Source organism: Anomaloglossus baeobatrachus, chromosome 6, assembly GCF_048569485.1.
Source record: "Anomaloglossus baeobatrachus isolate aAnoBae1 chromosome 6, aAnoBae1.hap1, whole genome shotgun sequence".
NCBI lineage: Eukaryota > Metazoa > Chordata > Amphibia > Anura > Aromobatidae > Anomaloglossus > Anomaloglossus baeobatrachus.
The window spans coordinates 459,928,170-460,062,464 of record NC_134358.1 but is presented as its reverse complement, the minus strand read 5'-3'; the positions used below and the strand labels follow the sequence as shown (position 1 = coordinate 460,062,464).

The following is a 134,295-nucleotide window of genomic DNA, read 5'->3' as shown; positions in this document are numbered from 1 at the left end:
AGGTCCTCATCCTTCTCCAGCCGATATCCAACTAACTGAACTAACATGTTCTTCTCTCCTGGGATCAGCCCCTTAGGTGGGCACACCTCCCCCTGGCCATTTGATGCATGAATGGACTTTAGACTGCTGGCTCTGTTCTGTTTACCAAGTTGTAGATTGGAGAAGTCCCATGCTGAGAAGAACAATATATATATGCAACCCCCACCAAATCAATGACAATAGCTACTGCTGAAGCCGGATTGCAATATGATACAGGCTGGGGTGAAGGTATGGTCACTTACATCCCAATACATAGTACTACAGCAAATACAGAGAGAAGGTAAAATACATCACATGGCATCTTATACAAAAATACGGGATGGAGAAAACTACATACATCATGACACACCCACACACACACAGCCACACACACACGCACACACCCACACACACACCCACAGCAACCCCCACACACACAGCCACCCCCACACACACATACACCCACACCCACACACACACACACACACACACACACACACACACCCCACCCACCCCCCACACACATACATACACCTACACACACACACACACACACCCACCCACATACAGCCACACCCACACCCACACACATACAGCCACACACCCACACACATACACCCACACATATATACATACATATACACCCACACACACCCACATATACATACACCCACACAGCCACACACACACCCACATACAGCCACACACACCCACACACACACCCAAACATATACACCCACACACATACACCCACACACATACAAACCCACACACCCACACATACAAACCCACACACCCACCCACACACACACCCATACACATACACCCACACATATACACCCACACACGTACACACACCCACCCACACACCCACCCACACACACACACACCCACCCATACACATACACACATACACCCACACATAAATACACACAAATACACCCACACACACACCCAACCACACACACACACACACACACACACACACACACACACAAACACATACACATACACCCACATATACATACACATACACCCACACAGCCACACATACAAACCCACACACACCCACACATACACCCACACATACATACATACACCCACACACACACCCACACATACGCCCACCCACACACACGAACACACCCATATACACACACACACACACACACATACACCCACACCCCCCCCACACCCCCACACCCCCACACACACACACAACCACACCCACCCACACCCACGCACCAACAAACATACCCACCCACACATACACCCACACACACCCCCACCCACACATACCCACACACACACACACACACCCACATACAGCCACACACACCCCCACACACACCCACACATACATACACCCACACACACACACACACACATACACCCACACACACATACACCCACAAACACACACACACACACACATACATACACACACATACACCCACACCCACATACACACCAATATACACACACACACCCCCACATACACCCACACACACGGCCACACACACACACACACACACACACATATACCCACACCCACATACATACACACATACACACCCACATACACACCAATATACACTCACACATACACCCACCCACACCCACATACACACAGCCACCCCCACACACATACAGCCACCCACACACACACACCCACAGACACATACACCAACCCCCCCCCACACACACATACCCACCCACCCCCCCCCCCACACACACACACACAAACACATCGACCCACACCCACACCCCCACACACAGCCACACACACACACAGCTACACACACACACATACAGCCACACATATACACACACACATACATACACACACACACACAGCCACCCCCACACGCATACAGCCACCCATACACACACACACACACACACACCCACCAACCCCCCACACACACCCACACCCCCCCACGCACCCACATACACACATACAGCCACACACACATCCATACACCCCCACCCACACCCACACTCACATACACACCCACACACATACAGCCAGACCCACACACATACACACCCACACACATACAGCCAGACCCACACACATACACACCCACACACACATACATATACACCCACACATACAGCCACACACCCACCCACATATACACACACATATACATACACCCACACACATACATACACACACCAACACACATACAGCCACACACACACACACATACAGCCACACATATACACACCCACACACACACACACACAGCCACCCCCACACGCATACAGCCACCCATACACACACACCCACACACCCACACACACCCACACACACAGCCACACCCACACACATACAGCCACACACACACATACACCCACACACATACAGCCACACACCCACACACACACACACAGCCACACACACACACACACAGCCACACACACACACACACACAGCCACACACACACACCCACCCACACATACACAAACACATACAGCCACACACACATACACCCACACACATACAGCCACACACCCACACACACAGCCACACACACACACAGCCACACACACACACACAGCCACACACACACACACAGCCACACAGCCACACACACACAGCCACACACACACACCCCACCCACACACACACCCACACACATACAGCCACACACACACCCACACATACAGCCACACACACACCCACACATACAGCCACACACCCACACATACAGCCACACACACACACACATACAGCCACACACACACACACATACAGCCACACACACACACACATACAGCCACACACACATACAGCCACACACACACACATACAGCCACACACACACACATACAGCCACACACACACACATACAGCCACACACACACACATACAGCCACACACACACACATACAGCCACACACACACACATACACCCACACACATACAGCCACACACCCACCCACACATACAGCCACACACACACCCACACATACAGCCACACACACACCCACACATACAGCCACACCCACACACACAGCCACACACACACACACCCACCCACACATACACAAACACATACAGCCACACACCCACACACAGCCACACACACACACACCCACACATACACAAACACATACAGCCACACACACACCCACACCCACACATACAGCCACACACACACACATACAGCCACACACACACACATACAGCCACACACACACACACATACAGCCACACACACACACACATACAGCCACACACACACATACAGCCACACACACACACACATACAGCCACACACACACATACAGCCACACACACAGCCACACACACACATACAGCCACACAGCCACACACACAGCCACACACACACACACATACAGCCACACACACACACACATACAGCCACACACACACACACATACAGCCACACACACACACATACAGCCACACACACACACATACAGCCACACACACATACAGCCACACACACACACACATACAGCCACACACACACACATACAGCCACACACACATACAGCCACACACACGCACAGCCACACACGCACATACAGCCACACACACACACATACAGCCACACACACACACATACAGCCACACACACACACATACAGCCACACACACGCACAGCCACACACACGCACATACAGCCACACACACACACATACAGCCACACACACACACATACAGCCACACACACACACATACAGCCACACACACACACAGCCACACACACACACAGCCACACACACACACAGCCACACACACACACACACACACAGCCACACACACACACAGCCACACACACACACAGCCACACACACACATACAGCCACACCCCCCCCACACACACACCCACCCACATACACGCGCACCAACAAACATATCCACCCACACACACACACATACAGCCACATACACACATCGACCCACACTCACCCCCCCCCCACACAGCCACCCCCACACACACACAGCCACCCGCACACACAGCCACCCGCATACATACATATACACACACACACACACACATATACACCCACTCACACCTCCACACCCCCCCACACACATACATACACGCCCCCACACACACACATACATACACGCCCCCACACACACACATACATACACGCCCCCACACACACACACATACATACACTCACACATACACACATACATACACTCACACATACACCGACACATTTACACACACGCACCCACACCCACAAACAACCACACGCACCCACACATACACCCTCAGCCACAACTCCACACACAGACTCCACACACAGACTCCACACACAGACTCCACACACAGACTCCACACACAGACTCCACACACAGACTCCACACACAGACTCCACACACAGACTCCACACACAGACTCCACACACAGACTCCACACACAGACTCCACACACAGACTCCCGGTAGAACTGCCTGAAGCTTACTCATCCGGGGCGGATTGGGACTCCAGAGGCAAATAGAAAAAAATTCCAGCGTCTTCCAGAAGATAAAATGACAATTCTTTATTCATATAAAAATCTTCTTACCATCAAATAAAATAATACATGGAGACATGAGGACAGAGGAGCTCTTTCCTACGCGTTTCACCCTGTAGAGGGCTTAATCATGGAATGCGTTAAAAGGTCTCTAAGCAAATATTTAAATGCAATGCACATCAGAAAACAGATGGTTCAATTACATAGAACACACCCATCACATTTAGTATGAGCAGCATTGGATTTAAAACAATACAAGAAAACAAGGAAAAAAGGAAAAGATTTTTTTGAAAATACAGAGACCAATACACAAGAAGAGAAATAGTTCTCTCCCCCTGTGTGTAAGTACAAACAGATCAAGACAAATAAGAAAAAACATGCAATACAGTTAAAAACAAGCTCTTGGTGCTAAAGAAGGCAATAATATATTAGTGCAAGACATGAAAAAGTATTTTATGTTGTTATATTAATATATACAAACAGTGAAAATCGCATCTGCGATATAAAATTAACGCAGGAAAAAAAAAAAAAAAAATCCTTTCAAACACCTGGAGTCAGGGGGAGCTCTTAAGATTAGCATGGTAATGGGGGGAGAGATCACTATGAATGCTGCATGTTCAAATCTCTCCTCTTGTTCATACCAAGCAGTATTCTAGTGCCATATTTATAATATAAATATATATAAAAGAGAATTTTGTTTACTTACCGTAAATTCTTTTTCTTATAGTTCCGACATGGGAGACCCAAACCATGGGTGTATAGCTTCTGCCTCCGGAGGACACACAAAGAACTACACTCAAACGTGTAGCTCCTCCCTCCCAGCATATACACCCCCTGGTAGCCAGTCCTCGCCAGTTTAGTGCAAAAGCTGAAGGAGGACATCCACCCACAAGTAGAGATAGAGCAAAACCCGGAACAACCGGAACCTCTGTCTACAACAACAGCCGGTGAAAACACACGGAACAAGAAAACTGCCAACAGGCAACAGGGAGGGTGCTGGGTCTCCCATGTCGGAACTATAAGAAAAAGAATTTACGGTAAGTAAACAAAATTCTCTTTTTCTTTATCGTTCCTTATGGGAGACCCAAACCATGGGACGTCTCAAAGCAGTCCATGGGTGGGAAATAAACAGACACTGAGAAGTAGGCGAAACCTAGCTTCACAAATGGGCGACAGCCGTCCGAAGGATGCGTCCGCCCAAGCTCGCATCTGCCGAAGCATGAGCATGCACTTGGTAGTGCTTCGGAAAAAAAAAAAAAAAAAGAAGAAGTGCAGACTAGACCACGTGGCAGCCTGACAGACCTGCTGAGCCGTAGCCCAAGAGGCACCGACGGCTCTGGTCGAGTGCGCCTTAATCCCCAGCGGGGGAGGCATCTGAGAACATTGGTAGGCCTCGGATATGGCCGACCTATTCAATGAGCTAGGGTCGGTTGAGAAGCCGAGAGACCCTTGCGCTGACGTATGGTCAGCACACGAGAGGTGCACCGCCTAAGAAACAGCGGTGCGTGACACATAGATCCGGAGCGTCCGCACCAAATCTAAAGCATGCAACACTTTCTCAAAGCGATGCACAGGGGCCGAACAAAGGGAAGACAAAAATGTCCTGGTTAAGGTGGAAAGGGGACACCACCTTAGGGAGAAGGCCCGGAGTTGGACGGAGAACCACCTTGTCTTGGCGAAAAAAAAACAAAAAGGGTGACTCCGAAGAGAGCACAGTCAAATAAAAGACTCTCTTGAGATAAATTATGGCCACCAGAAAGACCACTTTCTGTGAAGGACTAAACAACGAAACCTCCCTAAGAGGCTCAAAGGGGGGTTTCTGTAAGGCCATGAGGACCCGAGTAAGGTCTCAGGGATCCAGAGACCGCCGGTAAGGCGGAATGATGTAAGATGCGCCCTGCATGAAGGAGCGCACCTGGGCCAGTCGGGCGATATGCCGCTGGAACAATGCTGACAGAGCCGAGACCTGTCCCTTGAGGGAATGAGGGACAGACCTAGCTGCAGGCCGGACTGTAGAAAGGACAGGATGGTCGGCAAGGAAAAACGGCCAAGGAGCATGGCCGGAAGAACGACACCAGGACAGGAAAATTCTCCAAGTCCTGAGGTAAAACCTGGCCGAGGAAGACTTCCGAGCCTGAGTCATAGTGAAGATGACCTCGGAAGGAATGCCTGAAGCCGTAAGGATTCAGGGCTCAAGAGCCACGCCGTCAATCTGAGAGTCGCAGAATTGTTGTGGAAAACGGACCCTCTGAGAGAACGTCTGGCCGGTCCGGGAGATGCCACAGCACCTCTACGAACAGACGGAGCAGGTCTGGAAACCAAGCTCGCTTGGGCCTGGGGCGATAAGTACGACCCGACGGCCCTCCATTTTGATCTTGCGCAGGACTCTGGGCAAGAGAGCTAGAGGGGGAAAAACGTAGGCCAGACGGAACTGGGACCAATCTGGAACCAGCGCGTGCCAAGGCCTGAGGATCGTGGGAGCGAGCCACGTAAACCGGGACCTTGTTGTTGTGCCGGGATGCCATAGATCCACTTCCGGAGTGCCCCGCCTGCTAAATTGACCGGAACACTGCCGGATGCAGGGCTCACCCGCCGCTGCCCACGGTTAGACGGCTGGGATAATCTGCCTCCCAGTTTTCTGCGCCTGGGATGTGGACTGCGGATATGGTGGACTCAGAGTCCTCCGTCCACTGAAGGATATGTTGAACTTCCAACATTGTTAGGCGGCTGCGTGTCCAAGGACTACAGCCCTGATTTCTAGCACATTGATCGAAAGGGCTGATTCGGACGGTGTCCAAGTGCCCTATGCTCGGTGGTGGAGAAACTGCTCCCCAGCCGGATAGACTGGCCCGGGTCAGAATCACCCAGGACGGGGCCAGAAAGGAGCGTCCCTGGTACAGAGAGCGGGGCCGAAGCCACCACTTAAGGAGAGCTCCTGGTCTGTGGCGACAGAGCCACCAGTCTGTGCAAGGAAGAAATCCCTTGCCCCAACAGCGGAAAATGTCCAGCTGCGGGGGACGCAGATGGAACTGGCAAGGGGAACCGCTTCTATTGACGCCATCATCTGACCCAGCACCTGCATGAGGTGCCTGATGGAATGACGGCGGAGCCTCAGCAGAGAGCGAACCGCCAGATGAAGAGACTGCTGTATGACTAGGGGCAGCTTCACAAGCGCCAGCAGAGTCTCGAATTGCATCCCTAGGTATGCAAGTTCCTGGGTCGGGGTCAGAGTGGACTTGCAAGCGTGGCGAGAGTGAGCGAGACACTCCGCTGACAGTCTGCACTGGATGAAGCCCTGACTAGAAGGGCGTCCAGGAAGGAATCACTACCAACCCCTGGAGGAGCAGCACCGCAATTGGTGAATACACAAAGGGCCGTGGCTAGCCCAAGGGGAGAGCCACGATTGGAAATGTTCCTCTCTGATTACAAAACGTAGCCAACGCTGGTGGGAAACTGCGAATGGCACATGCAGAGAGACATCTCTGATGTCGATGGATGCTAAGAAATCTCCTTGGGTCATTGACTGATCGCAGAGATTTCTGCAAAATTGCCGCACCTGAACATGCTTGTTGAGAAGCTTGAGATCCAGGTCGGAAGCAGCGTCCTTTTCGGGGACTAGGAAGAGATTTGAGTAGAAATCTCAGAACCGTTCCCAGTCGGGAACTGGTACAATTACTCCATTGGCCTGCAAGAATGCCGCGGCCTGTGAGAAGGCGGCTGCCTTGGAGCGGGGGGGAGTTGTCAGAAAAAATCTGTTTTGTAGCCGTGGGAGAGGGTAACCCACACCCACTGATCGAAGACGTGTTGCAACCACACGTCGCCAAGAGGGAGAGCCTGCCACCGACCAAGGACGTTACTGGCGTAGCCAGATAATCAAGAGGAGGCTGCCCTGGTGGCAGCAGCTCCTGCCGACTTAGGACACGGCTTCATGCGCCAGTTGGTTTACGGACCTTGGCTGAGATAGTGGACGAGGCCGAGGGCTTAGAGGACGACCAGTTAGAAGAAACGAAAGGAACGAAACCTCGACTGGTTCCTGCCCTGGAAGGTTTCCTGGGTTGTGGCATGGAAGTACTCTTCCTGCCAAAAGCTTCCGTAATAATTTCATCCAGTTGTTCACCGAATAGACTGGTCCCAGCAAAAGGGAGTCAAGCAAGGAACCTTTTAAGAAGCATCTGCCTTCCACTCTCGAAGCCACAGGAACCTGCGGATAGCGAGGGAAGTGGCCGAGGCCACCGCAGTGCGGTGACAGTCTCAGCTATAGGATGAAAAGACTGAAGCCTGGAAGTTAAGGCAACCCATTCGGGCAAAAAGGCCCTGGTGAGGGAATGCATCTCCTGCCAAGAAGCAGAGATGGCTTGAGAGCTCGCACTGCTGCAAAGATGGGGAGAACGAGGCCCCTGCCGCCTCATATATAGATTTGGCCAGATGGACAACCTGGCGTACAGTGGGATCCTCAGAGAGGAGCCGACAACTGTCCGGGCTGAAAATCTAGACCCCGGAGGGTCCACCCTTGGTGAATGAGCCCACTCCTTGACCACCATTGGTGGAAGGGGGTAACAGTCATCAGAACCACGCTCTGGGAAGCGTCTGTCAGGACAAGCTCTGGGCTTGGTCACAGTGACCTGAATGGTGGAGTGGATAAGGAACACACTCCTTGTTCTCTTAGGCAAGGTATACTGATGCTTTTCTGCCAAAGAGGGGTGCTCCCCTGATACAGGCGGATTGAGGTCCAGTATAAATATAATGGACGCAATCAAATCATTAGCATCTGCGTCACTTTCGGACAGATCAATAGGGTACATGGAGAGCGTCCGAGCCCCCAGTAAGTCAGAAATACGCTTAAGAAAGCGTTTGTCAGGACAGGCCCTGGGTTTAGTCACAGTGGCCTGCTCTCTTAGGTGAGATAAACTGATGTTTTCCTACTCTGACACTGGAGGGTTAAGGTCCAGAACGGAGTTAATGGACGCTATCAAATCGCTAACATCTGCATCACCATCGGTATCAATGGGGTACAGAGACGAAGCGTCTGAGCCCACAGTAAGGGTATCCTCCTCGCCATGTGACTCGGCCCGTGAGGCAGAGCCGTGGGGCGAAGAAGGAGAGGAGTCCCTGCGTCTCCGTTTAGGAGGACGGGGTCTGGGATTAGATGAAACAGACTCTGTGAGCTCTGCAGAGCGAGCTGGAGCATCAGAGGCACCCTGAGAAGGGGGCTGATGCATGCTTAGCAGCGTCCGAGACAACTGTCCAATGGAGTCTGCAAAGGACTGGGAAATAGCATTGGAAAAAGATGCTACCCAAGACAGGGGTTCAGCCTGGGGAGACTCCAGGCTGAGGCACCACCACATGAGACCATTACAGTGTGTGGTCTGTGCCGGTTCAGGCAATATGAGCTTACATGCAGAGCATGTAGTGTACAGCCTTGGAGCCTTGCTCCTAGTGTGAGCCATGCTGCTGAGGAGGGGGTTCTATAATAAAGAATTAACTCCTTCAGAATGCCCTGAGTGCATAAAAGTGCACAACCAAAGGTTGTGACTTATCAGGCCGCTATTATGAGTGCCCTCCGGATTCCAAGCCTGGACCCCCAGCCAGATATTCACTCCCTCTGCACTGCAGAGCAGCCAGCGCCGACCAGTGTATTAAGAACGCTGAGAAAATGGCGCCAGAGTGAGGGGGGGGGGCGGGGGTTAACCCAGGAGCGGGAATCGGAGGGCTAAGGAGATGTACAGGGGAGGGAATCATCTCCTCAGATAGGCGTGTCCTCCCCTGTGCAGAGCGGCCGGCGCTGCAGTGTCCCCCTGCATGACTGACATGCAGGGGAACGAAACGAAACTAGGCCGCGGCTGAAGCCGGGGCCTAGAGTTATGCATGCGGCCGACAATCAGGCATCATCGGCGCGGTTCTCAGTAAAAATCGTGGAACCGGCCGGAAACACAGTAAAAAGCAGCATTATCAAAGTAAATCACTGTCCCCCCCAATAAAAGTGCCCCACATTGCAGAAGGACCCTCTGAATAACGTCTCTATACTTAGCTTTGAGACGCAGGGCCCAGTCCCTGGTGGGGTGGGGGTTCAGTGCTCCTTCCAGCAGGGTCCTGCACAAGGGCTGCGGATGGAAGCCGGTCTCCTGCAAGGCAGTGAGAACCGTGTTGGCTCTAACTTCAAGCCAGAGCCCCTAAGGGATGGTGAAGGAGCGCGGCATGAAGGGCTCCTGCCCTGAAGTCAACCTTAACAGCACCGCCGCCAGGGGGGTGAGAAGGGACATGCCGGGAGTCCAGTGGACCCGCTTTTCTTCCAAATCTTTAGAAAAAATGAAAAATCAAAAGAGAATGCATGTGTGTGTGTGTGATCCTCCTGACACACAAAGCAAAAACTGGCTAGGACTGGCTACCAGGGGGTGTATATGCTGGGAGGGAGGAGCTACACATTTGAGTGTAGTTCTTTGTGTGTCCTCCGGAGGCAGAAGCTATTCACCCATGGTTTGGGTCTCCCATAAGGAACGATAAAGAAATATATATATATATATATATATATATATATAAATTATGCAGACTTTCTCTGTGCATAGTGATGGAGGGTTCCCACTAAAGAGTTGATAGCTTCAGAAACTCTCCATTGATAGGAAACAGGAAAAACTGAAGATTGGTAATGGGGAGAGAGACCGCTATGAATACTGCATGATCAAATCTCTCCTCTTGTTCATACCATGCGGTATTCTAGTACCTAATTTATATATCCAAAAAGACTCTGTTGAGAAGCTTTCTGCGGTGGTCCCCTCCGCTGACAGGTTTATAGACCTTTTCAATGCCAGCAAATGTGAGAGAATCCAGGCACCTATTGTGGGCCGTAATAAAGTGCCTGGAGACTGCTGAAACATTCACTGCAGAAGGATTTAATTCAAATTAACCAATTTTTTGAATTAATTCAAAGAAGGGAATTTTGTTTACTTACCGTAAATTCCTTTTCTTCTAGCTCCAATTGGGAGACCCAGACAATTGGGTGTATAGGCTATGCCTCCGGAGGCTGCACAAAGTATTACACTAAAAGTGTAAAGCCCCTCCCCTTCTGCCTATACACCCCCCGTGCTCCCACGGGCTCCTCAGTTTTGGTGCAAAAGCAAGAAGGAGGAAAAAATTATAAACTGGTTTAAAGTAAATTCAATCCGAAGGAATATCTGAGAACTGAAACCATTCAACATGAATAACATGTGTACACAAAAAAACAGGGGCGGGTGCTGGGTCTCCCAATTGGAGCTAGAAGAAAAGGAATTTACGGTAAGTAAACAAAATTCCCTTCTTCTTTGTCGCTCCATTGGGAGACCCAGACAATTGGGACGTCCAAAAGCAGTCCCTGGGTGGGTAAAATAATACCTCGTAATGGAGCCGTAAAACGGCCCCTTCCTACAGGTGGGCAACCGCCGCCTGAAGGACTCGTCTACCTAGGCTGGCATCCGCCGAAGCATAGGTATGCACCTGATAGTGTTTCGTGAAAGTGTGCAGGCTCGACCAGGTAGCCGCCTGACACACCTGCTGAGCCGTAGCCTGGTGCCTCAAAGCCCAGGACGCGCCCACGGCTCTGGTAGAATGGGCCTTCAGCCCTGCGGGAACCGGAAGCCCAGCAGAACGGTAAGCTTCGAGAATTGGCTCCTTGATCCACCGAGCCAGGGTTGATTTGGAAGCCTGTGACCCTTTACGCTGGCCAGCGACAAGGACAAAGAGTGCATCCGAGCGGCGCAGGGGCGCCGTACGAGAAATGTAGAGTCTGAGTGCTCTCACCAGATCTAACAAGTGCAAATCCTTTTCACATTGGTGAACTGGATGAGGACAAAAAGAGGGTAAGGAGATATCCTGATTGAGATGAAAAGGGGATACCACCTTGGGGAGAAATTCCGGAACCGGACGCAGAACCACCTTGTCCTGGTGAAACACCAGGAAAGGGGCTTTGCACGACAACGCTGCTAGCTCAGACAATCTCCGAAGAGAGGTGACTGCTACTAGGAAGACCACTTTCTGCGAAAGGCGTGAGAGAAATATCCCTCATTGGCTCGAATGGTGGTTTCTGAAGAGCCACCAGCACCCTGTTCTGATCCCAGGGTTCTAACGGCCGCTTGTAAGGAGGAACGATGTGACAAACCCCCTGCAGGAACGTGCGTACCTGTGGAAGTCTGGCTAGGCGCCTCTGGAAAAACACAGAGAGCGCTGAGACTTGTCCCTTAAGGGAGCCGAGCGACAAACCCTTTTCAAGTCCAGATTGAAGGAAGGACAGAAAAGTGGGCAAGGCAAAAGGCCAGGGAGAAAAACCCTGAGCAGAGCACCATGACAGGAAAATTTTCCACGTCCTGTGGTAGATCTTGGCGGACGTTGGTTTCCTAGCCTGTCTCATAGTGGCAATGACCTCTTGAGATAATCCTGAAGACGCTAGGATCCAGGACTCAATGGCCACACAGTCAGGTTGAGGGCCGCAGAATTCAGATGGAAAAACGGCCCTTGAGACAGCAAGTCTGGTCGGTCTGGTAGTGCCCACGGTTGGCCGACCATGAGATGCCACAGATCCGGGTACCACGACCTCCTCGGCCAGTCTGGAGCGACCAGGATGACGCGGCGGCAGTCGGCCCTGATCTTGCGTAACACTCTGGGCAACAGTGCCAGCGGAGGAAACACATAAGGGAGCTGAAACTGCGACAAATCCTGAACTAAGGCGTCTGCCGCCATAGCTCTGGGATCTTGAGACCGTGCCATGAACGTCGGTACCTTGTTGTTGTGCCGGGACGCCATGAGGTCGACGTCCGGCACCCCCCAGCGGCAACAGATCTCCTGAAACACGTCCGGGTGAAGGGACCATTCCCCTGCGTCCATGCCCTGGCGACTGAGATAATCTGCTTCCCAGTTTTCCACGCCCGGGATGTGAACTGCAGAGATGGTGGAGGCCGTGGCTTCCACCCACATCAAGATCCGCCGGACTTCCTGGAAGGCTTGCCGACTGCGTGTGCCGCCTTGGTGGTTGATGTATGCCACCGCTGTGGAATTGTCCGACTGAATTCGGATCTGCTTGCCTTCCAGCCACTGCTGGAACGCTTTCAGGGCAAGGTACACTGCCCGTATTTCCAGAACATTGATCTGAAGTGAGGACTCTTGCCGGGTCCACGTACCCTGAGCCCTGTGGTGGAGAAAAACCGCTCCCCACCCTGACAGACTCGCGTCCGTCGTGACCACCTTCCAGGATGGGGGTAGGAAGGATTTCCCCTTCGATAATGAAGTGGGAAGAAGCCACCACCGAAGGGAAGCTTTTGTCGCCTGAGAGAGAGAGAGACGTTCCTGACGAGGGACGTCGGCTTCCTGTCCCATTTGCGAAGGATGTCCCATTGAAGAGGACGCAGGTGAAACTGCGCGAAAGGGACTGCCTCCATTGCTGCCACCATCTTCCCCAGGAAGTGCATGAGGCGCCTCAAGGGGTGTGGCTGACCTTGAAGCAGAGATTGTACCCCCTTCTGTAGCGACCGCTGCTTGATCAGCGGAAGCTTCACTATCGCTGAGAGGGTATGAAACTCCATGCCAAGATATGTCAGCGATTGGGCCGGTGTCAGATTTGACTTTGGAAAATTGATGATCCACCCGAAACTCTGGAGAGTCTCCAGAGTAGCGTCGAGGCTGTGTTGGCATGCCTCTTGAGAGGGTGCCTTGATCAGGAGATCGTCCAAGTAAGGGATCACCGAGTGACCCTGAGAGTGGAGGACCGCTACTACAGTAGCCATAACCTTGGTGAAAACCCGTGGGGCTGTTGCCAGGCCGAACGGCAGTGCCACGAACTGCAGGTGTTCGTCTCCTATGGCGAAGCGCAAGAAGCGCTGGTGCTCTGGAGCAATCGGTACGTGGAGATAAGCATCTTTGATATCGATCGATGCAAGGAAATCTCCCTGGGACATTGAGGCGATGACGGAGCGGAGGGATTCCATCCGGAACCGCCTGGTCTTTACGTGTTTGTTGAGCAGTTTCAGGTCCAGGACAGGACGGAAAGACCCGTCCTTCTTTGGGACCACAAACAGGTTGGAATAAAAACCGTGACCCTGTTGCTGAAGAGGAACAGGGACCACCACTCCTTCTGCCTTCAGAGTGCCCAGCGCCTGCAGAAGAGCCTCGGCTCGCTCGGGAGGCGGGGATGACCTGAAGAATCGAGTCGGGGGACGAGAGCTGAACTCTATCCTGTAACCGTGAGACAGAATGTCTCTCACCCAGCGGTCTTTTACCCGTGGCAGCCAGGTGTCGCAAAAGCGGGAGAGCCTGCCACCGACCGAGGATGCAGCTTGCGGAGGCCGAAAGTCATGAGGAAGCCGCTTTGGTAGCGGCACCTCCTGTGGTCTTTTTTGGACGTGACTTAGACCGCCATGAATCAGAGTTCCTTTGATCTTTCTGAGGCCTTTTGGACGAGGAGAATTGGGACCTGCCCGCGCCCCGAAAGGACCGAAACCTCGACTGCCCCCTCCTCTGTTGGGGTATGTTCGGTTTGGGCTGGGGTAAGGATGTATCCTTTCCCTTGGATTGTTTGATGATTTCATCCAAACGCTCGCCAAACAATCGGTCGCCAGAAATTGGCAAACTAGTTAAGCGCTTTTTGGAAGCAGAATCTGCCTTCCATTCCCGTAGCCACAAGGCCCTGCGGAGTACCACCGAATTGGCGGATGCAACCGCCGTACGGCTCGCAGAGTCCAGGACAGCATTAATAGCGTAAGACGCCATTGCTGACGTCTGAGCGGTTATGGACGCCACCTGCGGCGCGGAAGTGCGTGTGGCTGCGTCAATTTGCGCTTGACCTGCTGATATAGCTTGTAGCGCCCATACGGCTGCGAATGCTGGGGCAAAAGAAGCGCCGATAGCTTCATAGATGGATTTCAACCAGAGCTCCATCTGCCTGTCAGTGGCATCTTTGAGTGAAGCCCCATCTTCAACTGCAAGTATGGATCTAGCCGCCAGTCTGGAGATTGGAGGATACACCTTGGGACACTGAGTCCAACCTTTGACCACGTCAGGGGGAAAGGGATAACGTGTATCCTTAAGGCGCTTAGAAAAACGCTTATCTGGACAATCATGGTGATTCTGGACTGCCTCTCTGAAATCAGAGTGGTCCAGAAACACTCGGTGTACGCTTGGGAAACCTGAAACGGAATTTCTCCTGCTGAGAAGCTGACTCCTCCACCGGAGGAGCTGAGGGAGAAATATCCAACATTCGATTGATGGACGCAATAAGATCGTTCACTATGGCGTCCCCGTCCGGAGTATCAAGATTGAGAGCGGCCTCAGGATCAGAATCCTGATCAGCTACCTCCGCGTCATCAACTAGAGATTCCCCTCGCTGAGACCCTGAACAACATGATGATGTCGAGGGAATTTCCAAGCGAGCTCGCTTAATCGGTCTGGGGCTGGGGTCCGTGTCAGAGCCCCCAGCCTGGGATCTATGAGATACCCCGGGGTGACATTGTTGGTCCAACTGAGGGGGGCCAGGGAACAATGACTCAGCAGAGTCCCTGTGCTGAGATACCGGTCTGGACTGCAAGGCTTCTAGTATCTTAGCCATAGTTTCAGAGAGTTTATCTGTAAAGACTGCAAACTCCGTCCCTGTCACCTGGAGAGTGTCAGCAGGTGGCTCCCCCTGGGCCCCTCTTAGCAGAGGCTCCGGCTGAGCAAGTGCAGTAGGGGCCGAGCAGTGCACACAATGAGGGTCAGTGGAACCTGCCGGTAGCGGCGTCGTACATGCGGCGCAGGCAGCATAGTAAGCCTGTGTTTTGGCACCCCTGCCTTTTGTGGGCGCCATGCTATTGTCTTCCCTGAGCAACACAATAGAGTATATAGCCAGAAAACAACTGTGCACTATACAGTGTAAAGTATATACCATAAACATATAATTACACCTCTGCACAATGGGGCTAGCACCACAGGTGCTGCTTACCACCCGCTTAAAGCGGTTGTGAGGCCACCAGAATCCCTGCCTGGGTCTCCCAGAATTTGTCCCCCTCTGCAGCGTCCGAGGAGCTGACAGGAATGGCTGCCGGCGTCCTGAGGAGAGGAGGGAGTCGTGGGCGTGACCCAGAAAGTGCGGGAACTGGTGCCCCACAGTGCACAGTGAGGGGGGTGGAGTATGCAAAGCATTCTCCAGCCCTCATTGCTGCTCATCTGTACAGCGTCCCGCCCTTCCCCTGCTTGTCAGGGCTGTGGGCGGGAGGAAGAAAGACTAGGCCGCAAAAGCCGGGGACTCGAGTAATAAGCGTGGCCGCCGTAAAAGCGCGGCCGCGCGGAAGTCCCCGGCGCACAACAAGTCCCAGCCGCGCCTCAGTGTTAAACATGGCGGCGGCGGTCAGCGCGGTAGTCCCCCTACATAAACACACTCAGCGACGCTGAGTGTGTAATGGCACATTTAACCCGGTCAGCGCCGCGGTCCCCGGTGCACTAGCACACCCAGCAATGCTGGAGTGTTGCTGTGCTCGGTCCCCACGGGGACACAGAGTACCTCCAAGTAGCAGGGCCATGTCCCTGAACGATACCCGGCTCCTATCCAGCAGGCTCCCAGGAGTTGTGGATGAAGCACGGTCTCAGTGCCTGGAGACCGATAGGATCCCACTTCACCCAGAGCCCTAAGGGGGATGGGGAAGGAAAACAGCATGTGGGCTCCAGCCTCCGTACCCGCAATGGATACCTCAACCTTAACAACACCGCCGACAAGAGTGGGGTGAGAAGGGAGCATGCTGGGGGCCCTATATGGGCCCACTTTTCTTCCATCCGACAAAGTCAGCAGCTGCTGCTGACCAATCTATGGAGCTGTGCGTGCATGTCTGCCTCCTTCGCACAAAGCATAAAAACTGAGGAGCCCGTGGGAGCACGGGGGGTGTATAGGCAGAAGGGGAGGGGCTTTACACTTTTAGTGTAATACTTTGTGCGGCCTCCGGAGGCATAGCCTATACACCCAATTGTCTGGGTCTCCCAATGGAGCGACAAAGAAATTAAATTATCTTGTACCGGGTTTTATAGATGTGGACACAATTTCTGCATTTCCTGCAAACATGTCAGGAGGTGCAGATCTTTCACTTCCACACACACGGGTATATCTTACAGCATTAGGGATTATATTAATTGTAATACCCCTAATGTTGTATATTTAGTTGAATGTACCCTGTGTTTAATTCAATATGTGGGTTGCACGAGTTGTCCTTTAGGCTCTGTGCGCACTGGGAAGTGGAATTTTCTTGAGAAAATTCCGCATGCCCTCAAAGATTACCGCACCCGCGGTAAAAAACCGCGGGAAACCGCACCCGAAAACCGCATGCGGTTTGCCGCGGTTTGCTGCGGTTTTACCGCGGTATTATTCGCGGTATTGCCGCGGTTTTGCCGCGTGCGGGTTGGGATGTGCTTTATTGCATTCAATGCAATAAAGCACATTGAAGAAAAAAAAAAAAAAAAAAAAGTCATTTAATTCTGAGAGTAGATAGACAGAAGAATAGATAGAGGGATAGATAGACAGACAGAGGGATAGATAGATAGAGAGATAGATGACAGATCGCTGCATTTCCCACGGTCGGCAGTGAGTTCACATTACCGGCCGTGGGAAATGACCGGTAATTACCTCTGCTGCTTTCATTCAGCCTGTGTCTGACAGTCGCGGCTGGATGGAAGCAGCGCTGGACGTCGGACCTGGATTACGCCGGAGCTTTGGTGCGGGAGGGGTTAATAAAATGGTGAACGAGGCTTGTTTGTTTTATTTAAAATAAAGGATTTTTCTGTGTGTTTTTTTTCACTTTACTTACGGGTTGATCATGTCAGCTGTCACATAGACGCTGCCATGATCAAGCCTGGGGTTAATGGCGGTGGTCCCCCACCATCATTAACCCCTTGTATTACCTTGCCACCACTGCTACACGGTGGCAAGAAGAGCCGAGGACACGCCGGTATTGTCGCATATTGCATGCGACAGTGCCGGGGCAGCTGCGGCTGATATTCTCGGCTGCGGGAGGGGGAGTGAGGCGGGGGACATTATCCCTGCCCCTCTCCCTCCCCAGCCTGAGAATACCGGGCCGCTGCTGTGTGCTTACCTCGGCTGGAAGGTGAATATGCAGCGGAGCCCACGTTCTTTTTTTTCTATATTTCCGTTTTCTTTCTATGTATGTTCTATGTGTCTGTGTCTATGTGATCTATGTCTGTGATGTCTGTGTGTGTGATGTGTGTGTGTCTGTGATGTGTGTTTACTCTGCACGGCTTCCTCTTCCTGTAATGACATCACTTCCCTGCAAAACCGCAAGCAAGTGATGCACATTACCGGAGGTAAACCGCGAAATACCGCAGGGAATAACGCAGGAAAACGCAGTGAACCGCACAGAATTTGCTGCCTGCGTTATTCCCTGCGGGATTTCATGATTAACATTGAGTCAATGGAGAGAAATCCCGCAGCGATGTGCGGAAAAGAAGTGACATGCACTTGTTTTTGCTGCGGGATTTCCGCAGCAAAACACGCAGCTGTCAAATTCCGCCCAGTGCGCACAGGATTTTTTTTCTCCATAGGCTTTGCTGGTGATTCACTGCAGAGATGTTATCAACATTTTCTGCAGCGAAACATGCAGCAAATCCGCGGCAAAATCCGCGAAAAATCCGGTAAGTGCGCACATAGCCTTAAAGCAACGGATACGCAGACATATGTCTGACACATTAAATCCTTCTGCAGTGAATGTTTCAGCAGTCTCCAGGCACTTTATTACGGCCCACAATAGGTGCCTGGATTCTCTCACATTCGCTGGCATTGAAAAGGTCTATAAACCTGTCAGGGGAGGGGACCACCGCAGAAAGATTCTCAGAGTCTTTTTGGATATATAAATTAGGTACTAGAATACCGCATGGTATGAACAAGAGGAGAGATTTGATCATGCAGTATTCATAGCGGTCTCTCTCCCCATTACCAATCTTCAGTTTTTCCTGTTTCCTATCAATGGAGGGTTTCTGAAGCTATCAACTCTTTAGTGGGAACCCTCCATTACTATGCACAGAGAAAGTCTGCATTTTTTTTTTATATATAAAATTAGGCACTAGAATACTGCATGGTATGAACAAGAGGAGAGATTTGAACATGCAGCATTCATAGTGATCTCTCTCCCCATTACCATGCTAATCTTAAGAGCTCCCCCTGACTCCAGGTGTTTGAAAGGATTTTTTTTTTTTCCTGCGTTAATTTTATATCGCAGATGCGATTTTCACTGTTTGTATATATTAATATAACAACATAAAACACTTTTTCATGTCTTGCACTATTATTGCCTTCTTTAGCACCAAGAGTTTGTTTTTAACTGTATTGCATGTTTTTTCTTATTATTTGTTTTGATCTGTTTGTACTTACACACAGGGGGAGAGAACTATTTCTCTTCTTGTGTATTGGTCTCTGTATTTTCAAAAAAATCTTTTCCTTTTTTCCTTGTTTTCTTGTATTGTTTTAAATCCAATGCTGCTCATACCAAATGTGATGGGTGTGTTCTATGTAATTGAACCATCTGTTTTTCGATGTGCATTGCATTTAAATATTTGCTTAGAGACCTTTTTACGCATTCCATGATTAAGCCCTCTACAGGGTGAAACGCGTAGGAAAGAGCTCCTCTGTCCTCATGTCTCCATGTATTATTTTATTTGATGGTAAGAAGATTTTTATATGAATAAAGAATTGTCATTTTATCTTCTGGAAAACGCTGGAATTTTTTTCTATTTGCCTCTGTGATCACACACCCGGGCCAGGGTGTTTCTGTGCGTCGGGGGTGAGATCTGGGAGTGAAGAGGGGTGAGCTGAAAATCCTTATTTTCTGGATTGGGACTCCAGTCCACGAACACGCAGAGTCCTACCAGCTACACCTGCCACTGAAGGTGAGGGACCTGAAGGGGTCATTGCCACGTCACAGGGGGAAGAAGAGGGTCAGGAGCTGAGGAGGTCAACCAGGGTTAACTTTGGTCAGCCCCCACTGAGATATAGGGAGTAGTGGTAGCGGTACCAGGCTATCTAAAGTTAATGTATATATTGTGCTTTCTTTTATTATTTCTCTTAAGTTTGTCATTTTCCTGAAGAGCAATACGTAAAGTTTTGAAAATGTTGAATGAAAATGTGATTATCCGGGAAAGTCACCTGATTTACTGCAAATAAATTTAAAAGTTAAATATGGACCACGGCTGCTGGACTGACAGCGGCCAGCACGAACCTCTGCTCTTTGTATATAGTTGCGCCCAGCAGAGTCGTCTTTTATGCCTCCAGGACTTCAACCCTGTCACGGAACCAAGTAGGAAGCGGCAGGCTTCAGGTTGTTTGGGTGGCGGGTGGAAGAAGGGAGAGGGACAATGGGAATGGACTGTCGAAGGAATGTGCTGCAGTGGAGTAGGCTGAGCACCGACTACCGCTACAACCGGTAGCGTTCCCAGGGTTCTTTAATAAAAATGAACTCAGTTTTTAATGTAATGTTTAAGTAATGTGCCTCGCCTGTGAGGGAAGAGAGATTTATTAAATTTGTTATCTTTTTCCTTTTCTTAGTTACAAAATTAACCTCTGGATGTCCTGTAGCTCGGGGACAAGCTACGTTTAACCAAGGGGGAATGTAACGCCCTGGACTAGTCAGGTCATCACAGGGTTCTGCACAAGCTTTCTCTCCCCGTGCAGGGCTCAACCCCCCATAGTTCTGGGTCCCTATCTTGCAGTACTGTCTCCACCAGCATTCACAAATCCTAGTGACACCTTCACCACACCTGTCAAGCACACCAGTGGGCTGTTTAAGCTGGAATAGAATAGGGCAGTCCACCTAGGGGTCAGACAGTGGTGGGAGGGGGGTGAGAGTCAGCGAGGGAGGAAGTGGAGAACAGAGCAGAGTTGACAGGCAGAACAGAAGTAGCTCCCAGTGAGTGAGGAGCCGGTAGTAGCAGCTCCCCGGAGTTCAGTGGTAGCCCTCGAGCAGTGATGAGCTCGAGGAAGCTGGGAGTTAGAGCTCCCAGGGGAGAAGTATCCTAAGTTGCAGATGGTGGTCTGGACCCGGAGGAGTTGTGACTGGGTGCTGGGCTAATCACAGAGGATAGCCAGCAGCCGCAGTTCAACAGCCGGGCTGGGCCTGAAGGCACGTCCCGGGGTACATGGACCCTAGGTCGGGGAGAAGCTGCAAGCAACCCGGCAATTAACCTGCGGAGGACAGGGCCTCTATGGACTGTTCCCACCAGCTCAGAGATCGGGGGCACTAGCGCAACGAGGGGGATAGGTTTTCCAAGAAAAGCAGCACACTGAAATCCCAAGCGTGAGCCCTTGAGAGCAAGCTCCTTTGCTAGCCACAGCAGGGAGCGGGGCCCGAAAGGCTCCAGGCTGACAGGCCACAACAGACAATCAAAATTCTGGTGCCAGGAGAGCGGCCGCAGACCACTAGGCAGTGCTGCACGGGACGGGACCTGGACGAGCTCCCCAAGAGGGCAGCGGCACCCAAAGACTTTGTTTACCCTGTTAGCGTCTGCTTTATTGCTGAGTGAGTACCAGATAACCCCTGCAACCCGCGAGCCTGCACTCCCCCTGCATCCCACACCACTAACCAGAGTGCCGGGACCTTCCCCTAACCCATCACCCCAGGTACTCCATAACGGCAGTGGTGGTACTCCTTATTACTGCACACCACGGGTGGCGTCACAAACTATATCTCCCCTGTAAATACCTCCTTCCTTATTTTGGGTGTGACCCTTAGCAACCCGGTCCGGAGACCCTCGAGCAATCACCCCCGGATCCGAGTGGTTCGACCGATGCAGGGGCGACACACACACACACACACACACACACACACACACACACACACACACACACACAATCATAATAGGGAAAAAGGAGACCAGAATGAGGACATTACTAAAGCATGGGGAACAGTACTGCAGGGCACCTTCCTAAAGGATGGGCACATATGAGGCACATTACTATAGGTCAGAAGGATGGGGCACATTACAACAGGGGACAATATGGGCACATTACATTTTATTGGTATATATTTTAATTGTTTTAAATTAATTACCAGTTGCCGCTGCATTTCTCACCCTAGTCTTATACGCAAGTCAGTAAGGTTTCCCAGTCTTTTGTGGTAAAATTAGGGGCCTCACCTTATAAAAGGTAAAAGAATGGTGGCTAAAGCAACATTTTAATGGAAATAAGATTTTTTTTTTTTTTTTAAGTGAGATTTATTTCAGAAGAATCATATTAACCTAAAATTCACCACTAAAGCACAATGTGTCACAAAAAAAAAGTAAAAAAAAAAACACAAGAACAGAATCACTGGGATCAGAGAAGCATTCCAAACTATCACAAGGAAGGTGGAAATTGGCTGCAGTGGGGAAAAAAAAGGTACAGCGGTAAGCACTGCTGAGGGGGGCTGAGCGTTTAGCTGAGAACCTATACACCTTCATATCACCAATCGCTGGAGCCTGAAGAGCAGAAGCCTCAAAGAATTAGAAACTTCTGACGTAACACTAGAACATGTAAAAAGTTTTCAAACATTGAAATAACAAAAACATTTACTGAAGCATCCAGAGGTCAAAATAAATCATTTATTCACACATATTAGCGATAAAATTGGCTCCAAATGAGAAAAGCAACTTGTGTCTCCACCTATACTATAAACAATTCCCGATAAAATCCTTCCGTGGCTGATGTATAGGCTGCGGTTTTCATATTCCAAAGCAAATACACAGGATAAGGAGCCTAGCTATGAACATGAATACCTTCTTCTTTTCTTGACCTACACATCTTACCACTGAAGCAGGGTTCTCCCAAGTCACTGATTCTTACTGCAGTAGAAAAACTGTCATTTTTGCATTTACTATTGCTTGCGCAGACCTGACAGTGTTTCATAAGGGTTTAGACAATGTTACATCAATTATCAGTATAAAAACATTGTATAATAATAAAAAAAACAAATATGCTATATAAAGGCCAACTTCTATAGTCCTTTCTAAGAATGACGACATGTACACAATGGCCACTTCTCACATATTTGCATATTGTATAGAATGGGGGTCAATGAAGGAAAAAGAAAAATGGATTAAGAGCTCAATTTTGCACAGCGTTTGTTGGGGGAGCGGAAGATGACCTTACAATATGTCATCTATGAACAGTCGAGCTGCAGGTATGCTCTAAATTGTGGCATCATGTAGAATATAAAGGCTTCAGACAATATCAAATGTGAATGTATCTACACTTAAATATTTACAAGTACACATACGTACATTTTAAATAATACAGCCGAGAACAATGCAAAATGTACAAGAATATTTGTGCGAGATTAACCCTTACTATAACCTTGCAGTCCATCCTGCTGTGCTCTGGAGCTCCTGCTGCAAAGAGGCCTGTGCCCGATGAGATTGAGGACCCGTTACTAGCAATAGAACTTTTATTTTACCTGGTGTACATGCCACCATTCTCCCGGATCAGACGTTCTTTTGTTTTTGAAATATGGTCCTCTATTCTAGTATATAAATCTAGTCTTATCGCCAAACAGGCGTGGCCCTCAACTCTTCTTTTGGGGTCTTGAAGATCAATCTAAGTTGGCTAAAGAGACTAGATTTACAAGTAAGGAAAATAGAGCCATATCTGAGGGATGCAGAGGTACAGGAGCACAAAATAAACAGAAAAATAGTGTAGGCCACAGCAGGTAAAAAAAAAAATAAATAAAAAACAAAAAATATTTATGGCCAGTAACAGGCACTCTAGACTCCACGTGCTTTGGCTACCTGTATGCTAATGGTTGCACCAGCGTAAAATGTGCCAAATCTGCACATGCAAGCAGAAATGCTTCTGGGACAGCACCTATACAGTGGTGGTAATAGTTGACCGTATGCAAACATTTCTTGAGAGAAAGACAAGACTTTTCAGCAGAAGATCGCAAGTCATGGAGGCGAGGGCTGGATGGCTATTGCGTTCTGCACAAGACACTTTATAGAGGTAATGAATGTAACCACCGCTAGAAAGATACTCTATGGAGGTAGACATTCCGGGATACTAGAAGGTTCACGCTCAACTCCGGGATCAATACTATAACCAGGTGAAATACTAGCACATAACTGCATTCTGCACAATCTGTGATTGCCGCCGATTATGTACAGATCCTGGAAAGATTTGCTAGTGCAGAGTCCAGAGATGGATGGGAACAGCACCATAGACCTCACCTGTAAAAACACACCCCTGCATATGTATTGTGAAACTGCAATATGACTTCCATTCAATGCTACGTACACGTCCAACGTCTGCCATGTCTTTGTAGAGTCATAGTAGAAAGTCCCAAGTGCACAGACCTCCAAATACTGCAATGGAGATTTGTAATCCTAATTCATATGAACCTCCTCGCACATAGTAAAGGCACCTAATTCTCACCGCACAAACCCTATTAGCATTTACAGTATATACACCGAGAATAGTTACTAGATTTCAGTCCATCAACGACAGCCAACAAAAGCTTCATTGTATCTTGCAAGTGATTTCCTGCTCACTGAATTTCGCTTTGGATCACTGTTCTTGTAAATGGGAGAACATAAAAACTCAGTATCTGTAAAAGGATCGCCTCTTCTAAGCTTCCTGGAAAATAAGGGACATTATGAATATTGCTATTCTGGTGGCAGGAACAGATTTATCTGCATATGACACAGTGAGAATTATACTGAGGGTGGATTGTGATTGGATAAAATCAGAAATCCACCATTGATCGTTCACATCATTAAGCTTATATCTATGATTATTATAAATATATATATTATATATATATATTTTTATTTATTTAATTATATATATAATTTTGCTGGAGTGATTGCAGGTACCCACATGACAGAAGTAACCTTTGAACTCACTTGTTGAGATTTGGCTCGGCATAATTGACCGTCATTGTACATCTCCTCTTCCTCATGCCACTGACAGGCATTTTCCTTTCATCAGAAAACGGGAAAGAGTGTTTCTTAAAGTCGTTACTCCCAGATTTCGTGGACAGATTTGTGACATCAGTCAGGCTGAAACGTTGAGCTGCAGAAGTTCCCTCTTGTGCACCTGCAATGAGATTGGTAAAAGACATCCTGAGTCACACAAGAACCTAGACTGTCTTCAGAATCAATTACTGTATATAAGAGAACCATAAGCCACGTGCCAAGTGTAAGTTATTGGTTATGTATTTCAAACATGTTTCTTTTGCTACTACTCTTACAAAGCAACATACGCCATTATCTCTGGCAGGCCACCACTCCATAAGTCATTTTTCAGAGCTTCATTCTTGGCATTAGTGGGATCCCATCCTATGAAATATTCCGTTGTACCTCTCATTAAATAAGTGCATTTCACAAACTTTACTTGCCTATATTTTAGAAAGTATACATCTGATCTCACAACTACAGGTATGTATACAATCATCATGAGAGCGCCAGTATAGCACTGGCTTTAGCTTATATAGGAAAATCCTGGCGATTGGTTCTTTAAAGTATCTAAAGAGCATGTTCAAACGGTGACTGAACGGAGGGGGAACAGGATCAGCTATGATATTGCCAATTGGGATTGGTGGATCCAGATGTATATAGAGGTGTCATTCTAATCCTGAATCTGCTGATCAGGAGCTTTGCTGAAAATGCTTTCTGAAAGGACAGAAATTTTAAGTCTATAATAGCCCTAGTCTGTTGATGGATACCATGTTTGGCATAGGTGGTCTCCTTGACTGGAGACTGCCCTTCACGTGGTTGTTCCTTCCCGGTGAAAGACCTGGCTAGTTTCCTGCCAGCGTTGAGAAACATGTGATGGTGTCTCCGCAGGCCTTCTTGCTTTGAATATTTCCCAGGGGGCATTGCTCTAGAATCACTGCGTTGAGAAACACGTGATGGTGTCTCCGCAGTGGTGGATGTTGATCTCCCTAAGGTCAACCATCCTTGCTCACATAGTCTTTTACTAGGCAATGTCCCACTAGCCAGATTCCTACTCCACACTGATGAGGGGCAAATACCCCAAAACGGCTGTCTGTGGATGGATACCATGTTTGGCATAGGTGGTCTCCTTGACTGGAGACTGCCCTTCCCGTGGTTGTTCCTTCCCGGTGAAAGACCTGGCTAGTTTCCTGCCAGCGTTGAGAAACATGTGATGGTGTCTCCGCAGGCCTTCTTGCTTATAATAGCCCTAGTGGCCAGTGTAAAAAAAAAAAGAAGTGCAAGATTACCATTATTTTTATTTTAATCAACTCTTATTTAAAAAATAGATTTTCTGACATCACATTGTCATTAAAACAGAGTTCTGCCAAGTGTAAAACATATCCCCCATCAATAGGGTAGACCCTCAGAATGGAGCAATGGTGGTACATATTGGCTCCATTCATGCTCTATGGTGGATGGAGTAGTACTTGGTCATTTCTGGCAGTCCTACAGAGAATAAAACTGAACAGAAGTGCTTGGTCTCTGCTCCATTCAGATGGGCCTCACCAGAGCCCAGTTCTCAGGATTGACGGGAGTCCCAATAGTCACTTAGACCAAGAGGTTATAACTATCAATCATGTCGATGGCGATAAATCATATGCCTATTACAGGCCCTTCAATGGCATATACACAGGGACCTGCACGATAGCCCCTTGACCCAGTCCTAGCTGGAGAAGAAGATATTTTTGAGGAATAACCCATTAAGCTTATGCTTTACATTTGCATAATGTAATGGTAAAAAGGGAACCTGTCGCCAGATTTGGGGCCTATAAGCTGCAGCCACCACCAGTGGGCTCTTATATATAACATTCTAACATGCTGTATATAAGAGCCCAGGCCGCTGTGTAGAACATAATAATCACTGTAACACTCACCTAGAAGGTTGCTCCGGTGCAGACTGGTCAAACGGGTGTCTCCATTCTCCGGGAGCGGCGCCTCCTCTTTCTCCGATCTTGGTCTTCCTTCTTCTAAAAGCGGCGTGCATGACGCATCCTACGTCATACACACTCGCCAGCACTGAGGTCCTGTGCAGGCACATTTTAATCTGCCCTACTCAGGGCAGATAAAAAAGTATTGTGGTGCGCCTGCGAAGGACCTCAGTACCAGCCTGTGTGCATGATGTAGGACGTGTCATGCACGCCGGCTTCAGAAGAAGGAAGACCAAGATGGCCGAAAGAGGAGGCGCTGGTCCCAGAGAACGGAGACACCCATTTGACCAGACTGCACTGGAGCGACCTTTTAGGTGATTATAAAGTGTTTTTTATAAGCCCACTGGTGGTGGATGCAGCTTATAGGCCCCAAATCTGGTGACAGGTTCCCTTTAACACGTATTTTCTCTATGAAGACATGCCGATTGTCAGCCCGTTTTCCTTTTCACTAAACACTTAACCACAGGACTATATGAACGTGTATAATGAAATGATAACAGTTGTATAGTAAAAGCTTACACATATTCCGGTCTGTAGAATGCACTGGGTTCTCCTGTGCGGTCTGGACATCAATGTCTAGCTTGGCGTGTTCTTCTGTCCTTACGCCTTTTGGCAAGTAAATTTCTCGTCTTCTTTCTGTGGCGTAGTCTGCAGGTTTGACATTGGTCTTCACTGACCCTTTCGTACTAAGTTTTTTCTTTCGTCTTGGGACATCTGTAACCATTTAACATTAACAGTACATGAGATCTTTGAAAAAGCATATTCTGACCTCATTGCAATAAGTAACTAAGGGTGAGTCCTACTATTGCAAAAGATTAGACTCACCACCTTTACATGCCAGAAACGAAGGAAGAAAACAAAGATTGGCCTTAAAAGTGACTTACAACTATATGTTCCTCACCAGTTGTAAAAAAGTAAGCAGAACAAAGAGGGGAAACCTTAAGGTCCAGTCACACTAAGCAACTTACCAGCGATCCCAACAACGATAGGGATCGCTGGTAAGTTGCTAGGAGGTTGCTGGTGAGATGTCACACTGAGACGCTCCAGCGATCCCACCAGCAACCTGACCTGGCAGGGATCGCTGGAGCGTGGCTACACGAGTTGCTGGTGAGCTCACCAGCAACCAGTGACCAGCCCCCAGCGCCACGTGGAAGATGCTGCGCTTGGTAACTAAGGTAAATATCGGGTAACCAACCAGATATTTACCTTGGTTACCAGTGCACGGAGCTACAGAACAGAGCAGAGAACAGGGAGCAGCGCACACTGAGCGCTGGCTCCCTGCTCTCCTAGCTAAAGCACACATCGGGTTAATTAACCCGATGTGTGCTGCAGCTAAATGTGCACAGAGCAGGAGCCGGCACTGACAGTGAGCGCGGCGGAGGCTGGTATCAAAGGTAAATATCGGGTAACCAAGGGCAGGGCTTCTTGGTTACCCGATGTTTACATTGGTTACCAGCCTCTGCAGAAGCCGGCTCCTGCTGCCTGCACATTTAGTTGTTGCTGTCTCGCTGTCACACACAGCGATCTGTGCTTCACAGCGGGACAGCAACAACTAAAAAATGGCCCAGGGCATTCAGCAACAACCAACGACCTCACAGCAGGGGCCGGGTTGTTGCTGGATGTCACACACAGCAACATCGCTAGCAACGTCACAAAAGTTGTTCATTAGCAGCGATGTTGCTAGCGATGTTGCTTAGTGTGACGGGGCCTTTAGGATGCCAGAAGCCTCTCCTTCAGATGAAAACTAGACCACATGATCTACCACAGCCATACACAATTTCTATTTTGTGGTACCATGAGCGATTTGTAGGAAATTGGACAAACCTTGTTTAACCTGTTCGGTTTCTTTATTTTCAGTCTTCTCGGCACATGGCTGTTGCACTTGTTTGTTTCTTTTGGACCTCGGCCTTAAAGGAAGAGGTGCAGTATTTTGCTCCACATTGCGACTTTTTGTCTTGACCTTAGTAGGCACGTACAAGCTGTCATTTTGCTCGTCACTGCTACTACTGCTGCTTTTCATGGACCGGTCATTGTCTGGCTCTTCATTCTCTGGAGGGGGACTATCCATCTTGGTTTGCCTAAATGGCATGACGTGTACGCTTTCCTCAAAGACAAAATCATAAGCATCGCCGGAATTTAACGAGGAGTTCATTTTGTCTTTGACGATAATCGGTTTGTTTGCACTTCTGTCTCGACTCTTTGACCTAGCCCTTGGTTTCGGCTTTTCCCAAGGCTTTTTCAGTGGAACAGAACCTTGGCTGTCTCCTTTGCCTTTAGATACTTTTTCCCTTCCAGTTCGAGACGCAGTTTTCTCTTTAAGTGACTGAGATTGATTTATTTTGGGTTCGGGGGTTGAACTTGATATCAGATAATGGTTTGTGAATGGAAGATATTCCCCATTTGATGGGCTCTGGCAGGGGAACATATCCATTACTTCATCGTTACCACTTGGAATACAGCAGTTTTCAGCAGGAAGGATTATTTCTTCTGCAAAAATATCACACTTGGAATTAAAGTTTTGCTCTTCATCTACTGACTTGACCATGGGACTTTCCTCTATGCAAACATTTAGGCTGGAAACGCGACGCCTTATGGAAACATTTTTAAAAAAACTATTTTCAGTTTCCGAATCCGTTTTCTCAACATCAGACTTGGGATGACCTGAGCCAAGTTTCCACGCTGGTAATAAAAAGAAAAAGTGTTTTAGCAAAATTTGCTTAGTCATCTATGAATTTAGACAATGAAAAAAATTGGAAAAGCGTACCGTAACAGAAAATACCATAATGTAGTATGAAATTATGCAAATATCCACTTACAGGAGCATGCCAGCAATTAAACTATATGGCTGCATGTGTGATGCATTATTGTGAGATATAAAAAAATATACAAATACTTTGTAAAGTGGCAATGAGGAAATGCTTATTTACGTGACTAGAATTGTTTCATCAATGTGAAAAAAAGTAATAGACAAAATATCATAGAAACAGAAGGCTGACAAAGTGTCTTAAAGGAATGGTCACATTAGAGCAAGGGTCAACAATTTGCATATTTGCAGTCACAGGTCGACTAGACTTATCTGGCTTCTTTTAATAGAAGTAATTTAAAGCAAGAGGAGTCTAGTAGGCATGTGACTGCAAATCACATACCGTATTTTTCGGACTATAAGACGCACCGGACTATAAGACGCACCCTGGTTTTAGAGGAGGAAAATAGGAAAATAAAATTTTAAGCAAAAAATGTGGTCATGACACACTGTCATGGGGCGAGGATCTGCTGCTGACACTGTTATGGGGGTAATGTCCCCAAATTCTCTACTAAGGTGCCGCATCCTGGTAATGATCCTCCCTGCCTGGTATATACAGTATATGTCCCTCATCCTGCTATATACCGTAATCCTGCCATATGGCCGCATCCTGCTATAGGCTATGTGCGCACTTACCGGATTTTGCTGCGGATTTGCTGCATGTTTCGCTGCAGAAAATGTTCATAACATCTCTGCAGTGATTCACCAGCAAATCCTATGGAGAAAAAAAAATCCTGTGCGCACTGGGCGGAATTTGACAGCTGCATGTTTTGCTGCGGGAATCCCGCAGCAAAAACAAGTGCATGTCACTTCTTTTCCGCACATCGCTGCGGGATTTCACTCCATTGACTCCAATGTTAATCATGAAATCCCGCAGGGAATAACGCAGGCAGCAAATTCTGTGCGGTTCACTGCGTTTTCCTGCGTTATTCCCTGCGGTATTTCGCGGTTTACCTCCGGTAATGTACATCGCCTGTCTGCGGTTTGCAGGGAAGTGATGTCATTACAGGAAGAGGAAGCCGTGCAGAGAGTAAACACACACACACATCACAGACACAGAACACATCACAGACCTAGAACATACATAGAAAGAAAACGGAAAATTAGAAAAAAAAGAAGGGAATTTTGTTTACTTACCGTAAATTCCTTTTCTTCTAGCTCCTATTGGGAGACCCAGACAATTGGGTGTATAGCTTCTGCCTCCGGAGGCCACACAAAGTATTACACTTTAAAAAGTGTAACCCCTCCCCTCTGCCTATACACCCTCCCGTGCCTCACGGGCTCCTCAGTTTTGGTGCAAAAGCAGGAAGGAGGAAACTCATAAATGGTCTAAGGTAAATTCAATCCGAAGGATGTTCGGAGAACTGAAACCATGAACCAAAGGAACAATTCAACATGAACAACATGTGTACACAAAAGAACAAACAGCCCGAAGGGAACAGGGGCGGGTGCTGGGTCTCCCAATAGGAGCTAGAAGAAAAGGAATTTACGGTAAGTAAACAAAATTCCCTTCTTTGTCGCTCCATTGGGAGACCCAGACAATTGGGACGTCCAAAAGCAGTCCCTGGGTGGGTAAAAGAATACCCTGATAAAAAGAGCCGAAAACGGCCCCCTCTTACAGGTGGGCAACCGCCGCCTGAAGGACTCGCCTACCTAGACTGGCATCTGCCGAAGCATAGGTATGCACCTGATAGTGTTTCGTGAAAGTGTGCAGACTATACCAGGTAGCCGCCTGACACACCTGCTGAGCCGTAGCCCGGTGCCGCAATGCCCAGGACGCACCCACGGCTCTGGTAGAATGGGCTTTCAGCCCTGAAGGAATCGGAAGCCCAGAAGAACGGTAGGCTTCAAAAATCGGTTCCTTGATCCACCGAGCCAAGGTTGACATGGAAGCCTGCGACCCCTTACGCTGGCCAGCGACAAGGACAAAGAGCGCATCAGAACGGCGCAGTGGCGCCGTGCGAGACACGTAGATCCGGAGTGCTCTCACTAGATCTAGCAAGTGCAAATCCTTTTCACATTGGTGAACTGGATGAGGGCAAAATGAAGGTAAGGAGATATCCTGATTGAGATGAAAAGGGGATACCACCTTAGGGAGGAATTCCGGGACCGGCCGCAGAACCACCTTATCCTGGTGAAAAACCAGGAAGGGGACTTTGCATGACAGCACTGCAAGCTCCGACACTCTACGGAGCGATGTAACTGCCACTAGAAAAGCCACCTTCTGCGAAAGACGTGATAGAGAGACATCCCGCAGCGGCTCGAAAGGTGGTTTCTGAAGAGCCCTTAGAACCCTGTTAAGATCCCAGGGTTCCAGCGGCCGCTTGTAAGGTGGGACTATGTGGCAAACTCCCTGCAAGAACGTGCGGACCTGCGGAAGCCTGGCCAGACGCTTTTGAAAAAACACGGAAAGCGCCGATACTTGTCCCTTGAGAGAGCCGAGAGACAAACCCTTGTCCATTCCGGATTGAAGGAAGGAAAGAAAAGTGGGTAAGGCAAACGGCCAGGGGGAAAACCCTCATCAGAGCACCAGGATAAGAAGATCCTCCAAGCCCTGTGATAGATCTTGGCGGACGTTGGTTTCCTGGCTTGTCTCATAGTGGCAATGACATCTTGAGATAACCCTGAGGACGCTAGGAGCCAGGACTCAATGGCCACACAGTCAGGTTGAGGGCCGCAGAATTCAGATGGAAAAATGGCCCTTGAGACAGCAAGTCTGGTCGGTCTGGGAGTGCCCACGGTTGACCCACCGTGAGGTGCCACAGATCCGGGTACCACGACCTCCTCGGCCAGTCTGGAGCGACGAGGATGGCGCGGCGGCAGTCGGACCTGATCTTGCGTAACACTCTGGGCAGCATTGCCAGAGGAGGAAATACATAGGGCAGTCGAAACTGCGACCAATCCTGAACTAATGCGTCCGCCGCCAGAGCTCTGTGATCCTGAGACCGTGCCATGAATGCCGGGACTTTGTTGTTGTGCCGAGACGCCATGAGATCGACGTCCGGCGTTCCCCAGCGGCAACAGATCTCTTGAAACACGTCCGGGTGAAGAGACCATTCCCCTGCGTCCATGCCCTGGCGACTGAGAAAGTCTGCTTCCCAGTTTTCTACGCCCGGGATGTGAACTGCGGAGATGGTGGAGGCTGTGGTCTCCGCCCACAGCAGAATCTGCCGAACTTCTTGGAAGGCTTGACGGCTGCGCGTGCCGCCCTGGTGGTTGATGTACGCGACCGCCGTGGTGTTGTCCGACTGTATGCGGATCTGCCTGCCCTCCAGCCACCGATGGAACGCCTTTAGGGCTAGATACACTGCCCTTATCTCCAGAACATTGATCTGAAGGGAGGACTCTGTCGGAGTCCAGGTTCCCTGAGCCCTGTGGTGGAGAAAAACCGCTCCCCACCCTGACAGACTCGCGTCCGTCGTGACCACAGCCCAGGATGGGGGCAGGAAGGATTTTCCCTTCGACAGAGAAGTGGGAAGAAGCCACCACTGAAGAGAGGTTTTGGCAGCCAGAGAAAGACGTTCCTGTCTAGGGACGTCGACCTCCTGTCCCATTTGCGGAGAATGTCCCATTGGAGTGGATGCAGATGAAACTGCGCAAAGGGGACTGCCTCCATTGCTGCCACCATCTTCCCCAGGAAGTGCATAAGGCGTCTCAAAGGGTGTGACTGGGCCCGAAGAAGAGAGCGCACCCCTGTCAGCAGCGAACGCTGTTTGTCCAGCGGTAGCTTGACTATCGCTGAGAGAGTATGAAACTCCATCCCGAGGTAAGTCAGTGATTGGGTTGGAGTCAATTTTGACTTTGGGAAATTGATGATCCACCCGAACCTTTGGAGAGTCTCCAAAGCAACGGTCAGGCTGTGTTGACATGCCACCCGGGAGGGTGCCTTGACTAGGAGATCGTCTAAGTAAGGGATCACCGAGTGGCCCTGAGAGTGTAGGACTGCCACAACGGATGCCATGACCTTGGTGAAGACCCGTGGGGCTGTCGCCAGGCCGAAAGGCAGTGCCACAAACTGAAGGTGTTCGTCCCCGATAACGAAACGCAGGAAGCGTTGATGCTCTGGTGCGATCGGCACATGGAGATAAGCATCCCTGATGTCGATTGATGCTAGGAAGTCTCCTTGGGACATCGAAGCGATGACAGAGCGGAGAGATTCCATGCGAAACCGTCTGGTTCTCACATGTCTGTTGAGCAGTTTGAGGTCCAAAATGGGATGGAATGATCCGTCCTTTTTTGGCACCACGAACAAGTTGGAGTAAAAACCGCGACCACGTTCCTGAAGGGGAACGGGGATCACAACTCCTTCTGTCTTCAGAGTGTTCACCGCCTGAAGAAGTGCATCGGTTCGCTCGGGGGGCGGAGATGTTCTGAAGAAACGAGTCGGAGGACGAGAGCTGAACTCTATCCTGTAACCGTGAGACAGAATGTGTCTCACCCATCGGTCTTGGACATGTGGCCACCAGGCGTCGCCAAAGTGGGAGAGCCTGCCACCGACCGAGGATGCGGTTTGGGGAGGCCAAAAGTCATGAGGAGGCCGCCTTGGAGACGGTGCCTCCGGCGGTCTTTGGAGGACGTGACTTAGACCGCCATGCAGAAGAGTTCCTCTGGCTCTTCTGTGGCCTGTTGGACGAGGAGGATTGGGATCTGGCTGAGGGCCGAAAGGACCGAAACCTCGCTTGAATTTTCCGTTGCTGAGGTCTGTTTGGTTTGGACTGGGGTAAGGACGAGTCCTTTCCCTTGGATTGCTTAATAATTTCATCCAATCGCTCGCCAAACAAACAGTCGCCAGAAAATGGCAAACCGGTTAAGAACTTCTTGGAAGCAGAGTCTGCCTTCCATTCGCGTAGCCACATGGCCCTGCGGACTGCCACCGAATTGGCGGATGCTACCGCTGTACGGCTAGCAGAGTCCAGGACGGCATTCATGGCGTAGGATGAAAATACCGACGCCTGAGAAGTCAAAGACGCTACTTGCGGAGCAGAGGTACGTGTGACCGCATTAATCTCAAACAGACAAGCTGAGATAGCTTGGAGTGCCCACACGGCTGCAAAGGCCGGGGCAAAAGACGCGCCTGTGGCTTCATAGATGGATTTCATTAGGAGCTCTATCTGCCTGTCAGTGGCATCCTTGAGCGATGAACCGTCAGCCACTGATACTACGGATCTAGCCGCCAGTCTAGAGACTGGAGGATCCACCTTGGGACATTGAGCCCAACCCTTAACTACGTCAGAGGGGAAGGGGTAACGTGTGTCATTAAGGCGCTTAGTAAAGCTCTGTGCTTCTGGACAGCATCTCTGAAGTTAGAGTGATCGAAAAAAGCACTCAGTGTACGTTTGGGAAACCTAAACTGGTGTTTCTCCTGCTGTGAAGCCGACTCCTCTACAGGTGGAGTTGGGGGAGAAAGATCTAGCACCTGGTTGATGGACGCTATAAGGTCATTTACTATGGCGTCCCCTTCAGGTGTATCAAGATTGAGAGCAACGTCAGGGTCAGAGCCCTGGGCTGCGACCTCCGCTTCATCCTCCAGAGAGTCCTCAAGCTGAGACCCCGAATAGCGTGATGAAGTCGGGGAAGATTCCCAGCGAGCCCGCTTAGCCGGTCTGGGACTGCGGTCCGTGCCGGAGTCTTCCACGTGATACCTAGGGGCCACCCCGGGAGCACGCTGCGGCGCAGACCGAGAGGGGCCTGGGGGCGATGATCCCGCAGTGCCAGGGGCCTGTGTAAGGGCCGGTCTGGACTGCAAGGCTTCTAGTATCTTAGCAGACCATTTGTCCATAGACTGAGCCATGGATTGTGAAAGTGACTCAGAGTTTCTCAGCTAAAACTGCAAACTCTGTCCCTGCCACCTGGACAGGGGAAGCCGGCGGTTCTACCTGAGCCGAGGGGCCCACCAGTGCCCGAGGCTCCGGCTGAGCGAGTGCCACAGGGTCCGAGCATTGCTCACAGTGAGGGTAGGTGGAACCTGCAGGTAGCATAGCCGCACAAGAGGTACAGGTTGCAAAATAACCCTGTGTCTTGGCACCCTTGCTCCTTGTGAACGACATGCTGTTGTCTCCTAGGAGAGTGATCACTGAGGGTATATAGCCAAAAGCAAAACAATGCGGCCGAACAGAGAAAATGTATACATAATACATATATATACATATACATATACATATACATATACATATACATATACATATATATATATATATATATATATATATATATATATATATATATATATATATATATATATATATACACACATACATACACATACACACTTACTTAGGCACCCTAGGGGGACCAGCACCGGGTGACCGGTGTGGCTTACCGACCGCCCAAAGCGGTGTGTGTCCACCAGATTCCCTGCCTTGGGTCTCCCAGAGCTGCAGCCAGAAGTCCTCCACCGGCAGAATGCGTTTAAAACATGGCTGCCGGCGTTCTCAGGGGAGGAGGGAGCCGTGGGCGGCGACTAGAAAAGTGCGGGAATCTGGTGCCCCACAGTGATTAGTGAGGGGGGAGGAAGACACCTAAAGTGTGCTCCAGCCCTCACTGTCGACGTCAGGCCGACCGTCCCGCCCTTACCCCTGACTGGCAGGCCCGGGGGCGGGAGTTATGGCACTAGGCCGCATGAAGCCGGGGACTAAATTTAATACCGCGGTCGGCGCGGTAGTCCCGGTCGTCATAAAAACACAGCAGCCGCTGCAGCGTCTGAGACCAAGCGCTCCATGCACTGTCCCCAAGGGTACACAGAGTACCTTTAGATGCAGGGCCCTGTCCCTGATGATACCAAGTCTCCTGTCCGTCAGATTCCCACAGGGGCTGCGGAGGGAGCCCGGTCCCAGTGAATGGATGACCGGTTAGGATCCCACTTCTCCCAGAGCCTCTAAGGGATGGGGAAGGAAAACGGCATGTGGCTCCAGCCTTTGTACCCGCAATGGGTACCTCAACCTTAACAGCACCGCCGACTTAGTGGGGTGAGAAGGGAGCATGCCAGGGGCCCTGTGGGGGGCCTCTTTTCTTCCATCCGATACAATCAGCAGCTGCTGCTGACTAAAATGGGAGCTCGAGTGAATGTGTGCATCCTTCAACACAAAGCATAAAAACTGAGGAGCCCGTGAGGCACGGGAGGGTGTATAGGCAGAGGGGAGGGGTTACACTTTTTAAAGTGTAATACTTTGTGTGGCCTCCGGAGGCAGAAGCTATACACCCAATTGTCTGGGTCTCCCAATGGAGCGACAAAGAAAAAAAAAAAAAACGTGGGCTCCGCTGCATATTTACCTTCCAGCCGAGGTAAGCACACAGCGGCGGCCCGGTATTCTCAGGCTGGGGAGGGAGAGGGTCAGGGTTAATGTCCCCCACCTCCCTCCCACCTCCCGCAGCCGAGAATATCAGCCGCAGATGCCCCGGCACTGTCGCATTCATTATGCGGCAGCACCGGCGTGTCCTTGGCTCTTCTTGCCACCGTGTAGCAGTGGCAGCAAGGTAATACAAGGGGTTAATGGTGGTGGGGGACCACCGCCATTAACTCCAGGCTTGATCATGGCAGCGTCTATGTGACAGCTGACATGATCAACCCGTAAGTAAAGTGAAAAAACACAGACACCGAAAAATCCTTTATTTTAAATAAAACAAACAAGCCTCGTTCACCATTTTATTAACCCCTCCCGCACCAAAGCTCCGGCGTTATCCACCGCTCCGGCGTAATCCACAGGTCCTGCGCTGCTTACATCCAGCCGCGACTGTCACAGACACAGCGCTGAATGAAAGCAGCAGACAGCAGAGGTAATTACCGGTCATTTCCCACGGCCGGTAATGTGAACTCACTGCCGACCGTGGGAAATGCAGCGATCTATCTATCTATCCCTCTATCTATTCTTCTGTATATCTACTATCTCAGAATTAAATGACTTTTTTTTTTCAATGTGCTTATTGCATTGAATGCAATAAAGCACATCCCAACCCGCACGCGGCAAAACCGCGGCAATACCGCGGTAAAACCGCAGCAAACCGCATGCGGTTTTCGGGTGCTGTTTCCCGCGTTTTTTTACCGCGGGTGCGGTAATCTTTGAGAGCATGCGGAATTTTCTCAAGAAAATTCCATTTCCCAGTGCGCAGAAGGCCATATACTGGCATGTGGCCGCATCCTGCTATATAACCCATCATGGCATATGCCCCCATCTGGTTCATAATATGCCCCCATCATGGTGTATGGCCGCATCCTGTGGCACATAAAAAAAAAAAAAAAAATAAAACGTTCATACTCACCTCACTTTACCTCACTCTCTGCAGCTTCGCTCGTCCTCCCGTCTGTCAGCGGCAGCGTCGCTGATTGGAGCCGTCCCCATTACTCTGCTGGATCGCGATCATCTCCTGTGTCTGTGCCAGTGTCCCGGCGGCTGCGTGTGGACACGTGCGCACAGCGATGATGTCATCGCTGTGCGCGCCACTAGTCTCCACTCAGCCGCCGGCACAAACACAGGAGATGATCGCGATCCAGCAGGGTAATGGGGACGGCTCCAATCAGCGGCGCTGACACAGACGGGAAGACGAGCAATGCTGCAGGGGAACGGTGAGTACTGTACACTGATTCCCTGCTCCCCGCGCTGATGATGATGCACGGGGTGCAGTGAATACAGCCGCACATGATCACTCCAGGCCGTAGTTGCCAGGGGTGATCATGCGAGCCGGCTGTTTATCCCCCGCCCACCTGTCAGCGCCGGCTTCAGCGCTGAGGGATGATGGGCGGGGGATGGGCGTGCATATTAAATGAGTGGGTCCACGTGGTCACGGCAGGCTGCTACAGCCTGCTCGTGCCCCCGATGACCCGCTCCACCGCAGCACCCACATTCCCCGCAGCCACATTCAGACCATAAGACGCACCCCCCACTTTCCCCCAACATTTGGGGGAAAAAAAAGTGCGTCTTATGGTCCGAAAAATACGGTATATGCCACCTGCACAGGGAACACATTACACAGTCACAAATCTTGCAGTGTGCACTCACTTAGCAGCTTGTAATTGTGAGTGTGAAGTGTTTAGATTAACAATTAACAGTTTCTAACCTTTTGATTTCTGGGTTCCCGGAGTCATTTTCTCAGAAGATTCTTCTTGGCGACTTCTTCTGCCAGGTCTTGGTCCTCTTTCTAACACATGGCTAAAATTCCTTGGTGTTTCACAGGCTGACTCACACATCTGTGCCCTGTGAAAAATAATGCGAGACAAACTGCTTTAACCCCTTCCCAACATGGCTATTTTACTTTTTTTTTTTGCACTTTTTCAAGAGCCATAACTTTATTTTTCCGTTCATATCTGTATGAGGGCTTGTTTTTTGCAGGACCAGTAGCACTTTAGATTGGCACCATTGATTTTATGTACCAGAAAATGGGAAAAAGGGCAATTCCTTTTTTGGGATTTATTTTTTCTATTTACAGTGTTCACTACGCAGTAAAAATTACTCAGCAATATGATTCCCCAGGTCGGTAATAATATGGCAATACCAAAACATGCATAGGTTTTTGGGTTTCTTTAAGTTAACCCTTGACAAAACATACGTAAAAAAATTGTACTTATGTAGCCATTTTCCAAGGCCTGTACCACTGTCATGCGTGAGCTTTTTTTGTGCCCTTTACCAATGTTTTTCATTGATAGGATTTTCAGGTAGACTACAATATTTTGACTGCCTCACCTTAACTTTGTAGTATTGCAGCAGCTATGAAAATATGTCGGGGTTTTTTTTGCTCAGTTTACCAATTAGGTTAATTTTATATTTTCATAGCTCAGACTTTTTAGTAACATGGCTATACCATGTATTTGGTTTTTTTTTTTTTTTTTTACACTTCCTACTGTATTTAATAGACAGTCCGCTTGGGCACTTGAACCAGAGAACATCCGATCACTTGTACTATACACGGCAATACTACAGTACCACTGTGTATAGTAAAAAATAATGGTCTATAAAAACAAGCTTTTGGCATGCTTTTTTAAGAGAACCATCAAGACATGCATTTGGGGTCTTCGGTAGAGATGAGTGAACCTTTGGAGGTTCGGTTCGCTGGCAGCAAACAAACCGATCCTCCACTTGTCCGAACTTGACTCGAGGAAATTCAAAATCACCGATTGGCAGCTTGAGTCTCCTCTCACATACAGCCAGCCATAAGCAGATCACTTCTGGGGTTAGGAGGGCTTTTTATTTTATTTTTATTTTTTTTTTATGTTGCACACTACATGTAATCACGCGGTTATCCCGATAAAAAGATAGACCTGCTGTCTGCACTCAAATGCTGCTGTGAGAGATTGACAGCGGCTTTTTAAACAGGTGGGTTATTCATGCTATGCCATACCCAGCATCATCAGCAGTGACGTACGTACCTGTGTCCGTTATCACAGCTTCAGAACGTCAGGCTTGGGGTCAGTGTGCATGACTAGAATGCCCGGCACTTCTGGTCATGCACACTAGACCCCTCTGAAGCCAGGACGAGTACACTTTGCTTCATAGTGTGCATGACTAAAAATGCCACACATCCTGATCATGCGCACTGACCCTAAACCCGGCGTTCTGAAGAGGTGACAACGGACACAGGTACGTGTATCACCGCTGGTAATGCTTGTTAGCACATCCCTGTGGGCTTGCTAACATGCTAAAAGGGTGACTAGTTTCTGCGCTCATCAGCATGTCAAAGACTCTTTAGAAATACTTTTTCTAAAGATCTCTTTATACAAGTGCATCTCAAATTATAATATCAAAAAGTTAATTTCAGTAATTCAATACAAAAGGGAAGCACATATATAGAGTCATTACACACAGAGGGATCTATTTCAAGTGTTTATTTCTGTTCATGTTGATGATTATAGCTTACAGCCAATGAAAACCCAAAAGTTCTCATAAAATTAGATTATTATATTCGACCACCTGAAAAAATGATTTTCAACTCAGAAATGTTGGCGCCTATTGAAAAGTCTGTACAGTAAATAAACTCAATACTTGGTCGGGGCTTCTTTTGCATGAATTACTGCATCAATGCGGTGTGGCATGGAGGTGATCAGCCTGTGGCACTGCTGAGGGGTTATGGAAGTCTAGGTTGCTTTGATAACAGCCATCAGCTCATCTGCATTGTTGGGTCTGGTGTCTCATCTTCCTCTTGACAACACTCCATACATTCTCTATGGGATTTAGGTCAGGAGAGTTTGCTCACCAATCAAGCACAGTGATACTGTGGTTATTAAACCAGATATTGGTACTTTGACAGTCTGGACAGGGACCAAGTCCTGCTGGAAAATGAAATTTCCATCTCCAAAAAGCTTGTCGGCAGAGGGAAGCATGAAGTGCTCTAAAATTTCCTGGTAGACGGCTGCACTGAGTTTGGTCTTGATAAAACACGGCGGACCTACACCAGCAGATGACATGGCTCCCCAAACCATCACTGATTGTGGAAACTTCACTAGACTTCAAGCAGCTTGGATTGTAGCCTCTCCACTCTTCCTCCAGACTCTGGGACCTTGATTTCCAATTGAAATGCAAAATTTACTTTCATTTGAAAACACCTTGGACCACTGAGCAACAGTCCAGTTGTATCCCATGTACTGGATACGTCTGTGTGTGGTGGCTCTTGAAGCACTGACTCCAGCAGCAGTCCACGCCGTGTGAATGTCCTCCAAATTTTTGAATGGCCTTTTCTGAACAATCCTATAAAGGTTGCAGTTATCCTGGTTGTTTGTGCACCTTTTTCTACCACATCTTTTCCTTCCACTCAACTTTTAATTAATATACTTGGATACAGCACTCTGAACAGCCAGCTTCTTTAGCAATGACCTTTTGTGGCTTACCCTCCTTGTGGGGTGTATCAATGACTGCCTTCTGGACATCTGTCACATCAACAGTTGTCCCCACGATTGCGTAGTCTACTGAACCAGAATAAGGTACCATTTTAAACGCTTCAGAATCTTTTGCAGGTGTTTTGTGATAATTATTCTAATTTTCTGAAATAATGACTTGGGTTTTCATTGGCTGTAAGCCATAATCATCAACATTAACAGAAATAAACACTTGAAATAGATCACTCTGTGTGTAATGACTATGTAATATATGAGTTTCCCTTTTTGTATTGAATTACTGAACTAAATTAACTTTTTGATGATATTCTAATTTATTGAGATGCACTTGTATACAGTACTAGATACAGGGACTGTTAAGCAGGGATTAGCAATAAGCACCCAGATCTGCTTGTAGTTCTGGGTGCATATTGTACCTGACAGGTTCCCTTTAAGGAGTCCGGTTGCCCAAACATAGAAAAAGTCCACTCACAATGGTTCAGGAGCCAGATGAGGAGTCATCACTGTTGTGGTTTTCACTGTCACAGATGGAGGGGTACTTGTCGGGCTCTAAAATGACCAAATAGTTATTTACAAGTCAAATGTCAGTGAAAATAAATAAATGCATAAATATAATAAGTTCATTAACAATATGCCCCTGAAGGACCCTGCAATTTTTCATGCTTGTGTTTTCTGTCTTCTTCCAAAGGCCATAACTTTTCTGTTAAAAGGCGTATGAGGGTGTACATTCTCCTGACATTCTTCCGGTCAGTACGATTACAGCGATAGCAAACGTGAACATTTTTTAAATTTTATAGTTTTGTGGTGAAAAAAAAAAATAAATAAATAAAATTGTATCGCGATTATGATTTGTAACTTCTTAAGTTTTTATTAATCGAGCCTTCTGTGGGCTTGTTTATTTGCATGTCAAGCTTACTGATACCATAGATCTCACATGGCAGATATGGGGTGCTCCTCTGCTGTAGCAAAAAAAAAAAAAAAAGACCCATTATTCCGGGTGCGATGGCTGTCTGATGTGCGAGCCGCCGTACTGAAGCCATTTAAATGTCAAGTGCAACAGCGGTATGTAAAAGGTTAAACTGATGCAATGACCACAAGCACTGATCAGATACTGTTGAGTGTAGGCACCGACACCGCATGGAGGGGGCTCAACTAGAGCACACTCCATATAGTGATGGTGCACAGCAGCCGTACGTGCTCGGCAGTCACTTATGGGCTAAGCCACTGAATTAGATTATGTGAAGTCAGACTCCTGCATACAGGTCTGACAGATACTGAATCATACTCACTCCATCAGTGGAACACAAGGCATGTGCAGGGCCAAGTAGGTTGGCTGTCTCCAGCAAATTGTGAGTGACTTTGGCAATTATTTCCTTCAAGGAAGCAAACTTTGTCTAGGAAAAGTATTAAGAAGAGTATAAAGCATTATGAAAGTACCGTATACTTAGTTAGTCCCTTCATAAAGAAAACACTTTGCAGAGCTGGTCATTTAGACGTAGACTCAGGATGCCCATTATTTCATGCCAACCATGTATACAAGGAACTTCCAGGTTCTCAGTATATATAGCAGCACCATGACCTGTCATGCCGTATATAGACTAATCAGTATACTGTGAATCTGCGGACCACGAAGTTAACACTCACATCTGATGAACGCTGGCCCTGCTGCATGTTCAGCTTCTGCCTTAAAAGAAAGATCTCGATCATCATCCTCTGCTGGTCTCGCTTTAGCTGAAGAATAAGATCCAGGGCCTGTCTGCATTTAGATTTCTCAGCTTCTAGGGACAGAGCCAGTGCTTTATTGTTCGCCTGGAAACTCTTCACTGTTAAAGAGCTGTTGCCTGAAGAGACAAGATAAGAAATGATAAAATAATATTAACGATGAGTCCTCCCTCCCCATAGCTAAAAAGCTCTTACCAATTATTTTGACTTTGGTGGATAAAGCCTTGTTGACTGTGGCCACCTTGGCCAGCTTTTTCGTCCTCTTCTCCTTCATCCTCTCCTTTATGTCCTCCAGGCTGTCCTGAAAGCTCTTCTTCACACACCTTTCTTTAGCCATCTTTTCAGAGGCTCAGTACACTAACATCAGAATGAAAACGGCATCAAAATAATTGGAATGTAATCCCCAAAATACTGATATTGAGTATCTCTCTCAAGGATAGGACATTAAAGGGAACCTGTCACCAGATTTGGTGTCTATAAGCTTCTGCAACCACCACTTGGCTCTTATATACAACATTCTAACATGCTGTATACAAGAGCCCAGGCCGCTGTGTAGAACGTAAAAATGACTTTATAATACTTACCAAAACGGTCGGGGCGGTGCAGACTGGTCAGATGGGTGGCTCCGTTCTCCGGGACTGGCGATTCCTCTTTCAGCCATCTTTGTCCCCCTTCTTCTGAAGCTGGGGGGCATGACACGTCCTACGTCATATACACGCACCAGTATTGAGCTCCTGCGCAGGCGCATTACAATACTTTAATCTGCCTTGAACAGGATGAGTCATGCAACCCGGCTTCAGAAAGAGGACAAAGATGGCCAAAAAAGGAGGCGCCGCACCAGGAGAACGGAGCCACCCATATAACCCGTCTGGACCGTACTGCCCCTTAAGTATTATAAAGTCCTTTTTACGTTCTACACTACGGCCTGGGCTCTTATATACAGCATGTCAGAATGTTGTATATAAGAGCCAAGTGGTGGCTGCCGCAGCTTATAGTCACCAAATCTGGGGACAGGTTCCCTTTAAAGGGAACCAAACATCAGGCTTTTGGTATATAAAAGGTAAAGCCAGTGCAGTACTGGCACCATCAGGCAGATTATCTACATACCTGTAGTGGGCAGCTCAGATGTTTATCCATTCAAATCCAAGAAAGGGAAGTTTAAAAATTCGGCAGCTTTTTGATTGACAGTTGCACTAAGCAGATAATATCCGGGCGGGTTATGCACATGATACCCACCCCCCTCCGCTGACTGTTCCTCCCTCTCTCTCCAGCTTCATGCTAATTTTTCTTTTCAGTAATATTGGGGTCGGAATTGGCTCCTGCGCATAGCGCTTATCTCCGGCGCCATGTTCCTGAAGCCCGCCTTACCCCCTGCTGTTCTAATCTTCCTCTGCTCTCTTGTTACCGCGCGCTCCCGCTGTCACAACAGCAAGGAGAACAGCTGATCAGAGGAAACTGTGCAGCTCCAAAACACTGTGCCAGCACCAGGTTGAAGAAGACAGAAGACCAGGATTGTGGAGGGGTGAGAGGAAGTAATAAACATGGAGTCTCTAAGTGTGTCTGTGTATTTATTTCTAATAAAGTATTTTTTCTCTGTGTGGTGTTTTTTTTATTGGAGATTCTTAATGGCCCTTTTTTTTAAATTATTTCATACATTTCATGAAATTTAAAAAAAAAAAAAAAAATAGACGTGGGCTTCGCTCAATTTTTGTACCCAGCCAGGCAGGTACAACTAGGCAGCTGGGGACTGGAATCCACAGCGCAGGGTGGCCTTAGCTTTCTGCCCCCCCCCCCCCCCCTGCGAATTGCAGTCTGCAGCCACCCCAGAAAATGGCGCTTTCATAAAAGTGCCATCTTCTGCCACTGTATATAACTCTTCCAGCGGCTCTGATGGTGGGTGGCACGCTGGGTAATAAGGGGTTAATACCAGCTTTGTTTTGCCAGCTGGTATAAAGCCCGAGATTCTTAAAGTCAGGCCAAGTTTGACCTGGCCATTAAGAATCTCCAATAAAGGGTTAAAAAAAAAAAAAAAAAAGGGACACCACACAGAAAAAATACTTTATTAGAAATAAATACACACACACTTAGAGACGCCATGTTTATTACTCCCTCTCACCCCTCCACGGTCCTAGTCTTCTGTCTTCAACCTGGCGCTAGCACGGTGTTTGGGAGCTTCACAGTTTCCTCTGATCAGCTGTTCTCCTTGCTGTTGTGACCGCGCGCGCTCCCGCTGTCACAAGAGAGCAGAGGATGCGGGGGCGCATGCGCCGCCTTCTCAGTCGGAAGATTAGAACAGCAGGGGGTAAGGCGGGCTTCAGGAACATGGCGACGGAGATAAGCGCTATACGCAGGCACCAACTCCGACGCCATGTATATAAAAAGTTAGCCATGTTACTGAAAAGAAAAGTTAGCATAGAGCCGGAGAGAGAGGAACAGGGAGAGCCGAGAGGGAGGGGTGTGCGGGTATCATGTGCATAACCCGCCCAGATATCTGCTTAGTGCAACTGTCAATCAAAAAGATGCCGACTTTTTAAAGGGACAGTATCGCGTTTTTTTATTTTTGTATTAAAAATAGTGATTCTGAAATCAAGTATTTCTAATACAAAATGAAAATCGTAGCTTATTTACTTTTTCTGTTATTCTAATTTTACTGTATGCACTTGGGGCCATGTTGGATTTGCTGTGTGTGTAACGACAGTTACACACTCCTTTATGGCAGCCCATGTGCATAGAGAATAGTGGTCGCTATCCGACCCTATGTTTAACGTTACAGTGGGCGTATGCTGTGACCTGGACGCGCCCCCTGGGCTGTCCAGATCACAGCAGAGGGAGGAGTTCAGCGCCATCATCGTGGAGCTCACAGCGTATGCAGTTTGCTCCACTTCACCCCTGTCAACCGCCGGGATGTGCGAGTACAGGCCGCCTCCCCTCCCCTGCCCCCGTTACCGATTACACCGCCTCCCTTCGCTCTCCCCAGCCCCCGCTACTGCTACCGCTAGTGCCGCCCCTCGCCGTTCCCGTCTCCGCTGACACCCCATCCCTTCGCTCTCCTCAGCCCCCGCTAGTGCCGCCCCTCCCCCTCGCCGTTCCCGTCTCCGCTGACACCCCATCCCTCCGCTCTCCCCAGCCCCCGTTACCGTCTCCGATGACACTTCCTCCCTCCGCTCTCCCCAGCCACCGCTCTGCTCGCCGCTGCTGTGTATGTGTGTGCCCGTGCCCCACTGCATGCGAGTACCGCCGCTGATGCTGTCTGCACGGCTGTGTATTATCCTCTCCTGTTTGATACTATCTGCTGAGCCGTGTATCTAATCCTCTCTTGGGTGATACACAGCTCAGGAGACCGCATCACCCAGGACAGGATTAGATACACAGCTCAGCAGACAGCATCACCCAGGACAGGATTAGATACACAGCTCATCAGACAGTATCTAATCCTGTCCTGGGTGATGCTGTCTGCTGAGCTGTGTATCTAATCCTGTCCTGGGTGATGCTGTGTGCACGGCCGTGTATCTAATCCTGTCCTGGGTGATGCGGTCTGCACGGCTGTGTATCTAATCCTCTCCTGGGTGATACAGTCTGCTGAGCTGTGTATCTAATCCTAGCCTGGGTGATACTGTCTGCAGAGCAGTGTATCTAATCCTGTCCTGTGTGATACTCCTGCTGTCCTTGGTGACACTTTAGACATTTCTGATCACCAACAAAATGGCTCTGCATTGTGTCCCTACATGTCATTCTCTGTTATCCTTTGTAAACACTCAGATTGGGAGGTGGAGGCGACATCACACAAAAGGAGAGCAGACTCCGCCCACTTTACTGCAAGCTGTAACGTGAGCTTTTTGTTACAGTGGGATTTCTGTAGGATTTCAGAAGCTGCTATCCCTAGTGTTTAACAGTGGAAACCGTGGAAAATATTAAACTTTTAAATTTTTTTTTTTACATTTTGCTCAATTAAAAAAAGAAAATACCGTATTTTTCGCTTTATAAGGCGCACTTCTCCTCCCCAAATTTTGGAAGGAAAATGGGGGGTGCGTCTTATAAAGCGGTACCGGGGGGGGGGGGGAGGGGCATGTCTGAGGCGATCGGGCGGCCGGGTGCCTGTGGCTGCATGCAAGCGGCCGGGTACCACTTGCGTGCAGCGGCAGCCGGGTACCCGTGGCTGTGTGAGGGCGGCAGCCGGGTGCTGTGTGGGGTCGGCAGCCGGGTACCCATGGCTGTGTGCGGGCGGCAGCCGGGTGCTGTGTGCGAGCGGCAGTCGGGTGCCCGTGCGGGCGGCAGCCGGCTGCCGCCCTCACACAGGTACCCAGCTGCCGCCCGCACACAGCCATGTGTACCCGGCTGCCACCGCACGCAAACACAGGTACCCGGCGGCTTGTACGCAGGCTGGGCGGGCAGCCTGCTGGCTGCCACTCTGTGCATGCGGGGCGGGCGGCTGTGCAGCTTACCAGTTGTCCGCGGTCCCACTTTCAAATGATGGCGCCGGTGGAGCTCTTGGATGAGAGCTCCATCTGCGCACGCGCTGCTCCGGGAGTCAGCGCGTGCGCAGATGGAGCCCTTGGATGAGAGCTCCATCTGCGCATGCGTCGCTCCGGGCGCCATTACTTGAATCGGGACCGCGGACACACTCCACCACTGAGCCGTCGCCGCCGCTCCCACCACTGAGCCGGGACCGCGGACACACTCCACCACTGAGCAGTCCCTGCCACCACTGAGCAGTCGCCGCCGCCATCACTGAACCGGGACCGCGGACACTCACTGCACCGGCCTGCTGCACGGCTCACCCGCCACGGCTGCTGCCGCCACCACGGACCCTGCCACCGCAGAAGCCACCACGCCTGCAACCACGGACGCCACGGCACCTGCAACCACGGACCCCGCTGCCACTGACCTGCCGCGCCTGCCAGCACAACCTGTGCCTCCTGTGACCCCGCTTCACCACCACTGTTGCCCCCCTCCGGTAAGAGAACACCGGAGTATAAGACGGACCCCATTTTTCTTTTTTTTACCTTTTTTTATGTCTAAGTTTGGGGTGCGTCTTATATTCCGGTGCGTCTTATAAAGCGAAAAATACGGTAATATTTAAACAAAACATTAAAATAATATTACTTTACATTTTTTCAGGTATTTAATTTTTTTTTTTCTGACGATACATTCCCTTTAATATCATGTGCCTGGTGAACCCCTTTAATTCATTTAAGGGCCAAACTTAAAAGAAGAAAAAAGAAAAGTTAGTGCGGGAATCCCTTTAACTGAAGAATTCAGCATAAGGCTATGTGCGCACTAGAGCTTTTTACCTGCGGATTTACCCCGGAAATTTCTTGAGAAATGTCTGCAATCTTTGTGCAGACATTTCCCATGAAATTCAATGAGAAAGAAAAAAAAAAAAAAAGCTGTGCGCACTGTGCGGATTTTTCTCAAGAAAATTTCTTGAGAAAATGTGCATGTCCATTAATTTCCGCAGGTACCTGCGGTATTCCGGGGGTATTCCGCAGGTAGCAATGATGTGCGGTATACCACCGGAATAGCCGCGAATTACCTGCGGGAATGCACATCGCTGCCTGCGGTTTTGCAGGAAGCGATGTCATTATGCCAGGAAGAGGAAGCGGAGCAGAGTAAACACAGACGTCGCACTCCCTGGACGCCGCACAGAAGCACTTCCGTGCGACCTCCAGGTGCCCGTGCAGTCTGTGTCCTGCTCCGGCCTCGCGGCTGCCTGCACTGCAGGGTGTCAGTGTCTGCCCGCAGTGTCAGCAGCCTGTCACGCTGCAGCGCAGGCAGACACTGACATCCTGCAGTGCTGGGAGCCGCGGGGATGACGATCGCTGCTGTCAGGAGGGGAGATCATTACCTGCTGTGACGATCTCCTGCCTCCTGACGTCAGCGCTGTCACTGCTGTCTATGCCTGTCTCGCGAGCGGCCCGAGACTGTCACTAGCGGTGACGTCACGGGCTCTCGCGAGACTTCTGACAACGCGGCGGGCATAGAAGTCAGTGACAGCGCTGACGTCAGCAGTACAGGAGATGATCACAGAAGGTAATGATCTCATCTATGCTCCTGATGGCAGCGCTCGTCATCCCCTGCAGTGACCTGAGCTGACCTATTGATGTTAGCTCAGGTCACTGCATTGCTCTCCCAGGCAACGGGGAACATTCTGTTCTTCATTGACTGGGACAGCGACTATGGTATGGATCGCCGTGCCCCCCCCCCTTATTGGATTACGCCGGACGTGGAATTGATTGTGCTCTTTTCAATAAATTGGTTAAAGAGGGAATGTTTTGGGGAGTGTTTTTTCAAATAAAACTTTTTTTGTTGTCTATTTTTTAATTATTACTGACTGGGTTGCTGATGTCGAGTATCTGATAGACGCCTGACCTCACCAACCCCAGGGCTTTATGCCAGGTGACATTACACATCTGGCATCAACCCCATATATTACCCCGTTTGCCAACGCACCAGGGCGCGGGGTGAGCTGGGGCAAAGCGCCAGGATTGGCACGTCTAATGGATGCGCCACTTCTGGGGCGGCTGCGGCCTGCTATTTTTAGGCTGGGGAGTGTTTAATAACAGTGGACCTCCCTAGTCTGAGAATATCAGACCCCAGCTGTCAGCTTTACCTTGGCTGGTGATCCAATATGGGGGGGACCGCACGTTTTTTGTTTTAAATTATTTATATAATTTAAAATAACAGCGTGGGGTGCCCACTGTTTTGGATTATCAGCCAAGGTGAAGCTGCCAGCGGTGGTCTGCAGGCTGCAGCCGTCTGCTTTACCCTAGCTGGCTACAAAAAATGGGGGGACCTCACGTCGTTTTTTTTTAATTATTTATTTTATGGCTAAATACAAGGCTAAGCACCCTTTAGTGCCACATGAAAGTCACTAAAGGGTGCCAGCTTAGAAAATGCAGGGAGGTGGAACATTATATAGGTTTTTCTCATCTATCTATCTATCCATCCATCTATCCCTCTATTCATCTATCTATCTATCCCTCTATCTATCTATTCATCTATCCATCTTTCCCTCTATCCATTATCTGTCTATCGATTATCTTTATTATTTATTGCAGGGACAAACCTGCGGTAAATCCGCGGCAAAACCGCATGCGGATTTGGTGCGGATTTTTTCCGCAGGTCCGGAAATCTTTCACTGGCAGAAGTTTGTCAAGAAATTTTCTTGAGAAAATTCACATTTCTAGTGCGCACATAGCCTAAAAGTGCATCCTCACAGCCTCCACTGCATATTTCTCTCTTCACCTGTTGTACAGAACATTTTTCAGGAGCAGAGGAGCCTACACAGATGTGCCTTTGCTGATTTACCAAAGCACACTATATTGCAGTAATTGACTTTTCAGAACCCAATTTACACACAGCAGGTAAAATCAATGCACGGGTCATGGCTTGCTGCAAATTCTGACATTTCTAATGGTAACTCACTTTAGTTCGTCTGACGATTCTGCCCCATCTCCACGCACGAGTTTTAAATGACCAAGTGTGAATAAGCCGCTGTTGTATTGTCCCTACACATTAGATCAGTCCTTATACATTAGGGCTACAGAACCACTTTCAAATGGTGCTGCCACAGTTCATGTACCAGCGATGATTAACACTGAGCATTCCATTTGGAAAAAATATAAAATAAAAAAAATACAAAGTGAAGGGGAGTTTCAAATAGGAATATGAAAGGGCCCGATACATCAAACAGATCCTGACCGTTTTCTGGAATATAGGTGCTTAAAGAGAACCAACCACCAGGATTTTCCTATGTAAACTAAAGCCAGTGCTGTACTGGCGCTATCATGCTGATTCTATACATACCTGTAGTTGTGAGATTGGATATAGACTTTATAAAATACAGACAAGTAAAGTTTGTGAAATGCACTGTTATTTGATTGATAGCAGCTACAGAACATCTAATAGGTGGGTCAGGTTTTGCTAGTTATTCCGGCCCCTGGCTGCTGCCTGGCCTTCCTATCCCATGTGCATTTCACAAACTTTTAATGCCTGTATTTTAGAAAGCATTCATCCGATCTCACAACTAAAAGGTATGTATACGATCAGCATGATAGCACAAGTATAGCACTGGCTTTAGTTATATAGGAAAATCCTGGTGGTTGGTCCTCTTTAAAGGGTTATTCTCATCTTCATAGATGGATATTGTCAGATACAAGCACTTTGCAGTTGACCGTGTATTAAAATGTCAAAAACGGTATGAAATTTTAACACTTGTTTACAGCTTGTTGTCTAGGAGACCGACCAGGGTCATTCCGTGTCAAGTGGACCAGTGGTCCCCACTCGACGTTCTCCGATTTTGCTGAAAATTTATAAGGATGTACATGTATGTTTGAAAAGAGGTTCTGTAAATTTTTAGGGCCAGATCTCAAATATATTGGGCACTGTTGACCTTTCACTGGAGGCCCCCCCCAAGGCTGCGGCTTCAGCTATGAGGATTTTGCAAACTTTGGCACATAGCCATTAGAGTTCTATACTGGCTATGATGCTGAAATTTGGCATACTAGCTCAACTTTTGCTGCTAAACGCGATAAAAGTATTACCGGCTATGACAAAACAATATTTCGGCCGCAATTTTGTGTCAAAGTAGCTTGCGAAACGCCTCGCATAAAATTTATGCCAAACTTTGCCCATATATAACTCAAGACCAAAAACCAATAGGAACTGGTGCTTTACCCTGTACAACAAACATCTTCATGACTTTGCATTGCTGCAATATCACGGTCAAAGCATATGTATTTGTGGAAATATTCACACCCACATATGATGAAAAACTTAAAAAAAACGAATTTTACCTATTTTTAGGTCAAATTTCCCAAAAAAGGGTACCCCTAAAATATATTAATTCTGTTATCATTTGAAAGAGCACATTTTTCTCTACAAGGATCATTGGGTTTTTTTTGGAGTCTCCTTTTATGAAAAGAAAAATGCCACTGAACATGGTGTTATGTATGCACGTAATGCATTGATTTTGTGTTTGATTTTCAGATTCTTATCTCATGTTACAGAGTTGTATTGTTGCTAGCAATGTCTATTATCAAAAACCTATAAACCTATTGACTATTGTTACATTTTAATGCATATATTATTTATTTTTTAGTGATGGAGAATGAAATTGATGACAAAAAGATTGGCATTTCAAGGGTGTCAAATGACCCTTCATTTTTCATTGCCCATATAGATGGATCTGTCAGATCAGAAATGCCTTTTGTGCCAATTGCAAACCTCCAGCCAGGGCAATACATTGCCTGCATTTACGATAGGAACTGGTGGATTGGAAATATTTCTGAAATTTCAGTCGACGACCATGATGCATTAATACAGTTTATGCATCCTCATGGACCAGCTAGCTTCTTTCACTGGCCTGTGAGAAATGATACATGCTGGATTCCTGAGCAGTCGATCATTGCAATAATTCCAGCACCAGCTGCAACAGCAATGGGCCGACAATACAGCTTCTCTGAACCCATTATGTTGCAAATTCAGCAACAATTCCAGACCACTTACTTAGACTGAACATTATGGCTTGGGAACCAACAAAAGATACCCAATATTAGGCTTGGGATCCTAGGCAAAGACACCCACCCTCAGGCTTCAGAACCTGCGATAAAGAGACCACCCGCGACTTGTCTTGCACGGCTATCAGCCATGGCTCCTAGGCGATGGGGCTGCCAATTCTCGAAAGACAGCATTATTAAAATTCTTAATAGGATTATAATACCAATTCTTAGGGAATTGGTTGTGGTATAACCATCATGGACCAACGCAAGGGTTTGAATAGTGCAGTTAGCATTCATTGCGTATTAATAAATAACACCATGTTCAGTGGCATTTTTCTTTTCTTAAATGGAGAGACTCCAAAAAAAAACCCCAATGACCCTTGTAGAGAAAAATGTGCTCTTTCAAATAACAGAATTAATATATTTTAGGGGTACCCTTTTTGGGAAATTTGACCTAAAAATAGGTAAAATTCGTTTTTTTTAAGTTTTTCATCATATGTGGGTGTGAATATTTCCACAAATACATATGCTTTGACCGTGATATTGCAGCAATGCAAAGTCATGAAGATGTTTGTTGTACAGGGTAAAGCACCAGTTCCTATTGGTTTTTGGGCTTGAGCTATATATGGGCAAAGTTTGGCATATATTTTATGCGAGGCGTTTCGCAAGCTACTTTGAAACAAAATTGCGGCCGAAATATTGTTTTTTCATAGCCGGTAATAATTTTATCGCGTTTAGCAGCAAAAGTTGAGCTAGTATGCCAAATTTCAGCATCATAGCCAGTATAGAACTCTAATGGCTATGTGCCAAAGTTTGCAAAATCCTCTTAGCTGAAGCCGCAGCCTTGGGGGGGGCCTCCAGTGAAAGGTCAACAGTGCCCAATATATTTGAGATCTGGCCCTAAAAATTTACAGAACCTCTTTTCAAACATACATGTACATCCTTATAAATTTTCAGCAAAATCGGAGAACGTCGAGTGGGGACGATTTTTTAAAACTGGTCCACTTGACACGGAATGACCCACCACTGTCTCGCTTGTAAGGCCTGTTTCACATGTCAGTGCAACAATTGTAAGCACTAAGGTGTGGGAGGGCACTAGACACAAATAGCATATAAAAATGAAAAAAGAGGGATCATAAAGCCACTAGCACATTTTAGGGAACACTTGAGCAGTAAAAGAGAAAGAAAATGTGCAACAAAGTGGGATCACCAATGTAACAATAAACATCATTTATTAGACACAAAAAAACCAACCATAGACATGCATTAAAAACAATTAAAAAAGCACAAGCTTATAATCATATATTTGGTGTCAATGGTATATGGCACCAAGAAAACACCCCACACCCTCAACAAGCCAAACAGCCCAATGAAAAGAGCATGGCCCTGCATACAGATTTAAACAATGTAATGCAATGAGGCAGGTGAATAAAATAACACACTAGAAAATGCCCAAACGTGAATAGAATACCGTATTTTTCGGACCATAAGACGCACTTTTTTCCCCCCAAATGTTGGGGGAAAGTTGGGGGTGCGTCTTATGGTCTGACTATAGGGCTGCGGCTAGGAATGAGGGTGCTGCAGGTCATCGGGGGGCACGAGCAGGCAGCAGCAGCGCCTGCTCGTGACCACGTGGGCCCGCTCATTACATATGCACGCCCATCCTCCCGCCCATCTCTCAGCGCTGAAGCCGGCACTGACAGGTGGGCGGGAGGATGAGCGGGGACGCGCGCATAGCAAAGAGCCGGCATGATCACCCCTGGCAATTACAGCCTGGAGTGATCATGTGCGGCTGTATTCACTGCCCCCCGCGCGTCATTACCAGCGCGGGGTGCAGTGAATCAGTACACTCACCCGTCCCCGTGTGTGGAGCCGCCCCCCTGCTGCACGCGATGACTTCCGATCTGTGCCTGTCAGCTGATCTGTGCCGGTCAGCTGATCTGTGCCGGTCAGCTGATCTGTGCCGGTCAGGTCAGCTGATCGGCACAGACAGGAAGACATCGCGATGTTGCAGGGGAACGGCTCCACACACACAGATCAGCGTGCCAGAGAGGAAGATGATCGGTGCTGCAGGGAGTGAGGAAAAGGTGAGTATAAACGTTTATTTTTTTCTCTGTGCTATAGGATACAGGCCATATACCAGGATGGTATATGAGCAGGCTGGATGGGGGGGGGCATGTGAACAGGCTGGATGGGGGGGGGCATGTGAACAGGCTGGATGGGGGGGGGGGGGCATGTGAACAGGCTGGATGGGGGGGGGGGGGGCATGTGAACAGGCTGGATGGGGGGGGGGGGGGCATGTGAACAGGCTGGATGGGGGGGGGGGGGGCATGTGAACAGGCTGGATGGGGGGGGGGGGGGCATGTGAACAGGCTGGATGGGGGGGGGGGGGCATGTGAACAGGCTGGATGGGGGGGGGGGGGCATGTGAACAGGCTGGATGGGGGGGGGGGGGCATGTGAACAGGCTGGATGGGGGGGGGGGGGGGCATGTGAACAGGCTGGATGGGGGGGGGGGGGGCATGTGAACAGGCTGGATGGGGGGGGGGGGGGCATGTGAACAGGCTGGATGGGGGGGGGGGGGCATGTGAACAGGCTGGATGGGGGGGGGGGGCATGTGAACAGGCTGGATGGGGGGGGGGGGGCATGTGAACAGGCTGGATGGGGGGGGGGGGGCATGTGAACAGGCTGGATGGGGGGGGGGGCATGTGAACAGGCTGGATGGGGGGGGGGGCATGTGAACAGGCTGGATGGGGGGGGGCATGTGAACAGGCTGGATGGGGGGGGCATGTGAACAGGCTGGATGGGGGGGGCATGTGAACAGGCTGGATGGGGGGGGCATGTGAACAGGCTGGATGGGGGGGGCATGTGAACAGGCTGGATGGGGGGGGGCATGTGAACAGGCTGGATGGGGGGGGGCATGTGAACAGGCTGGATGGGGGGGGCATGTGAACAGGCTGGATGGGGGGGCATGTGAACAGGCTGGATGGGGGGGCATGTGAACAGGCTGGATGGGGGGGCATGTGAACAGGCTGGATGGGGGGGGCATGTGAACAGGCTGGATGGGGGGGGCATGTGAACAGGCTGGATGGGGGGGCATGTGAACAGGCTGGATGGGGGGGCATGTGAACAGGCTGGATGGGGGGGGCATGTGAACAGGCTGGATGGGGGGGGGCATGTGAACAGGCTGGATGGGGGGGGGCATGTGAACAGGCTGGATGGGGGGGGGCATGTGAACAGGCTGGATGGGGGGGGCATGTGAACAGGCTGGATGGGGGGGGCATGTGAACAGGCTGGATGGGGGGGGCATGTGAACAGGCTGGATGGGGGGGGCATGTGAACAGGCTGGATGGGGGGGGCATGTGAACAGGCTGGATGGGGGGGGGCATGTGAACAGGCTGGATGGGGGGGGCATGTGAACAGGCTGGATGGGGGGGGCATGTGAACAGGCTGGATGGGGGGGGCATGTGAACAGGCTGGATGGGGGGGGCATGTGAACAGGCTGGATGGGGGGGGCATGTGAACAGGCTGGATGGGGGGGGCATGTGAACAGGCTGGATGGGGGGGGCATGTGAACAGGCTGGATGGGGGGGGCATGTGAACAGGCTGGATGGGGGGGGGCATGTGAACAGGCTGGATGGGGGGGGGCATGTGAACAGGCTGGATGGGGGGGGCATGTGAACAGGCTGGATGGGGGGGGCATGTGAACAGGCTGGATGGGGGGGGCATGTGAACAGGCTGGATGGGGGGGGCATGTGAACAGGCTGGATGGGGGGGGCATGTGAACAGGCTGGATGGGGGGGGCATGTGAACAGGCTGGATGGGGGGGGGCATGTGAACAGGCTGGATGGGGGGGGCATGTGAACAGGCTGGATGGGGGGGGCATGTGAACAGGCTGGATGGGGGGGGCATGTGAACAGGCTGGATGGGGGGGGGCATGTGAACAGGCTGGATGGGGGGGGGCATGTGAACAGGCTGGATGGGGGGGGGCATGTGAACAGGCTGGATGGGGGGGGCATGTGAACAGGCTGGATGGGGGGGCATGTGAACAGGCTGGATGGGGGTTTATAGCAGGATCATATACAAGGCAGGAGGATCATTACCAGGATGGGGTACCTTAGTAGAGAATTTGGGGACATTACCCCCATAACAGTGTCAGCAGCAGATCCTCGCCCTATAACAGTGTGTCAGGACCACATTTTTTGCTTAAAGTTTTATTTTCCCATTTTCCTCCTCTAAAACCAGGGTGCGTCTTATAGTCCGGTGCGTCTTATAGTCCGAAAAATACGGTAAATAACTGACTAGCAATGCATTACAGTAAACAATACACATGGGCTATAACACAACAATCACCTGTCTTGAGCCAATGTGTGGAGCCAGAAAGATGCAGAGGCACACACCCTAATAAAAAATGAGGGCTGGAGGCAAGAAAATGCAGGAGGGGGGGGTGGGGTGATGACCCCACGCGTATCGCTACAGCAAAGTGTAGCTTCCTCAGGGGAAAGTGAGGAATGTCATGGGTGGTGTGTCTTAAATACAACGTAAATTGATTGGTAAATTGTTTACCAGCATGGAGATAGGAGGCCGAAAGGAGTCATCATGTACGCCGAGGGACGCCGCCATCTTCACCATGTGATGCGATCAGGTGGGGTCATGACATGGGAATGCCACGTACTGCGCCTGCGCTGGATCAATGACGCTCGCAATTGAAAGAACCTCATATGCGCATGCGCGGTGCTACGGACGAAACAGAACACAAAGGGTACAATCACATGACTACCAGCCATACACCGCGTCACTCATCCGCGCACCTGCGCAAACACAATCATACTCCAAGTGATACAAGTTTCTGTAAGGCATCGAACGTATATAAAACGGGAAAAGGTGCGCATGTATAATACACAGCACTGTGCATGCCCCAGTATCATAGGCAGCGTTATGTAGGTACTAAATTGTCCAATGCAGGCGCAGGAACGACGGCACTTGTTACAACAGAAATGAGCTCATGCAAATATTGAAAAGCCCAGAGATCTGTACCAAAAACACAGCGTGTAGGGCACAGTTCCCATGGGAGCTGTAAAAACATCGGCACGATGCCAGTGTGGCAAAATGGACCACCCACTGTACACAAATGGACCCCATAGATAGAGAATACATTCATGTGTATAAAAGATATAAGCAGTGTTATGTGTTATGTGTTATGGCCCGTGGAATTGTATACAAAGGAAGCCATAAGACAACTTGGCAATCGGGTTTTTTACACTATACTTCCCTCAGACCCCACTGATGCCTATAAGGCTAAGCTGGACAGACTCTTGGGTCGGGCTTTTGACTTGGGCATCATTTCCAAACGGGAAAGAGATTTCCTTACTACACGCCATCCTACAATCCCTACATTTTACATGCTCCCGAAGGTCCACAAATCGTTGGTGGACCCACCGGGAAGGCCCATAGTATCGGGCATAGGGAGTTTGTATGAACGTCCATGTGTGTATTTGGATTTCTATTTGCAACCTTACGTATTTACTCTCGATTCTTATGTCAGAGATTCAACGCACCTGATCACTCAATTGGAGCAGATTGAATTAAAGGCCGGAACCCTATTGATCACCATGGACATTGAATCCCTGTACACATGCATCGATCACAACCTTGGTTTGCAAGCAGTTACATACTTCTTGGATCGTCGCTCAACAGGTGACAGAAAACACGATTCTTTTGTGTTAGATTTATTACAACTTGTCCTGCATAACAGTTTTTTCGTGTTTGACCGCGTCTTCTACAAGCAGGCGTCTGGGACTGCGATGGGCGCCAGGTGTGCCCCTTCGTATGCCAATCTATTCTTAGGTTGGTGGGAGGAGGCACACGTGGCGCCCACCGCTTTGTTCCGGGGATATGTGTCACATTGGTTTAGGTACATCGATGATGTCCTGTTTTTCTGGGTAGGTGACCGTGCATCGTGTGAAGATTTCATTGCCCAGCTGAATGAAAACCCGTGGCATATAAAATTGTCATCAAACATCTCAAGTACATCGGTGGATTTTCTCGATTTGAGGATCACGTTGGAAAATGATCGGATCACGACCTCTCTGTTTCGGAAACGGACTGCGACCAATAGTGTGTTACACTACACTTCGTTCCACCCCAAACATGTTCGGGATGGAATACCCAAGGGTCAATTCCTGCGGGTACGTCGCAATTGTTCCGAAGTGACTACATTCAGGAGGGAAGCACAAGATCTGACCACACGTTTCCTCAGGAGGGGTTATCCACGCAAAGTGGTTTCCAGAGCTTTTCAATACTCATCTAATATTTTACGGTCTGATACTTTCCATGGCCGTCAAAAAACGGAGATGAGTACCATCAATCTTGTGACGACTTACAACAATCAATGGGATAAAGTACGACAGGTTTTGGCAAAAAACTGGAACATTCTTCTCAGCGAACCCAGGTTGGTCCCTTTCATTAATACCTGTCCGAAACTGATCGCTAAACGTGCTAAAAATTTGAAAGACCTTCTCTCCACAAGTCATTTCAAAAGACCCACGGTCCCTTTGGGTCGCGGGGAGAGACTGGTCGGCTCTTTTCCATGTGGGGACTGTTCTATCTGTCCTTTTCTTGTTGCTGATAGTCCCTGGGAAAATAGAAATTTGTACAGACCTATCACAACTAAGGTGTATTCCAACTGTCGCACCAAAAATGTTGTGTACCTTCTGATTTGTGACTGTCCTAAATTGTATGTTGGACAGACCACACAGGAGCTCCGGCGTCGGATTCAACACCATTTCTCGGACATTGGACGGGCGAATAAGGAACAAGCACAAGGTAAGCCCATAACATCTGTGGCTAAACATTTCCTTGATGCACATAATGGTTCATTTCGCAAGGTCCGTATTTTGGTGCTTGAGTCTGTCCCACTCAATATTCGGGGGGGCAGAATGTCCGATGAGCTCTTGAGAAGGGAAGCCAGGTGGATTTACCAATTGCAGAGTCTTTCTCCCAATGGCCTTAACGAGGAATTACTATTCACAGGCTTTTACAAGAAATGAGGGCCAGCTAGTGTCCAGCTTCTGAACCCTCGTCCTGCTGCAGGGGCCAGTTGAATTTTTCTCGCTGGTCCGACTCCTACCTGTTTCTGGGTTACATATTCTTCCCCGGCGGTTTCCCCCTTTCCCCCCCCCCCTTTCCCCCCCACCGCCCCTCCCCTTCCCTTGTGGCTGGGGGGGGGGGGGGAGAGGGGAGGGGAGGTTGCTGTGTGGGTTTTTTTGGGGGTTTTATTCATTTGTGGGTTTTTTTCCCTATTTTTAGGTGGTATTCCCATACCTGGGAGGGTCGGATCCTCTGCAATGGAATAGCGTATGAAGTCATCCTTTTACGCTTGAAGATCTCTATTGGGTGCTGGCATTCCCTCTGAGAACTGAATCTTGGTCTACTTACAGTTTCATCTGTTCATCGCTGGCCTTTTTGCTTCATCAAGCTCCTCTGGATCTACGGTTTTTTCTACACCATCGTGACTTTTTCATGTTTGAATCCTACAACTACACAAAGAACTTGATGTGTCTCTGGCTCTACTATGAAGGCCATCTTTTTCCTTCATGGGGACTTTTTCTGTTTAACTGTCATTATACATTTGGCTTATTTGTTATGTAGCCAGTCCACTCCGCCATAATAGTATCATGTCTACACTGTCTTTATGTGCGCTATGCCCTATACCATCCTTTTTGATGTATTTGGAATCCAGACATCTGGATATCTAAACATGCGATGGGTGCCGCCTTTTCTGCGCATGCGCTGGACAATGACTTATCAACAGTATGTCAGGCTGTGATGGCATGGGTCACTTCTATGCACTCCCAGGCGACATGTGTGAACATCGGCAATCTTTGCTGCTTATATCTTTTATACACATGAATGTATTCTCTATCTATGGGGTCCATTTGTGTACAGTGGGTGGTCCATTTTGCCACACTGGCATCGTGCCGATGTTTTTACAGCTCCCATGGGAACTGTGCCCTACACGCTGTGTTTTTGGTACAGATCTCTGGGCTTTTCAATATTTGCATGAGCTCATTTCTGTTGTAACAAGTGCCGTCGTTCCTGCGCCTGCATTGGACAATTTAGTACCTACATAACGCTGCCTATGATACTGGGGCATGCACAGTGCTGTGTATTATACATGCGCACCTTTTCCCGTTTTATATACGTTCGATGCCTTACAGAAACTTGTATCACTTGGAGTATGATTGTGTTTGCGCAGGTGCGCGGATGAGTGACGCGGTGTATGGCTGGTAGTCATGTGATTGTACCCTGTGTGTTCTGTTTCGTCCGTAGCACCGCGCATGCGCATATGAGGTTCTTTCAATTGCGAGCGTCATTGATCCAGCGCAGGCGCAGTACGTGGCATTCCCATGTCATGACCCCACCTGATCGCATCACATGGTGAAGATGGCGGCGTCCATCGGCGTCCCTCGGCGTACATGATGACTCCTTTCGGCCTCCTATCTCCATGCTGGTAAACAATTTACCAATCAATTTACGTTGTATTTAAGACACACCACCCATGACATTCCTCACTTTCCCCTGAGGAAGCTACACTTTGCTGTAGCGATACGCGTGGGGTCATCACCCCACCCCCCCTCCTGCATTTTCTTGCCTCCAGCCCTCATTTTTTATTAGGGTGTGTGCCTCTGCATCTTTCTGGCTCCACACATTGGCTCAAGACAGGTGATTGTTGTGTTATAGCCCATGTGTATTGTTTACTGTAATGCATTGCTAGTCAGTTATTTATTCTATTCACGTTTGGGCATTTTCTAGTGTGTTATTTTATTCACCTGCCTCATTGCATTACATTGTTTAAATCTGTATGCAGGGCCATGCTCTTTTCATTGGGCTGTTTGGCTTGTTGAGGGTGTGGGGTGTTTTCTTGGTGCCATATACCATTGACACCAAATATATGATTATAAGCTTGTGCTTTTTTAATTGTTTTTAATGCATGTCTATGGTTGGTTTTTTTGTGTCTAATAAATGATGTTTATTGTTACATTGGTGATCCCACTTTGTTGCACATTTTCTTTCTCTTTTACTGCTCACATGTCAGTGCAAAACACAGATGTTCTTCACCGACGTGTAAAACACGCACATGTCCCTCAGTGTTTTGTGATTCACAGCACACATGGGTTGTCTATGTGCAATCGTGATCCGTGATTGCATATGGACATTACTCACCTGCCTTCGCTCCTGCTGTCCATGGTGCTGAAGTCCTCGGCTCTGCAGCGTCCGCCCACCGCTCTCTGCAGCTACTTCCTGGTCGGGTTTTCCTGCTCTCATGAATATTCATGAGCCGGGCAGGAGCTACCGAGAAGCGGAGGCTCCAGAGCGAATCGCAGGCAAGGTAAATTGAAAAAAAGAGAATTTTGTTACTTACCGTAAATTCTTTTTCTTATAGTTCCGTCATGGGAGACCCAGACCATGGGTGTATAGCTACTGCCCCCGGAGGACACACAAAGTTACTACACTCAAAACGTGTAGCTCCTCCCTCCTAGCATATACACCCCCTGCTAGCCAGTCCTAGCCAGTTTAGTGCAAAAGCTGAAGGAGGACATCCACCCACAAGAAGAGACAGAGTAAAATCCGGAAGAACCGGAACCTCTGTCTACAACAATAACAGCCGGTGAAGACACACGGAACAAGAAACCTGCCAACAGGCAATAGGGAGGGTGCTGGGTCTCCCATGACGGAACTATAAGAAAAAGAATTTACGGTAAGTAACAAAATTCTCTTTTTCTTTATCGTTCCTATGGGAGACCCAGACCATGGGACGTTCAAAAGCAGTCCATGGGTGGGAATAAACAGACAACTGAGAAGCAGGCAAACCTAACTTCACAAATGGGCGACAGACGCCGGACAAATGCGTCTGCCCAAGCCCGCGTCTGCCAAAGCATGAGCATGTCTTGGGTAGTGCTTCGAAAAAGTATGCAGACTAATTCGAGCTGCAGTCTGACAGACCTACTGAGCCGTAACCTGGTGCCTGAAAGCCCAAAAAGGCGCCGACAGGTCTGATCAAATGTGCTCTGATCCCCGGCGGGGAAGGCACTTGAGTACACTTGTAGGTCTCGGAAATGGCCGACCTAAGCCAACGAACCAGGGTCGGCTTAGATGCCGAGAGACCGCTACGCTGACTAGCAGTCAGTACTAGAGAGAGGTGCACCGCCTAATAACGGCGGTGCGAGACACATAGATCCGGAGCGCCCGCACCAGATCCAGGATATGCAACGCTTCCTCAAGCGATGAACAGGAGCCGGACAAAAGGAAGGAAAATTGCCCCGGATAAGGTGGAAGCAGTAACCGCCTTAGGGGAAAAAGTCCGGAGTCGGATGAAGACCACCTTGTCTTGATGCAAAAGACCAAAAAAGGGGGTGACTCCGAGAGAGTGCAGCCAGAACTCTCTGGCGGGAAATTATAGCCACTAGAAAGACTACTTTCTGTGAAAGATGAAACAAAGAAACCTCCCCAAGAGGCGCAAAGGGGGGTTTCCGGGAACCGGGAGGACCGGATTAAGGTCCCAGGGCTCCATAGGCCGCCGGAAAGGCGGAATGATGTGAGATGCGCCCTTAAAGGAGCGCACCGGAGCCAGCCGGACGATACGCCGCTGGCACATACTGACAGAGCCGAGACCTGTCCCTTAATGAGGGATAGTCCTAGCTGTAGACCGGACTGTGGAAGGGACAGGAGGGTCGGCAAGGCCAAAAAGGTCAAAGGACACTTTGGAGCTCGAGTCATAGCGGAGATGACTTCAGGAAGGATATCAGAAGTCGCCAAGATCCAGGACTCAAGAGCTACGCCGTCTATCTGAGAATCCAGAATTCTGACGAAAAAACCGACCCTTTGAGAAAAGGTCTGAACGGTCGGGAAGATGCCGTGGCAACCCAACGGACAGAAGGAGCAGGTCAGAGTACCAAGCCTGCCTGGGTCAGTCTGGAGTATGAGAATGACCCGACGGCCCCCTTTACTGATCTTGCGCAGGACTCTGGACAAGAGGTAGAGGGTGAAATACGTAAAGAGACGAAGCTGGGATCAAACATGAACCAGTGTGTCTACCGCAAAACCTGAGGATTGTGGACCACGGTTGGACAGCTGAAATAGTCTGCCTCGCAGTTTTCACCTCTAGGATGTGGGCTGCGGATACGGTGGACTAGGAGTCCCTTGTCCACTGAAGAATGTTGAGCCGCCAAGATTGCCAGGCGGCTGAGTGTCCCGCCCTGGAAGCTGATGTAGGAAAACGCTGTCACGTTGTCCGACTGGACTCGAATGTGCCTAGCCGCCAACAGATGGTGAAGGCTTAGAGAGCTAGAAATACAGCTCTGATTTCCAGCACATTGATCCAGAGGGCTGATTCGGACAGAGTCCAAGCGCCCTGCGCTCCACGGTGGAGATATACTGCTCCCAAGGCGGATAGGCTTCCATTGACGCCACAGTCTGACCAGCGCCTGTATAAGGTGTCTGATAGAACGACGTCGACCGCCAGCGGAGGGACTACTGATCGACTAAGAGCAGCTTCACAAGTGCCGACAGAGTTTCGAATTGCGTCCCTGAGAACCTCTGGTTCGAAGTCAGAGTGGACTTGGACAGAAAGACAAGCCACCCGAATAGGTTAGAGTGGCGAGAGTGAGCGAAGCACTCTACTAAGAGTCAGCACTGGATGAAGCCCCAACAAGAAGGCCGTCCAGGGCAAAAGATCACTGCCAATCCCTAGGGGTGCAGGACCCTAATCACAGCTGCCCCAATGAGAATACTCGAGGGGCCGTGGCTAACCCCAAGGGAAGAGCCACGAATTGGACCACTCCGATTGTCAAAACGTAGTCAACGCTGGTGTGAAACTGCGATTGACTCCTGCAGATAGGCATCTCTGATGCCGATGGCTGCTAGGGAATCTCTTTGGGTTCTTGATTGATCCGGTGAAAAACACACGGAACAAAACCGAGACTCCATGTGAAAACGCCACACCTGACTATGCTTGAAAAGCTAAAGATCCAGGTCGGAAGGCACCGCCCTCTTCGGGGACTAGGAAGAGATTTAAGCAAAAATCTCAGAACCGTTCCCAGTCGGGAACCGGTACAATTACTCCATTGGCCTGCAAGAAATGCCACGGCCTGTGAGAAGGCGGCGGCCTTGGAGCCGGGAGGAGTTGACAGAAAAAATCTGTTTGGCGGGTGGACAGAATTCCATCCTGTAGCCATGGGGGATATAATCCCGCCCCCACTGAACGGAGACGTGTTAGAACCCTACGTCGCCAAGTGGAGAGAGCCTGCCACCGACCAAGGAGGTTGTTGGCGTGGCTAGATAGCTCGGAGGAAGCTGACTCAGTGGCAGCATCTCCTGCGGTCTTCTGAAGACGCAGCTTCGAGCCATTTGGTTCTATGAACCTAGGCCGAGCTAGAGGACGATCAGATGGAGGAACGGAAACCACCGAAACCTCAACTGATTCCTGCCCTGGACAGGTTCCCTGGTTTAGGTTTGTGGCAAGGAAGAACACTCCCCGCCAAGAGCTTCCTTAATTTCATCCAGTTGGTTCCGAGGAAACTGGTCCCTCCGAAGCCACAGGAGCCTGCGGATAGCGAGGAAAGTAGCCAAGACCACCGCCGTGCGGTGTCCAGCATGGCAGACCTGGCAGAGGATGAAAAGACTGAAGTCTGGAAGTTCAGGCAACCGTTTTGGGCATAGAGTCCCTGTGAGGGAATGCATCTCCTCCAGAGAAGCAGAGAAGGTACAAAAAAACCGCACTGCTGTAAAGCTGAGGAGAACGAAGCTCCTGCCGCCCCCATACCGACTTGGCCAAAAGGACAACCGGGCGGACCGCAAAACCTTAAGTGAGGAGCCATCAGCCACTGACATAACGGTCCGGGCTGAGCCACCTGAGGTGAATGAGCCCACTTCTTGACCACCATTGGTGGACAGGGGAAACAGTCCTCAGAATCACGCTTCATGGGAAGCGACTGTCAGAGCGGAACCTGGGCTGGTCACAGGGGCCTGAAAACTGGAGTGGTTAAGGAACACACGTTGTGTTCACCTAGATAAGGTAACTCCGGCGGATTGAGGTCCAGTACAAAATTAATGTACCGTGGGATCCTTATAGAGGTGCCGTCAGCCACTGATACAACTATCCGGGCTGAAAGTCTAGACACCGGAGTGGCCACCCTTGGCGAATGAGTACACTCCTTGACCCCTCTGATGGGAGGGGGAGACAGGCAGCAGAACCCCGCTGTGGGGTCTGCAGGACAGGTTGTGGGCTTGGACGCAGCGGGCTGAAAACTGGAGTGGTTAAGGAACACACTCCTCGTCCTGTTAAAGGTATACTGATGCCTTTCTGCCAGCGGGGAATACTCCCCTGATACAGGCGGATGGAGGTCCAGTACAAGTATAATGGACGCAATCCAATCATTCGCATCTGCGTCACCTACGGACGGATCAATGTACATAAAGTAGCGTCCGAGCCCCTGGTAGAGACATCCTCCTCGTCCAGTGAGTCAGCTCGTAATCGGAGCTGCGGGACGGGGAGGACAGGGGACCCTGCGTCTCCCTGTCAGGAGGACGGGGTCTGAGCCCAGAAGGAGAGTCCCTTGTGAGCTTTGCTGAGCGAGCTGAAGCAGAAAACGCCCTGAGAAGGGGGCTGCATGCTCAGCAGATGCCGGGACAGCCGACCCCTGGAAATAGGATTCCCCCAGGGGTCAGCCACCGAAACCGGAGCAGCTGGAGGGACCATTAATGAGCCTCCAAGCTGAGGGGCCACAGATGGTTATGAGCTCGGTACAGCCGTACGAGACTACCTGCAGTGGGTAATAAAAACAGCCTGCAGCCTCGCTCTGTGAGACATGCTGCAGAGGTGGGGGCTCTGTCTAGAATACCCAAGACAGGGGTTCAGCCTGGGGAGACTCCAGGCTGAGGCACCACCACATAAGAACCATTACAGTGTGTGGTCTGTGCCGGTTCAGGCAATATGAGGTTACATGCAGAGCATGTAGTGTACAGCCTTGGAGCTTTGCTCCTAGTGTGAGACATGCTGCTGAGGAGGAGGTTCTATAATAAAGAATTAACTCCTTCAGAATGCCCTGAGAGTGTATAAAAGTGCACAACCAGAGGTTGTGACTTATCAGGCCGCTATTATGAGTGCCCTCCGGATTCCAAGCCTGGACCCCCAGCCAGATATTCACTCCCTCTGCAGTGCAGAGCAGCCAGCGCCGACCAGTGTACTAAGAACGCTGAGAAAATGGCGCCAGAGTGAGGGGGGGGGGCGGGGGTTAACCCAGGAGCGGGAATCGGAGGGCTAAGGAGATGTACAGGGGAGGGAATCATCTCCTCAAAAAGGAGTGTCCTCCCCTGTGCAGAGCGGCCGGCGCTGCAGTGTCCCCCTGCATGACTGACATGCAGGGGAACGAAACGAAACTAGGCCGCGGCTGAAGCCGGGGCCTAGAGTTATGCATGCGGCCGACAATCAGGCATCATCGGCGCGGTTCTCAGTAAAAACCGTGGAACCGGCCGGAAAAAACAGTAAAAAGCAGCATTATCAAAATAAATCACTGTCCCCCCCAATAAAAGTGCCCCACATTGCAGAAGGACCCTCTGAATAACGTCTCTATACTTAGCTTTGAGACGCAGGGCCCAGTCCCTGGTGGGGTGGGGGTTCAGTGCTCCGTCCAGCAGGGTCCTGCAAAAGGGCTGCGGATGGAGGCCGGTCTCCTGCAAGGCAGTGAGAACCGTGTTGGCTCTAACTTCAAGCCAGAGCCCCTAAGGGATGGTGAAGGAGCGCGGCATGAAGGGCTCCTGCCCTGAAGTCAACCTTAACAGCACCGCCGCCAGGGGGGTGAGAAGGGACATGCCGGGAGTCCAGTGGACCCGCTTTTCTTCCAAATCTTTAGAAAAAAATGAAAAATCAAAAAAGGATGCATGTGTGTGTGTGTGATCCTCCTGACACAAAGAATGAAACTGGCTAGGACTGGCTAGCAGGGGGTGTATATGCTAGGAGGGAGGAGCTACACGTTTTGAGTGTAGTAACTTTGTGTGTCCTCCGGGGGCAGTAGCTATACACCCATGGTCTGGGTCTCCCATAGGAACGATAAAGAAATATTTAATATGTCCGTGATTTTCTTGTACGTGTTTCACTGATCACACACGGATCACACTATAGTGTGGTCCGTGGGTCATCAGTGATGCCAGAAAAAAAACTGACTTGTCTTCGTGCAGAATCACGGACACGCGTGTACGCTGCATGGAGACACGTTCAGTGAAAAATCACTGATGTGTGAGCAGACCCATTCATTATAACGGGTCTGCGTAGGTCAGTGATTCTGGTACGTTTAAAAAAAAAAAAAGCACAAACGTACCAGAATCACTGACGTGTGAAGGGGGCCTAAGACTGTGCTGAAGATGACAGTGTATAGGAGATGAGCTTCAGCAAGACTCAAAGCAGTACTTACAAAATCCATAGAAAAAAAAAGAGCTTGGAAGTACTCTGCATGTTTGCCCACAACTTTTAGACAGCCGTGGTAGCTGGTCGCCGAGGCAATGAGCTCTATATGAAAGAATAGTGCTACTATATGGAGAACGGATAAAACATATTTTTTGCAAAAGTGTTCACTTTTACAGGCACCATCTAACACCCATCTATTAAAAAAAGCCCATGTGACAAATATGACAATCTAAAAAGGACAGTGCGCAAATATAAATGGTGCACATCTATACTAATAAATGCATAATACATATACACATACACACACACACACAGGTATATATGTCACAGGTTACGTTCTGCTATACTAAACACTCATTCCACAATGTCTGAGAATTACAAGGCTGTCCTGAAAACTTTATGCCAGACGTTGCAAAGGTTATAGAAAAAAAACAAACGAAAACAAAAAAAAAAAAAAACCAACAATTACTAACTACATACCCTCCCTGGATCCAGTGCCGTCTTTTCTCTGCTGCCCTGGTCTCTGGCTGAAGTTGTGACATCACGTCCTCACCACTGCAGCCAATCAATGAACTCAGCAGCTCAAGCTGTCTACATGTGTAGGGCTGGTGAGATCAGGAATTGGCTGCAGCAGTGATGGACAATGAGACCAGAGCAGCAGTACACAGCTAGGGAGGGCAAGTATGGACAGAGTTTTCTGAAGGAGGACAACCCCTTTAAGGGCTCTTTTACACAAATTGTATTTTTGGTTCCAGTCTATGGGGAAAAAAACAAAAAAAAAAACCAAACATCAGACAGCACTCAGACCAATGTTACTCAAAGAGGTAGTGAGGACGATTGATTTTTTTTTCACTGATGTGCGTGGGAAGAAAAAAAAAAAAAAAAAAAAAAAAAGATGCCAAATGAAACTACAGTATGGCACCAGATTTTTACGGATATATTGCAATTCTGTAACATAGGAAACTACAAATGGTCCTGTAAATCATTAATCGCTGCTGCAGAAAAAAAAGCAGACTGCACTAGGACAAGTGGGAAAAATAAAAAATCATCCCACTATTCTGGATGAAAAACACTTAAAGCAAAAGGTGTCGCTTTTTTTATTTTTGTATTAATAGAAATTATGGAATCAATTTTTAATGCAAAATTAAATTCACTGTTTAGTTTTTATTTAATTCTATTTTTACTGAAACACTGGGGGCTGCCATCTTGCAATTGCTGTGTGTAACGTCAGGTACCTCACATATGGCAGCGCCCAGGGCATTAGGTGTGATAGTCGCTGTCCGACCCTATTTTGTAACACTGAGCCCCCTGGGATGTCCAGATCACAACAGAGGGAGGAGATCAGCGCCATCATTGTGGAGCTCACAGCGTATGCTGAACTTTCTCCCTCTCACCCGCTTGGGATGAGGTGAGTACAAGTGCCGGGCAGCAGTGATTGCACTCATCCTGGCATGGTTCTCTCCACCCTGCCACTCACCACCACGGGCCTTCGCTCCTAGCAGCTTCTCACTGTTGTGTGCGATGATCGCTGACAGGACAGGCTGCCGGAGGCACAGGTGTGAGGCGAGTGCATGCCATTGGGAGCGGTGATCACGGCGTGACATCTGAAGTGCAGTGCTGCTCAGGCTGCAGATCACCCGTCCTTGCCGCATGTCACCTCAGACATCTGATCTCGGCTGGTGGCATGGCATACAGTGGAGCACTGCCAGCTGTCCTTAGTGACACTTTAGACATTAGGATCACTTTGCAGTCACCAACAAAATGGCTCCGCATTGTGATCCTAAACTTTATTCTCTTATCCTTTTGTAAACACCGAGATTGGGAGGAGGCGGCATGACGTCATGCAAATGAGAGCAGATCCACCCACTTTTACTGCAGCTGTAATGCGAGCTAGTTCTACAGTAGCTCTACAGCAGGATTTCAGCAGCTGCTCCCCCTAGTGTTTAAGAGTGGAAAATATCAAACTTTAATTTTTTTTATATTTTGCTCAATTATAAACAAATTATATTTAAGCAAAATATAATATTTTACATTTTAGTTATTGAATTTTTTTTTTTTGATGACACCTTCCCTTTAAAGGGAACCTGTCAGGTGCAATATGCACCAAGAACCAAGAGCAGTTCTGGGTGGATATTGCTAATCCCTGCCTAACTGTTCCTGTATACACTAGCATAGATAAAGAGATCTTTAGAAAAATGATTTCTAAAGATCTTTTATCTTAAGCTAATGAGCGCAGGGACAAGTCCCAAGGGCGCTATATCCCCCAACTAGTCCGCAGTATGAAGCTGAGTGTACGCGTCCCAGCTACAGAGGTCTCCTGCGCATGACTGGAAGTGCCGGTGCATTGAGAAGTGCAGTCACATCAAATGCTGGTGACGTTGCATTGAATAGTATGTAGTACACCACTGTGGGCGTGCTAACATGCTAAGAGGGCGGCTATTTGGGGGATATAACACCCTTGGTACTAGTCCCTGACCTCATTAGCATAAGAAAAGATCTTTAGAAATACTTTTTCTAAAGATCTCTTTATCTATGCTAGAGTATACAGGTAGGGTTAGGCAGTGATTAGCAATATATACCCAGAACTGCTCGTGGTCCTGGGTGCATATTGTAACTGACAGGTTCTCTCTAACCCCTTCCTGACATGACGTACCGGTAGGTTACATTTTGTAGCGACTTACCGACATGTAGTGTACTGGTACATCATGGCGATTATGCAATGCCCATACGATCGCCATCGGAAGCAGTTACAGCCAGAGTCGGTGCCACACAACCCCTGGATATTTAACCCTCTAAGGCTATGTGCCCACTAGAAAATGGACTGACTGTCAGAATAGCGCACCCGCGTTTTTGCCGTGGGTTGGTCCCTGCGGTTTTTTACCATTATCTATGGCAAAGAAAGCAGGTTCCTGCAGAAAAGTGACATGCTCATTGTTTTTGCTGCAGAAATTCTGCAGCAAAACCTGAAGGGGAAAAAAAAAAGAAGGCAGTGGGCGCACACCATTTTTTTTTACCATACGTTTTGCTGGGGAAAGAATGCAGAAAGGTTATGAACATTTTCTTCAGCAATTCATGCAGCAAAACTGCGGCAAAAACCGCAGCATGCACACAGGGCCTAAGTCCCTCAATCAATAGCAATCGCATCATTTAAAGGGGTTATCCGGCTTCTTTTGACGTTTTTTTTTATTACCCTATTGGGCTACATTGGGGCAGGTAAGTAGATAGAGAGCACTTACCTGCCCTGCTGTCAGCCCCTCTCCCACGGCTCAGAGTGGTCATGTGACCGCTCCTGCCGCGATTTTGCTGCTTCCGGTCATTTCATGTCAACATGAGCTGGACCATGTTGACATGCAAATCTGGAACAGCATGTCACCTCCCTGATGGGGGGTACAGTGCGATGAGCCCCGCCCCCTTCCCTGCACCCTCCCACACATTCCCCCGCACCACGTACTCTCCCCGCAACCTCCCCCTGCACTGCTGTGTGGTGTCCGTGACCTGGGGAAGGGGCCTAGCGGCGGCTGCCGCGGTGTCAGCGCCAGCACCGGGCCCCTGCTCAGGATCGCACATTCAAATGTACCAGCATCACAGATGCCGGTACATTTGAAAGCGCTGATGAGAAGCAGCGCAGCACTGCTTCTCAACACTGTCCCGCTGTCTGTGCTCTCTTCAGCCCCGCGGTGACGTCACTACTTTGCTGATATGTCCAGAGCACAGACAGCGCACGAACGTGCAGGAGCAGCGGGGACCGAGGACGGGTGAGTATGTACTCCCTACATGTGTTCCTTATGGGGGTAGGGGGTGGGGGTTGGTACAGAGCGACGCGCCCGACGCGCGGTGCAGAGCCATATGTGCGTGCGCGGTGCAGAGCCATATGTGCGTGCGCGGTGCAGAGCCATATGTGCGTGCGCGGTGCAGAGCCATATGTGCGTGCGCGGTGCAGAGCCATATGTGCGTGCGCGGTGCAGAGCCATATGTGCGGTGCAGAGCCATATGTGGGGCTGTTATCTGCAATGCTGTAGTGATAACAGGTCAGGTGCTGGGGAAGAATACTGACAGGGAATGTGTGTGCAGGGGGCGAGGCTGGACAGTGAGGGCTGGCAGGGGGCGAGGCTGGACACTGAGGCCGAGCGGTGCCAGCTCTGACTGGGGGGGTTTAGCACAGGAAGTGGTCAGTTTGCTTGTGCTGAATCTAAACAAGGAGCTGCAGAGAATAAGGGTGAATTCAAGAGGAACAAAAGTTAGAAAACAAAAAACAACAATGTAGGGGTGTTTTATATGACAATACAGCGCAGATTAGCTTACCAAAAAATTTTGAGTTTATGTCGGACAACTCCTTTAAAAAGGTTAGGAGAGGAATGGAGCACCCTCTCCCACCTGATAAGAACCCCCCCCCCCCGTGACTGCGGGCCCGATGGTTGCCATGACAGCAAACCTCCTGATCGGCCAGCTATGGTGGCCTGTTAGCATGGTTTAAAAGGTGTTCTGCCAGTGTAACACTGGCAGGTATAATACATTAATGTATTCAATGCATTACCACCAGTGATCAGACTACTAAAAAGGTAAAGTCTCAGAGGGACGAAGGAAAACAAAACAAACCTTAAAAGTTGTAAAAATATTTAAAAAAAAAAAAAAAAAAACACGAAAAAAAAAATTATACCTATTACATGTAGTTACATAAAGAAAGAACAAATTACACATATTGGTATAACCGCATCCAGAACGACCCGATTTATAAAACTGGGACACTAGTTAACCCTTTGTGAACACTAAAAAATAACACGGCCAAAAAGTTTTTTGATCATATCGTTGAAATTTTTTTTAAATAAAACGCGATAAAGTCAAATGTTAATAAAAGTGGTATTTAAAACATTTAAAACAAGCTTGTCCTGCAAAAAACAAGCTCCCATACAGTTCCTATACTGTGATATAAGAGCCTATAAAAGGGAAGCTGTCACCAGATTTGTCCCTTATAAGCTGCGGCCATCACCAGTGAGCTCTTATATACAGCCTTCCAGAATACTGTTTAAAAAATCCCAGGCCGGTCTGGTCCGATAGGTGTCACTGGTCTTAGTCTGGCGCCTCCTTGCTGCTTGCAATCGCCGTCCTATTTCTCAGCTCTATGTAGTTGACGCGTCCTAAGTTATCCACACAGAGTCCTCCATTGCACTCCTGCACATGCTCACTTTTCTATGCTCGGCTGAGCGCAAAGTACTGTCATGCACAGGTGCGGAGAAAGGTCAAAGATCACCAGCGCATGCACAAGTCTGCGGACTTAAAGGGAACCTGTCAGCAGAAATTTTGCCCAAAACCTATAAGATTCCCCCTCTGCAGCTCCTGGGCAGCATTCTAGAAAGGTCCCTGTTATTATTGTGAGACCAAAATAAAGACTTTATAAAGTGGTACCTTTTTGTTATCAGATACTGTAAATGTGACACGGGGGCGGGCTTTTTGGCGTCCATTATTCTGCCTCCTGGTCCTGTATGCCGCCCCCCATCGCTCCTTTCCATAGCTGATGCACTGCCCATTGCTCCAGCCATCACCGCGCATGCCCAGTGCCAGTCTCATGGGACTGAGCAGTGTGAACGCTGGTGACGTGTGCGCAGGCAAGTGATTATGGGCGGGGCTGTGATTGTTATCAGCAAGTACCCGCCCATAATCTTGTGAGCGCGCAAACCTCACCAGCGGTCACACTGTGCTCAGGGTAGATGCTAGACTGTATGGGCTGCTTCCAGGGATGACGTCCGTTTTGTCACGTGATAGTATTTTGAACACACCCCTATCACGTGACAAAAGGGACGTCAGACTATGGGCTGCTTCCCCACCAGCGGCCCAAGGCCGGGCCCACAGCGGCCCAAGGCCGGGCCCACAGCGGCCCAAGGCCGGGCCCACAGCGGCCCAAGGCCGGGCCCACAGCGGCCCAAGGCCGGGCCCACAGCGGCCCAAGGCCGGGCCCACAGCGGCCCAAGGCCGGGCCCACAGCGGCCCAAGGCCGGGCCCACCAGCCGACGGCCGGGCCCACAGCGGCCGGCCGACCCCACCAGCCGACGGCCGACCCCACCAGCCGACGGCCGGGCCCACAGCGGCCGGCCGACCCCACCAGCCGACGGCCGACCCCACCAGCCGACGGCCGGGCCCACAGCGGCCGGCCGACCCCACCAGCCGACGGCCGGGCCCACAGCGGCCGGCCGACCCCACCAGCCGACGGCCGACCCCACCAGCCGACGGCCGGGCCCACAGCGGCCGGCCGACCCCACCAGCCGACGGCCGACCCCACCAGCCGACGGCCGGGCCCACAGCGGCCGGCCGACCCCACCAGCCGACGGCCGACCCCACCAGCCGACGGCCGACCCCACCAGCCGACGGCCGGGCCCACAGCGGCCGGCCGACCCCACCAGCCGACGGCCGACCCCACCAGCCGACGGCCGACCCCACCAGCCGACGGCCGGGCCCACAGCGGCCGGCCGACCCCACCAGCCGACGGCCGACCCCACCAGCCGACGGCCGACCCCACCAGCCGACGGCCGACCCCACCAGCCGACGGCCGGGCCCACAGCGGCCGGCCGACCCCACCAGCCGACGGCCGACCCCACCAGCCGACGGCCGACCCCACCAGCCGACGGCCGACCCCACCAGCCGACGGCCGACCCCACCAGCCGACGGCCGACCCCACCAGCCGACGGCCGACCCCACCAGCCGACGGCCGACCCCACCAGCCGACGGCCGACCCCACCAGCCGACGGCCGACCCCACCAGCCGACGGCCGACCCCACCAGCCGACGGCCGGGCCACGGCCGCTGGCCCACCAGCTGATCGGTCACAGTAGCCGGCCCACCAGCTGATTGGTCACAATAGTCGGTCGCTGGTAAAACAGTAAACAAAAAAAAAAACATACAACAGATCGTTTTTTTGCAGCATCAGTCACATCAGTTGTGCCACTATCTGCAACGCATCCATTGCATCAGTCACACAACCGATTGTGACGGATGCAAAACAACGGAAGTGTGAACTTAGCCTTACAGTGTACGAGAAAATAATTCAGATTCAAATGAGAAGACATCAGTGCACCCCAGGTATGGTCATTGGCTTTGCGGACTGTAAATGCTCCCTTATTTCGCACGTCAGGGGGTTTGTCCCACATCTGATTGACAGGACATACTTCCCAAAGTGAGAGCTCCCTAAAGTCAGTTTGTCCGTCAGTGCCCTTTCCCTTTGACGCACATGGAAGTGTAGTGAATGGCATCAGCAGAAAGGAGCATAGAGGAAAATGCACCTAGAAACTGTGTAAGCCTGCAGCAGGGGATAGGCAGCGTCAGTGCACACATACAGTATGTCATTTGAGTTTCGGCAGCGCTCACTGTCAGATGGAAAGGGGACCAACATGGAAAATGGGGGGCGTGGGCCACGGATACATGGAGAGCTCTCATTTTCCTAGAAATTAAAAGGGGTGGTTCACTACCTCTGCAATAGCGGGCACATCTCTGTAAAACTGATTGGGCTTAGAAAAAGCCTTCCCTGTCTTCCTGAGTGTCTGGGCTAGGGAGGCAATTCACTGCTAGTCACAGCCCAGCATGTCGTGCACGCTCTCCTTGACTGCAGAGCGCCGCAAGTGGTGAAACTCCGCCCACAGCCACTCAGGAAGACTGGGGCCGCCTCGGTTATGTCAGGTCAACTGGAAGTTGACGTGACATCATCAGATCCCAGAGGTCATGGAGTCTGGGGGAAGGAGGGGGCCACTTTATTAGGATGAGCAGACCACGATAGCGCCACTCAGAATTGGCTGATCAAGGTATTTAGAAAAAGCCTTCCCTATCAGTTTTACAGGGATGTGGCCACTATTGCAGAGTAGTGATCCACCCCTCTAAGTTATGTTCTCAGGCACGGTAGCAGTAAGTCTCAGGGCTGGTAAGATTTGTACGGCACTGGACCCCTAGATTACTATAGAGCTTGTTTAAAATGCAAGACTTCCTGTAAATAGTTTGTCACTTTGCCTCCCACAAGACATAATTACTAAATGTTTCTATAGCGCCAACATATTCCAGAGCACTTTACAATTCAGAGGAACAATACAAAATTCAGATACCAAGGAGTGAGGGCCCTGCTCTCAAGCTTACAGTCTATGAGGGAATAGGGGAGGTACAAAAGGTGAATGGGGGGAGAAAAGCTTGTCATATATGGTCCGGCCAATAATAAAATGGGGTCAGAAAGTCGTATGGACCCCAAAGGCCGACCATAAAACATTTTGGGTTGAGAAACAAAAGTTGTGGCACTTGGAAGGTGAGAAGGAAATACCCCAAGTGGAGAGCGAACAATGGGATTCTGTCACCCAAGGGTCCGAATACAGCAGCCGCCGCCGGCCCTGCGCCCAGGAGACCACCAGCCCCAAGGGTCCCAATACAGCAGCAGCCGGCCCTGCACCCAGGAGACCACCAGCCCCAAGGGTCCGAATAAAGCAGCAGCCGGCCCTGCACCCAGGAGACCACCAGCCCCAAGGGTCCCAATACAGCAGCAGCCGGCCCTGCACCCAGGAGACCACCAGCCCCAAGGGTCCCAATACAGCAGCAGCCGGCCCTGCACCCAGGAGACCACCAGCCCCAAGGGTCCCAATACAGCAGCAGCCGGCCCTGCACCCAGGAGACCACCAGCCCCAAGGGTCCCAATACAGCAGCAGCCGGCCCTGCACCCAGGAGACCACCAGCCCCAAGGGTCCCAATACAGCAGCAGCCGGCCCTGCACCCAGGAGACCACCAGCCCCAAGGGTCCCAATACAGCAGCAGCCGGCCCTGCACCCAGGAGACCACCAGCCCCAAGGGTCCCAATACAGCAGCAGCCGGCCCTGCACCCAGGAGACCACCAGCCCCAAGGGTCCCAATACAGCAGCAGCCGGCCCTGCACCCAGGAGACCACCAGCCCCAAGGGTCCCAATACAGCAGCAGCCGGCCCTGCACCCAGGAGACCACCAGCCCCAAGGGTCCCAATACAGCAGCAGCCGGCCCTGCACCCAGGAGACCACCAGCCCCAAGGGTCCCAATACAGCAGCAGCCGGCCCTGCACCCAGGAGACCACCAGCCCCAAGGGTCCCAATACAGCAGCAGCCGGCCCTGCACCCAGGAGACCACCAGCCCCAAGGGTCCCAATACAGCAGCAGCCGGCCCTGCACCCAGGAGACCACCAGCCCCAAGGGTCCCAATACAGCAGCAGCCGGCCCTGCACCCAGGAGACCACCAGCCCCAAGGGTCCCAATACAGCAGCAGCCGGCCCTGCACCCAGGAGACCACCAGCCCCAAGGGTCCCAATACAGCAGCAGCCGGCCCTGCACCCAGGAGACCACCAGCCCCAAGGGTCCCAATACAGCAGCAGCCGGCCCTGCACCCAGGAGACCACCAGCCCCAAGGGTCCCAATACAGCAGCAGCCGGCCCTGCACCCAGGAGACCACCAGCCCCAAGGGTCCCAATACACCCGCAGCCGGCCCTGCACCCAGGAGACCACCAGCCCCAAGGGTCCCAATACACCCGCAGCCGGCCCTGCACCCAGGAGACCACCAGCCCCAAGGGTCCCAATACACCCGCAGCCGGCCCTGCACCCAGGAGACCACCAGCCCCAAGGGTCCCAATACACCCGCAGCCGGCCCTGCGCCCAGGAGACCACCAGCCCCAAGGGTCCCAATACACCAGCAGCCGGCCCTGCGCCCAGGAGACCACCAGCCCCAAGGGTCCCAATACACCCGCAGCCGGCCCTGCACCCAGGAGACCACCAGCCCCAAGGGTCCCAATACACCCGCAGCCGGCCCTGCACCCAGGAGACCACCAGCCCCAAGGGTCCCAATACACCCGCAGCCGGCCCTGCACCCAGGAGACCACCAGCCCCAAGGGTCCCAATACACCAGCAGCCGGCCCTGCACCCAGGAGACCACCAGCCCCAAGGGTCCCAATACACCCGCAGCCGGCCCTGCACCCAGGAGACCACCAGCCCCAAGGGTCCCAATACACCAGCAGCCGGCCCTGCACCCAGGAGACCACCAGCCCCAAGGGTCCCAATACACCCGCAGCCGGCCCTGCACCCAGGAGACCACCAGCCCCAAGGGTCCCAATACACCCGCAGCCGGCCCTGCACCCAGGAGACCACCAGCCCCAAGGGTCCCAATACACCCGCAGCCGGCCCTGCACCCAGGAGACCACCAGCCCCAAGGGTCCCAATACACCAGCAGCCGGCCCTGCACCCAGGAGACCACCAGCCCCAAGGGTCCCAATACACCAGCAGCCGGCCCTGCACCCAGGAGACCACCAGCCCCAAGGGTCCCAATACACCAGCAGCCGGCCCTGCACCCAGGAGACCACCAGCCCCAAGGGTCCCAATACACCCGCAGCTGGCCCTGCACCCAGGAGACCACCAGCCCCAAGGGTCCCAATACACCCGCAGCCGGCCCTGCACCCAGGAGACCACCAGCCCCAAGGGTCCCAATACACCAGCAGCCGGCCCTGCACCCAGGAGACCACCAGCCCCAAGGGTCCCAATACACCAGCAGCCGGCCCTGCACCCAGGAGACCACCAGCCCCAAGGGTCCCAATACACCAGCAGCCGGCCCTGCACCCAGGAGACCACCAGCCCCAAGGGTCCCAATACACCAGCAGCCGGCCCTGCACCCAGGAGACCACCAGCCCCAAGGGTCCCAATACACCCGCAGCCGGCCCTGCGCCCAGGAGACCAACGGACATGGATGTGAAGGCGGGGTCCTCTCTGCAGATGTCCGGGGTCCAGGAAGGACACACAGCGGCGAGGGTGGGGCTGGACGGAGCCTCATGTGATGATGGACACTGCACTCCCTATCATGGCTTCTGAGACTACAACTCCCAGTATACTCCACCAACAAAGGCCATCAGGGAGTGCTGGTAGTTGTAGTTCTACAGCGGAGGGGGGGGGGGAGAAAACCCCAGAATTCGTCCGTGTCAGGTCATTAGAAGGCACAGAGCTGCTGTCCCTAGTCTCCGTACACGGGGTTTCCGAGTCCGCCCCCGGCCGTTACCTGTGAGTCCCCGGTGCCAGTGTCGCTCGCCGTCCCGGCTCTGCCCGCAGGAAGAAGCACAACACTCTAAAGCCAGTAATGGAAGGCGTCGGTTCAAACGTGAGCGCTGCGCACTGTGATTCGCTACACAGCTTGTACCACGTGACCCTGGCAGCTGCGGCCTGGTGAGCCGGAAACTATTACTGCGGATATAGCCTGGCGCCATGTTTGTTGTGGGCGAACAGCCAGGAAGTATTTTCATTCTCGTATATGGTTTTTAACAATGCGAATAGTTTATATTATTCACTGAATCCCTTATGAAATAATGTGTGGCGTGTAACAGAGGAAACGGCGCCGCGCAACTAGTATATAACTAACCTCCGGACCACTAGATGGGTTGTGGCTAAATCCTAGTGAGTAGAAGGACCTGTAGGCGTGACGGCCTTTGTTAGTAGGCGTGGCCGGCTTTGTTGGTGGGCGTGGTGATGTTTCCTCCCGTCCACTATACTGATGCAGGGGGGCAGCAATGTTAGCAAAGGCCACGCCCCTTCTGGTCACATGGGCATGATGTCAGCATAAGTCCCTCTGTCCACTGGGATTTAGACGTTACCCCACTAGATGGCGCTGCACTAGGTCAGGTGTATGACAGGCGTACATGTGGGTGCATTGTGTTGGTGGCTGACCCCTCCTCACTCCCCCTTCCTCCCAAAACACAAAAATTGTTTCAATCCAAAAAGAAAATCGCTTTGCTCTTTATCTATTGGGAGACCAAAATATTTTTATGACATTTTTCCCTTTACATAAGACACCTTTTTAGCATTAGTTTTACTTTTTATTTTCCTTTAATTAGGTGTAAAGTGTACAAAAAGTAAACTCTATTGTTCAGCCAAAACATAAATATATAAATGTGCTTAAAAGAAGTGTATTATAAGTTAGTAGAATAATTAAAAGGGTGTTCCCATCTCCAAGATCCTATACTAATGTATGGCAGGTGTAATAATAATAATAATAATAATAATAATAATAATAATAATAATAATAATAATAATAATACAGTATTAGCAAATACCTCCAATTAGAAATGTAGTATAGCTCTCCTGATTCACTATGTTGTTTACTTCATGTTCAGGTCATTGCGGTAGGTATCCATGGTTGCAACCATGCATATAGTGACAGTTTTTCAGTTGCTAGTGGTCATAACCATGGATACCTAAGGTCCTGTAATGCCCTGCACATGAAGTAAGCAATATAATGAATCAGAAGAACTATACTACATTTCTAATTGGAGGTATTTGCTATTATTATTATTATTATTATTACACCTACTACATATTAGGCTTAGATCTTGGAGATGGGAATACCCCTATAAGTTGCATCAGGTGCCCCCAATCATTAGGAAGCTGCTCCGTCCAGGTGCCGTGATCCTCAGCTCTGAGTCTGTGACGAACCATCCTGGATTGCCCTGCTGTTCTGGGAGGTCGGCCATATGTCCTGATTTCTGGTATATCTGTGTCCTTAGGACACTATGATGTAGTATTCAAATTATCTCTCCAGTAAAGGAGACAAACTCTAGCACAGCACCACCTATTGGAAGTAGCGATCCTAAAAGTCACAAGTGGATTTTCAACAATCCTTTGCAATATGACTCAGGATATATAAGCCAGATCAGAATCCCAATTTGCAGACACGGTGTTTTGGGGTGCTTGCCCCTCGTCAGTGCAAAGTATGGGGGTGTCTGATCTGGCTCATGAGAAAGCTATGTGGGGACCACGGGGGAACATTATATATGATGTAGTAGGGAGATCCCTACTACATGATTTAGAGACTGATCTTCAAGTTGTGACTTGGGAGAGACTAAAGGGGGATTTACACGCTGCGACATCGCTAATGCGAACTCGTTGGGGTCACGGAATTGGTGACGCACATCCGGCCGCATTAGCGATGCCGTTGCGTGTGACACCGAAGAACGATTTTGCATCGTTGCAAAAACGTGCAAAATCACTCATCGGTGACATGGGGGTCCATTCTCAAAAATCGTTACTGCAGCAGTAACGAGGTTGTTCCTCGTTCCTGCGGCAGCACACATCGCTCCATGTGACACTGCAGGAACGAGGAAGCTCTCCTTACCTGCCTCCCGGCCGCTATGCGGAAGGAAGGAGGTGGGCGGGATGTTACGTCCCGCTCAGCTCCGCCCCTCCGCTGCTATTGGGCGGCCGCTCAGTGACATCGCTGTGACGCCGCATGGACCGCCCCCTTAGAAAGGAGGCGGTTCGCCGGTCACAGCGACGTCGCCGGGCAGGTAAGTATGTGTGACGGGTCTGGGCGATGTTGTGCGGCACGGGCAGTGATTTGCTCGTGTCGCGCAACAGATGGGGGTGTGGCGCCCCAGGACCTGGTCGCCACAACAGCATTGCCCCTCCAAAGGGTTAATGCTGAGCCTGGAGGTAATTGGGAGTGCTATTGGCTAGTAAGTTCAACATCCAACGCAGTTTCTCCCTCAGGCCAGCAGGGGGAGCTCTGAACCTGGAGTTCCAGGGAGCATTCCTCAAGTCTGACCTGAGGGAGGAGTTAGTGTTCATTCTGTGAGGAGAGAGCAGATGCAGAGTGTGCAGTCTGGTGAACCGGGGCTGGAGCTGGTTAGCTCAGTCCAGGGAGGCCAGAGCTGCAGAGAGGCAAAGAAGTAGACTTGGACATCGGAGTCTGTGGCCACCAGGGCCTAAAATATTCCCTGGTAGCTGAATCCGAAGGGCAGGAGAGCTGCAGGCACCTGGCCCATAAACAATCTGAAGGTACAGTTGCATCACCAGGGCCCGGTGTGGACTCCAGCAGAGAAGCACCAGAGAGGGCCTGCGCAGCCTACCACACAGGGAGAGGGACGTATCATCGGTCCCAGCAGCAAGAGGGCCATTGCTAATCCAGAGTGCAGGGTCCTATAACAGCAAAGAAAGAACAGGAGTAGGCCTCATATTCATCTGGCCAAAAAGATACCTCAGTTATTTCCAGGCCGGCCGGAGCACTCTACCACCTGTAACGGTCTCTCAGGACTGGACTGTTCTCAAAGTAAAAGAGGAGAAGGTAAAAAGACTACTGTTTGTGACTGTTTCTTTCACTGCCTGTCGGCCCTGCACCGTATTATTCACACCAACATCACCATAGACACTTACAAGCACCAACTGTTGCCCCGGGGCACCGCTCCACCTGTGGGGAGCAGTACCACCATTGCTGCCGTTCCATCACCCTGGAGGCCTCATACAGCAGCGGCGGCTTAATAGCCGCAAACCACAGGTGGCGTCACGAATACAAACTATAATCACCCCCAACAAAGAAGCCATATTAATTGACCCCACCAGGGTCACGGAGTCGGGCCCCGCCACCACTGACGACCCCCAGACTAGTCCGGCCCGGCACCGGGTGTCCCATAACCCTGGGGAGGGCGAGTCAACCTTGGCGTCATGAACAGGATAACGTGCCCGGCTCCCACCGGGTACTGTGCGCCTGAAAAGACTGTGTGTTTTACTGTTGAAAAACTGCCGCCGCCATTACCGCTTGCAAAGTGCAGGAAGAAAGGGGGCGTGCCTGAAAAAGAGCGTGAAATCAGAGCGGAGGGTCGTTAACCCCGCGCGACTCTGCAGAGATTTTGAAAAGTGAACGGAGCCTGGTAAGGTCCACTAAGGGGAAGGAAGATGTCCGACACAGAGGGAGAGCAGGTGGCTGTCATAGCCCGAGACGCCGCAGCACCGGCCCAAGTAATTCCAGTCGCCATCGCCCCAGCCCCCGCTGTAGCGCCGGTAATGCCGATCACAATGCCGTACATCCCGGGAGCAGAATGGCTGCCGCAGTACTCCGGGGAGTCACATACCCTGAGCGACTTCAGAGAAAGGCTGCACAGCTTGTTTAGAGTGTATCCTCTGACTGAGAGCCAGAAGGTGGGCATATTAATGGGGCAGCTAGCCGGCGCGGCCCAGCGTAAAGTGAAGTCCTGGCCCGACACAGATAAAGGGACAGTAACCCAGATACTGGCTAAGTTAAAGAGTACCTTTGACACCCGTACCGCAGCAGAAATAAAGATGAGATTCTTTGGGTGCAAACAACGGGCCACAGACAGCATACGGGACTATGCCTTAAACTTGCAGGAGGCCCTGGGAGCAATTAAACAGGTGGACCCAAAGAGTGTACGTGAAGAAGACAAGCTCCTAACTGAGCAGTTTATAGAAGGGCTTCTGTCAGACGCCCACAGGACACAGCTGCGTATCATGGCCCTGCAGAACCCTGCTCTGGACTTTGCAAAGTTAGGGACCAGGCCATCTGGGTACTGAGAGAATCTACAGCGAATGACACAGTACCCCTCCGGCCTCTTGCTATCACGTACCCAGAGGTGGTGCCTGCAACACGAGCCGCTGCAGGGGCTGAGGCGCAGACCCTGGATAAAGATCCCACTGCAGAGCTCAGACAGCAGGTCCAGGAACTGACCAAGACAGTGGCTGCCCTCGCAAAAACAGTGCAGTCTCTACAAGTGACCCCATCACCTGCAAGAATCGAGTTGGCCTCCAGTCCAGATGACGTCCCGTGGATGCGGCAAAGGAGGATTCCGCCGACCCGAGGAAAAGACACAGACCGGTATGATTCAACTGGACAACCGATCTGCCGCCACTGCAGCCAGGCGGGCCACATTGCAAGACACTGTCCTTTAAATGGGCCGAACCTGGGGCCAGGAGCCAACCCCCAGGTGTAAGGAAGCCCGGCTCAACTCCCAGTCACAGCAAGTATGTGGGAGGACGACCGGTCCTTCCTATTGTGCTGGATGGGATCCCTTTGAATGCCCTCCTGGATACGGGGTCCCAGGTAACAACCATCCCTTATAAACTGTACAAAAGATATTGGGCTGATTCAGACATTGACCATGGCCCAGATGATGATTTAACAATTGTGCCCAGTAATGGTCAGCCCTTGCCTCAAATTGGGTATAAGGAGGTAACCATTAAAGTGGGGCGGGTAGAATTGCCATCTCAGGGGATGATAATTGTAGATATTGATCGCAAAGAATCTAACCCACTGCTAACCATTGGTACAAATGTGATGGAAAATTGTCTTGCCGAAGTGATAATTTTGTTACAGCAGGCGTCTGAAACTGCCAGCTCCGGGCAGCAGCGTGCCCTAAAGAGGGAGATCAGAGCCCTGATGAGGAGGCAGCAGGTAGAGCGGGCCGGAGGAGAAATTGGCAGTGTGAGGGTAAGTGACCCCCTCCCCATTGCAATACCCCCAAGAAGTGAAATGTTGATATGGTGTCGGGCAGCAATAGGCCTCAAGGGTCAGGATTACCCGGCCTTGGTAGAACCGGTGTATTCAGACAGCAGGCCTGGAGTCCTGATAGCCAGAGGGGTAGCAGACATCCGGAAGGGAAGAGTGCCCGTCCGTGTCCTGAATTGTGGGGAGGAGGAAGCCAAATTGCCCCGGTACGCCACCGTAGCAAAATTGTACACTGTCAGTAACAATACCATGAAAGCAGTGGAACCCTTGATCCCGTCCGACGAGGCAGAAGACAATGGCTCCAAGGGACAGCTGGAGGACTGGTGCCAAAAATTACATGTGGGCACCGACTCCACCCCCTCACACCAAAAGCATGGGGTTTACCGGGTGGTACAGGAATACGAGCGGGTCTTCAGCAAACACCCCCTAGATTTTGGGCAGGTAAAAGGGGTTAAACATCAAATCCCCACTGGTGACCATCATCCTATTAAAGAGAGATACCGCCCCGTACCCCCAGCACAGTATCAACATGCCAAAGAAATGTTATGGGAAATGAAGGAGGCTGGGGTTATCAGAGATAGTTGTAGCCCCTGGGCAGCTCCACTAGTGCTCGTAAAGAAAAAATATGGTACAATGAGACTGTGCGTAGATTACAGACAAATTAACCGCATTACACATAAAGATGCTTATCCACTACCCAGAATAGAAGAGTCACTAACAGCCTTAAAATCAGCTAATTATTTCTCCACCCTGGATCTCACCAGTGGGTATTGGCAGGTTCCAGTGGCAGAGGCGGACAAGGAGAAGACTGCATTCACGACACCAATGGGTCTCTGCGAGTTCAATTGTATGCCGTTCGGGCTCTTCAACGCCCCAGGGACATTTCAGAGATTGATGGAGTGCTGCTTGGGCCATTACAACTTTGAAACCGTGTTATTGTACCTGGATGACGTCATAGTCTACTCCAAGACCTACGAAGACCACCTGAGGCACTTAGCAGAAGTGTATGAGTAATTGTCGGAGTATGGCCTGAAGATAAAGCCGTCCAAATGTCACCTCTTGAAGCCAAAGGTACAGTACCTGGGTCATGTGGTCAGCACAGAAGGTGTGGCACCTGATCCGGAGAAAGTCACAGTAATCAAGGACTGGCCAAGACCCACCACGGTAAAGGAGGTGCGGCAGTTCCTTGGGCTGGTGGGCTACTACCGAAGGTTCATTGATGGTTTCACAAAGATAGCAGTGCCTCTTCAAGATCTCCTGGTGGGCCAGCCAAAGAAGGCTGAGAAGCAAAGCCCTCCATTTGAATGGAACAGCCAAATAGAAACATCTTTTGTCCGGCTGAAAGGGGCTCTCACGGGAGAAGAAATTCTGGCCTACCCTGACTACAGCCAGCTGTTTGTACTGTACACAGACACCAGCAACGTGGGACTGGGAGCAGTCCTGTCCCAGGTGCAGGGAGGCTGAGAGAAGGTGATAGCTTACGCCAGTAGGAAGCTTCGTCCCACAGAAAGGAATCCAGAAAACTACAGTTCCTTCAAGCTGGAGTTCCTCGCTATTGTTTGGGCAGTGACTGAACGCTTCAAGCACTATCTGGCGTCGGCCAAGTTCACCATCTTCACGGACAACAATCCGTTGACACATCTGGCAACAGCCAAGCTAGGTGCGTTGGAGCAGCGATGGATGGCCCGGCTGTCTAACTTTGACTTTACCATCAAGTACCGGGCTGGCAAGAAGAATAACAATGCTGATGCGCTGTCCAGAACGCCTCACTTACCCGAGTCTGGTAGAGCTGTAGGGGGAAAAAGCGCAATAGGGTCTTACCCGGTATGAGGGTAGAGAGACAGAAAGAGGTACACTCACCTGGTAGGGTTGTGCAAGTCACAACTCCTTATGATCGCATGTCAGTGCCTTTTTGTGGTTTAGCAGCGGCCCCGGAATGCAGTATATAAAATATAGGTCAGGTAAAGAGAAAACCGGTTTAAATGCCGCGCTAAAAACCACTGATGCTGTAGATGAAAAAGATTTCCTTTATTTCATAATTCTACGCGTTTCAGAGACATCTCCGTCTCCTTCCTCAGGAAAAATATGATTTATTTTCCTGAGGAAGGAGACGGAGATGTCTCTGAAACGCGTAGAATTATGAAATAAAGGAAATCTTTTTCATCTACAGCATCAGTGGTTTTTAGCGCGGCATTTAAACCGGTTTTCTCTTTACCTGACCTATATTTTACCCGAGTCTGGAGAAGACCTGGATGAACTCGAAGAGATAGAGTTACCGGCTTTCCATCACCAAGGTGTCTCCCAGTGTGAGCATGCTGTAGGAGGGAAGCGCTCGAGCCAGCACGAGGTCTCGGTCAACCCATTACTCCACCATAATTGGGAAGAGACACAGAACCGTGACCCGGCCGTGCGATTGGTCAAAGAAAAGCTAGCACAAGCTGAGACCCATCTCGGCCCAGATGCTCCACAAGAAGCCCAGCAGCTGTGGAAGGAGAGGGGACGACTGTTCACCTACCAAGGCAAGCTATGCAAGAGATATGTCAACTGGCGAACGAATGAACTCGTCTGGCAGATAGTGGTCCCACAGAGGGATGCTCCAATGGTCCTAGCAGCTTACCATGATAAAGCAGGACACTTCGGGTGGAAGAAGTTGGAGACCCTACTCCGCGATCGGTTCTACTGGGTGTACATGAGAAAGGCAGTCGAGAAGTGGTGCCGAGACTGTGGCCCGTGTAACCTGAGGCGTAAGGATGATACCAGCCAGAGGTCTCCCCTACAGCCAATTGTCACGAAGCAGCCCCTAGAGTTGGTGGCCCTGGACCACGTGAAGTTAACACCAAGCCGGTCAGGCTATGTTTACGCCCTCACCATTGTGAACCATTACTCTCGTTTACTGGTAGTAGTGCCTGTGAAAGACCAGACAGCCAGAACAGCAGCTCGAGCATTTCAGGCATACTTTTGTCGACCTCACGGATATCCTGAAAGAGTACTGACTGATCAAGGCCCTGCATTCGAGGCAGAAGTGTTCAAAGAGTTCTGTAACATGTACGGCTGTAAGAAAATAAGAACAACACCGTACCACCCTCAAACCAATGGATTATGCGAGAAGATGAACCATGTGGTTATTGATATGCTCAAGACTCTACCTCTGAAAAAGAAACCAATGGCCAGAGAAGTTACCAGATCTAGTGGACTTGTACAATAATATCCCAGTAAACTCGACCAACTGCAGCCCTGCTTACCTGATGCGAGCAAGACCTGGCAAGTTACCTGTAGACTTTGAGATGGGAACTGTGTCACCTGAAGTGGTCCAAGAGATAGAGGATTGGGATACAGAGTGACAACAGCAGTACCGCAAAGTTCAGGAATGCGTAGAAAAGAGCCTGTCCCAAGCAAGAATGAGACAAGAAAATAACTACAATCAAACAGCCCCAGCAACTCCCTTAGCACCTGGAGAACAGGTCCTCAAGAAAAAGCGGAGAGCGCATAAATTAGATGATCAGTGGGAGAATGAACCCTACACCATTTTTCCCTCCAACTTTGACAATAGTAAAGTATGTCTCATAAGCAAAGATGAAGGCAAGACCTATCAAGCAGTTTCTAGAGACCGCCTGAAAGCGTGCCCTGAACGGTGCAAAATCCAAAAGGAAGTAGAGGAAGTACAAGAAAGTCCCCAAATTCAAGAAAAACAGGAAGAGATGATCCAAACAATACTTGGAAAATTCCCCAAAACTTGGACCCGAATAAATAATGCTATAGTGGTACCAGTCTTGACGTTCCCGCAATTGGTCGAGCCAGAAACAGAAGAGGTTCCAGATCCACCTAAGGAACTGTCCGTCCCAACACAAGATGACACGCCAGCAGTGGAACAGGAGAATCAACCCCCTGCCAGTGGTGAACCTGTCGTACCCTTGGCGAATCTCAGACCACATAGCCAACCATCACGCATACCTATCAGGGTTAGGCCTACCAGTAGCACTGAGGTAGTGCATACACCAAGTAGTCAGGGACAAACACCAGAGCTACGCAGGTCCCAACGCAGCACTCGGGGACAGCCCCCTCCAAGGTATAGAGAGTAAAAAGAAAAAGTACCTATTAGAATGTATATAGTTATTTAAAATGTCTGTAATGTTGTGTATAAAATGCTTTTTATTTAAATGATTAAGTATATGGACAACTGGGTCACTGGACTATGAGTGGCCAAAACTTCAATTGTTTATAGGTTGCACCTACTGTGCTCTTCACCCCTGAAGAAAAACCTGTCCGGCGTGCATAGAGTGGGATTATCAATGCTCTGACGCACGCCCAGAGCCTACGTTGGCGTTTTTATCCTGGCGGGTCCCCCCATGTAGCAGTGTAATGGACACCCGGCAGGGAGCCACACTGGACTCTTATAGTATTGTTTAAGTTTGTAACGTTTAAGAAAATGTGCCTCCCATAATGCGATGAAATGTGCTAACATGTTATGTCTTGTTTTTGTTTCTTCAGTCCGGGAGTACTGAGTTTAACTAAGGGGGAGTGTGGCGCCCCAGGACCTGGTCGCCACAACAGCATTGCCCCTGAAAAGAGGAGAAGGTAAAGAGACTACTGTTTGTGACTGTTTCTTTCACTGCCTGTCGGCCCTGCACCTTATCATTCACACCGACATCACCATAGACACTTACAAGCACCAACTGTTGCCCCGGGGCACCGCTCCACCTGCGGGGAGCAGTACCATCATTGCTGCCGTTCCATCACCCCGGAGGCCTCATACAGCAGCGGCGGCTTAATAGCCGCAAACCACAGGTGGCGTCACGAATACAAACTATAATCACCCCAACAAAGAAGCCATATTAATTGACCCCACCATGGTCACGGAGTTGGGCCCCGCCACCACTGACGACCCCCGGACTAGTCCGGCCCGGCGCCGGGTGTCCCATAACCCTGGGGTGGGCGAGTCAGGGGCGGGTACCCACACTAGCGATATCGGGACCGATATCGCAGTGTGTAAAGCCCGCTTAAGTCACTGAGGAGCAGGCAGATGGGAAGGCATTATATTGTGTGTGGCAGCCACTATCTGTAGGGGAGTGCAGCCCCTACTAAGGATGTTGCTTCACTGTGACTTTCAGATTGTGTTATACTGTGGCTTTAAGGGCTCTTCTCCACTTGCGTTTACAAATTCACAGCAACACTCGGCTACAAATGTGAGTCGAGTGTCCTGCGTGTTGTCTGCGTACGGTGTGTGTTTTTTTTCCTCACATAGCATCCGTATGACATGCGAGCGTCATGCGAGTGCTATATGATTGTTTATGCATACCGCGTCAGACTGGCTACCGGAGGAATCTCCAGTAATACCAGGCCTGGCCGCGGTTACCTGCACTGAACCCCGGATCTGTCACCTGCGCTCCAGAAATCAGCCCGGTCTGTCTGCAGCTGTGCTGAACTGGAGGCGATTCAGGCGTACTTAAATTTGAGGTCCTAGAAGTAATCACACAAAGTGAAAGAGGAAGGAATTGGGACAATAAGATTCTTAGGAAAGAAACGGAATGGATTTTTCGTTTGGGGTCGGTACAACCAATGGGTCTTAATGAAAATCTAACATATGGGTGTTTTTTGGATTGATGTATATTGGGATGTGATAAATCTGGGGATGATTTGAGATGGTTCCACTGGGGGGAGGGTGTTTTCTTCCTTTACTGACTCTAGTGTATGGTCCGGTGATATTGGAAAGACTAGAGGAGGTTAGATTGAATGATAACCTTCTTAATATAAACCCCCATTATTGGGTTTGGTTTTTATCAATAATAACAGTAAGCTAAAGGTCAATAATTGGTAAAGAGAGGGGTGGAAAGTGTAGGTTTAATTAATGTTGGTTGGGGTAGGAATGCTCCCATTTTTGGAATTGGCCCTTTATTAACTATAATTACTACTTCAATATATGTATGCAGTAAGGCCCCTTGAACTTAAAGTATTTTTCTATTCTATATTCTAATATTTTGGTCAGTTAGTAAGCATTACCCCTCTATATGTGGCCCTTCTGCTATGTGGAATTCTGTTTCATGGTGAATTCAGCCTGTGTATATCTTATGCCTCGGGCGCATGCGCGGCGCTGCGCTATGGGAACCTTCGTTGTGCCGCTTGGAGAATATGGGCGGCTGCGTGGTTGGCGCAGGTTTGCGCAAGCGCGGTGGCTCTGATGAGGTATACGCCTCGGGCGCATGCGCGGCGCTGCGCTAATGGAACCTTCGTTGTGCCGCTTTGAGAATATGGGCGGTTGCGTGGTTGGCACAGGTTTGCGCAAGCGCGGTGGCTTTGATGAGGTATACGGGAAGTGACATCAGGTTTGTGTATGAAGCAGGGTGAATGACGTGACTGCGCGTGTGCGCGGTCGCGATGAATGATGGGAGGTGTCTGGGACCGGAAATGTAATGGCTCCCGCTCTCATTTAAAAGGCTGCCGCATGGTTGCTGGTTGGCGTGCTGGTGTCCTCATTTGGGGATTTTTTGTGACTGAGGTTATCATGGCGTTTTGCCAGTTTATACTGTCTCATCTTACTTGGACCCCTAAACGATTGCTGTAGTGGTCCGGTTTGGCATACCATACTTTATCTGAGGTGATTTTGGGGTAAGTGACATTGGTTATATCTATTGTATTTTTTAAAATCAGCTGACTGATTTGGTCTGTATGATTGTTCTAGGGGTTACTGATTTATATATGTATACATATTGGTGCTCTCCTTTCTATTTGTAAGGAGTAGACTTGTTTTGATGTAGGGAATATGTATACGGAATGGGGCAATTGGCATCTAATGAGATTATTTATAGCCTCATTTTGAGTAAGATCTTGATGGTGTAGTCTTCTTATATATATGTTGGGAAGCGTTTTTTATCTATACTGAGAGATTGTATATATTTCTCTCTTCCTCTTTTAGATCCATATTGAATATTGATATTAAACTCATGGATCAATAAAACCTCCTGATGAACCCTTTGGCTCTATCATACAAGGGGGGAAACGCGTCGAGGTGTAAGGTGTAAATTGTATCCCAAGATTGTGAAGCTATCAAGCACAGAGTGTCTAACCATTACCAAAAGGAACTTGTGACATTTCACATGTCTGAAATCAACTACCTCTATGAAGAAGGATATTATTTTATATGACAATCTCAAGTGGATATGTGATAAATATTTCATCTATCAAGAATCCTATTAAGGAACAAATTATGGTTACTGGACTTTTTATTTTGTATTATCTTTGGCATATTTGTGTTTGTTGCTTTGCTGAAAAAATCTTTTTTCTAACAGTTCAGATGATGGCCTCCGGCCGATATTAGGTCTCTGTTCTGTAGAGAATGACCTTTTGGCATTCTATAGGGTGCATGGTATCTAAAATAACAGTTCATTAGATGAGTTTACACTACATATTGGGTGTTGGTTCTGTTAGGAATAACCTATGGGTATTCCAGGATGTGCTTATTTTTAAAGTTATCCCTGTTTTTTCCTCTGTTAAATTGACCAGTTGAGGATGTGATATGGATGTCGAGTAGCGGTCATAAAAAACATCAAAAAGAGTGACCAGGGATGACATTATCATAAGTGTGGTTATATGGTCTCTAAAACTGGATAGGGGTTGGAACTAGATATGGAGACGAAATATCTTTTTGTCTCTGTATTCAGCTCCTAAACCACTGTGTGACGGTGAGTTTAATAGGTTTTTATATAAAATATATATATATATATGTGTGAATAATGGTATGAAGTTAATGGTATGACGTATATATAAACCTTTGAAAAATTTGAAATTTTTCCCTGTGAGGAATTTTTTGATGAGGAGAAATATGTATCGATTCGTGAAAGAAGGATGAATTGTATATCGCTATGTATCTACCCCCTTATTGGTTGAATCCAGCTGAGACACTGTATGTATTTATGTCTATGAGTCTGTTTAGCTTTTGGTATAATAAAGGAATTTTTTTTAAAATTTGGGGTTTATAATATATTTTTGTGCTGAACTGAACAGCAATCGCCGGGGAATCAATCACTCGGCGCTCGCTGCTCAGGCTGCACTCTGGAGCTCAGGTGACAGCTCCGTAGTTCAGTGCATGTGACCGCGGCCAGGCCTGGTATTACTGGAGATTCCTCCGGTAGCCAGTCTGACGCAGTATGCAAGTGTCAAGGATCCATGTGACATGCGTATGCCATCTGTATGACATGCTAATGCCACCCGGATTCTGATTTTTTTTCTCACTCCCATAGGATTACATGGGGGTGCGAGAGCTGAGACTCAGTGAAATCGCAGCATGCTGCGATTTCACCAAGAGCACGAGATGTGCCGTAAAACATTTAGCAAGAGGACACGGCCTCATTGCTTAACACTGGTGCGAGTGAGATCCGATTTTCTATCGGATCGCACTCGCACATGGAAATCGCAAGTGGAGAAGAGCCCTTAGAGACTGGTTCACTAACAGAGCATAATGGTATGGCCCAGATCTCCCCTGCTGCTGGAGCTAATTTGGTCTGATCAGAGAGAAGCAGAGGTGGAACAATGTGGATTTCAGCATGTGCTGAGGGATGGATATAGGAGAGTCGGCATCCGGCCTGCCAGAGTTCCTTGCCTGAGGAGTCCACCTGTCCAGCAAAATTTGGGGAAAAGAAGTCCTGCATCACCCTCATGTAGTGCAGTGCGCACCACCATACCGACAAGCCCCAGAGTGTACCGGTCCAGCCGACGGAGCCATAAATAGTGCCTCGGTACGGCAGCGAGAAAACCAGTATAGGCTTCCATAGTGAGAGTGCGGTATCCACACGGTTCCTTTAGAGGAGATCAGCCAGGTTAGTGGATAGAATAGGATTGGTTAATGTTGTATAAGTGCATATCATTGTATGGCTATTTGAACTTGTATTGCTTATGTTCTGCCCCAATGGAAGCAGCCGAGCTGCTCGGATCTGAGTTCTCAGTGGCTCAAAGGTCTCCGGACCCGGGGGTCGTGCGGCCACTCAAATGAAGGGGGGATTTTACAAGGGATTTTAAAGTTTGTGATGCCACCCGTGGTGCGCGTTAACTGGGGTGAATACCCCGCTGTCGTTGGGGATTACCCGGGGTGATGACGAGGCAGCCAGGTGTTATAACCCTCCACGGGTAGAGGGAATGCCCCAGGACTCAGTGTGAGGATAGTGCCATGGGATGCAGGGGTTACTCTTGTACTCACTCAGTCCATTAAGCAGACACCGACAACTGGGTAAATCAAGTCTCTGGACACCGCAGCCGCTGAGGGGAGCTAGTTCGGGTCCCGTCCCCAATGGTGCTGCTTGGTGAACCGTGACCTGCCTCCTGGCACTAAATTTACTTCTCTGGTGGTCCCTGTAGTGTGAAACTTGCCGGGTCCCGCTCCCTACTATGGCTAAAGGTGGGAGCTTGCTCTCGGGACTCACGCTTGGGATTTTCTGGACCGTTTTGAATGGAAAGTCCTATGCCCCTCGTTGCGCTAGTGCCCCGATTTTGGAGCGGTTGGGAACCAATCTTGCAGGCTCCGTTCTCCACGAGTAAATTATCGGGTTGCCTGCAGCTACTCCCCGACCTAGGGTCCACATACCCCGTCGTGCCTCGGTCCCTGCCCGGTGATGGTGCAAGGCCGCCGACTGTCCTGCTCGACAGATCCGAGCCCCTTGCCACGATCCCCTGTGACCAGGGGTCCAGCTCTTCTGGGCCCAGACCACCGTCTGCAACCTAGACAGTTTCGTACAGGAGTCCCAGCTCCCAACCTCCTCAGAGATCCTCACAGCTCGAGGGCCATTCTCCCACAACCACTGACTACTCACTACTGACTACAATCCTCACCTCCCCTCCCTGACCCCCCCCCCCAGGTGGGCGACTCTATTCCACTCAAGCTGTCCACTGGTGTGTCTAGGATTTGATTTGCTGATGTAGGCAACACCATTTGGGTAGGGACCCATAACCAAGAGGGAGGTGGATACTGCACGGGAGGGTAGATTGTACAATACCCTGTGGCGACCTCATAGTCCAGGGGCGTCACACTTACTGTAATAGTTGTGGTGACCTGGGTCTTCCGCCTCAGCTAAAGTATACACTGTTGTATCTGGAGTTGTTTCTTTTACCGTTTGTTCCATTTTGCCTGATTCTGCCGATGCTCTGCAGATTACGTTTGTTATATAATCCTACAAAAGACCTCCATAATTCCAAATTTCAGTATTAAATATTAAACTATATCAGTTATTTAGAAAATTATTTATTATTTCATACAAATTTTCACAAAATATTGCGAGAATGCAACAAGGACAGGGTAAGGTACAGAACCGTGCATATATAAAAACCGCAATAATGCAGGGGGTGTGTACAAAGTTTAGAGTCTGAGAAAAACATGAGTACATACATGTTAATCGTTATAAATCTTCATGATTAAACACATCAGAATATGGGTATGTAAGTCACAGAAAAATCAATTGTTAATAAAGTGCATCAATATAAATAGCCCATTAAAAATGGTATGCATATATGCACCTAACCACACAGTCAGTATGACCACTCTATGACTCAAAATACCACACTGACATGCAACAGTACTCACTGGCAAACCCTCAGGTAGCCAGTGTTCATCATGCATAGAAAGAAAGCCAGGCATCCAGGACCGGTACAGGTTAAATAACCTACCCACGAGCCACTGCAGACCCCGCACTCATACACACCACCCTGCACCTCGACGCGTTTCGCTACCGCTTTGTCGGGAGGTGAAGGTATGGTATGTGAGGCTGCTTATAATCCCAGAGTAAAGGACTCACCATCCTATAGCAGCACGCTGCGATCCTCCGGTGTCCATCCCCCACAGTCTGTCTGATACCGTGACTTGCTCTGCAGAGCGGAGGGCCCTCGGTCCATCGCTTCATGTCGGCAAATAAAAATTACTAAAAAACGTTTGTAGCATAAAATAAAAATTGCTCCGTTGCATTTTGCTTTGTGTGTTCCTCTTTAACAAGTTCTAAATTCTGGAGGTAGAGATGTAGGATATTTCATGCGTAGGCATGTGACCAGAGTAGATCATTCAGGGCCACACAGGGTGATAGGACGACTACTCCTTTCAGAAATTAAAGGGGTTGGCTGAGACTTTTACAATGATGACCCATCCTTTGGATAGGTCATCAATATCTGACCGGTGGGGGTGCGACCAGGGCCAGCGTCGGCACCTGGCAAACCCGGTGAAATGCCGGGGCCCTGGGCTGCCGGAGGGGCCCACTCGCGGTGGCAGGAGTGGCATACCACTACTCAGGGAGGCCCGATTCCTGCCCTGTCACAAGACTCCCCACCGCCGAGGATCGCGCTTTCAATTGTATCGACATTGCAGTTGCCGATACAATTGAAAGCAATGATGAGAGAGGGAGCAGCGCGCTCCCTCTCTTGTCATGCTCCTCACTGTGACTGTTGGCGCCCTAACAGGACTGCAGCGGCGTCAACACTGTGCGCCTGCAGTGAGGTCAGAGCGAGCAACAGCAGTGAACGCGCTAAGGAGACCGAAGCAGCGGGGGAACGAGGAGAAGTGAGTATGTACAATCACTATGGCCAAATGACCATGGGGGCTGTATACTACATGAAGGTGCCTAATTCTATCTGGGTCTGCACTGTGTTATATAGGGCTGTATACTACATGAAGGTGCCTAATGCTAACTGGGTCTGTGACACCCTGGCCTATCAGGTCGTTGCAGGGTATTGTGCAACCTGCCCTTCTGCACAGTATCCACCCTCCTTGGTTAACGGATCCCAGTCCTCTGGTGTTGTTAACAGCTAGTCCAATAAAAATCCTAGGAACACTTCCCACTTGAACCTACTAGACAGACCATTGGGGGGCCTGAAGGGAATAGGGCCGCCGACATGGGGGTTGGTAAGGAGAAAGTGAGGACAGTGATAGTCGAGAGTTGAGAGTGAAGGAGAGAGGCGGTGAAGTGGCTCTTGTGAGGAGAGGCCATAGAGGAGAGCTCCTGTATACTAGGTGGCAAACGTTGGTCTGGGCCTGGTAGGAGCTGGAACCCCGGTTGCAGGGGCCAGTGTCAAGGGACATGGACTGCCGAGGAGGGCAGCCGGCGGCCTTGAGCGATCACCAGGCAGGGGCCAGGGCACGACGGGGTACGTGCACCCCAGACCGGAAAGTAGCTTCACACGTTCCGGTAATTTACCCGATGGGGGTGAAGACTTCAAGTGTCATCCCCGACGCGCTCCAAAATCGGGGTACTAGCGCATCGATGGGATAGGACTTTCCCACTATAGTCCAGAGAAATCCTACGCGTAAACCCTGAGAGCAAGCTCACTCCGTTATCCATACGGGTGAGCAGGACCCGGAGAGTTTCATACCAAAGGGTCCAAGTGAGACTAAAGTGCCAGAGATAGGGCCACAGACCAACAACAACACTGAGGGCATGGATCCAGGCGTGCTCCCCGCAGACTACGCTGGTGCTCGGAACTTTGGTTTACAAGTTGTCGGTGTGGTTATTCTGGGACTGAGTGAGTACATTGGAAATCCCCTGCACCTATCCCTCAACGGCACCCACACATCTCCCATCACCAACTGGCCCCCGGGACACAAACCCCCTACCCACGGAGGGGTTAATCATCAGGCTGCCACACCATCGTCACCGGGCTCCCCAATGGCAGCGGTGGTCCCTCATATTACCACGCACCGTGGGTGGCATCACGAACTTTCCAAAATCCCCTTGTACATATCTCCCCCCTTCCTTTTAATCGAGTGGCCGTGTGACACCCATGTCCAGAGAGCCCTCTAGCCACCGTAGATCCGGATCCGTGCGGCGGCAGCAGCCTGGCTGCTCGCCCGGGGGCAGTACACCTCGAAAAACCTGGTGTCACGAACAGGATACGAACAGGACCCACTTACCTGGGTGATGTGCGCCTTGAAAGCCGAAAACTGCGAGTCAAAATTCTGTTTCCTGCCATTTTCTGCCATTTTTTTTGTGCCAAAACCCCATCTTCTCCGAGAAAGCTTGTGAAGATTAAGCCCCGCACCTCGTCTTCCTGAAGAGGCCGGAACCGGAAATTCCCAGAGGCTACGGTCAGCGAGAGAGTGCTGCGAAAAGACCGAGTGCGCGGGCCAGAATGTGTTACTAGCGGAAGTGGAGCAGGGATGCCAGGACTCTGTCACAACATTCGTGAAAGACGCAGTGCCAAGATAGCAGAGAGAGACTGGTCCCCGGAGCGTGCTGTCCCCGGGACCGCGGCATAGATAGAGGAGGATACAGAGCAGCTGTGCCGGAGGATGCGGACGCAATTCCTCTTCATTCTGAACCACTGGAGGGAAAAGATGAGGAGCCTGGTGGTTGCGGTGCAAGCCTGTGAGATCGAAATCCCACATGAAGAGAGGGTAAGCGGTTACCCAGTCCCTGTTGATTGCACAAATCCGGCCAAAGTGGCTGAGGGATCCGGACCATCCCTGCTCGCGGTGAGCGCTCCACAGCCTACTACCCCGTCTTCGGCGGACGCTGAGCTGCCTCCACCAACCCCGCCAGCAGAGCCTTAAGTATGTTTACCAGAGTCTCCAGCTGCAGAGATCCAGGGCAAGGCCCTCATTCCAGCCACGGCAGCGGTCCCCCAGACACCGGCCAGACCAGACCCGGCCACATCACCAGGCCCATCCTCAGAGGCAGAGCACCTGGGCCCTGCAACCCCGGCTGCGGAGCAGTCGGTTCATCTGTCTACACCAGCAGGAGCAGAACCAAGATGTCTGCCCGTTCCGCTACCGCCCGTCATCCTGACGGCTATTGGGGCCGCCAGAGTTCAAATTAAGCCAGAGCCAGATATGGAGCTGAGGCCGGACGATGATGCCCCCTACTGGGAATGACAGCAGTACCAATTGCAATCCGAAATCACAAACAGAGACCGGCGAAGAGAAGAGAAGGAGCGCTGCTCGCCGAGTGAAAGGGCTGCGATGCCGTGGCCTTGTAGAGCGGTTTGACCCCGAGCAAGGATTGGGGTTCATCCGCGAAGCAGGCCTCGCCGTGGGGGTGCATGTGTCTCGACAGGATGTGGTGCAGCATCTCCCATGGGGCCACCCGGAGCATAATCTTCAGCCTGAAGAGATGGTTACTTACACCCGGCATTGTGGAAAGCGGGGCTGGTATGCCCTGGTGGTAAAGAAGCATGTGATGTTTGAAGAAGGGTATGTGTCGGCGTCAGTAGCACGTAGTCTCAAAGAAGCATGGCTACGGGACCCGACAATCTACTACTAGAATCTTAAATGTTACAGTACTAACAGTTGCGATGCCATAGAATGTTAGGTATCGGTGTTTCGTTTATTATTTTCCACAGATTGTTATTTTTCATGTAGAAAATGTTAGTGAATCAACCAATTTTTAATGAAAAGAGTGAAAGTAACCTGATTTTCTGATTTTTTAAAAATTTTTTGCCAAAGTGTGTACACCGATACATGGACTCTGTTAGGTTTCATATATTTTAAGTAAAAATGGACCACGGTCACAGGACTGGCGTGACCAACACAAACTTGTGTCTTGTAAAATAGTTGCACCTCCTGTGCCAGCCAGAGTCGTCACAATCACGACACTCGGGACCTTAACACGGTCATGGACACTTTAGGTTTCCAGGGGGAACAGGTTGTTTGGTTGGCGAGTTGCTGGGATCCGGGACGTTGGTACTGGACTGTCGCAGGAATGGGCTGCAACGGAGCAGCTTGAGCCTCCGTTACCCGTAAAACTGGTAGCGTTCCACCGTGGGCGACGAACTCTAGTGTGGTATTTTAGTAACGTTAAGTGCATTACCTCCCCTGTGTGGGATTGACCCGTTAAAATAAAAAATTGTTAACTTATTTTCCTTTTCAGTTCCAGCAAAACAAAATAAACCTCTGACATCCTGTAGCTCGCGGATGAGCTACGTTTAACCAAGGGGGAATGTGACGCCCTGGCCTATCAGGTCGTCGCAGGGTATTGTGCAACCTGCCCTTCTGCGCAGTATCCACCCTCCTTGGTTAACAGATCCCAGCCCTCTGGTGTTGTTAACAGTTAGTCCAATAAAAATCCTAGGAACACTTCCCACTTGAACCTACCAGACACACCATTGGGGGGCCTGAAGGGAATAGGGCCACCCACATGGGAGTTGGTAAGGAGAAAGTGAGAACAGTGACAGTTGAGAGTTGAAAGTGAAGGAGAGAGGAGGTGAAGTGGCTCTCGTGAGAAGAGGCCACGGAGGAGAGCTCCTGTATACTAGGTGGCAGATGTTGGTCTGGGCCTGGTAGGAGCTGGAACCCCGGTTGCAGGGGAAAGTGTCAAGGGGCACGGACTGCCGAGGAGGGCAGCCGGCAGCCTTGAGCTATCACCGGGCAGGGGCCAGGGCACGACGGGGTACGTGGACCCCAGGCTGAAAAGTAGCTTCATGCGTTTCGGTAATTTACCCGATGGGGGTGAAGACTTCAAGTGTCATCCCCAACCCGCTCCAAAATCGTGGTACTAGCGCACCGATGGGATAGGACTTTCCCTCTACAGTCCAAAGAAATCCTACGCGTGAACCCTGAGAGCAAGCTCACTTCGTTATCCATACGGGTGAGCAGGACCCGGAGAGTTTCATACCAACGGGTCCAAGTAAGACTAAAGTGCCAGAGATAGGGCCACAGACCAACACCGAGGGCACGGATCCAGGCGTGCTCCTCGCAGACTACGGTGGTGCTCGGAACTTTGGTTTACAAGTTGTCGGTGTGGTTATTCTGGGACTGAGTGAGTACATTGGAAATCCCCTGCACCTATCCCTCAACGGAACCCAAACATCTCCCATCACCAACTGCCCCCGGGACACAAACCCCCTACCCACGGAGGGGTTAAACATCAGGCTGCCACACCATCGTCACCAGGCTCCCCAGCAGCAGCGGTGGTCCCTCATATTACCACGCACCGTGGGTGGCGTCACGAACTTTCCAAAATCCCCTTGTACATATCTCCCCTCTTCCTTTTAATCGAGTGGCCGTGCGATTCCCGAGTCCGGAGACCCCTTGAGCCACCGCGGATCTGGATCCGAGCAGCAGCCTGGCTGCTCGCCCGAGGGCAGTACAGGTCTGCACTGTGCTATATACTGGCTGTATACTACATGAGGATGCCTAATGCTATCTGGCTCTGCACTGTGCTATATAGGGGTTGTGTACTACGTGAGGATGCCTAATGCTATCTGGGTCTGCACTGTGCTATATAGGGGCTGTATACTACATGAGGGTGACTAATGCCATATGGGTCTGTGTTGTGCTATATGGGGACTGTTTAATGTTATATGGGGGTTGCATAGTGCCATATGGGGGCTGCATAATTTCATATGGGGGCTGCATAATGCTACATGGGTCTACATAATACTATATGGAGGACTATGGGGGCTTCATAACACTATATGGAGGAATATGGGGGGCTGCAAACTACTATACCCCAGAAGTTTTATGTCCCCTCCACCACGGTGCTGTATGTCCCGCCCCACCCCAGAGCTGTATGACCCAGGAGCTACATGTAACCCCCTCCTCAGAGCTGTTTGTCACCTCCACCCCAGTGCTGTATACCCCTCAGAGCTGTATCCCCCCCCTCTGGAGCTGTATGCCCCTCTCCTCAGTAATATGTATGCTCCCCAGTAATGTGTATGGCCCTAGCCTCTCTTGTGATGTATATACAGCAATGTTGGTGTTCTCTATATGCGGCCATGTCTGTTAGTGACGGCCACCAATCGTGGCACAGACACATACCTAGGAGGAGCTGGATGGAGACAAGCGGGGAGGTGAATGAGGCTGCTGCCGGCTTCCCAATATTAGAAATAATCTCTAAGGGTACTTTCACACTAGCGTTATTTACCTTCTGGCACAATCCGCCCTTTTGGAAAACAGCGGAATCCGATAACGGATTCCGCTGTTTCCCATAGACTTGTATGGATGACGGACTGTGCCAAAAGTACCTGCGTTGCTTCCGCTGGCCGACGCTGCGCTGCTTCCGCCGAGCGGAAGCAACTCTGAATGTAACGTTAATTGCTTGCGTTAAAATGACGCCGAGCAGCGGATTCCGTTGCTTCCGTTAAAATTTATAATGGCTCCCTATGGTAGCGGATTCCGTTGCTAAGTGTTTTACAACGGAATCCGCTGCTGGATTCCGCTATTTTCTACTGAGCATGCCCAGAATGAAACCAATCACGTTGTCAAGGCTCTTTATCTGGAAAGCTATATAAAAGCCCTAATTTAAAGCAGCAAACAATGCCTTTTGACACAGATCTGCTGACAAACCCTGAAGACCCTGAGACCTGAACAAACAAGCTGGAGACCCAGACCTGGAAGAAATAGCTGGGAAGGAAGACTGCTGGAGGACATTGCCTGGGTGAGAAAAATCAGAGAACCCTTGTCCCCATATTTTGTCTACCGGCCCTTTTTTTTTTTTTCCACGTTTATATTATTTTTAAATGTTAAATAAAGAGCTTATGCTCCTTTTTTATTATTTATCATTTGGCAAAAAAAAAAAAAAAATATACTCAATTTTTGGTTTGTTGACTAATTTACCGCCTTTTTAGTTTATGTATTTGTATAATTTGGGTTTGCCGTTTGGTGCTTGTTTCATCAATGGTTGGTGGGTAGATTTGTGTGTTGGAAAAAATAACATACATTTACAAAATGTGGTAATTGGGGATATTGAGGGCAATTGGATTAATGGAGGTGAGGTGGGTTAGGGTGGGGCTATTGATTGTTAATGGGAGGTGGGTTGGGTGGGGCTATTTATTGGTAATGGGAGGTGGGTTAGGGTGAGTCTATTGTTTGGTAATGGAAGGTGGGTTAAGGTGGGTCTATTGTTTGGTAATGGGAGGTGCGTTAGGGTGGGTCTATTGTTTGGTAATGGAAGGTGGGTTAGGGTGGGGCTATTGATTGGTCCCGAAGCTTGATTTCTAATGTGTTGGTTTTTTCGCAGTATCCAAGTACCAAGAAGCATTTTGAGACCCTCTGAAAAAAAACAGGCCGCACAGTTTTAAGTGCAACCCACCTGTAAGTATGTTTCCAGCCCAAATTTACAGGTGAGTGGTCCCAAAGCTTGATTTCTAATGTGTTGGGGTTTTTTTTAAAAAAAGAAAATAATTAACCGAGATGTCTGATGACAGCCCCCCTGAAAGGCGTCAGCGAGTGCAGGTAAGATTTTCAAGTACTTTTTTTTTTAATCTGTTCAATGCAACTAGTACTAACAATTGTTAAATTTGCATATAGGAGGAGGCTGATGCCGAACCGGAGGTGCCAGAAGCAGGACAGGGTGGAGAAATTAGTGGAGAAGGCGCGCAGGATGTAAGTATATCCACTAGAATGACATCATAACCATTACACCACACATGCAAACACGACTCATCCCAAAACCAATCACAAGTTGCTATCATTACCATATCATGCATCACAGAGTATACATGCCTGCACAAGACATATTGAAAAGTTACTGACAACAATAGATTTGTCTATCTCTAATGTATTTTTTCTTTTTTCAGGTTGCACTGCCTGTCTGTCGTAGAGATCCTCCCAGGGGCTCCCGGGGTTGTCGAGAGCGTGGCGGTGGTCGCCAGCGTATGAGGTTTTTTTTTTACCAAATATTATGTAAAGAGGCTCTTAAAATTTATAAAATCCATTATAACTTATATCATGTTTTTATATTTTTTTCTCCATTACACAGGTTTCACAACGGTGCAGGATGAGGAATCTGATGGGGAGGAATCGGGTATCGACGTGGACCTCCTCATCAACCTCGTCCATGCTCTGCAGCTGTTGTGGGACTTGTAAGACCACCGCCATGCCGATTCTGTTATCACCCGACGGCTCTGGGAACAGGTTGCCTCAGAACTAATAGATGGATGGGAGGATCTCAATGACAGGACAAAATCCAAAGCAGGTTAGTAAACAATTTCACAAATAGTCATTGTCAGATTCCCTATTCAAGGGTTAACCTTGTGTTTCTATTTTATTTTCAGTGCGGCGTCTGATAATCCGGTGGCGGTCACTACGTGATCGCTTCAGGAGGGACTACAACAAGGACATGCAGGCTCCCAGTGGATTGGCAGGACGCAAGGGCTCCCAGTACAAATACGCCAGAGCCCTTGCGTTCCGTTCCTGAGAAGCAGCATGATACCAAGAAGGTAATTAAACTGGTTTTTATTGTAAAGTTCATAAACCAATTTTCATTGATTGTTGTTTTTTTTTTTTCTCCCACAGAACATTCATGAACACCTTGGAGCCTGCATCAGGTCAGCACCCTCCTGGAGTGATCCCACAAGTGACCGGTACCGGTGACCCCTCCAACATGTCCGGTGATCCCTCTTCTGCTCTCTCCATCCTTTGTACCTCTACTTCTGATCCCTCCCTCCCTTTCACCTCTACTTCTGATCCCTCCGTCCCGTCCACCTCTACCTCTGATCCCTCACGCTCTACCCTCCCATCTTTCCAATCTTACCCACCCTGCCCATCAGCATACTGGCAGACCTCATTACATGAGGTTGGTCAGCGAGTAGGTGTTCCCTTATCCAACCCCTCTGACGCTCCCGACACTAGAACCGTGTTAGGTTCTGGGCGACAGCGACAGAGGGGACAGGATAGGGGCAGCGCCGAATTCTTGCATCTGAATGCATCCATCCATAGTTTTATTAAAGTATTATCTGACCAAACTATTGCTGGCTTCAACCTGATAAACCATAGTTTACAGGAGTTGACCAGCAAGATGGATCAGGTGCTTTCAGCTGTAAGATAAACACCTAGCCAGCATTATTTTCATTCAGTAATCAGTCAGCTGGAAAACCTACCGTCTGAACAGCAAATACATGTGATGAGGGCTTTCCAGAATGCTATTATGCTACTGAATCCACTACCCCCTACCACCACTGCACCACCTCATCCCACAGCACCTCCTCCTCCACCCCTGCCCCGATTCAGCCCCCTGCCCATTACCAGTCCCATCACCATTATTACCACTCTTCACTACCCACCCAGCATACAATCCCTTCCCAGCATCCTTACCCTGTCCAAACATCCCTTCATTCCCTGTCTCCACATGTCATGCCGGTCCCAAGTTCATGTCCTTTCTCACTGTCTTCTACACCTACACTCCATTCCCCATACCAGCATTCTACTTCTTCACCCCTCTTAATCCAAACTCAACCATCTTTTGCCATACCCACCTATACACCTTCCGTACATCACCCATCTCCCATCCCTCAGCCATCTCCCATCCCTCAGCCATCTCCCATCCCTCAGCCATCTCCCATTCCTCAGCCACCTCCTAGCCCTCTGTCATCTTCTGTTGCTACACCATTTTATCCACCAACTACCCTTTATTTTTCCACACCCTCACCTTCTTCAACTGTAACCCAACCTTCTCCTTCCCCATCCTCTCTGAATACACCGCATGTTGAAGGGGTCAGTCCTGCGAGCAAGTCCAGCGATATCTCCACCCCACATAGATACTTTAATTTGTAAAAAAAAAATTCCTGTGTATTTTCATTTAATAAATTATGTTTTATTTAACTTATATATTGTTTCATATTTTTAATGAACTAACACATTTTGTGAAAATTAGTCTTTATATTAACATTTTAAACATGTGGTTTTCATAACATAACGGTTGCCGAAAAATATAATCAAGTGTTTGAAAATACACTATTATAATTTTAATAAAATCTCAAAGTGGAATTATTGCAATTTTACTAATATGAATGCCTTAAAAACTTGTACAAAAAAAAAAGAATAAAGAAAATAAAACATCAGATCATTCTGTCCTGCCACTCCAGTCGCCCTTCTTCAGAGATAAAATAGGCAGCAAATTTGTCTCGGATTGCAATTATTTCCCTACCGCTGCGGAAGGTAATGTTTGTGTAGTCTGGCAGATTACTATTGGACAATTCCTCTTCCACAGGAGTTACACCATTGGTTAACAGATAATTATGTAACACGACCCAGGATTTGATGATATCATCCACGGTTTCGACTTTAACATTTATGGCTGTGGTCATAACTCTCCACTTACCCGTAAGGAGTCGAAATGCGCACTCCACCATGCGCCGTGCACGACTCAAATGGTAATTGAATATTTTCTGTTCGTATGACAACCCACGACTAGAATAGGGTTTGAGAAGGTGTTTGTCCAATTGGAATGCCTCGTCAGCAAGGCAACAAAAGGCAGGGGTGGACCAGAAGTTTGGGGAAGTGGTCTTGGTGGTGGGAAGCTGAATTGGTCTCCATATAGATTGCGGCCCATGGAAGATGTTTTATAAACCTGATCATTACTTCTTCCATAGGCTCCTATGTCCACTGCCAGGAATTTATAATTTGCATCGGCAATAGCGAAAAGAATTTCTTATAATTGAAGTGTTCGGATCCGGTGTTTGCTGGCTTCACTATCCAAACATATTTTCCATCCACCGCACCACAGCAATTGGGGAAGTCACAGATTTCATAAAACAGGGCTGCTGTGGACATAGAGTTGTGATGTTGGTTGCGGAATATATTCTTCATTTAAGGAATCCCATAATGCACGGCAAGTGGTGGTTACGATGCCGGAATAGTTGAGATTCCTACCCGGAACTGGTAATGCAGCAAAGAGTAATGCTGGCTTTACACGAGACGATATATCGTGCGATATGTCGTTGGGGTCACAGTTTTCGTGACGCACATTCGGCATAGCGCACGACGTTGTCTCGTGTGACACCTCCGAACGACGCAGTATCGCTCACAAATCATGAGTCGTGTACTCGTCTTTAACTTTCATAATATCGTTTATTTTTAATGGCGCTGGTTGTTCATCGTTTCCGTGGCATCACACGTTGCTCCGTGTGACACCACGGGAACGATGAACACAGCGTACCTGCATCCCACGGCACCCGCCGGTTAGGTGGAAGGAAGGAGGTGGGCGGGATGTTTACATCCCGCTCATCTTCGCCCCTCCGCTTCTATTGGCTGGCTGCCGTGTGACGTCGCTGTGACGCCGAACGTCCCTTCCACTTTAGGAAGTGGACGTTCGTCGCCCACAGCGAGGTCGTCCGGAAGGTAAGTGCGTGTGACGGGGGTTAAACGAGTTTGTGCGCCACGGGCAGCGATTTGCACGTGACGCAAAAACGACGGGGGCGGGTACGATCGCTCATGCTATCGCACGATAGAACGACTCGTGTAAAGCAGGCTTAAGACTCTCCAGTGGCCAAAAATCTGTAAAATAAAAACATAATTAATTAACAGTCCCAAAAAAACAACCAATACATGACATGATGGGTAGCACAATACAATTGGCTTACCTGAGTGATCATGAGACGCAGGAGTTATTGCCAGCCGGCAAAATGTGTCGTTGCGACGGATGAGAGGCTCCACCCGCTCCACCAAGTTGTCAAACATCGCCGCAGACATTCTGACGCATCTGAAAAACTTGTCCGGATGGCTCCTTAACTCTAAATATAGTGTGGTAAAAACGCCACGGGATACACGTACATCATTGATGTGGTGGACCCAGAAACTGCGAAGGCGAAGCCTCCTACGTTGCCGCTCCTTTTCTGCAATGTTAAATGCAAAAACATTTGCTTGATACGAAAAGTCGATGCATGCTTGTACGATCCTCCCGGTAATAACATCCATCTTTCTTCTTTCTCTGGCAGCCTCTACAGATGGCCAGTCTGAACACACTTATATATACGTCTCCAAATTGTGTGGCACTCCCATTGGGCTGTCCCAAAAAAAAACCCAAACCCCAAAACGGATCAGATGGATTCCGTTTAACGGACGTATAATGGATGCAACGGATGCAATGCGTTCGTTTTTTCACAGGAAACCGCTAACGGATTCCTGTGAAATAACAGATCCGTTGCATTCTTTGGCATCAAAAAAATAACGGATGCGTCAAAACGACGCAACAACGGACCTAGCGGATTTCACCCAACGCAAGTGTGAAACTAGCCTAATGCATGCATGCCTAATGCGTGCATGTATGATGTGTATCTATGTATGTTAGTGTATATGACTGTCTAGATTTGTCTGTTTATATGTTTTTTTTGTGAATTTCTCTTTAAATATATATGTGTACGTATGCCTGTATGTGTATGTATCTGTGCATGTCTATGTGTGTGGATGGGGCCCACTGAGACTCTTTCGCCCAGGGCCCACAAAAACCTGGAGCCGGCCCTGGGTGCGACTCCCGGCAATCAGCTATTTCTGGTGCTGCTGCTGGGCGAATTTGTTCAGTTTCGAACTTGCACAGCACCGCTCCTATCCATACCATAGTAACCATGGCCATGTAATGCACATCCGCCCCCTATAGTTACCGTATTTTTGGGACCATAAGACGCACTTTTTTTCCCCCAAATGTTGGGGGAAAGTGGGGGGTGTGTCTTATTGTCTGAATCTAGGGCCGGGAATGAGGGTGTCGTGGTGGCGCGGGTCATCGGGGGCACGAGCAGGCTGCAGCAGCGCCTGCCATGATCACGTGGACCCGCTCATTTAATATGCATACCCATTCTCCCGCCCTTCTCTCAGCGCTAAAGCAGGCGCTGACAGGTGGGCGGGATGATGGGCGAGGGATAAACAGCCGGCCCGCATGATCACCCCTGGCAACTACAGCCTGGAGTGATCATGTGCGGCTGTATTCACTGCCCCCCATGCATCATCATCAGCGCGGGGTGCAGTGAATCAGTATATTCACCTGTCACCGTTCCCCTGCAGCACCGCGGTCTCCTCCTGGCTTCCGGCGGCCGCTGAGTGGAGCCGTCCCCATTCCCCTGCAGCATTGCGATGTCCTCCTGTGCCAGCGGCGGCCGCTGAGTGGAGACTAGCGGCACACACAGCGATGACGTCATCGCTGTGCGCACGTGTCCACACACAGCCGCCGCTGGCACAGGAGGACATTGCAATGCTGCAGGGGAACGGGGAGGGCTCCACTCAGCGGCGCTGCCGCTGACACAGACGGGAGGAGGAGTGATGCTGCAGGGAGTGAGGTAAGGTGAGTATGAACATTTTTTTTTTATGTGCCACAGGATGCAGGCCGTATACCAGGATGGGGGTGTATAGCACGATGGGGGCGTATAGCAGGATGGGGGTATATTATGAGCAGGATGGGGATATATTATGAGCAGGATGGGGGATATATTATGAGCAGGATGGGGGTATATGAGCAGGATGGAGGTATTTGAGCAAGATGGGGGTATATGAGCAAGATGGGGGTATATGAGCAGGATGGGGGTATACAGCAGGTTGGGGGTATATAGCAGGATGGGGGTATATAGCAGGATGGGGCCATATGCCAGGATGGGGTATATAGCAGGATGAGGGACATATACTGTATATACAAGACAGGAGGATCATTACCAGGCTTGGGTACCTTAGTAGAGAATTTGGAGACATTACCCCCATAACAGTGTTAGCAGCAGATCCTCGCCCCATAACAGTGTGTCATGACTCCCATTTTTTGCTTAAAATTTTATTTTCCTATTTTCCTGCTCTAAAACCAGGGTGCGTCTTATGGTCCGGTGCGTCTTATAGTCCGAAAAATACGGTATGTTCATCAGAATATAGCAAAATAACATGATGTATTGACATGGCGCAGTTGTTATCCTGCAAAAGGGGTACATTTCAACATAAAACATAGGTACAACTAAGAAAGCAAAGTATAACTTAAAATTTATAACTTTTAGAAAAGATTTGCATTTTCTGGAATAGAGCAACATATATTTATTGACTATGCCATTATAACGATACCTACAACTTTCTTGCAGTTAACAGGCTGCTAAATCAAATTTGATGTCATATGTTCCAGGTTTATGAACCATTTACAATTTACTTCCTCTGTCCTGGTGAGCTGAAATTCGCATCTGAAAATAATATGATCAGAAAATTGAACAGGCAAGATTAAGAGACAGAATCTAATTATTGGCATAAAGATGCTGACAGTTATTTTTTATTTGCAGAGAGAGTACATGGTAAAACTACTCACAGTGTAACTATGAAAGTTTTAATAATTGTTACGACACCACTCTAATGTACAACAGCACAAACAGAACACTTTCGGGGGGGGGGGGGGGGTCTGGGTTTTTTCCATTTTTTTTTTGTTTGGTGCACACATATGATCATGCTGTTGTTACCCCCAGTGCAAGCCGATCAAACACCTCAAGCGCCTTGCACTGTGCCGTGTATCGTGCATACCTCAGCGCAGCGAAGCTAGCGTGAGTGGTTTGTAGTTGTAAAGCATCTGAACTCCAAACCCAACCTTGGTTTTCTTGGAAAAGTCTGAGTTCGTACTGAACACTGAACTTCAGGTTCACTCCTCTCTAGTGAGTCGTACCAGACACAAAGTGGGAAGTCCGTGTTACTGCTCAGGTTCAGCCTCCCTAATAAAAATCTAAAAAACGTTAAAAGGAAACAAAATAAATCAGGACAATGATACTTACCGAGTCTCCCGCTCAGCTGTTACACGTCTTCCAGGTCCGATCATTGCCTCTCATGCATATTCACTGCTTCCCCCCACCCTCTGTGACAGCGTTTGTGATTGGTTGCAATCAGACTACTGGCGAGTCGGCGTTTGTGATTAGTTGTGGAGCGGAAAAATAAATAAATCATTGAAAAACATTATCTACAGTCAGGGCTGTATTTACCATTAGGCACCCGTGGTCCCGTGCCTGGGGCGGCAGGATGCGGGGGGCGGCACCTTCTAGCAGTAAAAAAAAAAATTTTTTTTTTACACATCCATTAAATCCGCTGTATTTTCGGAGGAGGGAGGGGGGAGAGGCGCACCTCCATTTATTTGTATCCTCGTCAATTAAGACGCGAATGCAGACAAACTGCGGCGGCAGGGCACAGAGAGCTGATTGACCTCGGAACTGCCGGCGCCTGCACTTCCGGGGTCACAGGCGCTCCAATCAGCTCCTTCCTCTGTGCTGCGTCCAATGCTGTGTGGACGTCACATGCAGAGCTCACAGCAGGACGCCGTAGAGGACGCCGCCATGGAAGCCGGTGTCAGAAGAGGATACTCACATGAGCCAGGAAGATGACGGCGGGCCCTGGAGCAGGTAAGTGCTCGCAGAGCTGAAGAGTCATAAGGAGCGTGGGGGTGTCTCTAATGCAGACCGGAGATCTGCGCATGTGGTGGGGGAATAGAGGCTGATACTGGGGGAGACTTGGGGGAAGAGAAGCTGATACTGGGGGAGGCTGGGAGGAGAGAGTCTGATGCTGGGGGAGGCTGGGAGGGAGGAGGCTGATGCTGGGGGAGGCTGGGATGGGGGAGGCTGATGCTGGGGGAGGCTAGGAGAGGGGAGGCTGATGCTGGGGAGGCTAGGAGGGGGGAAGCTGATGCTGGGGGAGGCTGATGCTGGGGGAGGCTGGGAGGGGAGAGGCTGATGCTGGGGGAGGCATGGAGGAGGGAGGCTGATGCTGGGGGAGGCTGATGCTGGGGGAGGCTGGGAGGAGGGAGGCTGATGCTGAGGAGGCTGATGCTGGGGGGAGGCTGGGAGGGGGGAGGCTGATGCTTGGGGAGGCTAGGAGGGGGAGGCTGATGCTGGGTGGAGGGAGGCTGATGCTGAGGGAGGCTGATGCTGGGGGAGACTGGGAGGAGGGAGACTGATGCTGGCGGAGGCTGATGCTGGGGGAGGCTGATGCTGGGGGAGGCTGGGAGGAGAGAGGCTGATGCTGGGAGAGGCTGGGAGAAGAGAGGCTGATTCTGGGGGAGGCTGATGCTGGGGGAAGCTGGGGGGAGAGAGGCTGATGCTGGGGGAAGCTGGGGAAGAGAGGCTGATGCTGGGGGAAGCTGGGGGAGAGAGGCTGAAGCTGGGGGAGGCTGGGGGGAGAGAGGCTGATGCTGGGGGACGCTGGGGGGAGAGAGGTTGATGCTGGGGGAGAGGCTGCTGCTGGAGACGGGGGAGAGAGGCTGCTGCTGGGGGAATGGGAGAGAGGGGCCAATGCTAGAGACAGAGGACAAGGGTTGAGGGATAGTGCAATGACAAAATCGATGGGGGGCAGTGTAAGGACTCAGAATGAAAGGGGGGCAGCATTGGGAGCTCATTATGGAGAAGGGGCAGCATGCGTGGGCTCAGTATGGAGTGGAGCAATGTAGGGGAGTCAATATCAAGAGTGGGGTAGTGTGTGTGTGTGGTGGGGTGTCTCTGCATAAGCGTTAGTGTGGTGGTCTTAGTATGATGAATGGGGCAGCATGGAGGTGTCATTATGGAAAAGAGGAAGGCAGCATTAGGAGCTCATGGAGAGGGGCAGCATGCATGGGACACTGTGAGGAGGGGGCAGCATGCATGGGACATTGTGAGGAGGGGGCAGCATGCATGGGACATTGTGAGGAGGGGGCAGCATGCATGGGACATTGTGAGGAGGGGGCAGTATGCATGGGACATTGTGAGGAGGGGGCAGCATGCATGGGACACTGTGAGGAGGGGGCAGCATGCATGGGACATTGGGAGGAGGGGGCAGCATGCATGGGAAATTGTGAGAAGGTGGCTGCATGCATGGGACATTGTGAGGAGGGGGCAGCATGCATGGGACATTGTGAGGAGGGGGCAGCATGCATAAGACATTGTGAGGAGGGGGAAGCATGCATGGGACATTGTGAGGAGGGGGCAGCATGATGTGAGGTCAATGTGCAGATCATATTTCATAATTGAGGAAGGTGTGGTGGGTATAATTTATAAGGGAGGGCAGTGTGTAGTTTTTTAGGGGTAGTGTGACAGTCACAGTATATAAGTGGGGACGGTGTGGTGAGAATATTTTATACTCATGCTATGTTTTGATGTGCCTGTGGTGATCCCCATTGGGGGGGGGTTAGTGCCCTTCGTTTCTCATTGATACTTTTTCAAGTGTTTTACAGAGTAGATCTGCCTTAAAAAGAAGTCGTGTGTGAAAACTCATAGTGTTACGTTGTCACTAAGGGGCGCGACCACTTAAAGTGCCTAGGGCAGCACGAAGGCAAAATACAGCCCTGTCTACAGTCACACATATATTGATAACCAAAGCAGATGGCTACAAGCTCCAGCCCGCAGCTGTTTGCTTATCTTGGCTGTGTATCAAAATATAAGGGACCCCATGCAGCTTTTTTGAAGTTATTTAAATAAATAATTTTTAAAATTGTGTGCGGTCCCCCCCAATTTTGATACTCAGCCACAATAAAGCCAACAGCTGGGGGCTGGTATTTTCTGGCTGGGGAGGCCCATGGTTATTGGGCCACCCAGCCTTAAAATAGCAACCTGCAGCCTCCCCGGAATTGTCACATCCATTAGATGCGACAATTCTGGCGCTTTACCCAGCTCCTCCCGATTACCTTGGGGCGATGGCAATCGGGGTAATAAAAAGGGTTAATGACAACTGTAATTTGTCAAAAAATCACAGCTGTCATCAAGCCCGAGGGTAGTAATCGGGAAGGGTCTATGAGACCCTCCCATTACTAACCCTGTAAGTAAAAATAAACAAAACACACAAAAATCCTATAAGGATTTATTAAACCCCAAAACACCCCTGCAGTTCCGACGTAATCCACACAAGGTCCCACGACAATGCCAGCTCTGCTACATTTGAGGTCGAAGTGCGCGGTCACATTAGAAAACCTAATCGCTCACTGCGAGGTGCCGAACATACTGACTGAGCCGCAGCTTTGAGTAGTGATGTCACTGAATTCACCTGACGTAACAGCTGGGATTCCCATGGTACCCCAGATGTTACCTTAGGCAAACTGACCTGAGGTAAACGAATTGACCTCAGTGACTTTACCTTAGGTGAAGTCATTGAACTCAATACTGGACTACCATCTCCTGGCAAAAATGCACCAAAACCACATCAAAATGCATGTGGTGTTGGTGCATTTTTTTGCCAGGAGATGCAGATTTGGTGCAGAAATGTCTGCACCCAAATACTCAATGTGCACACATTGCGTAATCTGGTGACCCAATGTTGAGTTCAATGACTTCACCTGTGTTCACAGCTGGAGTTCTATGGTACCTCAGGTGTGACCTCAAGGGAACAGACCTGATATTAACTCTTTGGACTCTGTGACTTCACTTCAGGTAAAGTAATTGAACTCAATGCTGGATTGGGTGCAGACATTTATGCACCAAATCTGCACCTGCTGAGACAAAAGCGCACCAAAACAGCATCAAAATGCATGTGGGTTTGGTGCATTTTTTGCCAGGAGATGCAGAAATGTCTGTAACCAAATACTCAATGTGCGTTCATTGCCTAATCTGGCAATCCGACATTGCATTTAATGACTTCACCTGAGGTGAGGTTACTAAATTCATTCCTTAGGTCAGTTCACCTAAGGTCACAGCTGGGGTATCATGGGAACCTCCAGCGATGACCTTAGGTGAACTCAGTTACATCTCCACTCACAGCTGCGGCTAAAGGCTGCTTTACACGAGTCGATATATTGTGCGATGCATCGTTGGGGTCACGGATTTTGTGACGCACTTCCATCATTCGTAACGACATCTTCTCATGTGACAGCTCCTTGCGAGTCCAACCGATGCCTAATCGTTTGAAATTCGGCCATCGTGTACTCATCGTTTAATTCCATAAAATCGTTTATTTTTGTCTTCATGAACGACACATTGCAAAGTGTGACACCGTGTAATCGGCCATCCTCGTAGTTGTTTGTGACGTCATTAAACGTTCAGGGCGCATTTGTTGTTTTAAATAATCACGCCTAATATATTCGGATTGCTTGTAGCAGATGCGTTTTGATTGGTTATTACTGTTATAAAATACGGAGCTGTAGTCATGATGTGTCAACATTCAGGCTTGCCGTCATGCACAGTCTTTAATAGTGCATTTGTCCTAATTTTTCTTACGTTTGTTTGTTCGCTGGATTTTTTGCCTTCTCTCCTTGTTATCCCTTTTTTGTGGTAAGTTGTTATATGCCAATCTTTCATTTTTGGATCAAAATCGACATTTGGCGTCATTATAATGTTTTTGTTTTATATTTTTTAAGGTTACAGGATGTTCAGCAATGTCGAAACTAACATTTTATCTGTGGGTCTCCTTATGACCGAGATATTGCAGGAGGAGGAGGAAATGGACCAAAATACACGTATGAATCCTCGGCCCAAAAGATTATGGTCACGCCAATGGCTGCTTCGAAGGGATGAGATATCCCACGTGCGTCTAGTGTATGATTTACAGGAACGCAATCCGCATGATTACCGCAACTATCTACGTATGTCGGAAGAATCTTTCTCATTAGTCCTGACGCGTATCAGCCCATACATAATGTGCAGAGATACTGTAATGCGTAAGGCTGTTCCTGCGGAAGAAAGGTTGCTGGTGACTTTGCGCTATCTTGCCACAGGCCGTAGCCTCACAGATTTACAATATTCTGCCGGTATTTCGAGATCCCTATTAAGTTCATTAATTCCGGAGACTTGTTAGGCAATAATCCATGCGTTAGCAGATTTCATGCCTTTCCCCAAGACAACTTCAGAATGGTCTGATATAGCTCATAATTTTGCGACGAGGTAGCAATTTCCCTGCTGTGGTGGTGCGATTGATGGCAAGCACATTAGAATAATTAAGCCCCCAAATAGTGGTTCTTTTTTTTATAACTATAAAGGTTTCTTTAGTATAATTTTATTTGCAGTTGTTAATGCAAATAATGAATATTTAACAGTGGATGTAGGAATAAATGGCTGTGTTTCCGATGGTGGCGTTTTAGAACAAACTGATTTTGGAAAGCGTTTATTTAGTTCACAATTACCTTTGCCTCCAAATTCAGTGAATGAAAATAATTTAAATTTTGTTTTTTTAGGGGATGAGGCGTTTCCTCTTCAAAGCCATCTCCTGCGTCCTTATCCCCAGACTACTTTGAGTCCCGAGCGTCAAAATTTGAATTACCGTCTCTCAAGGGCACGGTTGGTTGTTGAGAATACCTTTGGAATTATGGCAAGTCGGTTTCGTGTATTCTCAACACTAATAAATCTCAAACTCGAATCCATTGATAGTGTTGTTATTGCCAGCTGTGTTCTACATAATTTTTTACGCAAAAAGGATGCTGCAGCCTACATGCCCCCGGGGTATGTAGACAACATTGGCAGTGATGATTCCGATGTTGTCCCTGGAGCTTGGCGTTTTCGTGATCCCCATTTGCCATCCCTGCCTACACCTCAATCTTTTGGTTGTGTCCGGCATGATTCCATAATCAATCGGGATCGTTTTTGTGATTATTTGAATGCGTCATAATTTTTTTATTTTTTTTATTTTTTTAAAACAAACTATATAATTTTTATTTTTTCTTTTTTTAATTAGAAACAACATTATTAATCATTATAGTGTGTTATGGAAGTATGTGACCATTAACTAATTTTTTATTTATTTATTTTTTTTCTCAACAAACATAATTAAATGTAAACTGTCAGGAAACTAAGAATTTACTATCAAAAAACAAATTCCCTTTGTTATAAATATATGAATACAAATATATTTTTCAAAAACATACATTACATGATTTCAAAGCATAACAACTTTATTCTATGTATGAACATTAAACACTGCCATCACTTCCTTTCACTACAAGGAGGCAGGAAATTTCACTTCCGGATTAAAAATCTCATAAACAAACATGTCTGCAAACTTGCGAGCAACTGTCTGGGGAGATGCAGAAATCCATCTTCTTGTCAGCAAAATGGATAATAGAGATTATGATTGTCTACTTATAACTGAACGTCCAAGGGAGCATAAAAAAAAAGTTCTTCGCAAGATTAAGAGAGCTCTTCGGAAAAATTTTGGCCTTCACCGCTCAAAAGCGCAGATCAGGAAGAAAATGGCTGATCTGAAATATCGTGGCAAGGAACGTCTAGCAGAAATTAGAGCACAAAATGCCACTACTCGAGCTATATTTTACCAAAAAATGAGTGCTTTTGTTTGTTTTTTTACAAAAAAAAAAAAAAAATAAAGCATGTGTATAATATGAATCATAAATTTGGTTAAAAAATATGCCATGTTAGTAATGTATTTTTTTAAAAGATAATTAATATTTTTATCTTATTTTTGAAAGGATCAGCACATGTAGCGGACCAAGGGAGCGCAATAATCAATAATCCAGGAACTTCATCAGAACCAATTCATGTTTTGTCTCAAAATGTGGTTTCAGAGCAAGGTTTGTTTTTTTCTTTTTTTGCATTTAATAAAAAACCAAAACGCTATTTTAAAAAAACCTATGTCTTAAACAATTATGTCACTCCCTAGATCACATTGAAGATCATCCTCCTATTGCTGCAAGACGTGTTCATGCTGTTGGTTGGACACTCAGTTCTGAATCTGATTCTGAACCTGCGTCTGTACAAGTTAGAGCAGGTATTTTTTTTTATTCTAAAATTTTTATGTTAAAAAGATTTAAACTAAAAAATGTATGTTAATGTAATTTTTTTTTAAAAAACAGATGACCGACCAAAGCTTGAAGAAGTATATCATTCAGCATGCAGATTATCCCAGACAGCACATGATCATGTTCAATTGTTAAAAACATACATGGATGAAAATGCATAATTTTTGTTTTATTTTTTTTGTTTTTTTAAACAAAAGTTTGCATTCAAAACATGTAATGATGTTTGTACCATGTTATTTTGGGTTACATAATGCTTAAAAATTGTATCTGAATGGGTAGCTAAATCACTATATAATAAATATAATTTAAAAAAAAACATATTATGTAATTTCTTTGCCTTCTACATTTATTTATTTATTGTTTTTTGGGTTTTGGTTTTATGGAAAAAAACATGACAATAATTATGTTATCAACATAACATTTAATGTCAAATATATAAAAAAAAAATTATGTGAGACAGAAAAATCATAAAATTTACATATTTTAGACAAATATTTTCTTTGTCTACTTTTTAATGGTAATTTCGTTTACAATTCCAAAAAAAGCAAAAAGAAAAACAAAAAAAAAATTACCGATGCCTTTTGCTTTTAACTTTTCGAGGTGGTGATAATGCAACAGATTCCCCAAGGGTTGCCACATCGGCAACAACTGTTGTATTTTCTGGCAATAAATCTTCTTTTAAGGCCCCCTTCACACGTCCGTTAAAAACACGCACGTGTTTCACGGACCGTTTTTCATGTCCGTTTTTTCATCCGGATTCTTGTTCCGTGTAACATCCGTGTTGCCTCCGTATGTCCGTATGATTCATCCGTTTGTCCGTTTTTAGAGTCCGTGTGTGATCCGTGTCACTAGCGTTTGCCATCCGTTTTTCACGAACGTTTTTCTGTGGATTGTCATCACATTAATGATTTAATGTGTTGATGCTGGTGTTAATTAACATTTTCCAACTTAAATGAGCCACTAATCCGGATTTGGTTTTTTTGGTGTGCTTCCATACTGGGTCTTGTTGAGTTGTTCATAATGTCCATATCAAATGAGGCTCTGTTGTTTCTCACATGGATGATATCTCGAAGATTTGGGGTTAGGCGTTTTATGATACCGTCTTCGGATATTGCTGATAGAAGAATGTGGGTGCATCCTATTGTCCTCATGCGTCCTACACATGGACATTTTCATTGTCTTTTTCTCGAATTAAGGCGTTATCCTGCAAAATTCCAGGCATATACTCGTTTATCAGTTGAACAGTTTGATTCAATTTTGGACATACTAAGGCCTCATATTCAGCTCCAGGACACAAGCATGCGCCTATGTATTCCTCCAGAAGAAAGATTGCTTGTTACTTTAAGGTATGGTTTCTTACATTAATATTTTGAAATATTAAAATTTTAAATGTTTAAATTAATATATTTTTAAAAAATTTAAAATTTAAAACACAATATCGATTATTACCTTTTTTAGTAAATTTCTTTTTCATATAGAAAGGATTTTTTAGTTTTTTAAAAAAGAAATTTAATAAAAAATAAGGTAAACCCTAATTATTACAAGATTTATCCTATATGATGACTGTTTAACCTGTTTAGTCTTTAATATTATTAATAGTGTTTCTCTATTACACATTACATAGGTTTCTGGCAACAGGCATGTCTTATGGTGCGTTACATTTTGACTTCCTCCTTGGAACATCAACTATAAGTGTGATTATAAAGCAAACCTGTGATGCATTATGGGAACATCTCCGCAATCAAGTAATGCCTCAACCAACATGTGAGAAATGGCTATCCATAGCCCATGGATTTCATGAACTGACAAAATTTCCACACTGTATTGGGGCTTTGGACGGGAAGCACATTAGGGTACGCAAGCCACCCAATTCAGGGTCACGATTTTTCAATTTTCACAAATATTTTTCCGTTGTCATATTAGCCTTAGTAGACACACATTATAATTTTACTTATGTTGATATTGGGGCATATGGTAGTGCATCAGATGCAAGAATATTTAGATCATCACGATTGGCCCGACGTTTGGTTTCTCATGAGTTGAATTTACCTACTCCATCACCACTGCCTGGTACTTCTACACCTCAAGTTCCTTTTGTTATGGTAGAAGATGAGGGTTTTGCTTTATCGACACATGTCATGAGACCTTTTCCAAGGCGTGGAATTGATGATTTAAAATCTAACTTTAATTCACGTTTAAAGGGAGCACGCTCATATGTTGAATGCACATTTGGTATTCTCGCTTCAAGATGGCGCATATATTTAACAACCATACAACTGAGCCCAACAAATGTTACGTCTGTTGTTAAAGCTACAATTGTTTTACATAATTTTTGTAGAATTCATGAGGTAAACATTACGAGTGACACATCTACATCTCATTATATAAGTAATGTTCCACGTAATGAGAATTCCAGCACACAACCATGTTTGAATGCTTTACAAATTAGAAATAACTATATGCATTATTTTGTCAATAATTAATTTGTTTTTCATTTTTTTTTTTTTTTTTAATAGAAATTTTGCTATGCTAGCAATGTAAACAGAAACCATTGTCATGGTTAGAGCCTTTGTTTTTGTATACCAAACATTTATGATCCTGTTAACTTAGTGACATCATCTAATCTGTCTTTATTGATTAATATTCCATTTATTATGCTCTGATAAAATAATTTATTATGATTGCCAAATATTTTTTTACAAATTAAAAATAAAAAATAAAAAAAAAATTTATTTAAAAAAAAAAAATAATTTGGGTAATTATATATTTGGATTTAAACATAACAATTAAATATCTTGTAAATAAATATGATGTTTATTAAAAAACTGGGAATCAAATTTTTGAAAAAAAAATAACATTTATTGTCATGGAAAAAATGAAAACATTTATGACACTTGAAACAATAGAGCCATATTTGTCATAGTTTAAGTTTCAAAAAACATCAAATCACCACAAACATTTCACAAACATATGCCTGTCATTATGTTTCTTTGCCAAAAAATCATGGGCCTAGAGGTTGATAAACGTTTAAACCAATTTTTGTTGATATTACCATTCTTTGTATGGTTCATAAACCAAAAATAATATCCATACAAAATAAACAATTTGGATACATTGTAGCAGTTGAATGGCCATTGACGAGTATATATTTTTTAAAAATATAGTTTTTACTTACATTTAAAGTACCATAAGTTTTTCCATTACAAACACACAGAAACTGTCTTATATTCTGTGATATAATTAAAGAAAAATCTTTAAAAAATGTTTGTAAATCACACATTTGTTAATTTTCACTATTAAGTTAAATTCGCCATGTTTGACCAACATACCAGAAATTATGTTTTTTACCAAAACAATATTTTGAAATAACAACACAAAAACTGAAAGAAGACTTATGTGTAACATAGGCACCTAGTCAATTAAATCATCTAGAGTAGCAACTGACTGTTGTGTTGAAGGGATATTATTTTCGGGGTCAGAGATTGTTTGTGAAACATAGGTTGATGTTTGCGTCTTATTCACGCATGTGGCAACATTTGAATCCTGAGAAGATGATGTTGGTAGCATGTGTGACGATGACGCATACATTGGTTGGGCCAGATTTTGAGAAAACATTATTGGGTTTTGAATGTGTGGTTGTTGTGTGTAAGATATATTTGATGGAAATTGTTGACCCTGTATGAATGAGTGTGTTGGATTTTGGCCAAAAAACAATGACTGTTGGTATGATGGAATTTGACTTGGTATTTGTGTTGGTTGAATGTTAGTAGTATTTCTGTAATTTTGTGTTTGTAAAGGATGTTGTAGGTAATTTATTGGAACAATTTGATTAGTAGGTTGAGTCAATTGTGTCAACATATTGCTACTTTGGCCAGACATTATAGTAGAAATAGATGGTATGGGTCTATTAATGATGTTTTGTACTTCTGTATTTTGGGCTGCTTGGTTGCCAAAGTTGGTTATAAGTGAAGTAGTTGGCTGGTTGGAGTGAGTTTGTGGTATTAGTTGAGCAGAAACATCAGGGATAGGTGAATTATAATTAGTGCGCCATTGCTCGATGGCTAATAGGACATGATTTGGTAGGGGATTGGTTTGGCATGCCGATATTAAGATTAATATGGCAGCCCTTATGCGTTCCTGGTTGTCCGAGTGTACTTTGGACAAATATGGTGCTAAGGAGCGACAAAATCTCTCGGTATCGTTTTCAGGCAAAAGCGAGTTCATTATTGACATGACTCTGGTGTCTATAATTTCTGGGAGGGATCGCAAATCCTCTGGTCGTCTAAGTCTTCTAGCACGATATGTTGATGTTTGTAAGCGTGACCCTGAAATTTGAATAGAGGATGGAGGTATATTTGTTGTAGTGTCTTGTGGTGTGTTTGTTGCCTGATTTGTGGTGCTCTGGGGTCCTGCCTCACTTGAGATATTTTCTGTATTTTGATTTCCCGAGTTTTGGCTTTCTGGGTTGTTTGTATTTGTCTGTTCCACCTCTGAAGCCGAAGTTGCTGGTGCTGACTGTGCGGCGGATGGGTTTTCGTCGGAGTCGTCCAAATTGTCATCAGTTCTATTTTTGACAAAAAATAGAAGAAAAAAATTACAAATTATTTTTAAATTTTTAAAAATTCCATTTACAAGAAGCAACATCGCTGACGATCTTAAAAGTGATGTGACACCCCCCAAAGTCGTTGCAATCTGGGTTATGTTATCACTACCATGAGCGTAAGCGATGTTGCAGCGTGTAAATTGTCCTTTAGTTATGTTAATTTCATTTTGATAAAGTGTTAATTGACATATATACTTACTGCGTGACCTCCATTATAGGTCGCAGAAACTCTAACTGTTCAAAATAAACATATCTTCTCTTGCGTGTGTTGGCGGAAGTAGAGGGAATGGGATTAAATTCCCGTCTGTACTGGTCCCGGGCAGATCTCCATCTCCTTCGCACTAATTCCACTTTATCCATGTTTTGAAATTGAATATTTGTACCATAATGATGTTTTTTTGGTTAAACAAACCAAAAGGACAATTGGATATGTTAGGGGAAAAAAAAATAAAAAAAAAAATTAGTGCTATCACAGACTCCACGGTCGATTGTACTTGATGATTTGTATTTTGCGCCAAATCCGCACCTTATTTTTACCACTGATTTTCAGCAAATCTGCAGCAGCGGCATGGCTTTTTGGAAATGCTGTGTCCATGCTGTGGATTTTTCCGTGGCCGATTTGCCGCGAATTTTGCTCCGGAAAAATCTGCAGCATGTCAATTATTGTTGCGGATTTTGGTGCGGATTTTGGGTATAGAATGGGGAATACGATATAAAAAATTCCGCATCAAAATCCGCCGCTAATCCTCGGAAAATCCGCGGCAAAAATAAGGTGCGGATTTGCCGCAAAAGAAAAATCCGCAGTTACATTCTACCGTGTACACATAGCCTTAACAATTTTTTAACAATTGGCATCTGTAAGTGTAATTTTAGAAAAAAAGAAAAATTAGGTTAAAACACCTAAAAAAAACACTTACCAAATCGAGCTCTTTTACCAGGTGAGCAACGGTCCCATCCATTGTTTGGATAAAGCTCAGCTGCAACCGACTTCCAGGTTCGCTCTACAATTGTTCGGTCACGATACCCATCTGTGCGTGTATCCCATAAATCTGGGTGACCCTCAACTACCGCAATTATGCGTCCAGTATCCACGCGTGGAGCCATGTTTAGTTTTTCAAGCACTAAACCAAAAACAAGCTGGAGAAATGCTCAAATTAAGCCTCACACTCCTTCCTTAATGCCTGCAGGCTGCAAAATGACATTAAATACAGCTCATAGCAAATTGAAGACACCTGGCAATAAAGAGATACATTAATTACAAGAATAGTTGAAAAAACGGACACGGACCACACGTAGATGCATCCGTGTCACGTACGTTTTTTCACGCACCCATAGACTATCATTGGATGCGCGTGTGCGTGTTCCGTGCCAAAAACGGACAAGCATCCGTGAGGCACGGATACACATACGTGTCACGCACACGGACACACGGAGCGTATGGAAAAACGTACGTGTATCCACAGACATTGAATAACAATGGTCCACGTTTGTCCGTGTCTCTGGTACATACGGACACGGACCAAACACGCACGTGTTTCACGGACGTGTGAAGGGGGCCTAAAACTGTTGAAGATGTAAGGCGATTTTCTTGTGCCGCATGTAGAACTTGGGAGATGATTCTTTCTGTATATAATTTTTGATTTTTTTTCTAGTATTTTGCAAACATCATCAACATAATGCTCAAATCCGGATACAGGGGGACGGTCATGTTTCTCAAGTATTGACCGACAAATAGACGCCAACTCGTTTCCACGTGCCAATAACGTTGGTCTTCTCATTCTCCTTGGTAATTGCCTTAAAAAAGGTCTTGATGGGGCAGGTGTTTGTTCAGACGCTGTTAAACTTGGATTTTGAGAGCTATTTGGAGTTTGCTGCTCTTGAGAAGTGCTTTCAATAGCATAATCCTAAATTTGGAAAAAGAAAAAAAAAACAAAAAAAAAATTAGAATGATGTGTGTACACATTAGAGAGAAGATACAAAATATGTTGTAAGTAAAATAATGGAAAATCAAAATCAGGTAACCCTTTTGTGTTTAAAATATTTTTTGTTGGTTAGTTATTTTGTAAAATAAAAATAAAGCAAAAAAAAACCACGAACAGATCATACAAAACCATAAACAAAAAAACAAACAAAAAAAAAAACCAAGAGATTAATTTAAATTTACAAAAAGAGGATCATAGTGTGTAAAGTTAAATTTATGAATAAAGGTCAATATACCAATTGTGACGTTTGTTCGTTGCCAATCGCCCCATTTTGAGACTCCTGAATGGAAAGCATACTTGTTGATGACCTTGGAATCTCTTGATCTCTTGTGAAGTCAAGTAGATCAAAATACCACAGCCGTGGGACATAAAGATCGGCAGTCGCAGCCCCAGAACGTCGTGACTCCTCGACTTTATTGAGTTCCTTTTTATATACAGTGCGTATGCCTTGTATTTTTTTCTTTATAAGATTTACATCCACAGGCTCATTAGGAAAATGGTTTTTATAGATACTAATCAGATCTGCATAAGCTGCTTGTTTGATGCGTTTGTTACTATATTCAGGCGATTTAATTTTCCAAAAACCGGTTAATGTGCGATATTTTTCAATGAAATCACGCAAAAATAATTCGTTTTGATGAGCCGTCATCTGTAAAGGAATATATGACAACATTTTATTTTATACTTTTATATTAAACATGTAATCTTTTTGTTTTTTTAACCGAAAAAACCCAAAAAATAAGAAATAAACCAAAACCTTATTATGTTTAAAAAAACATAATACACGATAAAAAATACAAAAAAAGAAAAATTATACAAATTATAAATAAGAGACACATTGTTAACGGGTAAATAACACAATAAAAACAACATACAAAACCAAAACTAACCCACCTTTTGAAGATAGATACTCTGAAATCGACATAAACCAGACCACAAACAATAAACAAGACTGATGCTAATGACACACGAGGCAACAAAGACGGACGCACAAGAGACACAATATATATGGGATTTAACCAATCAACCACATTAGCAGAACTGGATTGAGCAGGTCAGAAGAATTCAGGGCGTGCAACACTCCAGACAACGTCACGGAGGGGTGTATAGTTTGCCTAATTACGCCCACACAAAAGACAGATTGACCAAAGGAAAACATGTGTGAAGCCTTTTGGACGTCCGCCATGGCCAATCAATATATCGATGAGCGCTTTGGTGTCGTTTAACAACACTCAACGTGTGACACATGGACAACTACCTATCAGCGATACAAAACAAAAAAAAAAAATCTTTGCCAACGAAATCGCACGATGGATTGGCTCGTGTAAAGCAGCCTTTAGTCAGTATGTTCGGCAGTGAGCGGTAAGTCGTATGAAAGCCGGGATTATTGTGGTACCTCTTTGGATTTAAATCATAGCTGCAACTGTTTTGTTGGTTAATAAATTGAAGAAAGTTCCTGCTGGCAAAGAAGATCAAGGTGCTCAAGGACTGGCCAGCCCAGTCACCAGACATAAACATCACTGAGCATATTTGGGGTAGGATGAAAGAGGAAGCTTGAAAGACAAAACCAAAGAATCTAGATGAACTCTGGGAGGCATGTAAGACTGCATTCTTTGCTATTCCTGATGACTTCATCAATAAGGTGTATGAATTGTTGTTGAACTGCATGGATGCAGTCCTTCAAGCTCATGAAAGTCACATAAAATATTAGATATGGCTCTAATAGCACCACAACTTCATTCACCAATGTTATGCAACATATCTTTGTATTAGAAGTTAATTGTTTGTTTGAATATCTGTGGGCGACAAAACTTTTGTCTTGCCAAAATCTGACCTTCTGTGTTCATTAAATGATCAATATTTCAGCTTTGCAGCAACTTTATTTTCTTAACCTAAACCAAATTTGGGAGGGTTTTCATCTTTCAAAAGAGTAATTTATGAAACCAATTGAAAGTCAGGTTATAAGCTATTATTTACATAACATGGATAAGTGACAGAACTTCTGTCAGGGACTGTATATATATATATAGATATATATATATATAATTGCCTTATTCTGTCTGTCTGTCTGTCCGTCTGTCTTGCTCCAAAATTGTGTCCTTACGGTGACACAAAGCTGATTGGCCGCTGGGCTCGCCATGGCCCCGCCCCCCGCACGGATTGGCCGCTCGCCCAGGCTGCGCCCCCACACGGATTGGCCGGCCGCTTGCCCAGGCTCCGCCCCCCCCACAGATTGGCCTCTCGCCCCGGCACCCTGCAGGCATTGGCAACTCGGCCACGCCCCGCCCCCCTCACGCAATGCACGCTAGCTCTGGCCCCGCCCCCCCCGCATTCCCCGAACCGACACGGTCACGGAGCCACGACTACCAGGTGAGTACTGTACCCCTGGGAGCCCACATCAGCGTACGCCGCCAAACCAGCCGACACATACCCTCGCATTGCTGGGGCTGGCCGGCGTATGCTGGTGTGAGCTCCCGTGCGAGCGGGGGACGAGATACGCTGGTAACCATGGTAGCATAGTTACCAGCGTATCAAGGTCCTGCAGCGGCGGAAAATACACACACGCACACACATAACAGCACACACACACACACACACATCAGATCACACTCACTCTCACACATCACATCGCATCCACATACTCACAAGATTCTGGGATATCGCTTGCTTCTCGGCGGCGATATTGTGCTGTGAGCTTCCAGGACCTGCCGGAGGATCACATGGCCGGAAGCATGTGGTATCTCCGGATGTTGTGAGTATGAGCGCGTATGTGCAATATCGTCAATGTGTGTGTGCGTGAGTGTATGCGATCGGGTGTGTGTGAGTGTATGCGATCGGGTGTGTGTGAGTGTATGCGATCGGGTGTGTGTGTGAGTGTATGCGATCGGATCTGTGAGTGTCGGCAGAGGAGCACGGCGTGCTGGAGGAGGCTGGGAGGAGAGAGGCTGATCCAGGGGAAGGCTGGGATGAGGAGGCTGAGAGAAGAGAGGCTGATGCTGGGGGAGGCTGAGGCTGGGGTAGGCTGGGAGGAGAGAGGCTGATGCTGGGGACAGAAAAGGCTGATGCTGGGAGGAGAGAGGCTGATGCTGGGATGAGAGAGGCTGATGCTGGGGACCGAAAAGGCATCAGCTGGGGACAGAAAAGGCTGATGCTGGGAGGAGAGAGGCTGATGCTGGGATGAGAGAGGCTGATGCTGGGGACAGAGAGGCTGATGCTGGGAGGAGAGAGGCTGATGCTGGGGACAGAGAGTCTGATGCTGGGAGGAGAGAGGCTGATGCTGGGAGGAGAGAGGCTGATGCTGGGATGAGAGAGGCTGATGCTGGGATGAGAGAGGCTGATGCTGGGATGAGAGAGGCTGATGCTGCGGGTAGAGAGGCTGATGCTGGGAGGAGAGAGGCTGATGCTGCGGGCAGAGAGGCTGATGCTGCGGGTAGAGAGGCTGATGCTGGTGCAGCATGGCGGATGGAGCACGATGGGGAGTGCGCAGCATGGCGGATGGAGCATGTTTGGGAGTGCGCAGCATGGCGGATGGACCACGTTTGGGAGTGCGCAGCATGGCGGATGGAGCACGTTTGGGAGTGCGCAGCATGGCGGATAGAGCACGTTTGGGAGTGCGCAGCATGGCGGATGGAGCACGTTTGGGAGTGCGCAGCATGGGGGATGCAGCACGATGGGGAGTGCGGAGTATGGCGGATGGAGCACGTTTGGGAGTGCGCAGCATGGCGGATGGACCACGTTTGGGAGTGCGCAGCATGGCGGATGGAGCACGTTTGGGAGTGCGCAGCATGGGAGATGGAGCACGATGGGGGGTGCGCAGCATAAGGGATGGAGCACGATGGGGAGTGCGCTGCATGGGGGATGGAGCACGATGGGGAGTGCGGAGTATGACGGATGGAGCACGTTTGGGAGTGCGCAGCATGGCGGATGGAGCACGTTTGGGAGTGCGCAGCATGGCGGATGGAGCACGTTTGGGAGTGCGCAGCATGGGAGATGGAGCACGATGGGGGGAGCGCAGCATGGCGGATGGAGCACGATGGGGAGTGCGCTGCATGGGGGATGGAGCACGATGGGGAGTGCGCTGCATGGGGGATGGAGCACGATGGGAAGTGCACACCTCCCCCCAACACACACACACACGCGCGCGTGCACTGCACAACACACCACACACACACACTGGGAACCACAAACAACTGCCCTACACAGACACCCACACACACAGACAACGCTGCACACACAAATATACGCACATACCGCACAACACACACATTGCACAAAACATACCTCCCCCCAAAACACACCACACACACACAAACCGCGCAACACACACACAACGCTACAGACACACAGCGCTCCACAAACAACACAACACACGCAACAAACATACAACACCGCTCTCACCCCCCGTCACACCCAGACAACACCCAGAACATGTACAGCGCCCTACACAAACACTTGGTAACTACACACAACAACATCTATATATATATATAACAAAAATCATACATGAACTACACAATACATAAATTCTAGAATACCCGATGCGTAGAATCGGGCCACCTTCTAGTATATATATATATATATATATATATATATAAAGCTTCTTGAATCTCTCCACTTTTCACCATTAACAATAGAGAAATAAAAAAAGTATGCACGTACAAGCACGAGCTGTCAAAATACAAGAATGTATAAAATTAATGCACTGGTTGCTAAACAATGTAATGAGAAAAAAATATAAATCTAAGGCCCGTTTCACACGTCAGTGAAAAACACTGACGTTTTTCACTGGCGTGTAAAACACGCACATGTCCCTGTATGTGGGTTGTCTAAGTGCAATCCGGGCTCCGTTCTCCGTGGCCCGTGATTGCACTTAGAGATTAACTCACCAGTGCGCGCTCCCGCTCTCCATGGTGCTGATCGCTCCCGCGGTGCAGCATCCGGCCGGCGCTGACCTCCGCAGCAGCTGCTTCCGGGTCGGCTGTGTCGTGCATCATAAATATGCGCGACAGTAATGAGCCGGCTCAGAAGCAGCAGCGAGAACAGGCTGCAGAGAGTGTCGCTGGAACCGGGTGAGTTAAAATGCTTTTTATTTTAGAAGCACGTTTTTGTCTGGCACGTGTTTCACGGACCACACCACTGCGTGGTCCGTGGGACATCAGTGATGCCAGCAAAAAATGGACATGTCTCCGCGCGGCAATCACGGATACGCGGGTACGCCGCACGGAGACACGTGCAGTGAAAAATCACTGATGTGTGAGCAGACCCATTCATTATAATGGGTCTGCGTATGTCAGTGATTCTGGTACGTTTAAAAAAAAGCACAAACGTACCAGAATCACTGACGTGTGAAAGGGGCCTAAATGGCAGAGTTGTGTTTTTTGTCACTACCACAACCCAAAATAATGCAATAAGAGGTGATCAAATGATCAAAACACTGTATCTACCCTAAAATGGTACCAATAAAAATGGCAGCTCAGAGTGCAAAAAGATAGCCCTAACACAACTCTACCAAAAAGAGGTCCTGGCACTATAGGTAAGAAAACCATATTAGAATTTATATATTTCCATATTTCCAATTGATTTATAGGGGTTGTTCATTACTGGACCACCTTTTTTTTTTAATGCCAAACTACACAAGATAAAATAAAAAAAAACACATGCTCACCCCCTGGACAGGCGTCATTCCAGAACTGTCTCTTGGCGGTCATGTACCATTATGTCACATAAGTGCTGCAGCCAATCTGATGAACTGCAGCCTTCAAAGACCCATGTGACTGAACAGTTTTGAATGTGAAAGCTGCAGTAAATCAGTGATTCTGGATGCACATCTCTGGCATTGCTGCAATGGAGGGGATTTTGCATTTTTTTCCTTATTATTTGACCTGGGGCCTTTGTGAAAGGGCTGTCCAGTAGTAGACAACTCCTTTAACTATTTTATTTGTCTGGTAAACCTCTTTAAATTTGTAAACCTTGAGAATGTACATTTATTTAAAATGATCAAGTAACCCTGTTCCTTTTTCGTTCGTATCCTTCCCCAGAGGTTTTACTATTGCAAAGATTGCCCTTCGTTCAAAGCTTCTAATAGAAGAAAGACGAAGTAAACCTCGAGTGGTATGTTTGTTTATGTCAGACGGCGGCTTTTACTAATATAAGAATGACAAGCAAATTAAATGCAACAAACTTTGCGGTGTTCAAGAGGTCAGACTCTACAGAGGAGTGGAGAAAAATCAGAGAGGGAAACACATTCTACTGAAGTATGGAGCCGTGCTAAAACAAACAGAAGTCCTGCTTTACTTTACAAGGGTAAAAGATCAGAAGCTTTTCATGTGTGTGCTGTGAAATGTGTTACAGAACGACATTTCAGCAACTCGGATCTCAAGGGAAGAGAAAACAGCGGTTTAAATAAAAGATGTAACCTGGGGTGAACTATAGTGTGCCGCTGCAAAATTCTGCATCCTCTACCACTTAATGTATTCTCCAGTGATAATTTGCATTCATTGCTCCTATTTGGAATCCTTACAAAGTTCTATATGCCTAAGGTTGCTTAGAAAAATGACATTCTAAGACCAGACAGACACAAAGCACTATATAATGTAGACATATGCAATATTAACCCTTTTCTGGTACCATAGGGTCAATATGACCCCATGCAGATTGGTACAATTAGTGATTTTTTTCATGGTATCAGACAAGGGTTAATAAAATTGACATCATTCAATTACAACCTGATTGTATTATTTAGTGACATATTTCTTGGTATAATAGTAGGGTTGGATCCCCAAACAGCAAGTGTTAATCTTGGAAAATGCCATTATAGGGGGCTTTACACACAATGACATCGCTAACGAGATGTCGTTGAGGTCACAGAATTCGTGACGCACATCCGGCCTCGTTAGTGGCGTCGTTGTGTGAAACGCAGGAACGACCGTTAACGATCAAAAATACTCACCTAATCATTGATCGTTGACACGTCATTCTAATCCCAAATATCGTTGCAGGACGCAGGTTGTTCGTCGTTCCTGCGGCAGTACATATCGCTACGTGTGACACCCCAGAAATGAGGAACAACATCGTACCTGCGGCCGCCGGCAATGAGGAAGGAAAAAGGTGGGCGGGATATTACGGCCGCTCATCTTCGCCCCTCCGCTTCTATTAGGCGGCCGCATAGTGACGTCGGTGAAGAGGTAATTGCATGTGATGCTGCCGTAGCGATATTGTTCGATACGGCAGCGATCACCCCGTGACGCGCCACCGACGTGGGTGAGTGCTATCGCTCGCGACATCGCTAGCGATGTTGCAGCGTGTAAAGCCCACTTAAGGCTGTGTGCGCATTTTCATGCGTTTCCACAGCGTTTTAAACTGCTGCGTAAACGCATGCGTCCTGCTTCCTCAGCAAAGAATATGAGAATTTTTCAAAATCCATGCGCATGTTGCATTTTAGAACGCAGCGTTTTGAATGCTGAAATATTTTGCTAAAAACTGCAATCTAAAAAGCAACATGTTACTTCTTTTGTGGGTTTTGGATGCTTTTCCCACTCTGTCTATGGCAGAGCAAGCATCCAGAATGCATCCAGAACGCATCCATTCTGCAATCCAAAACGCAGCCGAAAAGCTCATGCGGTGTCAAAACGCTGCGGAATATTTGTCACGGCAGAATGGAGACGTGCGCACATAGCCTAAGGGCCGCTTTACACGCTACGACATCGCAGCAATTGCTATCGCAGATGCGATATGTGGTGATTGCTGCCGTAGCGAACATTATCGCTACGGCAGCTTCACACGCACATACCTGGTCAGCGACGTCGCTGTGACCGCCAAGGCCACTTTCAAGGCGGAGGTGCGTTCGGTGTCACAGCGACGTCACCGCGACGTTACTAAGCGGCCGGCCAATAGAAGCGGAGGGGCGGAGATGAGCAGGACATAACATCCCGCCCACCTCCTTCCTTCTGCATTGCTGGTGGAGGCAGGTAAGGAGATGTTTGTCGTTCCTGCGGTATCACACACAGTGATGTGTGGTTCTGCAGGAACGACAAACAACTTCGTACCAGCAGCAGTAACGATATTATGAAAAGGAGCGGCGTGTCACCGATCAACGTTTTTTGACGTTTTTGCGATTGGTGATCGTCGCTCCTAGGGTTTACAAGCTGCGATGTCGCTAACGGCGCCGGATGTGCGTCACTAACGACGTGACCCTGACAATATATCGTTACTTATGTCGCAACGTGTAAAGCCCGCCTAACAGTGGTTGTGACAATTATGAAGTGACAGTTTAGATCTCATTTTCCAAATTATCTACCATACCGATCAAATACATAGAATGTCATAAAAAAGTAGGGATGGACAGAAATAAGGAACTATGAATATAGGATCAGATTAAACAAGGTTTGTTAGTTTATTACCCTGGAGATGTAGAGGCCTAGATTGGGGCTGAAGTAAAAAAAGTTTCTCCGTTTTTTTATCATGTTTCAGAAAAGAAAATCCTGTCAATGATGGACATAGCCTTTAAAGGTGTTTGGAAATGTTTTTACATTTTTTATTTAAAAATTAAAAAAAACAAAAAAACTAAAAGTCCAACAAATGAATGGCATATCCTAATTTACAATGACATTTATGAATTCTCTGTATTATTCAAAAACTTTATAAAATGATCTTGCAGAGTCTTAATTTGTTTAAATTAGCACAAATAAGCAAGTAGCTCTATATGTAATTTCTCAGATACTATTGAATACACTCTATAATGTAAAGCTAAATGAGTGCTCCTCAGTAGGGATGAGAGAGTAGTGAAATACTCGGACTCACTATACTCGTAACGAGTAGGTCCTAATACTAAGGGTACTCGTTACAAGTAGCGAGTCCAATGCAGGTCAATGGGAAATGCGAGTAATTGTCTGCTGGACCCTGCAAAGCGGTCTGGGGGCTGAGTAAAAAGCTGAAATGGATGCATGATTGTTTAAAAGCCGGGTGGGAAAAAGCCGCTGGCTTTTTTAAACAATCAGCTGATGCACGCTCCCCCGACTGGTGCGTCGCTCCCCGCCCGGTCCTAACATAGGATCGGGCGGGTAGGCGGTGGGTGAGCGAAGCACCAGGCAGCGGGGAGGAAAGCACCAGGCGGAGGAGCGAGGCAGCGGGGAGGGAAGCAACGGACGGGAAAGCCGTCGGTGAAGTCTCTCTCTTTCTCTCTCTGTCTGTCGGTCAGTCTCTCTCTCTGCTGGTCTGTTGGTCGGTCTCTCCCTCTCACCCCCTCTCTCATACTCACTGATCACCTGCGCGGCGCTGCACATCTGTCACATTGCTCCAGCGGCTTCTCCTGGTTTTGAAAAATCCGGCCGGTCATTATTCCATCTCGTATGCCCTGCTTCCCCCGCCCACTGACACCTATGATTGGTTGTAGTTAGACGCGTCCCCATGTTGAGTGACAGCTGTCTCACTGCAACCAATCACAGCCGCCGGTGTGCGGGTCTATATCGTACAATATAACCACACATTCCACATATTTTGTTTTGCTTTAATCAGGATAGCATCTATCAAGCATAGAAACCACTTATATCCTTAACCAAGAATATATATGCTAATGTTCCTTAAAAAAGTACATTTTATTACTGAAAATTTAAGCATAAAATTGCACATACAAACATAAAAGGCACAACAGGGTAAGAAGACATGCAACTGCGACTCCCATTCATTGGGGAGAAAGGGGGTTTAGAACCAGCAAAAATCCCTCATAGAAATAACAAATAGATAGGGATCATTAGTCTGTATACAAATTGTGCTGTACTGCACGTTAGTATATTAATGGGAACACTGCTCAGATTTAGTACATAGGGTATCAAACAGGAGGACTACAGATCATGCCTGATTTCTTACATTCATTGTCCAAGTGGAATAAACTAATTACAGCAGATAGATAGCAGCATATTGATCATAAAATCTCTCTGCCATCATGCAGCTCGCAGGAATATCCTCCCATCCAGAAGGAATTCAATTGCATGGATATTGTGCTGCTGTCTACCACAACCATGGATCACGACGGGGGGTATATGGGGGTATGGTCTAGACACATATCCTAAATAATTAATGGCAATAGAGTACCTTGGTTTTAATAATATTTATGCCAAAAGGGTATGTGTGTCTCCCCCAAATATTCTATCGGTCGGACACTACTGCTTAATGGACACCACACATCCCCACCCTTAATTTGGGCAGAGAGGTGTGCATTCCCCAGTTACCAGTCCATATGCTACACAGACAGAGCACAACATCCATTACAACATATAGCAGTGCTAATCACAGAATACATTTATACTGTTACAACAGTACATAGACCAAAGTTGGTAGTACAGACCTGAATAGTAGTTGCGGTTCCCACCCACCACGCCTCAACGCGTTTCACCACCTGGGCTTCGTCTGGAGGCGGATACTTACCTTGCCAGGCCTTTGCTCCTTATA

General features: G+C 48.5%; 1 protein-coding gene across 3 annotated transcripts; it reads right to left on the bottom strand.

Annotated features, from left to right (window-relative positions):
- Window positions 1–23,066: 23,066 nt before the first annotated feature.
- On the bottom strand, window positions 23,067–80,153 carry SGO1 (shugoshin 1). 3 transcript variants are annotated; one of them, XM_075316661.1, is made up of 10 exons: window positions 80,084–80,153; window positions 43,940–44,101; window positions 43,667–43,863; window positions 43,312–43,416; window positions 42,495–42,571; window positions 39,256–39,392; window positions 29,226–30,080; window positions 27,921–28,115; window positions 25,381–25,573; window positions 23,067–25,111 (listed from the first exon to the last, which is right to left on the bottom strand). In XM_075316661.1, the coding sequence occupies exons 2-10, from the start codon at window positions 44,079–44,081 to the stop codon at window positions 24,973–24,975; spliced, it is 2,040 nt and encodes a 679-aa protein (XP_075172776.1). In that variant the 5' UTR covers window positions 44,082–44,101; window positions 80,084–80,153; the 3' UTR covers window positions 23,067–24,972. The 3 variants fall into 3 exon arrangements, with proteins under 3 accessions (XP_075172776.1, XP_075172775.1, XP_075172777.1); XM_075316660.1 differs by lacking the exon at window positions 80,084–80,153 and adding an exon at window positions 79,727–79,829; XM_075316662.1 differs by lacking the exons at window positions 43,312–43,416; window positions 80,084–80,153 and adding an exon at window positions 79,727–79,829.
- Window positions 80,154–134,295: the final 54,142 nt, after the last annotated feature.

Bases quoted from the DNA above. Each gene is read 5' to 3' on its own strand.
- SGO1 (XM_075316661.1), bottom strand. From the start codon at position 44,081: ATGGCTAAAGAAAGGTGTGTGAAGAAGAGCTTTCAGGACAGCCTGGAG. The intron at 43,864-43,939 runs GTAAGAGCTTTT...TTGTCTCTTCAG, and splicing joins CACCAAAGTCAAAATAATTG to GCAACAGCTCTTTAACAGTG. The intron at 39,393-42,494 runs GTGAGTGGACTT...TATTTTTCACAG, and splicing joins CATCTGGCTCCTGAACCATT to GGCACAGATGTGTGAGTCAG.